This window comes from Mustela putorius, unplaced genomic scaffold, assembly GCF_011764305.1.
Source record: "Mustela putorius furo isolate JIRA1106 unplaced genomic scaffold, ASM1176430v1.1 tig00003871_pilon_pilon_pilon, whole genome shotgun sequence".
Taxonomy (NCBI): Eukaryota; Metazoa; Chordata; class Mammalia; order Carnivora; family Mustelidae; genus Mustela; species Mustela putorius.
The window spans coordinates 6,910,787-7,054,965 of NW_025422023.1; the positions used below are offsets into that span (position 1 = coordinate 6,910,787).

At 38.9% G+C, this 144,179-nt stretch overlaps 2 protein-coding genes across 3 annotated transcripts; one reads left to right on the forward strand and one right to left on the reverse strand.

Annotated features, from left to right (window-relative positions):
• Positions 1-52,381: 52,381 nt before the first annotated feature.
• METAP1 (methionyl aminopeptidase 1) lies at positions 52,382-118,621 on the forward strand. 2 transcript variants are annotated; one of them, XM_045067060.1, is made up of 11 exons: positions 52,382-52,639; positions 85,863-85,914; positions 93,874-93,983; positions 95,131-95,191; positions 99,498-99,589; positions 100,779-100,862; positions 103,418-103,556; positions 105,055-105,186; positions 108,508-108,651; positions 112,503-112,568; positions 116,933-118,621. In XM_045067060.1, exons 1-11 carry the CDS (start codon positions 52,526-52,528, stop codon positions 117,094-117,096), a joined length of 1,158 nt encoding a protein of 385 aa, XP_044922995.1. In that variant the 5' UTR covers positions 52,382-52,525; the 3' UTR covers positions 117,097-118,621. The 2 variants fall into 2 exon arrangements, with proteins under 2 accessions (XP_044922995.1, XP_044922994.1); XM_045067059.1 differs by having other exon boundaries at positions 52,383-52,639; positions 93,871-93,983.
• An 8,746-nt stretch (positions 118,622-127,367) lies between these two features.
• ADH5 (alcohol dehydrogenase 5 (class III), chi polypeptide) lies at positions 127,368-141,832 on the reverse strand. Its single transcript, XM_013054058.2, has 9 exons — positions 141,701-141,832; positions 138,202-138,303; positions 136,229-136,370; positions 135,617-135,704; positions 131,911-132,130; positions 131,499-131,759; positions 130,456-130,591; positions 127,844-127,982; positions 127,368-127,706 (listed from the first exon to the last, which is right to left on the reverse strand). The coding sequence occupies exons 1-9, from the start codon at positions 141,710-141,712 to the stop codon at positions 127,682-127,684; spliced, it is 1,125 nt and encodes a 374-aa protein (XP_012909512.1). The 5' UTR covers positions 141,713-141,832; the 3' UTR covers positions 127,368-127,681.
• Positions 141,833-144,179: the final 2,347 nt, after the last annotated feature.

The window sequence follows — 144,179 nt, forward strand, 5'->3', positions numbered from 1 at the left end:
TCTAACTCAAAGAACATGATTTTATTTTGATTGCATGTTTGTTCATTGTTGTTTTCTTTCTTTCTTTCTTCTTTAAAGATTTTATTTATTTATTTGAGAGAGATACGGAGATAGTGACAGGGAGCATAAGCCCAGGAGGAGAGGGAGAAACAGACTCCCCGCTGAGCAGGGAGCCTGATAGGGTGCTCTATCCTAGGACCCTGAGATCATGACCTGAGAGCCTAAAGCAAACGCTTAACTGACTGAGCCACTCAGACGCCCCTCATTGCATGTTTTCATCCATGCACTGATAACAAGGAAAAAGTGTCGAGAGTCTAATCCAATTGACTCTAAATGAGTGCTCCTTGAAGAAATAGCATCTTACACTTACAACTTTCGAGGATCCTATTAGTGAAAATAAAGTTCAGAACGCCCTGTGTAACCTTAATGACATAAGTCGAAAAGTTTTGTTTTGTTGAAACAAAGTGATGTTTCAGAATGGTAGGAACAAAATGGGAGTGTCCTTAAACTAAAGAGCATATGTTACTTGGGGACTTAGCGTAAGTAAAAAGAGGGAAATTATTCGAGAATGTCTTTTAAATGGAAGATCTTAGAAAAGACAAGAATGGGGATGCTTGGGTGGCTCAGTGGGTTAAGCCTCTGCCTTCGGCTCGGGTCACGATCCCAGGGTCCTGGAATCAAGCCCCGCTTCGGGCTCTCTGCTCAGTGAGGAGCCTGCTTCCTCCTCTCTCTCTGCCTGCTTCTTTGCCTACTTGTGATCTCTGTCTGTCAAATAAATAAATAAAATCTTAAAAAAAAAAAAAAAGACAAGACAAGAACGAATCTAAGTCTCAGGAACAAGGAATTTGAATGACTCCCAAACCTCCTCTGTTATTTGCATTCCACATGTCCGCTTCATTCTCTCTCACAGCAAACTGTCTCCACATTGTAGGACTCATGGCTGCCCAAAACTCTAAACTTCACTGTCATCCTATAGGCCTCGCTGCAATAGTGGTACTGACTCCCATCGTTCTATGCTAAATTAGTCGCAGGGAAGGAAGTGTTATAAGTCATGGGCCCCCATCTAGACCACAGCTGATGAAGTCCAACAAGGGTGGGTTGATACGATTGGTCTGACTTAGGTTATACGCTTCTCTTGGAGCAGTCAACTCTGCCTGGGAAAGGGATAGCGTTTATAACAACGTAGTAACTTCTCTGTGAGTCAGAGAGTTGGAGGGGAGGGAAGAGTAGGTTACAGACAGATGAAAGGAGTGATGGGGTGCCAGGAAAGGAGTGTAAACTTAGAATAGAAGAAAAACGAAGACAAAAGCTTCATTAAAATCATACACAGGAGCACCTGGGTGGCTCAGATGGTGGAGCATCTGCCTTTTGCTCGGGTCACGATCCCTGGGGTCTCTTGTTCTCAAATAAACAAAAATCTAAAAAAAAAAAAAAAGATCATACAAAGATGGATAATTAACTAGATCAACCAATCTCGATATTATAAGATAAATAAGCTCTAATAGAATAAAAACTGAGCATATTTTTATTTAAAGATTTTATTTATTTATTTATTTATTTATTTGACACACAGAGAGAGATCACAAACAGGCAGAGAGGCAAGCAGAAAGAGAGGGGGAAGCAGGCTCCCCGCTGAGCGGAAAGCCCGACTGGAGGCTGGATCCCAGGACCCTGGGATCATGACGTGAGCCTAACGCAGAGGCCCCAACCCACCGAGCCACCCAGGTGCCCCGAGCATATTTTGAAAGAACAATAATATGAAAACATCCAGAGGAATACATATCCGTATATTAGCAACGGTAATTTCTGGAGAATGTGTGGGGGGAAGGATTGTGCAGACACATCCGTGTTTTACATGTCTATAGTGTTCGAAATTTTTATGATTATATGTACATCTGTAGTGTACCAAAGCTTGTGAAGAAATAGCAAACAGAGACAGAGGACCCAAGACTCCTCAAAAGTCTGTTAAGTAAGAGTAATAGAGGAATATTGTATACTGGAAAACTAAAAGAGGTTTCGTGTATGATGAAAAACTCACCAGAACCTATAAAATGTAACGGTCACCAGTTCCATGAATTTGCAATGAACAGAGAGAACAGTTCTTTGGCTCTCTGGGGAAAGAGTATCTGCAAAAGAAGTAACACCCATTCATGAAGGAGGTGTGATACTTACATGAGGTCACAAAGTGCATTGAAGTTTAGATAGATAGAAAAAGAAAAAGAAAGTGGGTGGTTCAGTGGGTTAAAGCCTCTGCCTTCAGCTCAGGTCATGATCCCAGGGTCCTGGGATAGAGCCCCGCATCTTTCTTCTCGGCAGGGAGCCTGTTCCCCCCTTCTCTCTCTGCTTGCCTCTTTGCCTACTTGTGATCTCTGCCTGTGAAATAAATAAATAACATACCTTAAAAAAAAAAAAAAGATGTGTGATTAGAGGAATCAGACGCAAGAGAAAGTTAGGGGCCGTTCAAGATTTCTAAGGCCTATGTTGTAGAGATAAACCCATAACCAATACTCCTAAATGAGGCAGAGAGTAAATTTAGTTGGTTCAAGAAGATAAAAGCACTGTATGATATAGTGATGAGTTTCCCCAGTGAGAATGGAACTCAGAAGTGTAATGTGTTGTCCGTTTAGGTAGAACTCGACATTTGTTTTAACAAATTTAAAAACTGCCAGTGCTACTCTAAGCAGAGGCACAATTTCAGTTTAGAGCAGTTCTTTTTTGGGGGGCGGGGAATAGAGAATCACTTTTAGTTATATAAATGCAAGAATCCAGGCGCCCCATACCTTTTATTTTGTCTTGACAAAGGCTGCCTCTCCACATGCTTCTTAATATGCAAATTTTCTTAGAAAACTAGAAGCCTCCTGGGTGGAAAGGAACCAAGGCCTGGACTTCTTCTCATCTGATATTCCAATTTATTACAATCTATTTAATGGATTGAGATGGTCTCAAATGATGTCTTTTGGCAGTAAAGGACATCAAAGGTACCAGGAATTAGCCATGAAGAAAGGGGGCATCTGGGGACAGGAAAAAATCCCCACGTTTCAGAGCATATGGTTCATGAGTATTCTCTTCTCCTTTTTTTTTTTTTTTCAAGATTTTATCTATTTATTTATTTGACAGAGAGAGAGAGGGAGTGAGTATGTGGACAAGCAGGTAGAGCTGCACCAGAAGGAGAGGGAGAAGCAGACTCCCTGCTGAGCAGGGAGCCCTGTGTGGGGCCCAATCCCAGGACCACGGGATCAAGACGCTTAACCAACTGAGCCACCCAGGCACCCTGCTTTTCTTCGTTCTACCTCATGACTTACTTGTCTAGGAGAGTGTGTTCTTAAATTTGTTAAAATGCTATAGTTTAGGGGGCACAAACCTGGAGTGATCTGTGCCCCATTTGGATCAGCGAGGTATTATTGTATTAGTAGACAAAATCACAACTCCAAACTAGAGCTGTTAGTGAACTGGTATGCTTCTCCAATTCCCTTTTCTGTGGCTAAGCAGTTTAGAATTAGAACAGGCCTTTTTGGACTAAGTAAGTTTCCAGACTTTTTTTAAATTTTTTATTTTTTATAAACATATATTTTTATCCCCAGGGGTACAGGTCTGTGAATCACCAGGTTTACACACTTCACAGCACTCACCAAAGCAGACTTTTTAATAATTCAGTGCATAATGCCAAAACAGAGCATATTCCTCCAATAATGAGTAGAAAATAACAAAATTCAATTAAGATGTCCCAGGTATAAATTTAGAGAAGCACAATTGGATTGTGATTTTATTTCATTTTTTTTAAAGATTTTTTTTTTTAAATTTATTTAACAGAGAGACATCTCAAGTAGGCAGAGAGGCAGGCAGAGAGAGAGAGAGAGGGAAGCAATTTCCCCGCCGAGCAGAGAGCCCGATGTGGGGCTCGATCCCAGGACTCCGAGATCATGACCTGAGCTGAAGGCAGAGGCTTTAACCTACTGAGCCACCGAGGCACTCTGGATTGTGATTTTATTTATTTTTTAAAAATTTTTAAATTTTTAACTTTTTTTTTTTTTTTTAGATTTTATTTATTTGCCAGAGAGAGAAAGAGAGTACACACAAGCAGGCAGAGAGGCAGGCAGAAGCAGGCTCCCTGCCAAGCAAGGAGCCCGATGCGGGATTCCATCCTAGGACCCTGGGATCATGACCTGAGCTGAAGGCAGCGGCTTAACCAACTGAGCCACCCAGGCATCCCCGGATTGTGAAGAAACTGAAATGAAGTGGTTACGTTATATTCTGCCTGAACAATTGTGCTTTAATAAGGGAGAGGTAGTCTCCCTGTCATATATTTTTTTTAGATTATTTATTTATTTATTTGACAGACAGAGATCACAAGCAGGCAAGAGAGGCAGGCAGAGAGAGAGGGTGGGGAAGCAGGCTCCCTGCTGAGCAGAGAGCCCGAAGCGGGGCTCAATCCCAGGACCCTGAGATCATGACCTGAGCCAAGGCAGAGGCTTAACCCACTGAGCCACCTAGGTGCCCCCTCCCTGTCATATTTAAAAGGAAAGTTGAGAAGGATAATTTTGGCTGTTCTGCTTGCATATTCAGGGCCTTGAAACACAAATATGGTAGCTGATCTGTGAGCCAGGAATCTCTCCTTATTCTAGACTAATACAGTTGGTGACACTTGTGGTTATTAAATAGGATGTAAAACCTAAAGGTAGCCCAATAAAATTAATCCTAAAAAATTGCTTCCAGATGAATGCTAATGAAAATAAGTGGAATCCAAAACATTATTAATCTCTTTTCTACCTAAACAAACATGTTTCTTTTCCTGAATTTTTTATCCTGGTTAATGATAAAAATCCTCTTCTAGTCACTATGTTTTTCGACAAATCTTGTCATCAGCCCTCCCATGACTCTCTGTCTCATCCTCCATATTTAGAAAATCATCAGGAGGGATGCTTGGGTGGCTCAGTGGGTTAAAGCCTCTGCCTTTGGCTCAGATCATGATCCCAGGGTCCTGGGATCAAGCCCTGTATTGGGTTCTCTGCTCTGCAGGGAGGCTGCTTCCCCTTCTCTATCTGCCTGCCTCTTTGCCTACTTGTGATCTCTGTCTGTCAAATAAATAAATAAAATCTTTTAAAGAAAATCAGCAGGAATAAACATTTTTTTTTTTTTACCATTCCCAAATATTCCCTCATCTCTTCATTCTCACTACATTAGTGTAGTGGACATCTTTAGATCCCTAGCTCAGCTTTCTCCTTCCTCTGGTAACAGTGATTCTCTTCTTCTGATGACCTACTCATCTCCCTCTCTAACCCTGTGGTCTGACTGGAGTCCCTCTCAGAGATCTCCTTACTCTAACCACAAGTGGAAGCATAGGACCCAGGAGAGGAAATGAAAAGGGAAGCTATAACTTGAAAGGAAGTGCTTCAGATAGTTAACCTTCTGCAAGTCAAGGTTAATGTGGTAGTCTTGGCAGATGACTCCCCAGCTGTGGTCCCTCCCCAAGTGATTAGCCTAAGTCAGTAATTCCCCTATTATTGACATTTGGGGTCTGATAATTCTTGGTTGTGTGAGCTGTTGGGTGCATTGCAGGATGTTTGACAGTGTTCTTGGTTTCTACCCATCAGATGTCAGAAGCACCCTGCCCCGAAGTTGTGACCCAAAAGCCTCCAGATATTGCCAAATGCCTCCTGGAAGGCAAAATCACCTCAGGTTGGGAACTACTGGTCTAAGCTATTTATGATGATTTTCTTACTTTTGCCAATGGTAGATTTAGATTTGGGTCCCTATCCTCAACCCGGCCAATGTGTTATTAAGGAATTATCCACTAGAGGGCTTCTAGGAAGCGTTCCTCATTCCTAGGAAAGTAACCTAAAAAGAGACATTCTTGCCAGTTTTCTCCATGTGAGTACTTAAATTGCCGCACCTATTTTGTAATCATAGAAGAACAAGTTTAGGATGAAGGCACTATGGAGGGAGAAATGGAGAAATGGAGGAATGTAGAGAAATCCAGGAAATGAGCATACTTAAGTACTGAGCTGATGATTTCCTTCCATGTTCTTATACACAATCTTATTTCTGGAATACCACTTATTTTTGACTATAGGTACACTAATTTACTCATTTGGTGCATATATACATACGCATATATATGATAAACAGCAGTATACATAGTGTACTCCTATTTAGGTAGGCATATATATTTTTGAGTATATACACACATTTTTTAAAAAAGATTTTATTTATTTATTTGACAGAGAGCGATCACAAGTAGGTAGAGAGGCACAGAGAGAGACGGGGAAGCAGGCTCCCGGCTGAGCAGAGAACCTGATGCGGGGCTTGATCCCAGGACCCTGAGATCATGACCTGAGCCGAAGGCAGAGGCTTTAACCCACTGAGCCACCCAGGTGCCCCCATTTATATATATATATATATATATATATATATATATATATATATAATATTTTCACATAATATTTGTAGGTGATGCTTCCATAAAAATATATAGAGAAATACTTCCTTCTTTTCATTGTAAGGGATTCCATTTTATAGATGAAGGAGGGTTTATTTAACCAGCATCCTGGAGGCTTTTGTGTGCTTTTTTTAAAATGTTTTTTTAAGGCGAGAATGGTTCAACAAATTTCCATATACATAAGTCATTTCACATGTGAGTATGTGCTTGGAAGAGAACCTAAAAGAGGAATCGTTAGGTAAAAAAAGTGTATGCGATTATGTGATTCCTGTAGATAATTGTAAAATGTTCTGGACAAATAATAAAGTATGTAATACTCATTAGCAAACCATGACAGGACCTACTGACTCATCCCCTCATGAACAAAGTCATCAAACTTTTTGTGCTTTAGTAATTTCATGAAACATGATATCATAATGTTGTAGTTTGTATGTCTTTCCTAATGAATCAAATTGAGTGTTTCTTTCTATATTTGAGAACCATGTGTAATTTCTAGTTTTATGAAATGTCTTTTCATATGTTTGTCCATTTTTCTATTGAGTTGTGAGATCATGTTATTATCAACTTTAAGGAGCTCTTTATGTATTAAGGAAATTTTCTCTTTGTGGCATGAATTGGAAATATTTTTTCCCAGTTTATAGTTTGTCACTATAACTGTTAACTGTTAGCTGTTGATGAGTTTTCCTATTGAAGAATTAAAAAAAATTTTTATGTGATTCATTTTATCAGTTTTATGCTTTATGGCTTATGAGGTTATTTCCTACTTAGGCTATTCAATCTTATTTTAAGAGTATGGTTTGTTTGTTTGGTTGGTTGTTGTTTTAAGTAGGCTCTATGCCCAGCGTGGGGCTTGAGCTCATGTCCCTGAGATCAAGAGTTGAGGGCTCCACTGACTGAGACAGCTAGGTGTCCCTCTAAGGGTACATTTGTTTGTTTGTTTGTTTTAATCTCTCTTTTGTGTACTTTACATTTTTATTTTTACATCTTAAGTTTAAACGTTTGAATTATTTATGTTTTTTGGTGGAATGTATTATTTAAGAATCCAGCTTTCTTTTTCTAAACTATCATCCAGTTGTACCATAGGTTCTTTTCTTTCTTTTAGTTTGTACATTTATTTATTATTGTTGGGCTTTTCTTCATAGTTGCATCGATGAGCAGTTCTATCCAAGTCTGTTTTTTGTCCAAAAAATATTATTGATGACTTCTCCTTGGTTACCCACTCTCTCTCTACCTGGGATCTATTAAACTGTCCTATAATATTAGGGATGGGTATATCCTCTTTGTTATAGCAACCAGTATCCCTTACTGTGATATGGAATATGTACAAACCCAGCTTCTGAAGCCTGAATGTTGGATTGTGTCTGTTGTTTACTAACTGTATGCCCTTGATCTTCTTAATATCTCTGTGGCTCAGCTAACTCACTGTCAAATAAGGCTATTGTGAGAATTTAGTGAGTTTATGCTTGTAACACATCTAAAATTATGGCTGGTGTATAGGCAATGATCTGTAGGTGTTGGGTATTATAAGTATAACCCTCCTGTGGCTAAGAAGAGGGAGGAAGTGGGCTGAGGTCCTGGGCAACTTGAAAGATTTGTGGGTCTTGGGCTTTTGATTTAGAAATGAACTCAGGCAGTCTTGCTCAGAGATTGTGTTCTTAACCTCTAATATTAATGCCTCTCCTTCAATTTTTCCTCAATTTTGTCCAAATGCTTCTGTATTCAGAAGATGTTTTGCAAAGTTTGGAAAGAACACATTTTAATTTTTTAATATGGAAAATTCCAAACATATGCAACAGCAGTAAAAATTGCAACAAACTTCATTCCAGCTTTAACTGTTACCAACTATGGCCTTCAAAGTTCTTGGTATGAGGTTCCCTAGTTTCCACACAAATGAGGCTATTGTCTTAGGACCTAGGACAGAGATGATCTCTCGGCTGGTACCTATCCTTCCAGGTTTCTAGAAAGTCTCAAACCTAATTCTTGAGCTATCCTTATTAGCTGCTTTTTCTTGCAACTCTAACAGCTTCTGCAAGGTTGTTACATCTGTCCCACTCTGGTATTTCCATTGTAATTCCCTTATTCTAAAGATTTTATTTATTTTTTTTAAAGTTAATTCTTCACCAAATGTGGGGCTCAAACGAATGACCCCGTGATCAAGAGTTATGTGCTCTGCTGACTGAGCCAGCCGGGTGCCCCATATTTCCCTTACTTCGAACCTTCCTCACGCTGTACATCTAAATCATTGCAATAGCAGCCTCATTGATCTTCCTGTACTCAGACTTCTACCTCCAGTCCACCCTTCTCACTGTTGAGAGATTACTCTTCTTATACCTCAAGCCTAATAACAACACTCAGAATCCCAACAACTGCTTTCAGTTATCCAGAGAATAAAATTCAAATTCTCTTTTTTCCACAAGGATCTGAGATAGGCCTTTTTAGCCTTTCACTAGAATAGTTTTCATTACATACTGTTGTTCTTCAGTTCTAAGATGCTGTTGATCGTGACATATGATTGCTTTAATAATAGCCTTTGGGTCAGGAAACAAGAGTACAGTGGGCCCTATACATCGTGGTTAAGATACACCATGATCTCATAAGGATTAAAATGTGAAGACATATTTAATGATTTTTTTTTTTTAAGATTTATTTGACAGAGAGAGAGAGAGATCACAAGTAGGCAGAGAGGCGGGGGAGGTGGGGAAGCAGGCTCCCCGCTAAGCAGAGAGCCCAACATGGGGCTCGATCTCAGGACCCTGAGATCATGACCTGAGCCAAAGGCAGAGGCTGAACCCACTGAGTCACCCAGGTGCCCTATTTAATGATTCTTATAATCACAGATACAGTACTAAGGAAACAGCAAGAAACAGATGGCATAATAAACTGGGTGATTCGAGGAGAGTTAGCAAGGGAATTACTGATAAGACATGGCCAAAATGTATGTAGTCACAGGAAATGGTGCAGCATCCTTAAGGCTAGCTCTGGGATAGGATGGGGGGGTGGTATTATAGACCCCTAAGTGTCTAAAATGGGGAGTAGTTAGACCTCTAAGTCTGAAGGGGCAAGTGAAGGACCATTACCAAGACCCAAGTGTATTGAATGGGTCTCTAAACAAGAGGGAACAAGGCAGGGAAACGGGGCAGGGCAGGGTATGGGGAATAGATATCCCTACTTCACTCTTTCCCCGCCTTCCTATCTTCACATTAGCTGAACCCAATCAGAACTCAAAGGAAGGGGGGTGGGAGTTTGGGTGAGCCTGGTGGTGGGTATTAAGGAGGGCATGTATTATATGGAGCACTGGGTGTAGTGCATAAACAATGAATCTTGGAACACTGAAAAAATAAAATAAAATAAAATAAAATAAAATAAAATAAAATAAAATAAAATAAAATAAAATGGGAGGGGGGAAGAACCCAAGGGAAAAGCAAGTTTATAAGTGCGGTAAATTTTCTGGTGCACAGAACATAATGAAGCAGAGTGGAATACAGCTAGAAGGGACATGAAAGGAGCAAATGAGAGATATCCTGCACAACTCCCATCCCATTCGCTCTCCTCGTAAACCACAGATTAAATTGCCACAGGTCTGTAGAGTTTGCGCTCTGCATCTAGTCTTCAAGCTTAACTTAATTTCCACCTTTTCCATAAAGGCTTTTTGGTTTCTTTAGTCAATTTGTTCTCCAATGTGTTCCCATTAAATTCCACTTAAGAGATTGAAATTTTACACTTTATTAAGAGCTGCCTGTATATTTATCTTCTCTGGCATGGTATAAACTCTTTGATGGTGAGGGACATTTTACAATCATTTTGTCTCCCACTCCCCCCCACCCACCGCCAAAACACACAAAACTTCCCATCTCAATGTCTCCTACCCAGAAACAAATATTTCAGAGCTGGAAAAAGTCATAGAAACATCCAGTTCAACTATCTCATTTTATGGGTGAAATAACTGGGTCTCAAAATAGGTGTTGGTAAGAGCCCAATAAATGCTAGTTGAAGTAAAATGAAGATTTGGCAAAATAGGTCAAAGGATATCTTCTAGAGTGCTTTGAAAACAGTGGGGTAAAAAATTACTTTTCTTGTAAAGAACCTATGGTGACCTTTCACCTGTAATACAGTCTGTGATTTTGGTTTTTACTCAGGCTTTGATACCCTTATAAGAAGAATGAAATAAGTTAACGCATGTGGGGTATCTTAGCAGAGTGGCTAGCACATGGTAAACTTAAAAGGGGGTGTTTGTTCTAGGGTGATTATGGAGAGTTCTTTCAAGAATTTAGAAATAATAAGATTTTCCTCTAATACTTAACTTTAAAATTAAACACCAACAAATGATGGAAAACTCATACATTGTAATAATACCTACCTGTTAAAAGAATAACATACATTTCTAGTTATTGACATAGAAAAATATCTATAGTACGTTATTGACTTAAAAACAGCACATGAGAGTGCCTGGGTGGCTCAGTGGGTTAAGCCGCTGTTGGCTCAGGTCATGATCTCAGGGTCCTGGGGTCCAGTCCTGCATCGGGCTCTCTGCTCAGCAGGGAGCCTGCTTCCCTTCCTCTCTGTCTGCCTGCCTCTCTGCCTACTTGTGATCTCTCTCTGTCAAATAAATAAATAAAAATAAAAATAAATCTTTAAAAAAAAAACAGCACATGAGGTAAAGGCATGTATAATATAATACTTATTTTTAAAAATTAAAGATGATTGGGAGGGATGTTTACCAAACTGTTAAGGATGGTTTTAACTGGGTAGGAGGTCTCTGGTTGATTTTACTTTTTTTTTTTTTAAAGGTTTTATTTCTTTATGTGACACAGTGAGAGAGGGAACACTAGCAGGGGGAGTGAGAAAGGGAGAAGCAGGCTCCCCGCTGAGCAGGAAGCCCCATGCCTGGCTCAATCCCAGGACTCTGGGATCATGACCTGAGCCAAAGGCAGACACTTAATGACTGAGCCACCCAGGCGGCCCTGATTTTACATTCTTTATGCTGTTCTGGAATATTTAAGTGTATTATAACCAGCTTGGGGTGGTGGGGGATGAACATTGGGGAGGGTATGTACTATGGTGAGCGCTGTGATGATTCACAGACCTGTACCCCTGAAACTAGTAACACATTATACTTTAATTAAAAAAATAAAAATAAAAAATAAAATCAGAAAATAAATGTTATTCTCATGTCAAAAGCAAAAACCAATAATGATAAAGTCACCTTAAATAGAATGACTTCTAGACCAAGTTGAGTGGACTGTAAAAGATAGAAAACATTAACGTATCAAAAGAAAGAGTGCCAGTGTCAGCCAGTAGGGACTGGTCTGCTATGGAAGCACTGAATGAGAAGAGTCAGAGAAACTAATTTAGGCAGTATTCATCCAAGTACTAACCAAGAGAGGGAGACTCATGGCCAGTGAAGGGGCTTTATTGACAAGACCATTTCTATTGTGTTGATGAGTTATTTCAGGCACTCTCCACCTAATGACATTAAATTACAACAAAAGAGAGAGAAAAACCAAACCTATCAGGTTAGGAATGAAAGGAGAATGAAACCAAAAATTTTGAAAAGATTTTTTTTAAACTTACATAAATATGTTATATACTAACTTTTTTGCAAAAAAAATTTTTTGAAGAATTTAGGAAAGGGGTGCCTGAGTGGCTCAATCGGTTAAGCATCTGACTTACCTCAGCCAAGAAGAGTCATGGATAAATACTCCAGTAAAAACAAAAAAATTGAGAAGATGGTCAGAGTTAACTCTCCCCAAAACAAAAGGCTTAAATGGTTTAAGTGATAAATTATATCAGATTTTAGAAAGCAGGTGCTATATATTCTATTTAAATATTTTGGAGCAAATACAAACAAAGGAAAACTTCTCAATTTTAAGAGGCTAACATGACTCAGACATCAAAACCAAACTTAAACAAAATAAACAAAACTTAAAATTAAATCTATAGGAACAATCACTTAAAAATAGAGGAAAAGGGGGGGGTGGGAGATGATTGAAAAGGGGCAAAAAGGGGCACCTGGGTGGCTCAGTGGGTTAAGCCTCTGCCTTCGGCTCAGGTCATGATCTCAAGGGTCCTAGGATCAAGACCCACATCGGGCTCCTTGCTCAGTGGGGAGCCTGCTTCTCCCTCCCCCTCTGCCTGCCTTTCTGCCTACTTGTGATCTCTCTCTCTCTGTCAAATAAAATCTTAAAAAAAAAAAAAAAGAAAGAGGGCAAAAAATATAAACTTTCAGTTACAAAATAAATAAGTCCAGGGACTTAATGAACAGCCTGGTTACTATGTTAATAATACTGTATTGCATATTTGGAAGTTGCTAAGAGAGCATATCTTGAAAGTTCTCATCATGGGGCATCTGGGTGGCTCAGATGGTTAAGCTTCTGTTTGCCTTCAGCTCAGGTTGTGATCCCAGGGTCCTGGAATTGAGCCCCATGTTGGTGTCCCTGCTCGGTAGGGAGCCTGTTTCTCCCTCTCCCTCTGCTTCTCCCCCTGCATTTCCCCCTGCAAATGAATAAATAAAATCTTTTAAAAAGGAGTTATCATCACAAGATGAGATACTTTAACATGTGTTAACATAATAACATACATTTCTAGTTATTGACAGAAAAATATCTATAATATATTATTGACTAAAACAGTACATTGTATAAAGCCATGTATAACACAATACTTTTTTAATTAAAGATGATTGGGAAGAATGTTTACTGTGTATGTTTACCACTATATATGTTGATGGATGTTACCTAGACTTATTGTGGTGATCAATTTTCAATATATACAATTATTGAATCATTATGTTGATACTTGAAACTAATATAACATTTTATCTTGATTATACCTCAATAAAATAAAAAAAGAGGAAAAAGGATTCCAAATAAAATATTAGGGAAATATACCAATGTGTCTTTGAATGAATCATGGCAAAATATGATTTATTCTAGCAATGGAAAATAATGCATTTATTAAAAGCCTATTATATGTATGTATGTATTGGGTATAAAACTGATGAACTTAAGCCCTTCATTGGAAAAAGTTCACAAACTCAGCTGGATAACTACTGAAAGTATGTTTAATAAAAATTCAGTGCCCACTTCAGATTCAAACTAGAACTGTGATCTACTTCTTTATTATCATGATAATTACTTATAATTACTTATCTGAAACAAATAGCCAGTTAGTCATTCTTAACAATGAAATTCTAAAGGTATTCCTCTGAAGCCACTCCTGGACATTTTCATTCTTTTTGAAATCTTTACCAAGACAATAGTTGTTAAGTCTTTCTCTATGTATTCACTTAAGCCACGTTTTTGAACATAGCCCAGAAATTTCAATACCTACAAGCCTAGGCAGATGGTATAAATGAATGACATAGCCAGGTATAATAAAGTCTTTTTTTGGTGCAAGAAAGAATGATATCCAGGGGATAGCAGACGGTAGGTGTTTCACGAAATAAGAAGGGAGGGAAGGGGGAAGATACTTACTAGAATGTGAACAGTGGATGGTGTTGGGTGGTGGGACTAATTAAAGACTACTTTTTTCATTTCCTTTATCCTTTTTAATAGGGATGGTTTTCTTTAATGAGCATGTACTTTTAAAAATTAAAATTATATTAAGAAAAAAAGAATGCTACCTTCTTTTTTCAAGAAATGTATGACATGGGTATAAGGAAGGTTTCCTGTCCTCTGAACTTTATTACGAAAAACACAGCAATGCAAGTGTAAGGGTAAATGTCAACTGACGACAGCATTACTGTGGGGAAGCTCTCTGGAGTGAGATGATAGCCGGGTGTGCGCTTGCTGGCAGACAAGCAGAAAAACACGAGGAGAGCTTCAGGTGCGACTCTATCAGTCTGACTTTTTTTTTTTAATTTTTTAATTTTTTATAAACATATAATACATTTTTATCCCCAGGGGTACAGGTCTGTGAATCGCCCGGTTTACACACTTCACAGCACTCACCAAAGCACATACCCTCCCCAATGTCCATAATCCCACCCCCCTTCTCCCAACCCCCCTCCCCCCAGCAACCCTCAGTTTGTTTTGTGAGATTAAGAGTCACTTATGGTTTGTCTCCCTCCCAATCCCATCTTGTTCCATTTATTCTTCTCCTACCCCCTTAAGCCTCCATGTTGCATCACCACTTCCTCATATCAGGGACATCATATGATAGTTGTCTTTCTCCCTTTGACTTATTTCACTAAGCATGATACACTCTAGTTCCATCCACGTTGTTGCAAATGGCAAGATTTCATTTCTTTCGATGGCTGCATAGTATTCCATTGTGTATATATACCACATCTTCTTTATCCATTCTTCTGTTGATGGACATCTAGGTTCTTTCCATAGTTTGGCTATTGTGGACATTGCTGCTATAAACATTCGGGTGCACATGCCCCTTCGGATCACTACGTTTGTATCTTTAGGGTAAATACCCAATAGTGCAATTGCTGGGTCATAGGGCAGTTCTAATTTCAACATTTTGAGGAACCTCCATGTTGTTTTCCAGAGAGGTTGCACCAGCTTGCATTCCCACCAACAGTGTAGGAGGGTTCCCCTTTCTCCACATCATCGCCAGCATCTGTCATTTCCTGACTAGTTAATTTTAGCCATTCTGACTAGTGTGAGGTGATATCTCATTGTGGTTTTGATTTGTATTTCCCTGATGCCGAGTGATATGGAGCACTTTTTCATGTGTCTGTTGGCCATCTGGATGTCTTCTTTGCAGAAATGTCTCTTCATGTCCTCTGCCCATTTCTTGATTGGATTATTTGTTCTTTGGGTGTTGAGTTTGCTAAGTTCTTTATAGATTTTGGACACTAGCCCTTTATCTGATATGTCGTTTGCAAATATATTCTCCCATTCTGTATTCTGTCAGTTGCCTTTTGGTTTTGTTAACTCTTTCCTTTGCTGTGCAAAAGCTTTTGATCTTGATGAAATCCCAATAGTTCATTTTGTCCTTGCTACCCTTGCCTTTGGTGATGTTCCTAGGAAGATGTTGCTGCAGTTGAGGTCAAAGAAGTTGCTGCCTGTGTTCTCCTCAAGGATTTTGATGGATTCCTTTCTCACATTGAGGTCCTTCATCCATTTGGAGTCTATTTTTGTGTGTGGTGTAAGGAAATGGTCCAGTTTCATTTTTCTGCATGTGGCTGTCCAATTTTCCCAACACCGTTTATTGAAGAGGCTGTCTTTTTTCCATTGGACGTTCTTTCCTGCTTTGTCGAAGATTAGTTGACCATAGAGTTGAGGGTCTATTTCTGGACTTTCTATTCTGTTCCATTGATCTATGTGTCTGTTTTTGTGCCAGTACCATGCTGTCTTGATGATAACAGCTTTGTAATAGAGCTTGAAGTCCAGAATTGTGATGTCACCAACTTTGGCTTTCTTTTTCAATATCCCTTTGGCTATTGAAGTCTTTTCTGGTTCCATATAAATTTTAGGATTATTTGTTCCATTTCTTTGAAAAAGATGGATGGTACTTTGATAGGAATTGCATTAAATGTGTAGATTGTTTTAGGTAGCATAGACATTTTCACAATATTTATTCTTCCAATCCAGGAGCATGGAACATTTTTCCATTTCTTTGTGTCTTCCTCAATTTCTTTCATGAGTACTTCATAGTTTTCTGAGTATAGATTCTGTGTCTCTTTGGTTACGTTTATTCCTAGATATCTTATGGTTTGGGGTGCAATTGTAAATGGGATTGACTCCTTAATTTCACTTTCTTCTGTCTTCTTGTTGGTGTAAAGAAATGCAACTGATTTCTGTGCATTGATTTTATATCCTGACACTTTACTGCATTCCTGTACAAGTTCTAGCAGTTTTGGAGTGGAGTCTTTTGGGTTTTCCACATATAGTATCATATCATCTGCGAAGAATGATAGTTTGACTTCTTCTTTGCTGATTTGGATGCCTTTAATTTCCTTTTGTTATCTGATTGCCGAGGCTAGGACTTCTAGTACTATGTTGAATAGCAGTGGTGATAATGGACATCCCTGCCGTGTTCCTGACCTTAGTGGAAAAGCTTTCAGTTTTTCTCCATTGAGAATGATATTTGCAGTGGGTTTTTCATAAATGGCTTTGATAATATTGAGGTATGTGCCCTCTATCCCTACATTTTGAAGAGTTTTGATAAAGAAGGGATGCTGTACTTTGTCAAATGCTTTTTCAGCATCTATTGAGAGTATCATATGGTTCTTGTTCTTTCTTTTATTGATGTGTTGTATCACATTGATTGATTTGCAGATGTTGAACCAACCTTGCAGCCCTGGAATAAATCCCACTTGGTCGTGGTGAATAATTCTTTTAATGTGCTGTTGAATCCTATTGGCTAGTATTTTGGTGAGAATTTTCGCATCTGTGTTCATCAAGGATATTGGTCTATAGCTCTCTTTTTTCACTGGATCCTTGTCTGGTTTTGGGATCAAAGTGATGCTGGCCTCATAAAATCCATTTGGAAGTTTTCCTTCCATTTCTATTTTTTGGAACAGTTTCAGGAGAATAGGAATTAGTTCCTCTTTAAATGTTTGGTAGAATTCCCCTGGGAAGCCATCTGGCCCTGGGCTTTTGTTTGTTTGGAGATTTTTAATGACTGTTTCAATCTCCTTACTGGTTATGGGTCTGTTCAGGCTTTCTATTTCTTCCTGGTTCAGTTGTGGTAATTTATATGTTTCTAGGAATGCATCCATTTCTTCCAGATTGTCAAATTTGTTGGCGTAGAGTTGCTCATGGTATGTTCTGATAAATGCTTGTATTTCTTTGGTGTTAGTTGTGATCTCTCCTCTTTCATTCATGATTTTATTTATTTGGGTCCTTTCTCTTTTCTTCTTGATAAGTCTGGCCAGGGGGTTTATCAATTTTATTAATTCTTTCAAAGAACCAGCTCCTAGTTTCGTTGATTTGTTCTATTGTTTTTTTGGTTTCTATTTCATTGATTTCTGCTCTGATCTTTATGATTTCTCTACTCCTGCTGGATTTAGGGTTTCTTTCTTGTTCTTTCTCCAGCTCCTTTAGGTGTAGGGTTAGGTTGTGTACCTGAGACCTTTCTTGTTTCTTGAGAAAGGCTTGTACTGCTATATATTTTCCTCTCAGGACTGCCTTTGTTGTGTCCCACAGATTTTGAATCATTGTGTTTTCATTATCATTTGTTTCCATGATTTTTTTCAATTCTTCTTTAATTTCCTGGTTGACCTATTCATTCTTTAGAAGAATGCTGTTTAGTCTCCATGTATTTGGGTTCTTTCCAAACTTCCTTTTGTGGTTGAGTTCTACCTTCAGAGCACTGTGGTCTGAAAATATGCAGGGAATGATCCCAATCTTTTGATACCGGTTGAGTCCTGATTTAGGCCTGAGGATGTGATCTAAATCTGGAGGTGTCTTCGGGCTTAAAATGTGTTTCTTATAGGCAACATATAGATGGGTTTTGTTTTTTTATTCATTTTTATTCATTCTGATACCCTGTGTCTTTTGATTTAGCCCATTAACATTCAGGGTAACTATTGAGAGATATGAATTTAGTGCCATTGTATTGCCCGTAAGGTGACTGTTACTGTATATTGTATTGTCTCTGTTCCTTTCTGATCTACCACTTGTAGGCTCTCTCTTTGCTTAGAGGACCCCTTTCGATATTTCCTGTAGAGCTGGTTTGGTGTTTGCAAATTCTTTCAGTTTTTGTTTGTCCTGGAAGCTTTTAATCTCTCCTTCTATTTTCAATGATAGCCTAGCTGGATATAGTATTCTTGGCTGCATGTTTTTCTCATTTAGTGCTCTGAATATATCATGCCAGCTCTTTTGGGCCTGCCAGATCTTTGTGGATAAGTCTGCTGCCAGTCTAATATTTTTACCATTGTATGTTACAGACTTCTTTTCCCGGGCTGCTTTCAGGATTTTCTCTTTGTCACTAAGGCTTGTAAATTTTACTATTAGGTGACGGGGTGTGGGCCTATTCTTATTGATTTTAAGGGGCATTCTCTGAACCTCCTGAATTTTGATGCTTGTTCCCTTTGCCATATTGGGGAAATTCTCCCCATAATTCTCTCCAGTATACCTTCTGCTCCCCTCTCTCTTTCTTCTTCTTCTGGAATCCCAATTATTCTAATGTTGTTTCATCTTATGGTGTCACTTATCTCTCGAATTCTCCCCTCGTGGTCCAGTAGCTGTTTGTCCCTCTTTTGCTCTGTCATTTTTTTTATTCTCTTTATTCTCTGTCATTTGGTCTTCTATATCACTAATTATTTCTTCTGGCTCATTTATCCTAGCAGTGAGAGCCTCTATTTTTGATTGCACCTCATTAATAGCTTTTTTTGATTTCAACTTGGTTAGATTTTAGTTTTTTTATTTCTCCAGAAAGGACTTTTATATCTCACGAGAGGGTTTCTCTAATATCTTCCATGCCTTTTTCGAGCCCGGCTAGAACCTTGAGAATTGTCATTCTGAACTGTACATCTGACATATTACCAATGTCTGTATTGATTAAGTACCCAGCCTTCAGTACTGCCTCTTGTTCTTTTTTTTGTGGTGAATTTTTCCGCCTTGTCATTTTGTCCAGAAAAGAGTATATGAAGGAGCAAGTAAAATACTAAAAGGGTGGCAACAACCCCAGAAAAATATGCTTTAACCAAATCAGAAGAGATCCCAAATTTTGAGGGGGGAGAAAGGGGATAAAAAGAGGTTCAGAAAAAAAAAAAAAAGAAAAAAAAAGGAAAAAAAGAAAAGAATTTAAAAAAGAAAACGAATAAAGAAAAGTATAAAAAAGAAATATATATATATTAGATAAACTAGTTAAAAAACGTTAAAAAAGAAAAGGGTAAAAGATAAAAAAATTTTTAGCAGAAGAAGAGAAAAAAATGAAAAAGAAAAAAAAATTAAATTAACTGCAAGACTAAAGAATCATAGGGAGAAAGCCATGAGTTCTGTGCTTTGCTTTCTCCTCCTCTGGAGTTCTGCTGCTATCCTTGGTATTGAAAATGAACTCCTTGGTAGTTGAACTTGGTCTCGGCTGGATTTCTTGTTGATCTTCTGGGGAGGGGCCTGTTGTAGTGATTCTCAAGTGTCTTTGCCCCAGGCGGAATTGCACCGCCCTTACCAGGGGCTGGGCTGAGTAATCCGCTTGGGTTTGCTTTCAGGAGCTTTTGTTCCCTGAACGCTTTCCATAGAGTTCTGGAGGACGGGAATACAAATGGCGGCCTCCTGCTCTCCAGCCCGGAGGAGCAGAGAGCCCGGGGCCTTCCTCCTCAGTGCGACCTCAGAGAACAGTGCCCAGTAACCCCCGTCTGCCTGACCTCCAGCCGCGCTCCGAGCTCACCGAGCCTGCAGCCGGTTCAAGGTAACCCCGAGCTGTGAGCCCACTGTCGGCTCTGTCTCTGTAGCTGGCTTCCCCGTTCTAATACCTGTAAGCTCTGCGACACTCAGACACCCCCGATCCTTCTGTGACCCTGCGGGACCTGAGGCCACGCTGATCCCGCGTGGGCTTCACCCCGGTTTAGCCTCTGGAACGATGTCCCTCAGCGGAACAGACTTTTAAAAGTCCTGATTTTGTGCTCCGTTGCTCCGCCACTTGCCGGGAGCCGGCCCCTCCCACTGGGGTCTATCTTCCCGTCACTTTGGATTCACTTCTCCGCCGGTCCTACCTTTCAGAAAGTGGTTATTTTTCTGTTTCTAGAATTGCTGTTCTTCTTCTCTTCGATCTGCCGATGGATTTGTAGGTGTTTGCAATCTTTAGATAAGCTATCTAGCTGATCTCCTGCTAGCTGAAGTAGTCTCAGCCTGCTACTTCTCCGCCATCTTGACTCCTCCTCCTCCTATCAGTCTGACTCTTACATGTAACTGTGAACAATTAACAAATCAGAGGTGGGTCTCAGGGATATGATGTGGGCATTTTAAGTCTCTGTTTACATTATGAAATGGAAGAAATTTTTCCATAGGACAAAAATCCCCCAAAAGATAGTGTTGAAATATTTTTTTAGACCACGTTCATATGATGACCGGACTTCTGAGGTGTCTTCTGGTAATATTTGGCTTTGGTTTTCCTTAGCCCCTTTGTAATTTAGGATCTCTGACCCTGCATGTTACCTTGCTTGTCAGTACTATCCCCTGTTCCCAGGATTTCACTTAAGTCACAGAATTTTCTAATTCATGGTCACATCTCCTGGATAGCTTTTTCTCTTCAGCAAACATAACATTTTCTATCTTAAAAATGTCTTAATGTTGGGACGCCTGGGTGGCTCAGTTGTTTGGGCGGCTGCCTTCGGCTCAGGTCATGATCCCAGCGTCCTGGGATCGAGTCCCACATCGGGCTCCTTGCTTGGTGGGGAGCCTGCTTCTCCCTCTGCCTCTAGCCTGCCACTCTGTCTGCCTGTGCTTGCACTCTGTATCTCTCTTTCTCTCTAACAAATAAATAAAAATCTTTTTAAAAAATGTCTTAATGTTTAGTTTCTAGCATATGTAAAACAAATTAGTGTCAGATAATTTTGAAAGTTCAAATTTTTTAACTTTTTAAAAACTTTTTAAAAAATTTATTTGAGATAGACTGAGAGTGAGCAAGAGAGAGAGAGAGAGTACAACCAGAGGAGGAGAGAAGAGGACTGGAAAGAAGGTTTGGGGCTTGATCCCAGGACCCTGAGATCATGACCTGAGTGGAAAAGGCATATGTTTAACCAACTGAGCCACCCAGGCCCCCCAACTTTTTTTTTTTTTTACTTAAAATGAAGAGTATTCGTGCATAAGTTAAAGGAATAATAGTGGAAATTACTTCTGCTTTATCATGTGTCAGGCAATGTTCTAAGGACTTTATCTATAAAATCTCATCTAATCCCCTCACAACCCTATGAGATATGTACTGTTATTATCCTCATTTTCAGACAAGGAAACAGGCATGGAGACATGAAGTACATTGTACCGTCTTGTGCTTCTAACACATACGGCATCAGAGTGTAAACCTACACTGTGTGGCTGGCTCCAGTCTGTAGCTCTCCCCCAGCCACTTTGCCATGTTGCTATAAGACCACATCCTTCCTTTACACATGCCAACCATTGATTTGCTACTCATTTATCATACTATTTGGAATGCTCTTCTGGGAATGGTAAAAACATTAAAAAACAAACAAATAACCAGCAGGTGCTACAGAAACTGAAGAAATATGTAAACTCAGTAGGAATTAAACAGATTAATCAATTACATTAGTGATTTATTATAATCAGATTTGCAGTTAACTCTTATTTTTATTTTTTTAGAGAAAGAAAGAGAGAGGTAGAGGGAGAGAGAGAGAGAATCTTAAGCAGGCTCCATGCCCAGGGCATGAGCCTGACTCTGGGCTCGATCTCACAACTCTGAGATCATAACCTGAGCCAAAATCAAGATGCAGCTGCTTAACCAACTGAGCCATCCAGGAACCCTGTGCAGTTAACTTTAATCCAGTTCATGACAAATTGTTCTTTTTTTTTAAGATTTAAAAAAAATTTTATTTGTTTTTATTTATTTATTTGACAGTGAGAACGAGAGAGAGAGAGAGAGCATGCACATGCACTGGAGCAGGGGAAGAGTGGTAGAGCAAGAAGGAGAGACCTTGCTGAGGAGGGAGCCCAATGTGGGACTTGAACCCAGGACCCTGGGATCATGAACTGAGCTGAAGGCAGATGCTTAACTGACTGAGCCATCCAGGCTCCTTACAATTGTTCTTGAATTCCTAATAAATGTTTTTGACATTTCTCAACAAAACCAACTGAAAACTTCATTTTATTTTCTCTATTTAATTCTGTTTAGTTTGGATAAAAATTTTGCTTTAAGCCAATCTAATTTAGTCACTCTCTTTGTCTTATCATGATAGATTCAGTCTTTATTTATTCTTCAGTCCTATGAATTACTGACAGCTTTCTAAATTATTCTAAGATTCTGGAGTGCAATGATTTATTATTTGTGCAATAATTTCTGCAAAGCTGTGGAAACCTGGCAAGTCTATAACTGATTACATATATTAGACTAAGCATTTGGCTCTGACATGAAGTAGGTTTTGTTTTTCTCATCTCTACAGTATTTTCTGTCACTGTGTTATCACTTCGCTATCTATAGGAATGCCTTATTTCTGTTTTAGTGGTGTTGAGAGCATATGTATTTGCGCACATTACTTGACGATCTCCTTTTAATCTGGAAGATAGAACTGGGAAAGAACAATATAGCCAATGGTACTAAAGTATAGGGCGGAGACGCAATTTGAAATTAGGGTAAGTTTCAGGCATGAGCAGGGATGTCTGGCAAGCTGATAGGAGAACGTTTGTATGAAGACAAAGTTAGTATCTTGTAATAAATCACCTTGAAGAAAGACCAGGTCAGAAACAATGGACTTGAGTTTGTCAGAGAGCATTCTCAGGAAGAGAATGGTGCTCTGCCGGCCTCCTGGTGGCTGTTATTTAGCTCAGTTTCTTTTATAAGTGGAATATCTAGGGCCTAGGGAGACAGAGGGCTCTAAGTCAAAAGTGAATGTGTGTTGGGGTGCCTGGGTGGCTCAGTCAGTTAAGCGTCTGCCTTCGGCTCAGGTCATAATACTGGGAACCAGGGATCAAGCCCCTCGGGCTACTTGCTCAGCAGAGATTCTGCTTCTCCCTCTGCCCCTCCCTTCTGCTCATGCTCCCTCTCTCTCTCAAATAAATAAATACAATTTTAATTAAAAAAAAAATTGAAAGTGTGTTTCACTGAAGGCCATAAAACACTGACACTGCTAGTTTGGATTGTCCTGCTCAGAACTGACAGGGGAGAAGCCTGTTCCTTCAGTGCTTGGTGGCAGACGCTGGCAGGCAGAACCGAGGCTAAGACCAGTAAGAACTGCCATGCCTGTTGGAGCAGAAGATGGGACGTCCCATGAACACAGCAGTGTCTGCAGCAAACTTGGAAACCACAGTACCCATCAAGTGATCTTGATCTCTGAACATCAGCAGAACTCAGCAGAAGTTGCCATGCACAGATCCTGCTAGGGAAACAATGCTGGGGGAGAAGTTCCAGGTTCCTGTGAGCAAATGTGGTACCTGGTGGGTGGTTGCTGAATCAGGGTGTGTTGGTGAGCATATGTGAGACACCCACTGAAGATGCCTAAAACACCTCAAGAAAGTGAGATTTCAAAAAGGGACTGAAGTCCTGCATTATGCAGGTGATGACATAAGCCAGTGACTAGTGGGCTATTCCTCTTACCATGGCCTTATTTGCATCTACAAGCTGGTGGAAGCTGGACAAATCGAAATGTAAAATAATCTAGAGGTCAGAAGTTATCATCAGAACTATTGAGGATTTTGAAGGGAACCTGTATCATAAAAATTTAGAGACAAATGGAACATATCTTCTGATTTTGTAGCCATAGGCTACCTTGTTGTATAAGGTCTTACTTAAGATCAAATAGCCCAGACTCTGGAGCATGTACCCATTTGGACTCCGGTCATTGCCTCACAGAGGTCATGGAACCAAACCTTGTCTGCATGGGGCAGGAGAGGCTTTATCCCCAAAGGTAAACATATGTTTATATTCTGGAAGCAGTATTTCCATTCTTTATTCTACCTTTGATAGTAACACTGAATAAGCTAAGCCTAGATATCTGTCTGCCCACAGCCCCTTGTAAGAGGTCCTTGCCTGTAATATTTTTCTAGAATTTTACTTCTACATAGAATTTTCCTCTTATATAAAATCACCCTGTCATCTTAGCCACAAGTAGGGTGAACAAAGGCAGTTAGTTATCTGATCTGAGGAAAGCCAATAATCCATTTAGTCAATAACATACGAGTTGATCCTTCGTGGAAACTCAGTTGGAAATAATTGTAGTTAGTTAGGCTGCTGAATATCATCTTTCCTTGAGCGGTGTTCAAATAGTAGCATGGGGAAAAGCTGAAAGACAAAGATTGAAAAAAGCTGGTTAGTTGAAGCCTGTAAGAAGGAGAAGTCAAGAATGAGAAGATGCTGAAATTAGCTGATGCCATTATTTTGAGAGAAAGAAGTGGTCAGTTTATTGGTGGCATCTGGAGCAGGACAATCAGATACAGATTAATTGATTCTTTGTTATGGTCCAGCATACAGTGAAGGTCATTGGAAGGTTACTGAGTCACTAGACCTGCTGAACATCAGGACAGACCTTGCAGTTCCCAAGCCATATCCTGTCTCCTTGAGTCCTGGTAACTTGAGTATGTCTCTATTCCTGTAACCTTCTAGACCCTAACTACCTCCTACGCTACTGCAATGAATTCTGTCAGCTAAAAAAAAAAAATGACTTGAATAGTGTACTTGTTTACATGATATACTTCATAAAGTTAATAATATGAGAATGACAATCTGAAATCAGAATTTGAGACTAATAAATTAGTAAGTATCCTATCTTCAAGGGTCTATAATTGTTATGTATTTATTTTAAAGATTTTATTTATTTATTTGAGAGAGATAGAGATTACAAATAGGCAGAGCAGCAGGTAGAGGGAGAGGGAGAAGCAGGCTCTCCGCTGAGCAGGGAGCTGGATGTGCGGCTTGATCCCAGGACCCTGGGACCATGACCTGAGCTGAAGGTGGACACTTAACGGACTGAGCCACCTCAGGCACTCCTAATTGTTATGTATGTTGAGCATAAAATTTGAACCCAAGCTTCCAGGTATCTAAGGCAAATATTTAAACAAAATAAAAACAAAAACATTTTGAAACATTTAATATTTAATTAAGGCCAGATCTGTGCTTTCTTCGCCAAGAAGAAGTATGTACTAAGGATGGATATTGAAGTTGTCAGGAAAACTTTCTGGCTCTTATTTCAAAAAGCTAAGCCTCATTAAAGGGCAGAAATTACAGGCAGAGACAAAATTGCTGGGAAAAACTGAAGTAAAAGAACTTCCCTCACTTTGGAACAGAAAGATTCTATATGTTCATTGGGGTCCAGAGGACTTGGGTTTTAGATACAGGAAACTGGATCATGCTCTCAGGAAGTATTGTTAGGGAGGGAGCAAGATGGACCTCAGAAAGGGTTGGCTGGAGACCCCAAGCTTGGAATTCTTGAAGAAAATATACAGGCTGCAAACTGGGTGCAGAAGCAGCCGAGAGCTGATGGACCTGGAGCAGGACCAGGCAGACAGAACATGGTCCAGGCCGTGAACAGATGACCAACAACCAATAACCTTTCTTGCACCTGAGTGATGCCTTGGCACCACAGAAGACTCCAGAACCATGAACAGCCCGGGGTAGGTTGGGGTCAGCCCCAAGAATGAACAAGGTTAAATTTCCACACACCTGGTGGAATGATGACGGCGGTAGGGCTCCGCATCAGGAGGCACCTTGATAGAAAACATTTTTTGCACTTCTGTCTCTGTGACCTGAGATTCACAAGGCACTATACTTGCATTATGGGAAAAGAGAGAAATACCAAATCACTTGTTAATTTCAAATGAATTGTAGTGGCTGTGATGACAGGCTCTTTCAAATCACAAGCCAGAATGACATGCTAGGGAAGCTTAAGTGATAGGGCTTTAAAGTAAGGCAGACAAATGACTGTCCTGCAGTCAGGCCCCCTGCCCCCGACTAGAATGAATCTGAAAGGTCATTTGGGATATTAGTAGTTCACACCATTGTGTTGTCGTGCCGCCATGGCCACTGCGGTCCTATACCATTCTGGTGACTCAGCGCCTCTTTGTAGCTGCTATTCCTGCTATTCCATTCTCTCCATTGTCTTTCTTAGCTTTTGCCATTCATGGTTTCTGACTACTGTTGGGTTTTATTGTCTCACAGCATCTGATTATTGCCTTTTCTCTGGGCGTTTGCTTGGTTTTGTTCTTTTCATTTTCGGAATTCTACCCCATAATAAACTGCTGACCTACTCCGTGTGCTAGACACTCAGCCTTTGCAAAAGAGGATCCTGGGCCATCCATTCAGCCATACAGCTGCCTCCGTTCAGTGGAGCTCTCACACCTGGATCATTTCCGCTGCAGGCAGTGAGATGTGTTCTTGGGCCTTTCTGAGCCTACCTCAACAAGGAGTGTTTTAGGGACAGACTCTTTGAAAATAATAATAGTAATATCTAACACTTAGGGAGTGCTAACTGCAGGCTGGACATTGTTCCAAGGGCTTTACAGTTAGTCTGTTCCAACCTCTGAATAAAATTCCCATTTGACAGATAAGGAAGCTAATACCGTTAGAGGTGAGCAATATTTCCAAGGTCACATGCTGGTAGGCAGTAGAGCCAGGATTCTAACCTGGCAATCTGGCTTTTTACCCACTACATTTCCAGTTTGCCTGAATTTTTTTTTTTTAAGATTTTATTTATTTATTTGACAGACAGAGATCACCAGTAGATGGAGAGGCAGGCAGAGAGAGAGAGGAGGAAGGAGGCTCCCTGCTGAGCATAAAGGCCGATGTGGGGCTCGAACCCAAGACGCTGGGAACATGATCTGAGCCAAAGGCAGAGGCTTTAACCTACTGAGCCACCCAGGCACCCCCAGTTTGCCTGAATTTAAAGAAACCTACACCAGAGCTGCTGTGCACAGCAGAGGGGCTGGTTGATGACTAATGGCTCAGATTCTGTGTTCACAGTGGAAAGTTGTCATTGGGAAGCAGCTGCCCAACCAAAGACTATGTTTTCTGGTCCCCCCCTTTTTAAAAAATAAAATTAGTTTATTTACTTTAAGTCAGTCCCACACCCAACTTGGGGCTTCAACTCATGACCCTGAGATTAAGAGCCACATGCTCCACTGACTGAACCAGCCAGACACTCCTGTTTTCTAGTACCTTTGAATCTAAGCAAGAACATCTGACTGGTTCTTGTCAATGTGAATACAGGTGATGTGTTTCACATTTAGGTCAGAGAAGTTAGTGTCGGGGCGCCTGGGTGGCTCAGTGGGTTAAGCCACTGTCTTAGGCTCAGGTCATGATCTCAGGGTCCTGGGATCGAGTCCCGCATCAGGCTCTCTGCTCGGCAGGGAGCCTGCTTCCCTCTCTCTCTGCCTGCCTCTCCATCTACTTGTGATTTCTCTCTGTCAAATAAATAAATAAAATCTTAAAAAAAAAAAAAAGAGAAGTTAGTGTCTTTCTTCATGCCCTACTCTTCTTCCATGGGAACTTGGAATCCATCTGTTTAAGGTGGTAAGTGCCATAAGATGGAAAGTGCCTGGTTCTCTGAGATGATCACTTGGAGAAGGGTACCTCGGAATGTGACTGTGTTTGGAGATAGGGTGTTTAAAGAGGTAATTAAGGTAAAATGAGATTGTGTGGATGGGTCCTAATGTAACAAGACTGCTGTCCTTCCTTTTAAGAGATTAGGACACAGACAGCACAGGCCAAGGGATGGCCAAGTGAGGGCACAACAGGAAGGTGGTCATCTGCAAGCCAAGGAGAGTGGTCTCAGAAGAAACCAAACGTAACAACACCATAACCTTGGATTTCTAATCTCCAGAACTGTGAGAAAATAAACTTCGTGAGCAATATTTTGTTATGGAAGCCCTAGCAAACTAATAAATTCCAAAAGGCCCTTTGTCCCTCGGAATTAACATTCTGCTTCTTTAAATCTCCTAAATCCTTACAGGTATAATCTTGCATAGTGTGGGTAGAATTTTTATGTATGAGTTGATCTCTAAATATTGTGAACACAGACCCTTTTTTTTTTTTTAAATTTTACCAATTCCAGGGCCAAGAGCACTTTTCAAAGTGCTCTTTGAATGAACACGACATTCCTGTGTGTTAGAAGTTGTGCCTTTATTTTCTGAATTGAGACAATTAATCCAACTCTTCAATTAAGTCAGGAATATTCACACCAAGCTGCCGATTGCAGTTCAATCTTTGAATATCACCAACAGAAAGATTCTTTTAATAGTCTCACAAATTCAGTAAGCATTTTTTTCCCAAATAAAAAAGAAGATAGAGATCTGATTATGGTAAATATTTTTCTTCAATATTCAAAACTATGAGGAGCATAACATGGTTTTGTTGGGACCTCTATTTTTGTTTATTTTAAGGAAACTTTAGAAGAGTAGTTTCACTAATATCAGACTTTTTCAGAGAATCCTCTAAAAGCGTTTTATGGTTGGGACGCCTGGTTGGCTCAGTCAGTTAAGCATCCAGCTCTTGATTTTGGCTCAAGTCATGGTCTCAGGTGTGAGATGGAGCCTTGCATCTTGCTCTGCACATCGTGGGGAGTCTGCTTCTTTTGTTCTCTCTCTCCCTCTGCCCTTTCCCCTGCTCATGCTCTCACGCTCTCTCTCAAATAAATAAATAATTTTTTTTAAAAAAAGCATTTTATGGGGGCACCTGGGAGTCTCAGTGGGTTAAGCCTCTGCCTTTGGGCTCAGGTCATGGTCTCAGGGTCCTCGGATCAAGCCCCGCATCGGGCTCTCTGCTCAGCAGGGAGCCTGCTTCCCCCTCTCTTTTTGCCTGCCTCTCTGCCTACTTGTGATCTCTCTCTCTCTCTCTGTCAAATAAATAAATAAAATATGTTTTTTTAAAGAGGCTTTACTTCAGTCTTAAAATTAAAAAAAAACCAATATTTTATGGTTATGTCCTATTCAGTTTTTATAAATTATAAAACCAAATATTTATGGATAATGACCAATGTTTTAAATATGATAAAATGATATAAAGATTTGGAATCCTATGCTGTTTATCATTGTAAAAAATACCAGAACACATGGAGAAAACAATGATAAAAATATAAAATTACTTAGGAATCTTAGAGATGCATAGCTAATATTCTCATTGTAAAGATTATTATTTTTTTAAGTTAATTTTTTAAGTAATCTCTACCCCCAATGTAGGGTTTGAACTCATGACCCCAAGATCAAGAGTTGCATGCTCTTCCATCTGAGACAGCCAGGCGCCCCTGTAAAAACTATTATTGAAAAACCTTGCCTAAATGCACCAAGTATTTGGGAAGAAATATGGTTTAATTGTAAGACAAGGAAAGAGAACTGAATTGCATTATTCAGTTACATTATTCATTTTGATGCTGATGAGATTGGACTAAAGCAAAGTAAATAGCTTATGCAATCCCAGGTTGCACATTGACACTTTGAATTATCAGGAGACACTTGATGCATCATCACACTGTTACACAGGCCATTTTCACACAGCTGCTGTACTCGCAGCTGGATGAAGTCGCATTCTCACAAAGGCATTCTGACCTTGGTAGCATGTCTGACCTCTCCTTTGAGCCTTCTCCGCTAGCTTCTGCAGATCTCACCTCTCGCACTGCTCTCAGACATGCCCAGAATGGAGCTGAAATGTAGTCCTGCCATAAATCAAGGTCCATGAATGGTTACTATACATTTCCTGATTTATATGCTACGTGGTGTGTGTTCCTTTGAGGGACATAAAGCTATGCAAATAGAGTAACTAGAAGGCATGATGGAGGAGGACCATTTCGCTTCCTAAGAAAGAAAGAAGAAATCAGTAAGCTTGTTCCTTGTGAGTGTACCACCCAGCAGTGCCGAAGGGCAGCTCTAGAGGGACTTAGAAGAAGCTTGACTCAGCTATCGGAGAAGATGCAGAAGAATTTATCAAACAAACAGATGCTTGTCTTTCATTTCCAAACTGGTTTGATGTAATGTAGTTGTCTTTCCTGCCATTTACTTGGAAGGTATGACAAACCATTCGGTATAATTTGAACCCAGCATGAAAGATGTAAAAGAATTATACTTCCCCTTGTTTCTTTCCTGGGCCTCTGTCTTTACTAAAAGGGTTGCCATGAACGTAAGTTATTTCGTTGTATATAAATTTTAGACAGGTAATCAAATCTCTATCTTTTCGATCCTGCTAGCTTATTGATGACAAGTTACTTCCACAGTTCAGATGATAAATAAAGTTTAGAATCTGCCAAGTGACTTTGGTGTTAATACATATGTCACATATTCCACAATTTATGGATATTTGTCTATCTCTAATCACTCAAAGATTTCACTTTCTAAAAATTTATCACAGACATTCAAGACAGAACACGAGAATGGTACTGATAGTACACTACATTTCCAAATTCACTTCTTTAAAAAAAATCACTTTTAGTTCAACTTGTACGCATAATCAATCTTAGAACAGTCTTACAATACTTTGAAGAATATGTCAGCAGAAATAAATTCAAGCAACTCTTCAGTATCTCTTGCTGCCTCAAAGGGTTAGCAGATGATGCCTCTTGACATTTTAATTTGTTAAACAGTATTGAGGGAAACCAGACTGTAATGTGGAACACATATTTCAAATTAAACTTTGTAGTGCTTGGTTGATATTTATCTGAGGCATTGCATTTTCGAGTTGTATTAGCACAGAATTTGAGTCAATTAATTCTGAGGCTGACTTATACCTGAAACATGTGTTTTCCATGAAAAGTAGTAAAGATGATCCCAGAAGTCTGCTAGTCTTTTGAGTTTAGTACTCTTTCTTAGACACTATTTTTTAGAAATTTAGGTTAAAGAATCCCCATTTTTATAATTGGACTGAAATCCAAAACTTGTAATTAATGAAAAAGAAATAGAAAAGTTTGAACTAATAGTATGGCTATCGTATTTATTATAAATAGCATATTGTGTTATTTAAAGAAATAATGTTTTGGGGCACCTGGGTGTCTCAGTGGGTTAAAGCCTCTGCCTTCGGCTTAGGTCATGATCCCAGGGTTCTGGGATCAAGCCCCACATTGGGCTCTCTGCTCAGCAGGGATCCTGCTTCCTCTCTCTGCCTGCCTTTCTGCCTACTTGTGATCTCTGTCTGTCAAATAAATAAATAAAATCTTTTTAAAAAAAGAGAAATATTGAAGAGACTGTCTTTTTTCCACTGTATATTTTTTCCTGTTTTGTCGAAGATTATTTGACCATGGAGTTGAGGGTCCATATCTGGGCTCTCTACTCTGTTCCACTGGTCTATGTGTCTGTTTTTATGCCAGTACCATGCTGTCTTGGTGATCACAGCTTTGTAGTAAAGCTTGAAATCAGGTAACGTGATGCCTCCAGTTTTATTTTTGTTTTTCAGCATTTCCTTAGCAATTCGGGGTCTCTTCTGGTTCCATACAAATTTTTGGATTATTTGCTCCAGCTCTTTGAAAAATACCGGTGGAATTTTGATCGGAATGGCAATAAAAGTATAGATTGCTCTAGGCAGTATAGACATTTTAACAATGCTTATTCTTCCAATCCAAGAGCACGGAATGGTCTTCCATCTTTTTGTGTCTTCTTCAATTTCTTTCATGAGTGTTCTGTAGTTCCTTGAGTACAGATCCTTTACCTCTTTGGTTAGGTTTATTCCCAGGTATCTTAAGGTACTTGGTGCTATAGTAAATGGAATCAATTCTCTAATTTCCCTTTCTGTATTTTCTTTGTTCGTGTATAAGAAAGCCACGGATTTCTGTACATTGACTTTGTATTCTGCCACATTACTGAATTGCTGTATGAGTTCTAGTAGTTTGGGGGTGGAGTCTTTTGGGTTTTCCATATAAAGTATCATATCATCTGTGAAGAGAGAGAGTTTGACTTCTTCATTCCCAATTTGGATACCTTTTATTTCTCTTTGTTGTCTGATTGCTGTTGTTAGAACTTCTAATACTATGTTGAACAAGAGTGGTGAGAGTGGGCATCTTTGTCTTGTTCCTGATCTCAATGGGAAGGCTGTGAGCTTTTTCCCATTGAGGATGATATTTGCTGTGGGTCTTTCATAGATAGATTTTATGAAGTTCAGGAATGTTCCCTCTATCCCTATACTTTGAAGCGTTTTAATCAGGAACGGATGCTGGATTTTGTCAAATGCTTTTTCTGCATCAATTGAGAGGACCATGTGGTTCTTTTCTCTTCTCATATTAATTTGTTCTATCACACTGATTGATTTGCAAATGTTGAACCATCCTTGTAGCCCAGGAATGAATCCCACCTGGTCATGGTGGATAATTTTTTTAATGTGCTGTTGGATCCTATTTGCTAGGATCTTGTTGAGAATCTTAGCATCCATATTCATCAGTGATATTGGTCTGAAATTCTTCTTTTTGGTAGGGTCTTTGCCTGGTTTGGGGACCAGGGTAATGCTGGCTTCATAGAAAGAGTCTGGAAGTTTTTCCTTCTGCTTCAATTTTTTGAAACAGCTTCAGAAGAATAGGTGTTCTTTCTTCTTTGAAAGTTTGGCAGAATTCCCGAGGGAATCCTTCAGGTTCTGGGCTCTTGTTTTTTTTTTTTTTTTAAGATTTTATTTATTCATTTGACAGAGAGAGATCACAAGTAAGCAGAGAGGCAGGTAGAGAGAGAGGAAGGGAAGCAGGCTCCCTGCTGAGCAGAGAGCCCCACTCGGGACTTGATCCCAGGACCCTGAGATCATGACCTGAGCCGAAGGCAGCGGCTTAACCCACTGAGCCACCCAGGTGCCCCTGGGCTCTTGTTTTTTGGGAGGTTTTTGATCACTGCTTCAATCTCGTTATTAGATATAGGTCTATTCAGGTTGTCAATTTCTTCCTGGTTCAATTTTGGGAGTTTATAGTTTTCCAGGAATGCATCTATTTCATTGAGGTTGCTTAGCTTATTGGCATATAGCTATTGATAATAACTTAGTCTCTTCAATAAATGGTGCTGGGAAAACTGGACAGCTATATATAGAAGAATGAAACTCGACCATTCTCTTACACCATACACAAAGATAAACTCAAAATGGATAAAATACTTCAACATGAGACAGGAATCCATCAGAATCCTAGAGGAGAACATAGGCAGTAATCTCTTTGATATCAGCCACAGCAGCTTCTTTCAAGATATGTCTCCAAAGGCAAAGGAAACAAAAGTGAAAATAAACTTTTGGGACTTCATCAAAATTAAAAGCTTCTGCATAGCAAAGGAAACAGTCAAGAAAACAAAGAGGCAACCCACGGAATGGGAGAAGATATTTGCAAATGACAGTACAGACAATAGGTTGATATTCAGGATCTATAAAGAACTCCTCTAACTCAACACACACAAAACAGATAGACATATCAAAAAATGGGCAGAAGATATGAACAGACACTTCTCCAATGAAGACATACAAATGGCTATCAGACACATGAAAAAATGTTCATCATCACTAGCCCTCACGGAGATTCAAATTAAAACCACGTTGAGATATCACATTACACCAGTTAGAATGGCCAAAATTATCAAGACAGAAAACAACATGTGTTGGAGGGGATGTGGAGAAAGGGGAACGCTCTTATACTGTTGGTGGGAATGCAAGTTGGTACAGCGACTTTGGAGAACAGTGTAGAGATTCCTCTAGAAATTAAAAATAGAGCTTCCCTATGACCCTGCAATTGCACTTCTGGGTATTTACCCCAAAGATACAGATGTAGTGAAAAAAGGGCCATCTGTACTTCAATGTTTATAGCAGCAATGGCCATAGTCGCCAAACTGTGGAAAGAACCAAGATGCCCTTCAACAGACGAATGGATAAGGAAGATGTTGTTCATATACACTATGGAGTATTATGCCTCCATCAGAAAGGACGAATACCCAACTTTTGTAGCAACATGGACAGGACAGAGATTATGCTGAGTGAAATAAGTCAAACAGAGAGAGTCAATTGTCATATGGTTTCACTTATTTGTGGAGCATAACAAATAGCATGGAGGACAAGGGGAGTTAGAGAGGAAAAGGGAGTTGGGGGAAATTGTAAGGGGAGGTGAACCATGAGAGACTATGGACTCTGAAAAACAATCTGAGGGGTTTGAAGTGGCGGGAGGTGGGAGGTTGGGGGAACCAGGTGGTGGGTATTAGAGAGGGCATGAATTGCATGGAGCACTGGGTGTGGTGCAAAAACAATGAATACTGTTATGCTGAAAATTTAAAAAAAAAGAGAGAGAAATAATGTTTCTTCTTTTTAGAATAGCTTTCCCCCTTTGTTTTAAGAACATATTCACTGACAACCCATGAGAGACTCTGAATTCTGGGAACCAGACTGAGGGTTACAGAGGGGAGGGATTGGGGGAGGAGTAATCAGGTGGTGGATATTAAGGAGGGCATGTGTAATGATGAGCACTGGGTGTTATATGCAACTGATGAATTGTTGAATACTACATCAAAACTAATGATTGAACATAACAACAAAAAAAATAAATAAAAAGTAAAGTCAAATTTCAGAGACACTTAAAAAAAAGAACATATTCATTAAGAATACTGGAAAATACAAAAATGCAAAGAAGAAAACCCCTATTTGTCATTGTTCCACCATGCAATGATAGGTATTATCCATATTTGAGTACGTTTCCTCTGTGCTTTTTTATGCTTCTGTTTTGAGCTTCTGTTTGTATACAATTATTTTTTAATTCTGCTCTTTTTAGTTAATAATAATATTACCACTTATCAATGTCAACACATATCTTTACAAATAATTTTAAAGGATCATACAATTTTCCGTTAAATGTGGATCTTTAAATTATTTATCTAGTCCCAGGTCATTAGGTATTTAGGTTGATGTAAGTTTTAGATTTTGTAAAATATATTACTGTGAACATCTTTGTGCCCAGAACAAACTCTTAATTTTGAATTTTACTTATAAAGGCTTTCTTCTCAGAAGGGAAATCACATTTAAAGACCTTAAAAAGAAAAGGACACTGCAATCAGATGCCATCAGAAATTTATAAGAATGCTGTTCAATGGCATTATTTTGCCAGTTATTGTTCTTTTTTAAAAAATATTGTATTCACTTATTTGAGAGAGAGAGAGAGAGCATGAGTGGTGTGGGGAGGGACAGAGGAAGCAACAGTGACCAGCATTATATATATGACTTCCTGTAAAACACGGCACCATGACCATATACATTTATTTTCTCTTCTCTTCTTCTCTTCTACTCAAAGCTTCATTAAAGAAGTTCAGTCTCTTAAGCATCTTATTCTTTCAGCTCAGGTCATGATCTCAGGGTTGTGAGATTGAACTTCAAGTGGGGCTCTGCCCTCAGTGAGGAGTCTGCTTGGGATTCTCTCTCTCTTCTTCCTCTGCCCCTCCCGCCTCTAAAGAAATATGAAATAAGGACCACAGGAAGCAGTGACTCCGGGAGCTGGCCAGAATAAAGGGAAAATATGCAGACTCTTTGCTGGGGGTTGAGGTTGTCAGATATATACAACTTCTTGGCAGGAGATCAGAGAATTATTTTCTTGAATAACTTAAGAGGAGGGGAATAGACCACCAAATAATAACATTTTGGGCTCCTAACACCAGGGCTGACATGTTGTCTGAAAAATTCAGACAGAAACTTAGAGAAAGGGTAGAAAATGTAAAAAGGAACTTAAGAGTCACATAATACACAGAAAAGAAATTGAATATATGTGTAATTGGAATTTACTTTTAACATGTGTATAATGAGAGATACTAGGAATTTTCAAAATCCAACAAGAGACATCAAGCCACAGAGCCAGGAAGCAATAGACCATAAGCAGGATAAATCCAAAGAAAATCATGTCTTGGTACATCATAGCAAAACTACTGAAAATCAAAGGCAAAGAGGGAAATCTTTAAAATATTCTGGGGATGGGGGGAATCAATGTCAAAGGAACAACAACAAGGCTAACAGGTGGCTTTTAAACAGAAGTCCTAAAGACCAATAGCTATTAGAATGATAACTTTAGAGGCGTCTGGGTGACTCAGTCACTTAGGCTCTGCCTTCAGCTCAGGTCACAGTCCTGGGGTCCTGGGATTGATTCCCACATCGGGCTTCCTGCTCAGTGGGGAGTCTGCTTCTCTCTCTCCCTCTGCCTCTCCCCCCCACTCATGCTCGCTCTCCCTCTCAAATAAAATTAATAAATAAAGTTAAAAAAAATCCTATAACTTTAAAGTCCTTTTTAGGAGTACCTCCATGAATCAATCTTTACATCTTTTTCTTTTTTGTTTCAAAGTAACTTTTAAAAATTGAGATATAATTCTTATATCATAAAATTCTCCTTTTCAATGTATACAGTTGAGCGGTTTTTAGTGTATTTGCAAAGTTGAACAACCATCTCCAGCATTTGATTTTTTTTATCAGAGAGAGAGAGGGGGAGAGAGCGAGCACAGGCAGACAGAATGGCAGGCAGCGGCAGAGGGAGAAGCAGGCTCCCTGCTGAGCAAGGAGCCTGATGTGGGACTCAATCCCAGGACGCTGGGATCATGACCTGAGCCGAAGGCAGCTGCTTAACCAACTGAGCCACCCAGGCGTCCCTCCAGAATTTGATTTTTGTCATGCAAAAAGAAACCTTCAGTCACTCTGTATTCTCTTTTTGCCCTCATCCCTGGAAACCACTAATTCAATTTCTGTTTCTATGGATTTGCCTATTTTGGACATTTCATATAAATGGAGTCATACAATATGTAGCCTCTTCTGTTTGGTTTCTTTCACTTAACATAATGTTTTTGAGATTTCCCCATGTTGTAGCATGTATTAGTCTGTCATTCCTTTTTATGACTGAATACTGTTGTTACATGGATATAACACATTTTAAAAAATTCATTCATCAGTTGATTGACATTTGTGTGCTTTCCATTTTTGGGAAAATAAATGTATGGATTTACTTCTGGACTCTCAATTCTATTCCATTGATTTATATGCCTGCCTATAAATCAGTACCACAGAGTTGTGTATTTTTTGTGACAGCAGTTATTTATTTATTTGATTCTTGTCAGAACCTTCAAGAATACAAAGTTTATGTTTTCTGTTGTATCCTGAGAATCTAGAATAGTGTGTTGTGGGGTATGGTAGGTAGCAATAAAGCAGGCTAATTCTATTGCATTTCTGCAGTAAAAATTATTATTGGAGATACAATTCACCATATCCATTACCTAACAAATACCTGGATATTGTAGATAAGCCGTGGATATTGTAGATATGCTTTATGTGGTTCATAGCTGAAATGTGCATTTGTGTAATCTCATTGTGCTTTGTTACTCTGTGCATATATACACGTAAAAACATATGCAAATATGTACATTGCTAATATTAATTGTTGAAAATTCTAGTAGAATTAAAATATGTGCCTGCAAAAATTAAAGCACTTGAATCAGGGTCAAAGTACCACCTCAAAGTAGGTCAGGCAATTTTCACAATACCTACAGCAAGGTAACTTATAAATTGTAGGCAGAGTTTATTACACAGTGCATTAGAAAAAATGATAAGCATACATAAAATATTATTTTTAAAGATTTATTTATTTTACAGAGAGAGAGTGAGAGAGAGTGAGCGGGCAAGCAGCAGGAGGGAAAGGGGAAGAGGAAGAGAAGCAGACGCTTCTCTGAGCCCAGAGCCAGTAATGACCCTAAGATCATGACCCAAACTGAAACCAAGAGCAGAGGCTCAACCAACTGAGCCCCCCAGGTGTCTCCATAAAATATTATTTAATAAATACTTTACATAGGATGAGGCTATTTTTCTTGAAACAATCTTAAACTTAGAGAAATTATAAGTACAGTACAAAAATTATTTTTTCTTCGACTGAGAGAAAATTGCCTATCTGATGTCCATCACCCCCTAATTCTTTAGAGTGTATTTCCTACAATGAAGACATTCTCCTCTGTAATTATACTACCATAAAAATCAGAAAATTAAAAAAGAAAATCACCATTGACACATTACTACCATCTGATCAGCAGACCCCATTTTAGGTTTTACCAGATGTTCAAACAACGTCCTTTAGAGTAAACGAATCCATTTCAGAATCATGAGTTTTTTTCTTTTAATATTTTTTTTATTTATTTGACAGAGAGATATCACAAGTAGGCAGAGAAGCAGGCAGAGAGAGAGGAGGAAGTACACTCCCTGCTGAACAGAGAGCCTGCTGCGGGGCACGATCCCAGGATACCGGGACCATGACCCGAGCTGAAGGCAGATGGTTAACCCACTGAGCCACTGTGCCCCTCATGAGTTGTTTTTAATTTGTCATGTCTCTTTAGTTTCCTTTGTCCAAAAGCAGTTTCTTAGTTCTTTTATTTTCCAGACTTTAACTTTTGATCATATTAAGGCATTTGTCTATATAATGTTCCTCAATTTTGGTTTGTCTGATGTCTTTTCACGATCAGATGCAAGTTATGCATCTTTAGAAGAGACATACATTGTCATTGAATCCTATCATGTGGAACACTATTTTGATTTGTTCCCTTGATGATAATGTTTGCTTTGATTACTTGATTAAGGAGGCAGCTGCTGGGCTTGTCAACTCTGAAGATACTTTTCCTCCTTTATAATTAACAAAATTTGTGGGAAAATATTTAAAATTGTGTAAAGATTCTATTCCTCACCAAACTGACAATTTATTCATTTATCATTTTATAGCAATAAACGATTTATGAATCATTATCTCTTACTATATTTAATGAGCTATAATTTATTACTCTTACTATCATTATTTTGGTTCCTGTTAGTAGAGACTGATATTTAGAAGCCAGAATCTGGCACTAGGTATGATATTTGCTTTTGGGATGATGGTCTCAACCTCATTCAGTGGAAAGAGCTAAGGAATGGGATGTGTCTTTATTTATATACAAATATATACTTACAATTAAGTGTATATTTATATCTATATCCATATTTCTATATGTTGAACATATTTCCATATGTTGAAAACCATAGCACACACCAATTCCTCCAATTTCATTCACTCCCACGGGGATTTTTTTTTAGTGTTCCTCCTTTCCATGTTTGTGACTAACTTCTCTGACAGAGAGTGGACTAGCTTTGATTATTCTTAACATATTTATTTGTTGGTTCCAGCATACACAACTAATCCTTATTGTTCTTCTTGACCTCCTGTGAATGCATTTTCTTTTTTTCATACTGAGTTCCAACACCCCACATCAGTCTTCTCCTTCACTGGTATGATTTCCTCACCCAACTCAGGCTGGGACACTCCACATCTGCCCCCTTTCCCTGTGGGCCTCCTCACAGCAGCTAAGCTTTGACTACCCATATTGGCCCACCCCTCTGGAGGGAAACCCACCTGATCCTCCATTAGGCTAAGGTGCCCTCCTGTGCAGTTACCATCCCCAATGTACTCAAGGGTTGACTTTCCTTGCCAGCCTATCCCTCTTCTGGGCATGTCCTTCTCACCTTGCTCTGGTCATGACACTCCAGGTGGGACCATCACAGAGAAGTCATTATCATCATGTGGGGCTCTGACACCCTACCCCTGAGCATCTTCCTTGGAGCGACAGCACTTGAGCAAGATGAGAAGGGTCCCCAAAGAAAAGGTGCCTAGCCTGAGTGGGATGTATACAGTGTCAGGCTCTGGTACTTGACATCAAGCTGTCCCTCACGTGGACTCCTTCCACTTCCTGTTTAGGCTCAGACACTCTGTTCTGAGCTGCACTGGCCGCCATGCCTGAAGAAGGAGAAGACTCCTTCTTCACCTCTTTAAACTCTGACACCCTGTGTCAATTGGTTCCTCTCACCTTCCCATGGAAACTTTTCTCATACCTCCTGGTACTAAATACTGAGAGTATCTTGAAAAAAGAACTAATTAGAAGGGCTTGCTCCTTCAGATATCAATACTTATTATAAAGTTATATTAATTAGGGCAGTACAATATAGAACCAAGGGATAGTCAAGAAGACCAATATCACTTAATAGCATCAAGACACAAATACACTCACATATGGACCTTTGTGAGTCCATATGAAGATGGCAAACGGAGCAGAGGGAAAAAAGTTGACTTAAAAAAATGAAGCTTTTGGGGCGCCTGGGTGGCTCAGTGTGTTAAAGCCTCTGCCTTTGGCTCAGGTCATGATCCCAGGGTTCTGGGATTGGGCCCCGCATCGGGCTCTCTGCTCAGCGGGGAGCCTGCTTCCTCTTCTCTCTCTCTGCCTGCCTCTATGCCTACTTGTGATCTCTGCCTGCCAAATAAATAAATAAATAAATAATGAAGCTTTTGTGTCCTGTTTAAGAAATTGCTGTTTTCCACAGTGTCATGGAGATATATTCCAACGTTATCATCTAGAATCTGTATTATTTTTCCTTTCACATCTATATCTATAATCCCCAGAAACTGAATTTTTCTGGACTATCCAGGAAAAAGTAAGTAAGTAAGTAAGTAAATAAATAAATAAATAAATGTGGGCTCAACACAGAAGTCCCAAGGAAGTTAGATTTCTTGCATGGTGGTTTGGTACCAATGGAGAGTATTCCAAGAGGAATTAAAGTTGAAGCTGCAGTTGTCTTATGGTCTGACCTCAGAAACTCTAGTATTCACTTGATCCAAGAGTGTTCATCTGTGAGGAAGAATGAGGTTGCGATGATGCAAATCTTGAAGTGGAACCCTTGTTGCTTCAGAATGGAATAGAAAGGATTAGTCTCTTGGCCAGCAGATTGAAATTATAAGCCATTCATGTGAGATTTTGGAAGTAAGATTTCAGGAAAAGGTGCTTCTGGCTCTGTTTCCTAAGGAAGGTAGACACTGCCATGATGTTATTAGAGAGCAAGTTTAGTAATAGGGCAGCAGAGCCTTTGCTAACCAATCTCCCCAGACCCATCTCTGGGAAATGAGACTCTTGAGAAACTACTAGATTCTCAGTGGACCTTAACAGCAGACAGTGATAAAGTTGTAGTCACTTTCACTGACACAAATTAAAATTAAGGTATTTTGAAAAGCTAAAAAAAAAAGATAAGTAAATGTATGTACGTTCATATGTGGATATTTCATTCATTTATTTATTCTACAGATATCTATTGAATGCCAAAGCAAAGACTGGCTAGACGCTGATCAAACTCATTTTCTCCTATTTTAAGGCTACAATGACTACATTTTCTAATATCACTTGGAATATGATGTGGCCAGAGACTGACTTTTGGCCCGTGGAAGGGCTGGAGTGAAGTATGCCACTCTCAGGGTTGGCCTGTTGAATCTCATGCACAGGAATGTTCATGCATCAGCCTATCCTCAAGAGATGATTCCAAGAATCTATGAGGTGGGTGGAGATAAAAGACAGGTCTGGAATATGTGATAACTAAGAGGGCAGGACTTCTCTTCTTCCCTAGATGATCTATAGCTGACTCTGACAGAAAAGAGATACAACTTTTTCCTTAAGCCTCTGAGTTTTGGGATTGTTATAACAGTTAACCTTCCTGATTAATAGTAATGCAATGCCTATTCTGTACCAGCCCTCATTCTGGACACAGTAGCAAACTAGCAAAAGAGATAAGGTTTCTGCTTTTACAGGACATATTATAGAAGAGAAGGCAGACAATAAATAATAATCCTTTACATTCATATGGTACAGTTTACAAAGTATTTCATAGCACCAATTCATTTGATCTTCATAATATTTTACAGATGAAGAAACAAAGCTCAAAGATTTTCCATGCCTCACACAAGACAAAGTTAGCAACTAGATAGATGGAGTTCAGGTTTTTGACTCCAAGCCTATTGTTTATGCCATGTTTCTTCAATATAAGGGTACAACAGAACAAAGAAAGAGCTTTTGTCAGAAAAATCCATTATTAAATTTTATTTTAAAAATGACATATTATGTGGAAGTGTGAGAATCTTTATGGCTGTACTGGTTGTAAGAGCACAATGTGGAAAACAAAGTAAATGTCTGTCAGCGGGAGAATGCATATATTGTGGTATATTCAGAGAATAGAATACTCTATCATAGGGAACATAAACAACTGGGAGCAGTAAATTGTCCACAAAGATGAATCTCACAATCATAATGGAGAATGAAGGTAAGATGAAGACTAAAAATGGTATAATGCCACCATAAAATTTGAAGATACTCATGGGAACAATAAATACCAACTTTAGGATAATGCCTCCCCTGCAGGAGAGAGGGAGGCCATATGGGAGGGATACACTGAACACTTGAACTGTATTGGCCGTTTCCATCTGAAGATGGGTGGTAGGTACAATGTTGTTCTGGATTATCTTCTATTTGCCCCTGTGTATCCATGTTCCACCCTTCCCAATCCAGCCCTGAAAGGCTGATTTACAGGGTCCACTGTAGATCAATGGGCTCTTTATCTTTTTTAGCCTTTAGAGGATTGGAAGGAGGGATGAGAATGAGGTCTAAGACTGACTTCAATGGAGCTTTGGGTTAGCTAGATCTCTTAGGCAAAGCTCTCAACTCCTGGTAGAGGCCATCTCCTCTGAACTTACTCTATGTTTTGGTATTTTCCCAGTTCCCCCACTCCTTCAAGCCTATGAATAGAAATGTTGCCCCATTGTTCTCTCTGTTTATTGCACTATTTTTGTTGTTTTTCCAAGACACTAACTAGCCTTGGTACATAGTATTTTTAGGAAATCCTTCACTCTTCTCAAATTATCCAGCTTGAGAGTATCATAGGCTTCTTGCTAGGTTCTAAATGATAACCTAGGTATTCTCTCTTTCTGTTTTTAAGCACACACACACACACACACACACACACACACAAAATCCTTTTTCTTTTTTGTATATATGAAATAATTTGTGTTTACAAAAAACTTAAGGAAAAACATTTGTTGAGCACTTATATGATAAGCATTGTGATAGGGTTAAGGATTGGGAATAGAGAGAAAAACAAGATATAAACCTTCATGTCACAAGAAAGTCGCAGCAGGAGAGACAGGTGAAAAATTATAGGCAATGAAGTATAATGGTTAAAAGCAAGGGATTTATAGTCAGACTTTCAGACTTGAGCTCAAGTCCAGGCTAAGCCACCTACTGGCTATGTGATCTTGGGCTAGAACCTTCCTCACAGGGTCATTGTGAACATTAAAAGTGAACCCATTAGCATCTATACTTACTATATGCTAAGCATAGATACATGCTGTGATCTATTTGTGCTTAGCATAAATTAAGTCTCCAATAAATACTACTTAAAATTATTGTTAATTGGAACAATAGTACTTTGTGTCTGGTTTAGAGGTAACACAGAGAAGGTATTGATTAGCTGGAGCTGAGGTCACTGAAGTTTAATGGGTGAAGTAATGTCTGAGCTGGATCTTGAAGAAACAGTAATTTCACCAAGAGATCAAGTAGGGAAAGGCAGTTGAGGCAGAGGAAACAGCATGTGTACGAACATGGAAAAATGAAATAGCATTGTGTGTTTAGGGAAACATGAGTGGTTTGTTATTGCTCGAGGATTGAGGCCAAGGCATGAAGAACAATGAGAGATGAGGCCAATGAGTTAAGCAAGGGCTTAATACACAAAAAGAACCTGGTTTGGGCTTGATCCTGCAGGTCATGTGCATCTAGAAAGAACTTTCAAAACTTTCTTTTATATTGAAATATTTTCAAACCTAGAGAAAAGTTACAAAAATTGTAAAAAGAATGCTGGTATACCCAAGGCCCCTACTTGTTAACAGTCTGCTACAAATGTCTTACCATTTGCTATTTCTCAGATATGAACATATAAATGTATGAATTATATATTCAATATATAATATATATGAATTACATATTTGTGTTATTCTGAAGCAATATTGTAACCATGATATAACTGTCAGAATCAGGGAATTCTTTTTTTTTTTTTAAAGATTTTATTTATTTATTTGTCATAGAGAGAGAAGCGAGAGCAAGCACAGGCAGACAGAGTGGCAGGCAGAGGCAGAGGGAGAAGCAGGCTCCCCGCCAAGCAAGGAGCCCGATGTGGGACTCGATCCCAGGACGCTGGGATCATGACCTGAGCCGAAGGCAGCCGCTTAACAAACTGAGCCACCCAGGCGTCCCAGAATCAGGGAATTCTTAAGGATACAATACCATCTTTATATTTTCTTTATGGCAGAAACTTTTTTTTTTTCATCCAAAATACAATCCAGTTGTCATATCTCTTTAGTCTCTTTTGATATGGAAGAGTTCCTCAAATCTTTCTGTCTTTGGGATGTTGACATTTTGAAGAGTACAGATCATTTATATTGTATATTGTTTCCTGTTTGGGTTTGAGTGATGTTTCCTCATGATTAGAATCAATTATGCATTGATTAAGAGTAATGCTTAAGAGCATTACTGTCAAGAATACCACAGAAAATAGATTATGTTCTCAGTGTTTCATATCAGAAGGTGCACAGTCAATTTGTCTCATTACTGATGATTTTAACTTTGATAACACAGTTAAGAAAATATCTGCAAGGTTTCTCACTGTGAAGTTATTATTTTGCCTTTTTATTATTTTAAAGATTTATTTATTTGAGAGAGAGAGAGAAAGGGAGAGAGAGAGTGCACATGTGTGCACACATTCATGAGTGGGAGGAGAGCCAAAAGGAGAGGAGAGGGAGAGAGAGAATGTCAAGCAGACTCCCCATTGCAGGGCTCCATCTCATGATCCTAAGATCATGACCTGAGCTGAAATCAAGAGTAAGGAACTCAACTGACTGAGCCACCCAGGTGCCCTTATTTTCCCCTGTTAAATGATAAATATTTTGTAGGGATTTACACTGAGACTATGAAAATATTCTGTGCCTTAAGAACATTTTACCCAGTGAAAGTGTCGGTTTTTTTTTTTTTTTTTTTTTTTTTTTAGCATCTGTTGATGATTCTGGCCTGAATAAATTACTGCTATAATGATTACCAAATAATGATTTTCTAACTCTGTTATTCTTTCCATTATTTATTTTTTTCTAGTTTTATTTTATTTAGTTAATTTAAATTTAAATAAATTTTATTTATTTATTGAGAAAGTGAGCAAGAGAGAGAGAGAACATGAGCAGGGTAACGGGCAGAGGAAAGGGGAGAAGCACTCTCCTGATGAGCAGAGAGCCTGATGCGGAACGCAACCCAGTGTGGGACCATGACCCTAGCCAAAAGCAGATGCTTAACTGACTGAGCCACCTAGGTAATCCTTTATTTTATTTATCTGAAGTGTAGTTGACACAAAATATTACATTAGTTTCATGTGCAAAACATAGTGATTTGACAACCCTATACAGTATGTGATGCTTAGCACAAGTGTAGCTACCGTCTGTCACCATACAGTGTTATTTCAATACCTTTGAGTATATACACTATGTTGTACCTTTCATCGTCATGACTTATTCATTCTATAACTGGAAGCCTGTACTTCCCATTCCCGTTCATCCATTTTGCCCACCCTCCCCTCTGGCAACCACAGTTTGTTCTCTTTATTCTTGCTTTTTGTTTCTTCATTTGTTTTGTTTTTAGATTCCACATGTAAGTGATCATACAGTATCAGTCTTTCTCTTATTTAACTTACCATAATATTTCTAAGACCATTTATGTTGTTACAAATGGCACAATCTCATTCTTTTTCATGGCTGAGTAATATTCCTTTTAAGATTCCTGTACCATCTCTTCTTTATCCATTCATCTACCAATGGACACTTGGGTTGCTTCTGTATTTTGTCTATTGTTAAGTAATGCTGCAATAAATATAGGGGTGGATATATCTTTTTGAATTACTGTTTTTGTTTTCTTTGTGTAAATACCCAGTAGGGGAATTCCTGGTATTTGTGGTATTTTTATTTTTAACTTTTGGAGGAAGCGCCACACAGTTTTCCACAGTGGCTGTGCCAATCTGCACTCCCATCACCAGTGTATGAGGGTTCTTCTTCTCCATATCTACGCCAAGACCTGTTACTTCTTGTCTTTTTTATTTCAGCCATTCTGACAGGTGTTAGGAGATATCTCATTGTGTGTGTGGTTTTTTTTTTTTTTTTTTTTTTTTTTTTTTTTTTTTTTTTTTTTTTTTAAGATTTGGAGCGAGAGCGAGCACAGGCAGAGTGGCAGGTAGAGGCAGAGGAAGAAGCAGGCTCCCTGCCAAGCAAGGAGCTTGATGTGGGACTCGATCCCAGGACACTGGGATCGTGACCTGAGCCGAAGGCAGATGCTTAACCAACTGAGCCACCCAGGTGTCCCCTCATTGTGGTTTTGATTTGCATTCCCTTCATTAGTGATGTTGAGCTTCTTTTCATATGTCTGTTGGCCATCTGTATGTCTTTTTGGAAAAATGTCAGATTCTCTGCCTATTTTTAAGTTTTTAAAGAAAATTTCATTTTATTTTATTTTTTAAAGATTTTATTTATTTATTAGATAGAGATCACAAGTAGGCAGAGAGAGGGGGGTGGGAAGCAGGCTCCCAGCCAAGCAGAGAGCCTGATGCAGGGCTCAATCCCAGGACCCTGTGTACATGACCTGAGCTGAAGGCAAAGGCTTAACCTACTGGGCCACCCAGGCACCCCTAAAGAAAATTTTAAAAAAGATTTTACTTATTTATTTGAGAGAGAACATGAGAGAGAGAGAGAGAGAGAGAGAGAGAAAGCGAGCACATGAGGATGAGCAGGCAGAGAGGGAGAAGCAGGCTCTCCGCTGAGCAGGGACCCCAACACAGGGCTCAATCTCAGGACCCTGAGATCACAACCTGAGCCAAAGGCAGCCGCTCATCCAACTGAGCCATTCAGTGCCCCCTGCCCATTTTTTTTAGTTGGATTTCTTTTTTTTGGTGTTGAGTTGTATAAGTTCTTTATATTTTAGATATTTACGCCTTATCAGGTGTATTGCTTGCCAATATCTTCTCTCATTCAGTAAGCTGCCTTTCTGTTTTGTTGATAATTCCTTTGGTGTGCAGAAGCTTTTTATATTGGCTTAGTCCTAATAGTTAATTTTTGCTTTTGTTTCCCTTGCCTGAGAGATATATCTATAATATTTTGTAAAGGCTCATGTCCAAGAGATTGCTGCCTATGTTTTCTTTTATATTCAGGTCTCAGATTTTCGTCTTCAGTCCATATTGTGTTTATTTTTGTGTATGGTGTCAGAAAGTGGTCCAGGTTTATTCCTTTGCATGTGACTGTCCAGTTTCCCCAACACCACTTGTTGGAGAGATTGTTTTATCCCCATTGTATATTCTTACCTCCTTTGTCATAGATTAATTAACCATAATGGTATGGATTTATTTCTGGACTTTCTATCCTGTTCCCAATGATCTATTTTTGTGCCAGTACCATATGTCAATTTGATTACTATAGCTTAGTAATGTACCTTGAATTCTGGGATTGCGATATCTCCAGTTCTTTCTCAAGATTGCATTGACTATTCAAGGTCTTTTGTGGTTCTATACAAATTTTAAGATTATTATAGTTATGTGGAAAATGCTACTGGTATTTTGATAGGAATTGCCTTGAATCCATAGATTTCTTTGGGTAGTATGAACATTTCAATGATGTTAATTTTTCCAATTCATGAACACAGAATATAAAAATATCTTTCCATTTGTTTGTGTTGTCTTCAATTTCACCAATGTCTTACATTTTTCAGAGTATAGGTCTTTCACCTTCTTGGTTAAGTTTATTCCTAGGTATCTTTTTCTTTTTGGTGCAATTGTTAGATTGTTTTCTTAATTTCTCTTTCTGCTGGTTTGTTATTAGTGTATAGAAATGCTGCAGATTTCTGTAATTAATTTTGTATCTTACAATTTTATTGAATTAATCAGTACTAATAGTTTTTTGGTGGTCTTTGGGGTCTCCTGTATATGTAACATGTCATCTGAAAATAATGAAAGTTTTACTTCTTCCTTACCAATTTAGATGTCTTTTATGTCTTTTTATTGTCTGGTTGCTATAGCTAGGACTTCTAGTACTATGTCAAATAAAAGTGGTAAGCATGGACATCCTTGCTTTGTCCCTGATCTTAGAATAAAGCTCTCAATTTTCTTCCAATTTCTTAGTTGACAATCTATTGTAAAGAAGGGCTTACTTTTGTCCCCCATTTGCTAGTTTATTTATGTATATTTATCAGTATGGGCTCATGGAATACTATTTTTCTTCAGTGTGTTATCATCTGATACTATGATTATTTATTCTAGCGCTCAAATTGTGTTCAGTTTGGCCAGTGGGAGATGCTTCAAACTGTCTACTGTGTCCTTTCTACAGTCTCCGTAATTTTTGTGCTCTATCTCATGTGCTGGTAAAATGAGACTTTCCAGACTTGTACTTTCCATGCTCTGGTCCTGGAATGAGCCAGCTCTCCAAAGAGATCTGATTCCTTTTAGTGGAGATCAGTATTTAGAAACAAAGATCTGAAAATTAAGTGCTCATTGGCTATGGGTCCCCTTAGTGGTCAGAATCTCATATACATAAATACACACACATCCATATTACCTATCCATTAATCAAACCTTGAGTTCACATCAATATTTCTAATTCCAATACAACACCACATGATTCATCCTAGCCTTCATTGTTTTCCTACTTGTAACTCCCTCCTCAGACAGTGATAAACTTGGCTCTCATTATCCTTAATTTAGTTACTTACTTGCTATTTTCCCTTTTATGTTCCAAGCCTCTTATCTCCTTGACTGTGCCTTACCTTTGGCCTTCATGGTCCATAGATGATCTTAGTACTGTTTCCTTGCCACAAACTCTGCAGGTTCTGGCCACCTTTTGACCCTGGCTCCAACTCGCCAAGTCCCAGATTAGTGAAGGATTTTAAGCAGGGAAAGGCATGATCAGATTTATCTCTGAGAACAATCAGCTTGATGGCAGGGTAGATTTGATGCATTAAAGGCAGTTAAGAAATCACTGTAATAGTCTGAGCAAAGGCTTAAAATGGCCTAAATTAAAGCTGCAGCCATAAGAATAGAGAGCACACATTAAAAAAAAAATATTTAGAGGATAAAATCTACAGGACTGATCAATTCATTTAATGGGGGGATAAGCAAGAGAAGGGGCCCAATTTTTAACTTGTGAGGCAAGTGGGTAGAGGATGTCACCAAGCAAGACAGGGGAGTAAGGAGAAAAAGCGGATGTAAAGGGCAAAAGTGGGTAAATAGAAGATAATTGTTTCTTTTTGGCCATGCTGGATTTGAGATGTCCATGGACATTAGAAATATAGTAGCTAGTTGGACGGATGGCTTTGGGCATGTGCTTAGACATGATCTCAAAAGTGCTCTCTGCCCGGAAGTCCCAGGAAACAAGTGCCTTCAAGGCCAAAGGACTCTTTATCATTTATCAGTGCCAAATTCTGAGATTCTCAAGTCCACTCTTTGTCCTCAAAGTGGGTTGGCTGAACTTTGCACACAGGAATTAAAACAAAAACAGGATGTCCAATGGGGACTTTGAGTTAAAATCTCAGAAGGAAGAGAGGAATAAAACTGGGATTCTGACATAATTTTGTAAAGATCTTCCATTTTGTCACTTTTTTATGCTTAAACAAGAGGGGTCTGCATGATTATAAGAATAGTCAGAAGGATGGTCTTAGGAAGTTTATCTCACTGAACAGCTGGTTTTGTGGAAGGTGAGGAGGACCATGGAAGGAGAAGTTAATGGCAAGGCTAACTAATTATCACTTATGGGGTTCCTAAGCACTTCACAAAATCTACTCAATGCAATTATCATAAAACTCAATGGGTAGTTACACTGGCCGGTATTTTTCAGATATGGAAAATAAGGTTAAAAAGTTTCTCACGGAAACAGGACTAAGGAGGGAGAGTTGGAGGTAGAGGTTTCAACCCAGGTCTGCCTATCTTAATGCAACCTTCTGTGTTCTTAATTGTCCCACAGCATCGTTTCCTGAAGGTATGAGGATACAGCATCCTCCAGAACAAAGAGCCGGCAAAAGCAGAGACTTTTCAGGCTCTTCCTGGTTGAGAAGAACCCTGAGGGCCTTTTGGACTAGAATTATCAATAATTCCTGTTCCTCTATTTGATTAGCTTAATCTGAACACAACCCATCAGGGGACAACAAATTGGAATTCCTCCAGATTTGATGGAGAAAGATTGCAAGAGATCTAAACATACTACAAGATAGAAGGGGATGCTGTAAAACTCACAACCCATAAGACATGATGGTCTCAAAAACAGAAAGAGCTTTCATGTAGAAAAGGAATAGAATTTAGTGTTTTTCCTAAATCTAAGATTAATCCATGGCATAATATTATGTGAAAATGTAGAATAAAAATTTTTATCAATAACAGCAAATATGTAATCACTGAATATGCATGTGGATAAGGACCGAAGGTGATGTAGGAAAGACGTGTCAGGTAGACACTTAACCGACTGTGCCACACTGGCACCTCTTATATACACTTTTTAAAGGAAAACTTGACAAATCATATTATAAAAAATAAATAGTGACAACCCTTTGATGTAGTAGTTCCACTTTTAAGAATATATCTTTCAGGCACCTGGGTAGCTCACTCAGTTAAGCATTCCACTCTTGGTCTCAGCTTGGGCCATGGTCTGGGATTGTGAGTTTGAGCCCCATGTTGGGCTCCATGCTACTACTCAAAAAAAACCCCAAAAAACAAAAAACCAAAAAAACATATATCCTAAGTAAATAAGGATGTACACAAAGTTCTAGCTAAAAGGGTATTCACTGAGGGGCGCCTGGGTAGCTCAGTGGGTTAAGGCCTCTGCCTTCAGCTCAGGTCATGATCCCAGGGTCCTGGGATCGAGCCCCGTGTCGGGCTCTCTACTTGGCAGGGAGTCTGCTTCCTCCTTTCTCTGCCTACCTGTGATCTCTGTCAAATAAATAAATAAAATCTTAAAAAAAAAAAAAATAAGAGAGTATTTTACTGAAGCCTTGCTTATAATATGTAACAATTACAAATAACTTACATGCTTATTACTAGTGAACGTGGTTCAGTAAACTATCCATATAATAGAATATCATGCAGATGTTAAAATTATGTGGTAAATTTTATTTATTAAGTCAATAATTTAATGGTTTAATGATAATTAAATCAATAACAAAACATACTGTATTTAATGACAATAAAGGAGTTCAAAATGTAATAACTGAGGAAAGCAATTAACTAAAGATTCTGCATGGTTTTAAATTTTAAATTTTTTTAACAAAAAAATATTTTTGTTAAAAAATATATATACCTATACACATATGTAGCATATATATATATATATATATATATGCATCTATACACACATATATTTAGTGGTTGATATCTTTTTGCTCAGGGCTTACTTTTTAAAGTGTTTTGGGGGGCACCGGTGGCTCAGTCCATTAAGTGCCTGTCTGCCTTCCGCTCAGGTTGTGATCCCAGGGTCCTGGGTTGAGTCCTGAATCCAGTTCCCTGCTCAGCAGAGAGCCTGCTTCTCTCCCTCTCCCTCTGCGCGCACCTCCCCACTCTCTCCTCTCAAATAAATAAAATCTTTTTAAAAAGGTGTTTGATTTTATTATTATTTGTACTGCTTACACATCAAAACTTATTAAAAATAAAAGTGACATGTTTTTCTCCTCTATTAAATGTGTTAAATTAAAAAATACAGATTAGATAACACGAAGGTCACAATACTTAGTTGATGATCAACAAGTATTAGTCCCTCTCCGTTCCCTAGTGACAGATATTCAAGCACAAGTTCGAAAATGGCAGATCTGGGATGTAGTTGAAGAGATCTGGGCAACAAGTTGCGTCACAAGAGCACTAAACCTCCTTTCAACCCCGATGATTCAAGATTAATACAATTCTTCCCTACTCACCTTTTAAATAACCGACTGGGATAACACCAAATTGTTTTATTGAATATCTAGTAGTTGCGGTGTTACTATTACTAGCATTGTACATTGTGAATGGGGGTGTGTACATGAAGAAAATCAGGCACGAGGGAGGGTTGATGCAAATCTCGGCCCATCTCCTGACAGCTCTCTGGCTCCCCTTTTTGTGAATGACTGAATGGTGGTCCTTAGGCCTCAGAGCAGGCAGTATCCGTGAGAAACGGAACTTTAAAAAATGAATTACTTTCCTTTTCCAAGAAGCTGCCGGGTGACCAACGCAGAGGAGCGGGGCGCCCTTTCCAACCTCTTGCGAGTGTGGGGGACATTCAAGACCCCGCGATCCAGTAAGGCAGGACCAGAGCGCTGTCTCTCTAGATACACGCGGCGCAAGACATGAGGGCCCCTTCCCGCCGGCAGCACCTGGCCTTCCCTGACCAGGGCCAGGGGTTCGCTCTCGCCCGGGACAAGCGTGAGACCACGCGGAGCCGGCGGAGGTCTCCGCCACGATCCCTCGCAGCCCCCACGTGCGCGCCTGGCGCCGGGAGGCGGGGGCCGCCGGCGGGGGCGGGGCGAACGCCGCGGGGCGGGGCGCCAGTTGCGCGCGCGGGGCAGGGGCGGGGCGCGCAGCGTGGTCTGGGCCGGCCCGGCGCTCCTCCTGCTTCCGCGCCCAGGCCCCGCGGGCCGAGCTCCTCCCCTGGCTCGGCCTCTGTCCCCTCCTCTGCCCTCTCTCCTCCTCCTCCTCCTCTTCCTCGGTGAGGCGCTCCTCGAGCAGCCAGGCAGCATGGCGGCCGTGGAGACGCGCGTGTGCGAGACGGACGGCTGCAGCAGCGAGGCCAAGCTCCAGTGTCCCACCTGCATCAAGCTGGGCATCCAGGGCTCGTACTTCTGCTCCCAGGTAGACGCCTGCTCCCCCGCGACGCCGCTGCGGCCGGCGGACTTCCTCCGCTCTCCGTCTGCCCTCGCGGCCGGTCGGGACGCGCTCCTCCTCTTTCACCCCCCGGGCGCGCCGGCCGCGCTCCCTCCTCCCCCAGCCACTGTCGCCGCCGCCCCCTCCCTCCTCCGGGGATCTTGGGCCCCTCGGACGCGGGCGCGGTCTGCCAGCGGCCATGTGGGCTGGGGGCGGAAGCGGACTTGTCCCGGGCAGCCCGGCGGTTCTAGGGCGCCGCGTTGAGGGGCGGCTTCCCGCAGCGCATCCTCTGTCCTTGCTGGGACTGTCAGGTGTGCGGGCTACCCGAGACAGGTGGGGACGCCCCGGGGAGGGGGCAGCCTCAGCCGTGCGTATCCCCACAGCCGCAGCTCCCGGCAGCACTCTGGTCGTGGTCGCGGGGCGTCGCGGGGCCGGGTAGTCGGTCACTCTGGTCCCGGCGGGATTGGGGGTCGGAAGAGACCCGTTGGGGTTTTGAGGAGTGGGTTGCCTGGGGTCGCAGAAAAGGAGGAACGCTAGCTCCAGCCCCACCTCTCTCCTTGTGTTTGACTACCGCGCTTTGACACTTCAGCAACTTTGGGCTTGGGGATAGATAGGGGTCTGTAATTCCTTCGTTTGTTTTGGCATCCAAATTTATTAATTTAGAAAACCGTAAGTTAGCGCTATGAGTCACGGTTCTCATTTACAGAATTTGCCACTGAGTGAAAAAGTCAGTTCCATTAAGGGTTATGCTTTAAGGCATGGTGTATTTTAATAAGTTTTGTGCAGTGGAGCAAACCCAGCACTGAATGGGGTCCTGACTGAAACGTGTGCTAGTGTTTATGTTTACTGAAAAGCACTCGTGTTCCGGTTGCATTTAGACACTCAGAGTCGGTAGGGCCACAGTGGTATGGCTCTTAGTTCCAGTCCAGGTCTGTTGAAGAGAGAGATGCGTGAAAGTTCATGTATTAAATTAGCAGCGTTCTGTGGGGAGAAGAGCATGAACAAAGAGTCTGAAGGCCTGGTCAGGGCTCTGCCTTTGCCAAGTACTGTGCAATCTTGAACTAGCCAAGTTACCTAACCTTTCTGAGCGCCACTCCTACCACTGTGCAGAGGGGAAGATGATACTTTTACTTACATATTTCTCAAGGTTGTTCTGGAGCTCAAATTATCCAGTGAATGTGAAATGCTGGTAAGACGTGAAGCATTATTTTCTTCTTTTAAAGGCTGTTTGAACACTGCCATATGAAAAATATAAATGATTTGGAATGAAAACAAGTAAGAATAGTATATACAAGTAATATGAATATTTTAAATATAAAGTATGTAAATATAAAGACATGTAAAATACAAGCAAAACCTTCAGGCCACACGACTTGTACATAAACTATTCTAAGAGATCCTGGCTATGTTGTATAGGTCTTGTTTTTAGATAGGATATGATCCTTGACCTTGTTAGTATCATTTGGAAAAAGTTGCACATGAGAAGTGTTGCTCTTTCTAAAAATAGCATTGGGACTACTCAGCATGCTAAACGTGGTATGAGTCTTTTTGTTTCTTTGAAATAATTTTCAAATTTTTAATTTGTTGAAGGCTATGTGGGACCTGGATTTAAAACAAAAAACCCAATAATTTGCTTTTGGAAATTGTGTACCATGAGTGGTACTTTACCTTCAGTTTAAAGTTAGGTTGCGTTTTGTAATGCTGAATGAGTTAATACGTACAGACACTTATATGTTGAGATTTTGACTGTGAAACCATATTCATCAGGCATAGGTGATACTCTCTTAGGCATGGTATTATTCAGTAGAAAGAACATTGTCTCCTTAGGATTTGTGGAAAAATGCCAACATATTCGTGAAAACATGACATAAGCCTTCTCCTGTTCTGATCATCTTCAGTGGTCTGTCTTCTGTCTGCCTGCTTCTCTGATCCCCAGCCTGGCTGTCTGGCCAGCTTATGTGGGAACAATCTGAGAACAAAACTATAAGAGGCAATAACAGAGGTAAGCCTTTCCCAGTTACTTACTCACAACACCTTGATTTCCTATAGGTATTTTAGACAATCAGTAGTTATCTCATTTATTTTCTTATTTATCTGTTTTTTAATCACAAGGTGAGGTTTGTGAACAAGCTATCTTGTTCACTGCCCCCTGGTTTCTCAGTACAATCCTATGCATGCAGTAGGTGGGCATAGAATGTTTGCGTCAATGATAAATGCATCACAAGGCTGAATAAAGAGGTATATGCTACATTTGGATCATGACTCCATCATTTACTAGCTGCATGATTTTAGGCAAATAACTTGACTTTCTGTTTGATATTACATCCAGTGGGCCCATGGATAGTACAGGATTTTGGTGTAAATTCTAAGTGTATGTAAAACACTTCACTTCACACATTAGTAAATTTAATCAATGTTAGGTCTTCTTGTTTAAACATTTTTAAAAAACATTTATTTATTAGAGTACACACTTGCAGGGGGAGGGGTGTTGGGGGACAGGGAGAGAATCTCAAGCAGACTCCTCCCTCCTCAACTGAGGGGGGAACCCATCGCCCAGCCCAGTCTCAGGACACTGAAATCATCACCAGAGCCAAAATCAAGAGTTGGATGCCCAACCGACTGAGCCACCCAGGCACCTGTCAATGTTAAGGTCTTTGTAGTATTATGCTGTGTTTCATGCTTAAGGTACAAAAATATTTTTATCTAAGATGCTTAATTTATTTTTTGAGGTTTTTTTTTTTTTTGGTAATCTCTGCATCTAATGTGGGGCTCGAACTCACAACCCTGAGATCAGGAGTCGCATGCTTTTCTGACTTAGCCAGCTAGGGGCCCCTAAGATGTTTAATTTTAAGAAAAGCTTTGGCTCTTTATATGAATAAAATCCCTTTTACTTGAAAATTGAGCTTTTCTGATGTTTGATGGCATTTCCTTATAGAAGTGTTCATTCTTATTTAATAGTAGTTTACTAATTTTAATAGTAGTGTAATAGTTTATGCCTAGTTCCTAGGAGTCTGTAAAAATATTTTGAGGGTGGAGGCTGTGCTTTACATATTTTCATTTTCTCTACCTTGTACACTGAAGGCATTCAGGTTTTTTTTTTTAGGCGTTCAGTTTCTTAACGAAAAGAGGTCATTGGGCCTGACAAGGAAAGCAAAGAGCATTCAAGCCCTTAGTAAATAGCTCAGGGCAGATGCTACCTTGTCTGTAGTTCAAGGATCAGCTGAGGACCTGAGTGATTTGTAACCATTTATAAGATGTAAGAACTTTAAAGAGTATAGTATGAGTGGAAGGAGACTGGGTTTATAGTCTGACCTGGAGTTAAATCTTTACTACCATGTCCTTGGCCAAGTTCTCTCTTAAATTTGTAGTAGAGGGCTAATGGTGTATCCTCTTCATGGAATTGATGGGAAGGTGAATAAGAGAGCATGCAAAATACTTGGCACAGTGTTCAGTGAGTGGTTTTATTATGCATGTAGTTTCATGTCTAATACTATTACACCTAGTCATAAGGAAGGTTTTTTGTTTTTTTTTGTTTTTTTAAGATTTTTAAAAATTTATTTGCCAGAGAGGGGGAGAGAGCATGCATGAGAGCGCACAAGCAGGGGGAGCAGCAGGCAGAGTGAGAAGCAGTCTCCCCTCAGAGCAAGGAGCCAGATGTAAGACTCAATCTCAGGACCCTGGGATTGTGACCTTAGCTGAAGGCAGATACTTAATCGACTGAGCCACCCAGATGTCCCAATTAGAAGGAAGGCTTAAAAATGTGTAAGGAGAAGTATCATTTGTTTATGAAAATTTTATTTTTTTTTTAACTACAAAAACAATTTTTGTTTCTCCATAATAGCTTTTGAAAAATAAAATTATAAAAGATAGTATATTAGTAACACCCAAGGAAATCAAACAACTAGAAAAAATGTAATAAAAGCAATGAAATAAAATATAATGAAATGTAATAAAATGAAATGTAATAAATGAAATGTAATAAAAGCAATGAAAGATCTCTACACTAAAAACATACATATCATTGCTGAGAGAAATTAAAAGCTAGGAATGGAGGTACATATAGGTATACATATAGAGGTATATGCGCACACACACACACACAAACATATATGTACACCTATTTCATTTTTTTTAAAGATTTTTTATTTATTCATTTGACAGAGATCACAAGTAGGCAGAGAGGCAGGCAGAGAGAGGAGGAAGCAGGCTCCCTCCCGAAGGCAGAGGCTTTAACCCACTGAGCCACCCAGGCGCCCTTATACACCTGTTTTATTGTGCTTGCTTTATTGGGCTTTACGCATACTGTGGTTTTTACAGATTGGAGGTTTGGGACAATCCTGTTTCAAGCAAGTCTCTTAGCCCCATTTTTCTTTCTTTCTTTTCCATTTTTCTAATTGTTTCTGTCACATTTTAGTAATTCTCCCAGTATTTAGAACTTTTTCTTTTCTTTTTTCTTTTTTTTTTTAAGTATTTTAGTTTGAGAATAGTTGACACACAATGTTACGTTAGTTTTAGGTGTACAACATAGTGATTCAGTATGTCTCTACCTCCTGCTGTGCTCACCACAGTGTACTACTGTTTGTCACTATACAACACTATTATAATATCATTGACTATATGTCCTATGCTGTGCTTTCTATTCCTGTGACTTGTTCTGAAACTGGAAGCCTCTGTCTCCCACTCCCCTTCACTCATTTTGCCCCCCCCCCCCCGACTCCTGCTTCCATCGGCTTATGAACATTTTGAACACATTCTTGGAGTAGATTCTTTCAAAGGAACAGTAGCAAGGTAAGGTGATTTGGGTCTCCAGGAGGAAAGTGCGTAGCTGGGCATCTTGGGAGTTGGATTTGGAAACTGAGGAAGGGATTGCCCTTCCAACATGTAGCAACTTTGAAATGTCACTGTACCCTCTGAAACTCTTGTCCTTCCATAACAAAGTTCCTTCCTAATAATGCAGCATGTTTCTGGAACTCCTCTTCATCACTGATGGAGATACTACCATATTATACTTTGTATTTATAAAGATTATCTTTAAATTCCTCACATTATCTCATACCATCCCTAGGTACTGCTGTAAGTTAGGTGGTTGGGTACAACTGTCATAGCTTCTTATAAAGCTCATTGATTTTACAAAAGACCAATGTTGGTTTGAGGACATTGTGGTGGTCAGTGGAGATATCCTTTTATTGACATGCTTATATTATAAACAGTTATGCTGGGGTTTTGGCACGAGTTATGTTTATATTCCAGTAGAACTTTTAAAAAGCAAGTATCATTTGATTGGTAGGTAATCGAAAATTGAAGAAGTCTTTATTTAACTCAGTTTTTTTTTTTTTTTTTTAAAGAGATTGAAGGGCTGGTAGAAGTAGGTGTGATCTTATATTGTTCATACAGTTTGTAGATAGAAATTTTAGTCATTTTTGGGGGGGGTGAATCTTTTTCATACAAAATTTTTATTTTCTTATTTTTGTTTTTTTTTTAAGTTTTATTTATTTGTCAGAGAGGGAGAGAGAGAGAGAGAGCAAGCACAAGCAGGGGGAGTGGCAGGGAGAGGGAGAAGCAGGCTTCTTGCTTAGCAAGGAGGACTCTGGGATCATGACCTGAGCAGAAAGCAGATGCTTAACCATGCCACCCTGGCATCCCAACATACAAAATTTTTAGTTATTAGTAAATTTGGTAGGAGTTGATGTAATAGACACATATGCACATAGCTAAGCACATACTTAGCTCTAGATGTTAGAAGAGAGAAGCAATAGCATGGTAACTCCTGTACTAATAAGGAATTGTCCCCGGTATTGATAGCAAACCCATTTAGTAGATGTACTATAGTTAGGCATACTCCATAGAGCAACCATTATAAATCTCTGCATAGTAAAGTTTTAATGTAATGGAGTATAAATACAATTATTATCCTTCCTGGTTGATTGTGAACCTCTCCGGATCTCCTGTTTTAACATGAGGCATTTGCTTATTCATGCTTGGGCAGGTAGTACTCCTAGCTCAACAGTTATGTGTTTTTATTTCGATTTCTTTGATTGGTATCAGTCTTGTGTCTGACTTTGAATAAAGAGCAATTCAGCATATTCTGTAAGCTAGGTCTTTTTCGCTATGTGTTTGGCAGCTGTAGTTGAACCTGGTAGAAGGACCCTGTGATACTTCCCTTAAATTATACATCGCACACAAGTTCTCTTCTTGTAGCACTGTTCACAGTGGCTAAGTCGTGGAAACAACCAGAGTGTCCATGGATGGGTGAATGGATAAATAATTTGTGGTATATACACACAGTAGAATACAACATAGCCTTAAAAAGAAGGAAATTCTGCAGTATGCCACATTGTGCTACCTAAAATAAGCCAGTTTCAGAAAGACACTGGATGATTGCACTTACATGAGGTATCTAAAACACTTGAGTTCATGGAATCGAAGAATGTAATGGTGGCTGCCAGGGACTGGGAGGAGGGAGAAATGGGGAGCGCTCATCAGTGGGCTCAGAGTTTGAGTCACACAAGATGAATAGGCTCTAGACATCTGCTATTCAGCATTGTACCTACAACAAGGAAAACTATATTGACACTTAAATTTGTTAAGAGGGTAGATTTCATGTTAAAGTGTTCTTACATTAAAAAAAGGTTCTGTTTTATTGCAAGGTTCTTTAGGGACTTCTAATGATACAACTGCTGTGCCATGTCTGATGGAAAGCATTCCTAAAATCCTGTCAGCTGGGGTCTGCTCATGTGGCATTATTTGGGTCAGGCTCAGACTTCTAGTGGTTAGGGTATAAAAGATAAATGAAATTGTGATGTTAGGACTTTCCTTATGGTCATAAAGTAAGAGGAAACAGACTTCTTCATATTATGAACCTGTATTTAATGATTCTACCTTGATAAAAGGTCAAAAGAGCAAACTTAGTGTCAGATTCTGAAGGCTACTTTATCTTTTTTGTCAAGCTGTGAGCTTAAATCATTGAGTAAAATAGGTAACTGTAGGTGCCATTACATAGAGCATGGCTTTTGTTTTTTTCCTCAAATGGGGCATGGCTTCTTGGGTTGGGGATTTATTTTATTCCTTATTATTTTCCTAATTGGCACTACTGATAGGTTTGACTATTTGAATACTGATAGCTTTGCATTGTTCACTACTAAATAAATGCAGAGAAATTTAAGTGCAGTTATTATGTGAATAATTTAGTATTGTTTTTGAATTGAGGTTTTATGTACCTTAAAGTCAGTTAGTTATTAATTTCTTTTACTCAGTTATTATTAGATTTTGAGTAGAATAAAAAACTAATAGTGAATCATTAATAGAATCTAAAACAAAAATGATACAATAAATGCTTCACACAAGAGGAACTACTTATCCCGAATTTTGTGTTTATCATTCATTTGCTTTTCCACATGTTTGATTCCTTAGATAATGCATTGTTTACTTTCGATGTTTTTGAAACGTTTATAAATGAAATCTCTGCTAGTATTGTTATGCAACTTGTTATCTTTAACATGGTTTTGAGATTCATTCATGTGTATAGCTCTAGTTCATTCATTTTTCATTGCTCTGTGGTATTCCAGTGAATCTATATATCATAGTTCATTCATTTCTTTGTTAATGGAAATTTGGGTTGTTCCAGGTTTTTGTTCTTGTATAGTGCTGCTTTAAATATTCTTTTTTATTTTTTTTAAAAGATTTTATTTATTTATTTGAGAGAGAGACAGTGAGAGAGAGCATGAAAGGGGCGAAGGTCAGAGGGAGTTCCCCATGGACCAGGGAGCCCGATGCGGAACTCGATCCCAGGACCCTGGGATCATGACCTGAGCTGAAGGCAGTCGCTTAACCAACTGAGCCACCCAGGTGCCCCTGCTTTAAATATTCTTAAGCCTAACTCCTGGTGCCTGTGTGCAAGAGTTTCTCCTGGGTATACACCCATCAGAAACATTCTTTAGTAATAGGATATATATGTGGTCAGCTTTGTTTTGGTGGTGCCAAATTGTTTTCCAACATGATTATACTTATACTTCTGTCATCAAAAGCTTTGTATTGTTCCATATCCTAGCTAAGACTTTAAATTAACAGACATTTTGATTTTTATCAAAGTGGTCTTTTATGTTATTTATGAATAACAACATCTGTTGGGCTATTTATATATTTGTAAACCTGTGAAAATCTAAGTGTCCTTGAGGGACTTAAGGTTACTTGTACAGACAGGAAGTACTTTAAAAAAAGATAAGTGATTGAATCAGGATGTTGTGCACCTGAAACTAATATTATATGTGAAGTTTGCTTTATTTAAGAAAAAAAATAAATCACGAGGTGGTGCTAAGGGAAAGAGACCAGGAGTTATTTTTCCCCTTACTTATTTTACAACTTTATTAAGTTTCCCTAGCTTTTTATTGTGAAGAATTTCAAACATACAGAAAAGTTTAAAGAAGAATATTAATAACTAATTGCAGTATATTCATCACCTAAATTAACATTTTGTCCTGTTTGCTTTATTTGTGTCTGCTTGTATGTGTATTGCATTTGTGTATTTGTTGAAACGTTTGAAAGTCACAGACAACATGACACCACACCTGTTAATTATTCAGCATGCCTCTTTTAATGCCAAGGACATTCTTCTTTCTTGTTTACAATGCCATGATTACATTTAAGAAAATGGACAGGAATTCCCTAACATCATCTAATAGTCAATCCTATTCAGATTTCCCAGTTATCCCCTAGGCATCTTTAATAGTTGCATTTTTTGCTTTTTATTATATTTTGAAATTAAGATCTTATAGGAGCTCACAAGTAGCATTTGCTTGTCATGTCTGTCAGTCTCTTGATTTAGAAGAGTCCTCTCATCTTTATTTCATGATGCTGACTTTTTAAAAGAGATTAGTCAGTTGTCTTGTAGCACGTCACATATTCTTGATTATCTCATTATTTCCTCAACATCACTATTCTTTTTTTTTTTTTTTTAAAGATTTTATTTATTTATTTGACAGAGAGAAATCACAAGTAGATGGAGAGGTAGGCAGAGAGAGAGAGAGAGGGAAGCAGGCTCCCTGCTGAGCAGAGAGCCCGATGCGGGACTCGATCCCAGGACCCTGAGATCATGACCTGAGCCGAAAGCAGCGGCCCAACCCACTGAGCCACCCAGGCGCCCAACATCACATATTCTTGATTAACTCCTTATTTCCTTGTAGTGTCTTTAAGTTGTTCTTTTATCCACTGTATTTTCCTTCAGCCAAATATTAGGTCCAAAGGCCTAACTAGAATTTGTTGAGATTCACTTGAGAAGACTCCTAGGTGATCCTGCATGCCTTGTATTTTATCACATTAGGAGACACAGAATGCCTGGCTGTTCCACTCCAAAATTTGACATTTGGTTAGAGAGGTTGCTGCCAGATTACCACTGTAAACATGTATTTTTCACTTTGCAGTGACTGTGTAATCTGTAGGGTGATACTCTGGCATGATGAGACTATGCTTTTCTTCATGATCTTTCTCCAAGTGGTTTTAGTATCCATGATGGTCGTTGCCTGATAATTATTTCAGTAAGGGTTTGCACATAGTGATTCCCCTTCCAACCCCGTTCTGTCATTTACTGTCTGATTTTTTTTTCCCCCTCTAAGGAGGTTCTTCCTCATCAACTGGTTAATAAAAACTGTGTTCTCCCTAAAAATGGTAAGATTCCTACTTAGAAGACATGTAATGGTAATATATTGGTCACTTCCAGGGATCACAAATGTTTGTTGTAGTTTCCCCATTTTTCAGTATAGGGTCCTTTGGATTTTTTCCCCCCTCCATTCCCCTGCCCCGAGAGAGAGAAAGAGAGGCTTGCGAGTGCAGGGGGTAGGGGCAGAGGGAGAGGGAGAGAGAATCCCAACCAGACTCCATGCTCAGCTGGAAGTGGAGCTCAATCTCATGACCCTGAGATCACATCCCTAGGCAAAATCAAGAGTCAGGTACTTAACTGACTGAGCCACCCAGGTGCCCCTGCCTTCATTAAACATTAAAATAAGTTGCAATCCTTATTCTTTTGGATGTTCAAATTGTCTCATTTTGTCAGTGATAACCATTTTCAGAGTGGTTTCTATGTCCTTTTGACCCTCCTGCATTAGTCTCTGATTGCTTCCTGGCCTTCTGGTGCAAGACAAATCAGATTTACCTTGTAATTTCCCTATCCCAGATCTGGAATCAGTCCTATCTCTAAGGAGCTGTTGTTTCTTTCTTTCTTTCTTTTTTTTTTTTTTTTAAAGATTTTATTTATTTATTTGACAGACAGAGATCTTGACAAGTAGGCAGAGAAGCAGTCAGAGAGAGAGGAAGGGAAGCAGGCCCCCTGCTGAGCAGAGAGCCCGATGTGGGACTCAATCCCAGGACCCTGAGATCATGACCTGAGCCGAAGGCAGCGGCTTGACCCACTGAGCCACCCAGGCACCTGGAGCTGTTGTTTCTGATAGGAAAGTCTGTAGAACTCTAGATGTTGGTGCTAAGTATATTTTATGCCCCTGGAGTGCCCTTGCCTGTAGGAGAAGGAGTAGTAACATCTTCAAGGAACTTTGCTGATGGCTCTATGAGGAACTCAGATAAAACCTCTGTAGGGCAGTTTTTTCAAAGCAGCATACTAAATTGGTGAAAAATGGTATAGGTAAGGACAGGAAGGCCTCCTGAAGGAGGTGAGTTAAGAACTCGATTTTGATAAATTACAAAAATAACTAAAAGTGGAAGGGTAAATCAGAAAGTGCTCATTAGAGCATAGGAGAGGATATTCCAGGGGAAGGATAGCTTACAGAAGTAGAGAAGCCAGCTGAAACAGCGTGTTACAGTAAATAGAGTAGCTTTACTGTAGTGGAGGGTCTGAGTCCAGAGATATATAAGTAAATAAAGTCATTGATAGTAGGTATAGAGACTTTGCTGTTACATTAAGTATACTTTTTGAAAGTGTCAGTATCTCCTTTTGCTTTTCATTATAAAAAGCAGTACATAATCTTTTCATAAATATAATAGAAGTGTATGAAATGAAAGTCCATCATGATCAGAAAGAATCTAAGAGAATGTTTATAGTTTGGTTCATTATCTTTCCAAACTTTTGTGTAGGTATTGCATAGAGGTTAAGAGCATGAATAGTGTCTCAAGAGGGTCTGTATTTAGAACTTGGCTTTGTGGGGTGCTTGGGTGGCCCACTTGGTTAAGCAGCCAACTCTGAATTTTGGCTCAGGTTGTGATCCCAGGATCCTGGGATGGAGTCCCACATTGGGCTTTGTGCTCAATGGGGTGTCTACTTGAGGATTCTCTTTCTCTCCCTCTTTTGCTGTCCACACCTCCCCCCTACCCCTGGCCCGTGTGCTTGTGCAGGTGCACATGCTCTCTGTCTCTAAAATAAATAAATCTTCAGGGGCACCTAGGGGACTCAGACAGTTATGTGTTTGCCTTCTGTTCAGGTCATGAGCTGGGAATCCTGGGATTGAGCCCCACTTTGGGCTCCCTGGAGTCTGCTCACTTTCCCTCTGCTCTCCACCCCTCTCCAATTTGTGCTTGCTCTCTCTCAAATAAATAAAAAACTTAAAAAGAAAAAAAAAAAAACCCTGCAAACCAAAACAAAGAAACCCTGGTTTTGTGTTTTTTGGACATGCTAAGTAACTTGTCTATGTCTCAGTTTTCTCATCTGTAAAATGGGATTGGTAATAGCATTGACCTCTTATAGTTGTTGTAGGATTAACAGCATTAATATATAGTAACTGCCTAAGTCAGAGTTTGGCATATAGTATGCACTCAGATGTTAGCTGTTTTTATTTTTTCAAAACAAAAATTGGATCATTGCTCTTACATATATCTATACAGTTTTATAGCTTAACTTTTTAAAAAAGTGTGTCTTTTTTATTGTGGTAAAAAAAGACTTTAGGACCTTAACCGTTTTTAAGTGTACAGTTTCAGTATTAAGTGTATTTACATTGTTGTGGAAGAGATCTCCTGAAATTTTTCCTTTTGCACAATTGAAACCCATTAAACAAGAATTCTCTTTTAGTCCCTTTTCCCAGCCTGATAACCACCATTCTGCTTTCTGTATCTATGAATTTGACTATTTTAGATACCTTATACTAGTGGAATCATATAGTATTTGTCTTTTTGTGACTGGCTTCTTTCCTTTTCTTTCCTAAGGTTTTATTTATTTATTTGACAGAGAGAGAGAGAGAGAGAGACCACGCACGCTCACAAGCAGGGGTGGGGAGTGGAACAGGGAGAAGCAGGCTCCCAGCTGAGCAGAGGCCCAACTCTGGCTTGATTCCAGGACCCAGGGATCATGATCGGAGCTGAAGTCTCCACTGATTAACTGCAGGTACCCCTGCAACTGGCTTATTTCACTTACCATAATGTCCTCAAGGTTCATCCATGGTATAGCATGTGACAGGATTTCCTTCCAATTTAAGGCTGCAGAGTATTCCATTGTATGTAGGTACCACATTTTGTTTATCTGTTCATCCTTTGATGGGCATTTGCGTTGCTCTCACCTCTTGGCTTTTGTGAACAATGCTGCTTAGGAACATGGTGCAGTTGTCTCTTTGGCCCTGCTTTCTGTTCTTTTGGCTATATATCCTGAAGATGGATTGCTGGATCATTAACTAGTTCTATTTTAATTTTTTGAGGAACCATCATACTGTTTTCCACAGTATCTGTGTTATTCCACTATGGTTTTACACAGTAGTTTATGGTCCCACCAACAGTGCGCAAGGATTCCAGCTTCTCTAGATCCCTGCCAATGCTTGTTTTTTAATTTTTTTAATTTTAATTTTATTTTTTTATTTTTTTTAAAGATTTTATTTATTTATTTGTCAGAGAGAGAGCGAGAGCGAGCACAGGCAGACAGAGTGGAAGGCAGAGTCAGAGGGAGAGGGAGAAGCAGGCTCCCTGCGGAGCAAGGAGCCTGATGTGGGACTCGATCCCAGGACGCTGGGATCATGACCTGAGCCGAAGGCAGCTGCTTAACCAGCTGAGCCACCCAGGCGTCCCTAATTTTTATTTTTTTAAAAATAGCTATCCTTGTGGATATGAGGTGATCTCATATTGGGTTTTGATTTATATTTTTCTGATGACTAGTGGTATTTAGTATCTTTCAGCTGCTTGTGGCCTTTTATTTAATCATTCTTGGTGAAATGTCTATTGACATTTCTTAATCCAGTTATTTGATTTTTTTCTAGTTGTGTTGTAGGTTTCTTTGTATATTCTGAATATTAACCGACTAATACATTCTGGATATTAACCATAATATTATCAGGTACATGACTTGTAGATCTCTTCTTCCATTCCATAGGTTACCTCTTCACTGTCAGTTGTGTCCTTTGATGAGCGAAAGTTTTAGTGTTTGGGGTGCCTGGGTGGTTAAGTGTCTGCCTGTGGCTTGCGTCATGATCCCAGGGTGTTGGGCTCAAGCCCCATGTTGGGCTCCCTGCTCAGTGAGGAGGCTGCTTCTCCCTCTCCCTCTGCCCCTCCTGCTCATGCTCTCTCTCTCTCTCTCATATAAATAAAAATCTTAAAAGTCTTTTTTTTTTTTTTAAGATTTTATTTATTTATTTGACAGACGGAGATCACAAGCAGGCAGAGAAGCAGGCAGAGAGAGGAGGAAGCAGGCTCCCTGCTGAGCAGAGAGCCCGAATCGGGGCTTAATCCCAGGACTCTGGGATCACGACCTGAGCTGAGGCAGAGGCTTAACCCACTGAGCCACCCAGGCGTCCCAAAAATCTTAAAAGTCTTAATGGTTTGATGTAGTCCCACTTTATTTTTGCTTTTGTTACCTGTTCTTTTTAGTCTCACATTCAAGAAATCATTTTATCTAATGTCATGAAATTTTCCCCCTGTGTCTTATGGTTTTGGGCCTTACATTTAGGTCTTTTAACTCATTTTGAATTTATTTTTGTATATAGTCTAAGATAAATGTCTAACTTCAGTCTTTTGCCTGTAGATATCTAGTTTTCCTAACACCATTTATTGAAGGCACTGTCCTTATTGAGTGGTCTTGGCACTCTACTAAGGTCATTTGTCTATGTATATAAGGGTTTATTTCTGGACTTACCTCTATTCCAGTAGTATGTGTATGTATCTTTATGGCAGTACCATACTCTTTTGCTTAGTGTGGCTTTGTAGTATGAGATCATGTAGTTTGAGATCAGGAAGTCTCAGTCTTCTAAGTGTGTTCATTTTAAAAGTAATTGTTTTGGCTATTTGGGGGCCTTTTAGATTACATGTGGGTTTTAGGATGATTTGTTGAATTTCTGCAAAATAAGTCTTTGGGATTTTGAGAGCAATTGTGTTGAATCTGTATGTTGCTTTGGGTAGTACTAACATTTTAACAATATTAAGTCTTTCACATGGCACTGCTTTCCACTTGGAGGTGATTTTAATTTCCTTTGGCAGTGTTTGGTAGTTTTGGGGGAATAAGTTTCTCACCTTCCTCACTTAGAAACATTGGTTTCTAAATGTTCTTTTTGATGACTTTTTTTTTTTTTAATTTTATTTATTCCTTTGACAGAGACAGATCAGAAGTAGGCAGAGAGGCAGGCAGAGAGAGGAGGAAGCAGGCTCCCCGCCGAGCAGAGAGCCCGATGCGGGACTCAATCCCAGGACCCTGAGATCATGACCTGAGCTGAAGGCAGAGGCCCCAACCCACTGAGCCACCCAGGAGCCCCTAAATGTTCTTTTTGATGCTATTATAAATGAAATTGTTTTCTTAATTTCCTTTTCAGATTGCTCATTGTTAGTGTATAGAAACACAGTTGTTGCATGTTGATTTTGTATCCTTCAGCTGTACTGCTTTTGTTTATTCTAACGGTTTTTCACTTAGGATCTTTAAGACATTTTCTACATATAAGATCATGGCATTTGTGAACTAAGATAAATTTGCTTTTCCTTCCTAGTTGGATGCCTTTTATTATTCTTGCTTAATTGCTCTGGCTAAGAATTCCAATACTATGTTGAATAGAAATTGTCAGAGTGGGCATCCTTGTATTGTTCCTGGTCTTAGAGGAAAAGTTTTCACTCTTTCACCATTGAGTGATGTTAGCTTTCCAGCTTTTATTATGTTGAGATAGTTTCTTCTGTTCTTAACAAGTGTTTTAATCTTGAAAGAGTGTAGAGTCTTGTCAGATGTTTCTCCTGCATCAATTGAGATGACCGTGATTTTTGTCCTTCATTCTGTTCACGTAGTGGTGATTTTTAAATGCTGTTTAAATTTTTTTGTATGTTGAACTATCCTTGACTTCCAGGAACCCATGTCATCATGGTGTATAATTTTTTAAATGTGTTGTTGAATGTGGTTTGCTACTATTTTGTTGAGGATTTTGCATTAGCATTTATCAGGGATGTTGGTCTGTAGTTTTGTTGTGGTGTCTTTTATCTGGCTTTGGTGTCAGGGTAGCACTGGCTTCATAGAATGAATGCAGTGGGAATTTACCCTCTTTTTTTTTGGTTAATTGAGTCCTCTCTTTTTTTCTTAGTTAATTTAGCTAAGGGTTCATCAGTTTTGTTGATGTTTAAAAAAAAATTAAACTCTTAGTTGGGTTGATTTCCCCTCACTGCTCGCCATTGGCCTCCCACTGTCATTGTTTTTCTGTATTATTAATCTCTTAATCTTGTACTCTTTATCATTTCCTTTCCTTCTGCTAGCTTTAGGTTTAGTTTATTTTTTTAGTTCCCTGAGGTGTAAAGTTAGTGTTGTTAATTTGAGATTTTTCTTCCTTTTTAATTTTTTATTATTTTTTAATTTATTTAATGTTCTTTAAATATTTTTTCATTTTTGAAGGGGGGGGGGCAGAGGGAGAGGGAGAGCGAGAATCTCAAGCAGACTCTGCACCGAGCACAGAGTGCAATGCAGGGCTCCATCTCCTGACCTGAGATCATGACCATAGCCGAAACTAAGAGTCTATAGCTTTAACGACTGAGCCACCCAGATCCCCCCTTTCTTCCTTTTTAATACATGAATTTATAGCTATAAACTTCCCTTTAACTGCATCCCATAAGCTTTTTTTAAAAAAGAGTTACCTCTTTCTTTCTTCCTTTCTTTCCCTTTCTTTCTTAACGTCTTATTTATTTACTTTACTTGACAGAGAGCACAAGCAGGGGGAGCAGCAGGAAGAGGGAGAGGGAGAAGCAGGCTCCCTGTGGAGCAAGGGGCCTAATGTGGGACTTGATCCCACGACCCTGGGATTATGACCTGAGCTGAAGGCAGATGCTCAATTGACTGAGCCACCCAAGCACCCTACTTCTTTATTTTAAAGAGAGAGCACAAGTGGGAAGGGCAGGGGGCGAGAGGAGAGAATCTGAAGTAGACTCTGAGCTGACCGTGAAGCCCAGCATGAGGCTGGATCTCACTATCCTAAGATCATGATCTGAGCTGAATCCAAGAGGTGGTCCAGGTAGGGAAACCAGTAGGAAGCTGTTTTGATAGTTTGTCAAATTAGTAGAGCCTAAAATAGGATGGGAGATATTGGAATTAACTAGATAAGAAGAATAAAATAGGAAATGACTTGTTCTAGCAATGAAATGAAAACACAGATATCTTACCCCTATTGATACTTTTTTGCTGTCCAGTAATTCACAATCCTGGAAATAAGTAAGAATCACCAACATAGGGGCATCTGGGTGGCTCAGTCATTAGGTGTCTGCCTTCTGCACGGGTCGTGGTCCCGGGGTCGTTGGATCGAGCCCCGCATCGGGCTCCCTGCTCGGTGGGGAGCCTGCTTCTTCCTCTCCCACTCCCACTATGACCCTCTCTGTCAAATAAATAAATAAAGTCTTAAAAAAAAAAAAGAATCACCAACATAACCTGTCCTCAGAGATTCTGATTAAATTTGAGGTAGGAAACAGCATGAATATTTTTAAAGAAAATCTTTACAGATGATTCTAATATATAGCTAGGACGAGAACCACACTATCTCCTATCAGCTCCTAAACCTGGTAGACCTTTTCCTTGGTGCTAAAGAAAAATACCTTCTCTCGGGGTGAGAACTCAAGGTTTACAACTAGTTATAATAGGTAATCTATAGACAGTGCTTTGGTGCTGTTCAGCAGGTAGACAGTAAAGCAGTGGGACAAAGTGCTCTCACATAAGGACCAAATAAGCACATGTGACCTCTTAGGTTTGGGGGTGGGTTGGGGTGTGGTGTGGGCACTATATGGAGAGGGTAGCATTTGAAATAGACCTGAAGGGGTAGATAAAGCTTCTGAGAACTGAGATGTAAAGGGGAGTATCAGCAGCAGATAGACCAGGTTGTGGCAAGGAAAAGAAAGTGTGTTTGGGGAACTCTGAGTCTAATTTAGTTGGGTTATTGGTACATTTTGCAGAGAAGAGGAGAGAAAGATTGCCCAGTTAAGTATTCACAAGTCTGAATGGGTAGTTAGTCACTTGTGGTTTCGGGCGGTCCTAGTCTGGTAATGAATGGGAGAAGAAAATTAGTGGGATTGTGGGTTAGGGAAAGAACGTTAGGAGATGTAGGGATATTCTTGATACCCTCTGTGATTTTGAAGGCTATGACCAGGTTGTTTCATGGCCTCAGCAAGTAAGAGGAAGTAAGAGGAAGGTAGGTGTCCTTATATAGGTGAGAGGTGTTTTTTTTTTTTTTTTTAAAGATTTTATTTATTTATTTATTTGACAGACAGAGATCACAAGTAGGCAGAGAGGCAAGCAGAGAGTGAGAGAGAGGAGGAAGCAGGCTCCCCGCAGAGCAGAGAGCCCGATGTGGGGCTCGATCCTAGGACCCTGGGATCATGACCTGAGCCGAAGGCAGAGGCTTTAACCCACTGAGCCACCCAGGCGCCCCTGAGAGGTGTTTTTTATGGATACTTTAGTTCCTTCATTTACTTGAACCCTTGTATATGTTGAAATACGAGTCTTTAGCTACTTAAGCTGTTCCGTGAGATAGCTCCCCCGTTTATTTAATGAGAATAATCCTATTAGTCCTCTTACTAAAAAGTTGGAATTTGATGTAAATTTCATGAACCAAATGTAAAGCACTCTGAGGAATGTAGAAACCTAGTGGATAGCTACTTTTCAAGAAATGTGTGAAATTTCAAAATGTTAGTCAATGATGGCTATATTGAAAATACAGTTGGGAGAAAAATTAAGTGGGGGTAGAGTTGATCCCCAGTGCGTTGTAAGCTTCTTTTTAATACCAGGTAGTCTGGGGCACCTGGGTATCTTAGTCGGTTAAGCATCTGCCTTTGGCTCGGGTCAGGATCTCAGGGTCCTGGGATTGAGCTCAGCACCCTCTCAAATGAATAAATAAAATCGTAAAAAAAAAAAAAAAAAAGAATAGCAAGTTGTCTGAAATATGTAAAGTGCGTTGTGTTTTTTCAGCGGGTATGTTCATAATCTTGTTGAAAGTGTCTTTGCTAAAGTAGAATCAAGCATGATTATTTTTAAATCTTGGTAATTATGACATAGCTTATTACTTCTCAGAATAGATATGAAAAAATAATTTTCTTTGAAAACTTAAGAGGTATTTAAATGCTGGTCTTTATATATTATCTTGGGTGTATTCTGCCCGTCACGAAGTGAGGATGAATTAGAAGGGTTTTGAAATGTGGTTCCTTTAAAAATTTTTTACTGCTTTTAGTTTGTCCCAAGTTTACCTGAGAAGCGAAACAACAGTAGCTCTCACAATGGAATAAATTAAGGGAATTGTAGAGGTAGTTATTGCTAAAGGGTTTGGAAGTGTCAGTTTCCACTGAGGGACAGATGGTATTTAAAATCAGTTATTATTATATTCTGTACTCTTGAAGAAAGGTGAGGTTTGAATGGAGGATAGGAGGGCATCTGATTATTTAAGCTTAATTGCTTTGAAAGCTACCTATAGAGTTGGGCACAAGTGGGAATGGCACCAGCTCCCTGCTCCTGTCTTAGAGCCACTCTTTTTTCTGTTTTAAATACTGAAGACTGCTCTAGATTTCTTTCTAACAAGAGTTCCTTGATCAAGAGGGGTAAAAAGAAAAACCTTTGGAACTTAACTTTGAACACTCCAGATGGCAAGTATTTGCAATTGGAAGCAAAAAGTCATTTAAAAAGTCTTTGTGTATTTAAAATTCAGGAAGATTTGATGATTGGGTTCTGGATGTGGTCCTGTTGTAAATAACATGGCCTTCTGAGTATAATATTGGAACAATCAAATAATGATAAGTGTGTAGACATACCCCTGTAAGGGGGTAAGTCACTGAATACAACAGGTGTTAGGATGGAAGTAAGATCAATGTGAAAGAAAGGGGCAGTCAGTCTAATTGTTTTAGTTCTTGATGCCAGTCTGTCAGGCCTACTTCATCAGAGGAGTGATGTCCCCCAGGGAAGAGACTAAACAAGGTGGGCTGTGTGTTTTGCCCCATGGGATATTCACTCGTGGGGTGGAGAGTAACTTGTTCAGTCACACTATTAGCAGAAAGTATAAATACATTGCCCTAATTGTGTATTAATTGGTATAATGTTTTAACTCAGGAAAAGAAAGCAACTAGTCTTTTAGATGGATTCTTCATGGAGCTAGAAAATGGCATTCAATTTAAAATACTGACGGTAGGAGATGAGCCTTAGTATATATGCACTTTGCATTATAGGGAATCTGATTTTGGTTCTTGGAAGGACGTGCTTTGAGTCACATATTCTGTAATCCTTATACCGTGTAATTTCTTTCAGAATTTTGTTCCAGTTTTACTGAGAAGTAATTGACTTAACTTTGTATAAGTTTAAGGCATATCAAGTTAAATGATTTGATATATGTAGATATTGCAACATGATTACCACAGTAAATTTAGTTAATATCCATTACCTCACTAGTTACAAATATTTATATCCTTGTGATGAGAACTTTTGGATTTTTGTTCCTAGCAACTTTCAGATACACAATACAGTATCATCATGTTATACATTACATCCTCAGAACTTACTTATCTTTATTTCAATGTTTTAAACAGATTATTTTTGTCATTTAATTCCATATCTCTAAGTAACATGATTATATTGCTATGTCCTGATGATTTGGCTTAGGCTTTCTCTCTAGGTTTCCTGGAGATGCAAGAAGAGTATTTAGTTGTTTTACCCCTTGCTTGCCATATGCTTATCTTCTGATTTATAAGTGATTTTGACAACAGTCATGTAGCCTGTTTCCCCTGTAAGTAGACGGGTGATCTTGGGCAAGTCCTTTATCATCTGTATGTTTCAGTTTTCTCACCTGTAAAAGGAGTATATAAGTAGTACCTACCTCATAGGGTTGTTAAGAGTTAGCATGTGTAAAGTAATTAGAATAGTGACACATAGTAGGCATTACATGTGTTACCCATTATTACTATATTGTGATTACTTTTTCTTTCCTATGCAGATCCTTTACTTAGCTCTTTGTGTACTTATTTTTAATTTACCCCAACCCTTTCTTTGGGTTTGTAAATCTCTTTGTAGTATATTTAAACAATTTGGTATTCTGTCAGTTTTCATGTTTCTGTAAGAAGTCTCTTTTGTGTCTTCTGATCTTTTCAACTTGGATTAGTAGGTCTCTATCTCTGTTGTATAGTTTTTTGCAGGGGAGGGGATTGGTGGGTATTTATTTCATATCATTCTGGGATTTGCTTTTACTTTCTCTTATGTAGTATTCCCTGTTTCCTGCATTTTGCTAAAATATTTGCAGGAGATTTCTTGAAAAACAGTATTTTGAGAAAATAGTTTGTTTTCTAAGGTTATAAAACATTTGTATCTAATTTAAAACCACATCTAGGTGACAACTTTTTAATGCCCCCTTTAGTTAGAAGTAATTTTGATATTACTTTATAGTTATAGAAATCAGTAATGGTGAAAGCTGTTGAATAGCAATTTTACATGGAATACCATAGTTTGGACCCAAAATAGTTATTTTCAAATGCAGTAGACTGTCACTCAGGAATGCTTTTTATATGTTGAACACTCACTTAATAGTAATTGATTTTTGACAACTCTTTCTATTGACCAAAGTTTTATAGATATCCTTCTATTTGACCAAAGTTTTATAGTAGAAACAGCCAGGTCTTAAAGCTACAAAACCACAATATGACAATATAGTTGCTAGTTATAGTATTTCTGGAACTTAACAGAACAGGTCTCCTTCTTGAAAGGACATTTTCCTGAACTTTCTAATGTTACTATGTTACAAAACAGGTCTGTATCTTCTTGAAAGGACATTTTCCTGAACTTTCTAATGTTACTGTGTTCTTTTGTTTTCCGTGAGTCTAGTAGGTCTTCTAGAGTAAGCCGACAGTTTTTTCGTTTTTTGTTGTCTTCATTTGAAAATGAAGAAGAAAGCACTTATAGCCTAACAGGAGGGTTTAAGAAACCATATTGTATAACATGCTGGCTGTGTTTGCTCATTTTTATTATTTAGAAGTAGCGTTTTACCAACATGAAGGATTAATAATCTAGTGGAGTGACTTACTGGCATTTAGTAACTTTTCTCTGGTACAACTTAGAAGTTCTTGAGTTCATTCTGTTCATGTGAAGTTCTTTCTGGGAGCTTCTGGTCCATCAGGATGATTAACTTCTATTCAGTGTTGTTTGGATGCTGAGTATTTTTCTGTGTGTATGTTTTAATTCCATGAAAATCTCTGAGATATTTTATTACCATATCCTTTGTTGTTGTTGTTGTTGTTAAAATAAAGGTAATACAATGTAGAGAATTTGAAGTGAGGTCTGCCTTCCCCCAAGTTTGTCTCAATCCTTTGGAGTAATCACTGTTAACAACAGGTTGCTCTGTATTCCAAGAAGTTCTCAAGGTACGTAATCCATTTCTTAATGAACATCTTTTCAACAGAATTCAATAAGAAACACTCTGTTTTCCTGTCTGTACTTGATAACATGGTATAACATGATAACTTGACATTAGAAACTATAGTTTCTAATAAAGAAATAATTTTGCTAAGAGAATTAGCATACTTATAATAATATAAGCTCTGTGGATAAAAACATCTAACATTGTAAAATGTTTATAAAATGGTAATATGATTCTGCTTGGGACCAGTCTCATATTTTTTCCTTTGATTTTGCCCTTTTGCCAATTCTTAGTATATACTGAGAAATTCTTCATATTCATATTTATATTTTTAAAAATCTTAAGCTAAAATATTTTATTTAGCCTTTTCTCTGAAATCTGTCCCCTTTACCTTGATCTCATCTGCTTCTTTCTCTTTCTCTTCTATGCTGCTAGATTGTTTTTGTTTCTCTTCACATTTACTGACTTACTATACAGAATACAACTCAGGGACAGCCAAATGGAAAATATGCACGGGGCACGGTGTTGCAGTGGGGGCAGTGGTGCAGACCGATATCTTACCCCTTTTATCTCTTTTACCAATTTGTCGCTTTCTCCTTGCCCTGCCCTGTGAGCCCTATAGCTGTGCAGAGAGTGGACTTTGGAACCAGAAAACCCTATATTTATAGTCCAGCTTTACCACTCAATAGCTGTTTGAACTGGCTCAAATTATTTTGACTTTAGTTTGTAGGAAAGGTTTAAATAACTTCCCCATCTGTAAAATGGGAGTATTAATATCCAGTTCCCAGGATTCATGTGACCTGTGAATGAGATGATGAGATGATGCATCCAAGATGCCCGACACAAGGAAGGCTGTCAACACATGGTGGTTCCCATTAATCAGTGTCGGACGGAGGCTCCACAGGCTTTTATTCTTAATGGAAGGTGATGTTCTGCCAACCCACCTTGATGGGAACCTTCCTCTAAGATATTTGCCGACTGGTCCTTTTTATTCATTAAGAAGATGGCAGAAGTATTTATATTTTTGAGACAGATTATCTGTAGGCCAGTTTTGATAAGGGTTGGCAGTAATAGTGAAGTGGCAGGTAGACAGGAACCGGAAGAAAGGGCAGTAAGGAAAACCTGAATTAAAATACCCAGCAATACACAGTGAGAGATATAAAATGCCTACAACTTTGCAAAACAAATATTACCAAGTTGTATTGCATAGTATAAAAAAGAATAACCCACCATAGTCAACTAGTTTGTTTCAGGGAGGTAGAAATCATGAAATAATAGGAAAAGCTATTAAAATAATAATACATTAAGCCATTATATCAAATAAAAAAAATTTCCTTTTGTAGATGCTAAAGATGCATTTGGTGATATTCACCATCAGTCCCTAATTAATTTTAGAATAGAAATAGGAAAAATTATTTCCTTAACATAAGAAAAAGTGTAAGATACCTCCAATTCTATTCTTTTTCAAAATTGAGCAGTTCTAGTTTGTTTGCCTTTTTATATAAATTTTAGAATCATACTTTATTATATCTAAAAAAAAAATCCCAGTTGAGATTGCTTAAAACTTACAAATGAATTTGGGGAGAATTGACATCTTTCTGACGTTTAGTTTTCCACTCCAGGCACACAAGATGTCTCTGTATTTATTTAGATCTTCTTTGATTTATCATGGTTTCGTAGTTTTCAGCATATAGTTGCTATACATGTTTTGTTACCTTTATGCTCTTTATTTAGTTTGGGGAGGAGTAATTGTAAATGGTATTGCTTTTGTGTCATGTTCCAATTATATATTGCCAGTATATAGAAAAACCGTTGACTTTTGTGTGTTGACCTTGTATTTGTGACTCTGCTAACCTGATATTTTAGTTCTGGGAGTTTTTTCCTTTGTATTTTTATATAGATACTTATGTCATCTTTGAATGGGGACAGTTTTCTTTCTTTGCTTTTTCTGTCTCTATGGCTTTTTTTTTTTTCTTGCCTTTTTGAATTGCAAGACTTCCAGTGTAATGTTGAATTAGGAATGTTGAGAGTGGACATCCTTGTCTGGTTCCTGATCTTAGGGAGAAAGCATTTTGTCTTTCACAATTAAATATGGCATCTGTAGATTTCTGGTAGATGATTTTTTTTTTTTAAAGATTTTTCATTTATTTGGAAGAGAGAGCAGAAAGAGTGAGAACATGAGTGGGAGGAGTGGAGAGGCAGAGGGAGAGGGAGAAGCAGGCTCCCCGCAGGGAGCCCGATGTGGGGCTGGATCCCAAGCCCTGGGATCATGACCTGAGCCGAAGGCAGACGCTTTACTGGCTGAGCCACCCAGTGCTCCTTTATCTTGATCTTTATCAAGTTGAAATGCTCTCCTAATTTACTGGGAGTTTTTATTATGAATGGATGTTACTTTTTCTTCCAACTGTATTGTGGATTTTTTTCTTTCACTTTCATCACTTTTGCTTCATGTACTTTAAAGCTCTGTTGTTAGACATGTATGATTTAGACTGTGATATATCATCTTAGTTGACCTGTTTTTTTTTTTTAATCATTATGTAATTTCCCTCTTTGCTGTCAGTAATTCGTTATGGTCACATTTGTCCCTGAGGCTCTGTTCGTTAAAAATAAATCTTTTCCATGTCCAATGGGATAATTTCTTTTGATCCTTTAGTTCACTGACTCTTTCCTCTGTCATCTCCATCATGCTCTTGAATCCACCCAGTTAGTGTTTTATTTTGGCTGCTGTATTTTTCACTTCTGAAATTTACGTGCGGTTTTTCTTTATGTCTATTTTTCATTGCAAAGATTTTCTCTTTTTCCACTGGTATTAAGAATCCCTCATTGGTTTTTGGAGCATTTTAATTTAGTAATACCTGCTTCTAGGTCTTTGTCAGTTAATGGCAATGTTCATGTCATTTTGGTATTGGTGTCTGTTGACTTACTTCCCTTGTGAGTTGAAATTTTTACGGTTCTTTATATGTCAAATAATTTTAGATTGTATCCTGGAGATTTTGAATATTGAGATTTTGAGACTTGTTTAAATCCTGTGGAGAATGTTGATATTTTTGTTTTAGCAGGCTCCTGATGTGGGTTACATTCTGGCTGCGAGTTCTAACCTTTCTGACCCAGTGCTTGGTGTGAGACTTGGATGATAGACTTGTGATTAGTTCTGTTCTCACAAGCATCAGTGTATTGTATTATGAACAACTCTATGGGCTCCCTTTCTGGAACTTCTTCACAGTATTTTCTGGTTTCTTGGGAATTCTCTTTGCTTGTTCTCTGGCCAGAAATCTTTGGTTTAGTTACCTGCTTTGCTGCACAGTTTATGACTGTGTTTGTGTCTGGGGCCAAATGGCAGGAAGGCAGAGAGCAGAAAGTGGGGTTTGGCCCACCCTCTGTGGACTACAGCTTCACTGATTAGAGAAGGAAAATGCCTCTTCCTCAGAATTTTGGCTCCTACAGGCTTATGGGTGGCTACCTCCGGTGTGAGAGGATAAAGAGAGAGGAGAAGGTGGTATCTGTGCTCTTTGAGCATTGTTAATTCCCTGTTCTGGTCTTTGAGCCGGAATTAGAGCATTTTCTCTGTGAGCACTGTGTGTTTGTGCCAGGTGGTCACTTCTTTGGTGCTGCTGAAGATACGCAGGGTCAGCTGGGATGCTGAACTCATCACCAGCTCAGTGGACCTTCAAGTTTTGGTCTTCCCTAATTTGCCTGCTACTGTTTGCTTTTCAGAGTTCTTAAATAACTGTCCCATGCATTCTGTTCAGGTTTTATGGTTGGACTAAATCTTCTGACTTTTGCCTCCTTTGCACTGTGGCTACTGGTGTCACTGATGAATGTTTTATTTTTTATATGTATTTTTAAAAAAGACTTGACTTTTTAAGGGTTGCCATTATGTCTGTGTAGCTTAGAATTCTGCCAGAGATTTGTCCCTAGTTGTACTCAGATGCCATGAGCCAGGAGGCTTGGTTCTCTCGGATGGTATGTGTGGTGGGAGCAGTTTCAAACTTTGGGTTACATGTCCTCTTTAACAGTGCAGCTTCTCTGGGCAGTCATGATGCTAGAAAGATATAGAGCTCACAGTAATGACTAGTTGCTTCATTGGCCATCAGTTTTCATAAGCCGAGACTTTGGGCCAGTATTGACACATGTTAAAGATAGATATTTAAGTGCTTCATTTTTCAAGTTTAAAATTTAAATTGCTTCAAAAATTAACAAAATTGATGATAATTAGAATTGAGCACTGCACAGTTGTTTTCCCTACATAATAGTTGAGGAAACCAGAACTTGAGAGATACTAAGTGTTGTACAGCATAAGTGACCAAGCTAGGATACAAGTCTGTCTGACTTCAGAGTCCATGATTTTTAGCCACTAGCCACTTTTGAAAAGGAGTGTTTTAGGAAATCTTGTGGGTTTTGAGTTGTCCCTACTTATAAACCCTTTAGGAATTAATGAAGTATCCTTAGTACTAAGTAGTTAATGTTAAAGTATTTTTTTTGTTTTGGTTTTTAGTATTAAAAAATTAGGTGAATATGCTAAATTTTTGGTAACATTTTTAAATGCTTCTTTAAAGAAATGATGTCTTCCCCCTCCCTTTCTTGTTTAAATTAGTATGTATCCCCTGCCCCCCATTTAAATTGGTATGTAAACTTCTGTATTCTCTAAATGAATCAGTTGGGAGAGAGATTTTTTTAACTTAAGGAAATGTGTGTCAGCTTCTGTGAGCATAAAAAAAGATCCTGGGTGATACAGAAGTGTTTTGTTCACATAACCTATTTAGAAAAGTTTTATAAATAGGTTATATCAGAGTGCCAACTATGTAAAGGCAGATTTTTTTTTTTTTAACGTAAGCTCTACACCCACCTTGGGGCTTGAAGTCATGACCCGAGATCAAGAGTTGCATGCTCTGCTGACTGAGCTAGATAGGTACCCACTAAAGGCAGATCTCATTTTGCAGTTTTGATATGCATGAATTTAGTTAGCATAGTTTAGTTAAGTGAAACCAGTCTCCCAGCAACATGAAGTAATTAAATGAAGTACATACTTTACAGAGAACTCTTTAGTCCCAGGATCATTGTGTAAGTCACAGGTGGGCACCTTGATCAGTGACCAATCCCTCCTTTCTTTCAGAACCTATCAGTGACTGGCCATTGTGCAACTCTCACTTGTTTCTCTTCCAGACAGCCAAGTCCGTGGTTGTGTTGCTTTGTTTGCCAGTGATGACTTCTGTGATATTTTACAAAAATGGATAATCGAAAGAGGGAATTTGCCAACAAAGATAGAAAGTACAGCAAAGAAATGGTAAATGATCACGCCGGAAGTGAAATCTAAATCCAGAAAGGGATTTGTAGAAGAAATAGCTGACCACGGGAATGTTGGCATTGCTCACTGTTTTAGAAACTCTAGACGTGCAGCCAGAGCAACTCTGTGGGGCCAACTTGTTGGAATAAATGAGGAAAATGGTTGTGATGAAAAGAATAGCTGTGTTGCAGGGGAAATAATACCAACAAAAACTTTAATGGAACTCTCAGAGCCATTGACCGTACAAATGATAAAATTTGGAAGCTGTTCCAAACCTAGAAAGGAGTAGGACAGTTTGCCAATCATAAAAAAGATGTTCACTCCATTTCATGAGTTATACAATGGGAAGAAAGCAAACATTCAAACTGGTCTTGGTAAGTTTTTAAATAAAGAAAGAAAATGCTCTGATTGTCAGTGGTACGGTGTACTAATAAACAAACATGAGTTTTATTTTCTCCCCCAATACTCTGTGTATTTATAACTGACAGATGTCGTAACAAAAAATTTTAAAGGTCCTGGAACAATTCTAATTTCCCATTGATTATGAAGATTACTTTGTACACTTATGGCTTGCATGGTCGTTTTTATGGTTCTGCACTATTGTGCAAAGTAAGGACTGACTGCCTGTGTTAAAAATTGGTTGTTGGGGCACCTGGGTGGGTTGGTCGGTTAAGTGTCCAGCTCTTGGTTTCGGTTCAGGTCATGATCTTGGGGACCTAGGATGGAGCCCTCCCCCCTTTCTCTGGAAGCCAATTGGATTTTCTCTTATCACACTATTACAAAATTTCATATTGCATTCCTTGGGCAAGGTGAGTTTTATCTTTTGGGGGTCTTTTCAGTCTGGAAACTCCTGTCTTTCAGTTATGGGAAACTTTGAATTTATTTCTTTGATCTCCCCTCTCCCTTTTCTTTCTGAAACTTTTGTTACTCAGGTATTAAACTTGTTGGTTTTTTTAATATATATATATATATTTTTTTTTTTAAGATTTAATTAATTTATTTATTTGACAGTGAAAGCAAGAGAGCACAAGCAGGCAGAGCAGCAGAGGGACAGGGAGCCCGATGCGGGGCTCGATCCCAGGACCCTGGGATCATGACTGGCATTTGAAGGCAGATGCCTAATGACTAAGCCACCCAGGCGCCCCCCCCTCTTTTAATAAGTAATCTTTTCACCCATTGTGGGGCTCGAACTTATAACCCTGAGATCAAGATTCCTATGCTCCACTGACTGAGCCAGCCAGGTGCCCCAGACATCATTGGTTTCAAATCCTTTTTTCAAAAACACCATCTGTTTTCAACTTTTTGTTGTTTTGCTTTACTTTGGGGGAGATTAACTTTGAGATAATCATTTCTACTGTCACAGGTTTTTAAGAACTTGTGGTCTCTTCCATAATTACTGAAAAGATGGAATCCTAGGCTAATGGAGCTGAAGAGTATCTGAAAGTCATCTTTTGATAACCCTGCTCCGTTCAGAAGTCTCTTCTCTATTCTTGACATATTTTCTTTTCATTTTTTGATGGTCTCCTGCCTTTTTTATATCCTGATTTTAATGATAGCAGGAAAAGGGTTAGCCAGGTTGAGGATGCAAACTGTGCTGTGCTTACCTAACAAGTGAAGTACCTTCGGATTTTGGAAAGGAGGGTGTATGTGACAGAGCAAAAAATCTGACCTTGATTTTTCTCAGGGAAGACTGTTTTTGCAGTGCTGCAGTCTTGGCTGTATCAGTACCTAGGAGACGTGTAAGCCACTTCAGCCGTACATCGTTCTCATTGACAGACATTCAGTTGATTTATTCTAAGCTGTTCTACTGAAAATGAATTCAGAATTGTATCCAGCGCACTTAGTATGCAGATGGTTTGCCTAGTATTAAGGGGACACTGGAGTCAAGGCCTGGAACTGAAGAACAGCACTGGTACACTAGGCATGCAGCCCTGGTGGCATTTTGCCTCTGGACCTGGCTGACTCTTAGACTGGAGTTCCAGGACGCACCCTGAATGCCTCTCTCCACTCCTTTCTTCCCCATTCCTGAACTTTTCCTTGTTGACAACCTTACTGCCATGAATATCTCTGCTATCAGGTAGTCTGGGCGAAGGAAAAACAAGTGAAACTCCAATCTGTCTCATCACCTTTGCCAGTCTTACCCATAATGATGAGTAGTTTGGAAAGGGGAAGAAGAGTAGGGTTCGAAATGGCTGACTGAAGTTTCTTAATAAGTCATGTGCCTTTGTTGATCCCATTTAAAAATCACTGTGCGTAATTGGGAGTTGACCTCATGAATAAGTACACGTAAGCAGAAAAAGCTTCAAGAAAACTGTAATTAGTCCTTCATCCCCAGTGCCCTAATTGGAGTCATTCTTTAGGTGTATGCCCTGGTGTCTTATTATTTACTGCCTTAGTTTCCTGTGGCTGCTGTAACAAACTGCCACTGATAGGAGTGCCTGAAACAACAGCAATGTATTCTTTCACAGTTGGAGAGGTAGGAAGTCCAAAGTCAGTTTCACTGAACCAAAATCAAGGCGATGGCAGGGCGGTGCTCCCTCCAGAGGCTCTACCACATGACTCCAATCTCTACCCTTCTGGACATATTACTTCCTTTTCTGTGTGTGTGAGCCTCTCGCTGCTTCCCTGTTCTAAGGACACTCATGATGATGGCATTTAGGGCCTACCAGGATAATCTCCCTATCACAAGACCCTTAATTGAATCATATATGCAAAAATACCCTTTTTCAAAATAAGGTGACATTTACAGTTTCCAGGAATTACAACCTGGTGTCTTTGGGTGGCCATTATTCAACCTGCTGTAGTTGTTACAGCCACCTTCATCCAGGGCCCCTTTCTCCCACCCCCACCCCATCCCCTGCCTTTTAGTCTTATGAAATAGGTGAGTGATTGATTTGTTTATGTCACTGTTCTTCAAGCTTTTGTTTCTCATAATCTAATGCAATTTCTAACCAATACATCTTCCAAAACTAAAGGTGTGGAGTTTGTTTTTTTTTTTTTAATGATGAGGAGTCTGGAGGTGTAGATATTTTGAGACTGGAACAGCAATTCCACAAAACCAGGGACCCTGGCTTCTTGGGGTGCACTCTTTACTTTGTGGATAGAAGACTGCTGCTTTACCTCAGCCAGCGTCTCTGGGTTTGAAACAGGGAAAGGGCAAAGAGAAAAATAGGTGCCTGTTTTCTAAAAAGCTTTCCAGAGGCCTCACCTGATAACTGGGCTCACATGTTGGCCAGACTAGGTCACGAGGCCACTTGTATCATCCAGGAGGCTGGGAACGTTTTTCCCAGGGTCCATTACAATTCTGCTGTTGCAGCGTTCCAGGAGAGGGGAGAAAGCTGTGGAGTAGGCAGCTTGCGGTCACTTCTGGCAGGTGATGGAAGGTTTATATTTCCATCTATAACCAGAAGAAGGCTTTGTGCATATGATCAGATTAATTTTTGTTCATTCTTTAACAAAAACCAAGAAAACCTGTTCAATGCCAGGCATAGTGATAAGCACTGGGATGTCAGGAGCTCCCATATTTTGATACTTGCTATGTGCTAGAAACTTTGTTAACTACTTTCCCATGAGTTATTTACAGAATCTCTTTTAATCTGCTATATTATCTTCCCTAGACGTATCAGCCCCACTTTATAGGTGGGCAGTTGAGGATCCATGAAAATGGTTAGTAGTTATCATTTCCTAGATTTAAAGATAAAAACTTATTTATTTTTTCAGATTTACTTATTTATTTTGAGAGGGAGCAAAGAGTGAGCACAAGTCGGGGGAGAGGCAGAGAGAGAGGGAGAGAGAGAATCTTAAGCAGGCTCCATGCCCAGTGTGGAGTCTCTGACGCAGGGCTCAAAATCCCATGACCCTGAGATCATGACCAGAGCTGAAACGGGGAGTTAGAGGCTCAATTGACTGAGCCACCCAGGTGCTCCCTTAAAGATAAAATTTTAGAGCTTATAATGGTAGAGTTTAATTGCATACATGTTTTCTAGTTCTGAGTTTGGTACTAAATAGATGCTTTGAATTGAATATAAACTCTCCACACGCACCCACACCTACTCATCCATACACAGAAGCAGTGAGAAAGCATGATCTTAGGTAATCCTGGGTTTGTGTTCTCATTCTGCCTGGTGTGATTCTGTTATGTGACAGACAAGTTATTTAGCTGTTTGTGCTTCAGTTTTGTCATGTGTAAAATGGGGATAATGCTTTCTGCCTTGCAGGATTTTTCTGAGGATGAAATGAGATACAGGTTTATAGTGCACATAGTAAATGGTAACTTATTTATTATGGCTGTCTTCATATTACAGTTTAATACTGATTTTACCTTTCTTTTCTTAGGCTGAATAGATGTAGTACTGAAGAAGTCACTTAATCCTGTTTCAGTTCATGGGACTTTTCAGTTAATTACAGTACCTCTTATGGCAGAATCATAGATAAGTGTGTGTGTGTGTGTATGTGTTTCAACCAGTTTCCTGTAACTCCAGGGTGGAGAAAAACTGACCTTTTTGCCGGTTGTGAGGGTTTTTGCAGTTTGACGGCAGATAGGGATAACTATTTTCCCTCCTGTATTAGTTTCCTATAGCTGCCATCCCAAATTACCACAAACTTGGTAGCTTAAGACAACACAAACTTATTTTCTCACAGTTCAGTAGGTCAGAAGTCTGCATAGGTCTCAGGGCTAAAGTCAGGTGTTGGCAGGTTGGCAGCCTTTCTGGAGGCTTTGGGAACTGTTACTTACTCATTGTAGTTTCCAGAGGCTAGTGTCTTGGCTCATGGCCCCTTCCTCCATCTTCAATCCCAGCAATGTAACTTCTCTCCAACCTTGCCTCCATCATTCCTTCTTTGATGACTCATGCCTCCCTCTTACTTAAGGTCAGTTTATTAGCAACTTTAATTCTCCTTTACCTTAGTTGTAACCCAACACATTCACAGGTTCCGTGAATTAGGACATGGCCATTCCTGGCGGTGCCGTTATTCTGCCAACCACATCCCCCATCCTTCCCAAAAGATTGAGCTTAGTTTTAGCTTCAAAATTGAAAAAAAATCCTTGAATGTTGTGGATACCTTTTTATACATCTGAATTCTTGGGGTTTAATGTTGCAATAGGAGGTAATAGGTATGACCTGGATTTTCTTAACCTAACAGCTGGTCTGCTGTGGAGGATACAGGGAGAGAAAAGGGGAAGTCGTGAAGATTCTGACCCTGGAGGAGCAAACTAACCCCTCAGCCTTTGGATGAACCTTGGGGGAGAGTACCTTTAGCATCACTGGTGTAATGTGGTTTGATTACTATATAGTCCTAGGGGTGCTTTCTGTTTTTTCTTAGCTTTTTAAAAAATCCATTACTTATTTTTTTATATTGCAAAGTCAAAACACTTGTAGGATTTTGTGAATTTTCTTTGTATTGATAATTATTTGTTTGAATAATTTTAAGTCCTTTGAAGGAAATACCATAAAAATGAAAGCATGCTTAAGATCTGTGTCTGGTTGAATTCATTTTTTTTTCTAATTTATTACTTGAGTTGATTATTTGAATTCAATTTATTACTTGAGTTCATTTTCCCAAGACAGTACTTCCTACTGGCATCTGAAATAGGTCACAAGAACTTTTTTTCTTAAGTGAAAAGTTGAGTCTTCCTGGTCATTGATCCATTCTGCTCAAAGTACTCACTGAAACTCCACTGTGTGCTAACTACTGTGATTGGCTCTCGGGATGTGGGGGTAATCTTGACATAGTCCCTTCCCTTCCTGAGCTTACAGGGTAGGGCTGTCAGCATGGAGAAAACAAAGAGGAGGGTATAGCTAGCCAGGAATCAAACTACTATAAATAATGGAAAAATCTGCAAAATTTTCCTTTTCCCCCCTCTAGTATAGAGTTGATTAATTGGGTTATGGTTCTTTTCAAATATTTCAAAATAATTTGATGACATAAAATTGAAATATAACTGTGACTGCTATTTATAATATAGGCTAATGTTTCTACTTATTTGAAGTACTGTAAGTTTAGGTTCCTTTTTGAAGTGAATTTTTAAATAGGTATCACCATTTCTTAAGCCTTCCCAAATACTGGATGTAGTAAAGTCACAGATTTTGACTTGTGCAAAGTGTCTGGTGTCTATTTTTTACATACAGTATTCCTTAAAATGTCTCTGAAGGCCTGACACTAATTTTCATGTTTGCTCTTTCAGGAATGTTTTAAAGGAAGTTGGGCAACTCACAAGTTACTGCATAAGAAAGCAAGTAAGTAAAATCTTATATCTCTGTACTATTTGTCTTAGAAAATGACTTTTATGTAGAAGACTAGAAATATTCCAGTTCTGAAAGTGTATATTTGTATTTTTAAAATTTTTAAAATTTTTTTAAATTTAATTTTATTTTTTCAGTGTTCCAAGATTCATTGTTTATGCACCACACCCAATGCTCCATGCAATTCGTGCTCTCCTTAATACCCACCACCAGGTTCAACCACCCCCCCACGTGCCTCTCCTCCAAAACCCTCAGTTTGTTTCTAAGAGTCCACAGTCTCTCATGGTTCGTCTCCCCCTGATTTCCCCCAACTCACTTCTTCTCTCCATCTCCAGTGTCTTCCGTATTATTCCTTATGCTCCACAAATAAGAAAAAACATATAATAATTGACTTTCTCTTCTTGACTTATTCACTCACCATAATCTCTTCCAGTTCCATCCATGTTGATAAAAAAGTTGGGTATTCATCGTTTCTGATGGAGGCGTAATATTCCATTGCATATTTGGACCATATCTTCTTTATTTATTTGTCTGTTGAAGAACATCTTGGCTCCTCCCACAATTTGGCGATTGTGGCCATTGCTGCTATGAACATTGGGGTACAGTTGGTCCTTCTTTCTACTACATCTGTATCTTTGGGATAAATACCCAGTAGTGCAATTGCAGGGTCATAGGGTAACTCCTTTTTAATTTTTTGAGGCATCTCCACACTGTTTTCCAAAGTGGTTACACCAACTTGCATTCCCACCAGTAGTGTAAGAGTTCCCCTTTTTCCACATCTCCAACATTTGTTGTTTCCTGTCCTATTAATCTTTGCCATTCTGTTTTGATTTGAATCTCCCTGATGACTAATGATGATGAACATTTTTTCATGTGTCTGTTAGCCATTTGTATGTCTTCTTTTTTTTTTTTTTTAAGATTTTATTTATTTATTAGGCAGAGAGGCAGGCAGAGAGAGAGGGGGAAGCAGGCTTCCCGTTGAGCAGAGAGCCCGATGTGGGGCTCCATCCCATGACCCTGGGATCATGACCTGAGCTGAAAGCAGAGGCCTCATTTGTATGTCTTCTTTGGAGAAGTGTCTGTTCATGTCTTCTGCCCATTTTTATATCAGTTTTTTGAGTGTTGAGTTTGAGTAGTTCTTTATATATCTTGGATATCAGCCCGTTATAGTGTCATTTACAAATAACTTCTCCCATTATGTGGGTTGCCTCTTTGTTTTGTTGACTGTTTCCTTTGCTGTGCAAAGCTTTTTATCTTGAGGAAGTCCCAAAAGTTCATTTTTGCTTTTGTTTCCTTTGTCTCCATGTGTCTTGAAAAAAGTCTTCCAGTTCTGAAAGTGTATATTTGAATTTCTGAAAGTGTAATCCCAAGAGTGAGAATTAGGACAAGTTTTAAAATTTTTTATTCTTTGTGGTTTGTAATCATGGAAATAAAATGTGGCTGAGCAGTCTTTTTGTTAATCTTGTATGTAACACAAAAACATGAGATGATTGTTAGGATAGATGGATCTTTCTTGAGCAGTACTTGAGAATGTCCCAATTTTCTGGCACCCGCTTTCCTTTGCTAGAAGTGTTTGAGTGTTATAGGCAGTGGTACTTGAGCTGTCTGGCTTTTAAATTTAGCCAGATCTCTTGTTTTTGTTTCATTTTCAAAATTTATTACTTTGTTTTTTGGTGTATTAATACTCTTATTTGCAGCTGAATATTCGATTTTTCTTTTTTAAAGTTACTTTCTGAGACACCACAAAGTGAAACTCTTAGCTATTGCTGTCAGCCACATGGATCTATTACCAATTCACATGACTTTTCCTGCTTTGGCTACTCACTCATCCTGTAAATTCATTTCGTCAGTGGACTGCCTTAAGGGCTTAAGACAATTCGTTGCAGTTACCTGAAAATTGACCAGGGCTTTCTGGCCTTAAAACATTGCCATCTTGATGGATGAAGATTTGGCAGACAACTCATGGTTCTTGGTATAAAGTTTCTGTTTCTCGACCTATTGATCTTATTCTTTTTAATTCATCAAATTATGTATTTTTTTTTTAAGGAATTTTTGCTGGTTTAATAAACATAGAGAGATTATTTTATATGTATCTATCTTAAAATCTCATTGAGGTCAGTTTAACCACCACTTGAAGGAAAGGGAAATAAAAATGTAAAGACAATCTGTGGTTCTGTAAAGTGAAGTCTACATTGAATGGAAATGCTAGGTTATTGTGGGAGGAAATGTGGTTAGAGATGAGAAAGAAGGATTGTGAATAAATGAGAGTTTAACAAAGCATAAATAACAGGATTCGTTACTTCAGATCAAAGTATAGAGTTTGGTTTAAATGCCATTTAACTTTATTCAGTAATACACTAAGTACTGTATTTCTAATGTGTTAGATATTTTTAGAGCTCTTTGACCAGTTATTAATATTTTATATCCAGGAAGTTAAAAAGTTTAGGGAAGTGAAGGGTTGAGGTGAAATAGTATGTTAGCAAAACAGCTTAGAATGGGTCTCGGGGCACCTGGGTGGCTCAGTGGGTTAAAGCCTCTGCCTTCAGCTCAGGTCATGATCTCAGGGTCTTGGGATTGAGCCCCACATTGGGCTCTCTGCTCAGCAGGGAACCTGCTTCCTCCTCTCTGCCTGCCTCTCTGCCTACTTGTCATCTCTGTCTGTCAAATAAATAAATAAAATCTTATAAAAAAAAAAAAAGAAAAAAAAGAATGGGTCTCTACCCCAGGCGTTTCCTAACATATTGAAGTATGCATCTTTCTGTCTTTCTTTCTTTTTAAGATTTTATTTATTTGAGAGAGAATGAGTGGGGGAGGGGGCAGAGGGTGAGGGAGAAGCAGGCTCCTTGCTGGCAGGGAATCCTACATGGGGCAGGATCCCAGGATACTGGGATCATGACCTGAACCGAAGATGTACGCTTAACTGACTGAGCCACCCAGGTGCCCCACGTGTGTCTGTTTCTTTAATACTGGAGTCCTACAGGAATTGAAGAGCCATTACAACCTATACTCCAAGAGAATTCAACAGCTAATGTACCCTAAGTAAAAAGATCATAATTATTATGCTTTAGACCGAAACTATTTGCATTTTACTCATTGCTCTAGTGTTTACTATGGTGCCATCTTTTAAATGGTGCCCTCTTGGATCTTTGGGGATGGTTTTCTTAGTGGGTGAGCACTGTCTTGATCCCTTTGGGCTGTGCTGGATAGAGACAGCCCTCAGCTGGCCAGCCCTGTATCTTTCATATCCTATTAAATTGAACCTGACTACATCCACTGGGGAGGACAGTCCTAGAGGAGGAAATGGTGTGGGGAGGGTTGGTATCTAGGGCTAAGAGGAGTATCTGGAAAGGGATCAGTAGAAAAGAATATTGGGCTGGCAAGGAACCAGGCATATTAGAACTAGGCATCTCTTATTCCAAGAAATAATAGTGAGAGAATATATAGCATGCAGTTCATTTTGTGAAGATGTTATACTCAGCCTTTTTCTTTTTAAGATTTCCTTTCTTTATTTGAGAGAAACAGATGTAGCGAGAGAGAGCAGGAGCAGGGAAAAGAAGGAGAAGCAGGCCTCTCGCCTAGCAGGGAGCCCGATGTGGGACTAGATCCTAGACCCTGGGAGCAGGACTTGAGCTGAAGGCAGATGCTTAACTGACTGAGCCACCCAGGCATCCCTCTTTTTCTTAAAACTATAATGTGTACTGATCTGTAATTAAATTCCTGATTTATATTTATATTGGTGCAGGATATTAGTCTGTCATTTGCTTTTAATATTTTTGCCTAGTTTTGGCATGAGAGTAATCCTGGACTCATGAAATGGAAGATGTTCCCTCCTCTTTTCTTTTCTAGAAGAGATTGTGTAGAATTGGTATTATTTCTTCTGTAAATATTTGGTAGAATTTACCAGTGAAGCCATCTGGACCTGGAGTTGTTTTGATTGCAGAAGCTAATCGGGCCTTAGGAACATTTCAAGTGTGAGTTAAAGAAATGACTCAAGGGCAGAATTTACTTTTCATGTGTCCTAGGGAAGAAGACCCGTTAGATTGCAGAGCCCTTAAAGGCACACAGTGTTGACTGTTGCTGAGCACATACTGCCAACATGTATCTCCTGTCAGAATGCACACAGTAGCATTGGCTTTCAGTCTTACCTGTAAAAGTTGTAAATGATAATACAGTAGGTTTTAGTTATTACTGTTTTTAGTTTATCACTGATAAAATCAGTATGTTTCTTTGTCACCTTTGCCTCCAATAAAAGGTAGGAGGAGCACTTTAGAAGTACCTTTTGAATTGCCAAAAGTACGATATGAAAACTCTATTTAAAAAAAAAAAACCCAGGGGCACCCGGGTGGCTTAGTGGGTTAAGCCTCTCTGTCTTCGGCTCAGGTCATGATCCCAGAGTCCTAGGATTGATCCCCACATGAGGCTGTCTGCTCAGCAGGGAGCCTGTTTCCCCCTCTCTCTCTGCCTGCCTCTCTGCCTACTTGTGATCTCTGTCAAATAAATAAATAAAATCTTAAAAACAAAAACAAACCCCAAACCTTTTTTTTTTTTAAAGATTTTATTTATTTATTTGTCAGAGAGAGAGTGAGCGAGCGAGCACAGGCAGACAGAATGGCAGGCAGAGGCAGAGGGAGAAGCAGGCTCCCTGCCAGCAAGGAGCCCGATGTGGGACTCTGATCCCAGGACTCTGGGATCATGACCTGAGCTGAAGGCAGCTGTTTAATCAACTGAGCCACCCAGGCGTCCCCAAACCCCAAACCTTTAAGTAATTCTTTTTATTCTACTTCTCTATTGCTCCGAACCTAGTATGCTTGATTTTTGGATTGCAGACAGAAGGTGTTACGTAATCATTCAGAACTGGTTCCACCAAGCTTTGTGAGCATGGATTATGTTAAGCCTTACCTCCAAAGTGCTAAAATTATACGTTTGTTACAAGGATTAAATAAAGAAATCCACATCAAGTGCTTAGCATGTGTATAATGCCTAGTAAGTGCTCAACAATTGTTTAATAATTGTCTCTGCAAGAACTGATTCAGGATTTTGAGCAGAAGATCCTGTCCCAGGCAAAGCTGAGATGGGTGCAGTTCTGTATCCGCTGACTAGGAGGGGGCCGCCTGTGCAGGACCTTTTCAAGAGTGAAGCCTGCGTGTGCAGTGCTTTGGGTCACACCTTGTGCATACTGGTTACTCTTTGCCGCTACCTGTGGTGTACCTGGCTGGTCTTTTTGCATTGAAATTTTTTTTTTTTTTTTAAGATTTTATTTATTTATTTGACAGACAGAGATCACAGGTAGAGAGGCAGGCAAAGAGAGAGAGAGAGGAGGAAGCAGGCTTCCTGCTGAGCAGAGAGCCCGACGCGGGGCTCGATCCCAGGACCCTGGGATCATGACCTGAGCCAAAGGCAGAGGCTTTAACCCACTGAGCCACCCAGGTGCCCCCATTGAAATGTTTGAAAGACAGCTACAGAGGTTTATTTACACTGTCCTGTGTTTATAGTCTTTTGACAAAGACCAGTTAGTAAATAGTTTTTGTTCCTAACCCCCCAGTACAATTCATGCTTACTAGGTAGACACTGTTAATGTGTCTAGCATTGAGGGTTAGAGCAAACTGATCCTAAAATGTAAACTAACTTACTTTTGAAGTGTCAATTTCCCTAAGTAAATTATACCTGGAGATTAGAAAAGAAATAGCCATCATTCAGTCTTAATTTATTTGGGTAACTTTGAGTTATATTATCTGTTGGAGGTCTGCTTATTTTTTCTTTTTTTTTTAAAAGATTTTATTTATTTATTTGAGAGAGACAGAGAGAGAATGCCCACAAGCAGGGGGGAGGGCAGAGGGAGAGGCAGGCTCCCTTACTGAGCAGGGAGCCCCATGCGGGACTCGATCCCAGGACACTGAGATCATGACCTGAGCTGAAGGCAGATGCTTAATGACTGAGCCACCCAGGCGTCCCTTGGAGGTCTGCTTTTAATTCTCTTTTGAAAATAGACTTTGGAAGGGCCTGAACACAGATCATCAGGAAGCTTTGAAAGATTGCACATCTCTTCTGCTCCTTCCACACTCCCTACAGTATGTCAGACCAAAAAGCCTACATCTTGTTTGCTGTTCTGTTCTAGGTTTCAGGTGAAAATTAATCTTGAAGTTTATATTTCAGACAAAGCACTTGATGTAACTGATAGCTGAAGCAGGCATCCATTTGCCTGCATTTTGAACTGTGTTCTGAAATGTTTGACCCTGGGGGTAATGAATGGAGTGTGTTTTTGTCCTGGGATGTGTAACAGTTTTCCTATTGACGTTCATGTCCTCCGGTGGCTTTCTTGAACTCCAGAGGGGAGAAAGATCTCAAAATCAGGAGCATGACAGAGCTTTTCTTTTCCTTTGCTCTTATTCTTATTTTCTAGTCTTACTCTTTTCCATTCCTTTCCTTTATATATAATACTATAATTGCATTCCAAAGTAATGTAACTACAACTACTTTGCATTTCTGACCTGTAAAAGTTGTAAATCATACAGTAGATTTTAGATTGTCACAATTTTTAGTGATAATTACAAATACTTTGCATTTCCAAAGTAATGTGACTGGACTGGCTGTATTTTTGCAGTCTTATCCATTGTGCTTCAACCACCTTTCAATTCCAGGTTGACCACGGGCTCCGTGGAGAGGGCATTGCCCTGGGAGCCAGCATTGCAACGTGTCTCTGCTCTTGTGGGCCATACTGCCTCAGTTTCTTCCTCTATAAAATGAGGAGTCAGTGTCGATGGTCTTTTTGTTGTTGTTAACTTGAGTCATCATGCTGTATTTGTCATGCCTAGAACTTACTGATGTTAGCAAGTTTATACTTTTGGACCCCTTCACTCATTTCACCATTCTTCTTTAGCCTAACACTGTGTGAGTCTCTCTGTTCTCCCCAATTTTGGATATTTAGATTGTTTAAAGTGGGGAGTTTTTTTTTCCTTGCAGACCTCAGAAATTTTTGTTTGAAATCTTTGATTTGTTTTTTAAATTTTTTAAAAATCTGACTTTCAAAAGCTATGATAACTTAACAGTAAACAGGAGAGAAGACCAATGTGCATTGGGAGATGTTCAGGTTGATTTGATATAGGAGGGGTTTGAATTGCTGTTATGTAAAAGTCTTAGGTTACTTTTATTTTACTTGGTGGATGAGAGGTGCAGTCAGGGTGCTGGCATCAAACAACATTGAGGGTCTCTTCATATGCAAAGAAGTCACGTGCATTAACATTTTGTATTAATAGCTAACCTGGCAAGAGTGAGTGTGTGTGATTCTTAATTTTTCTACTGAGTTTTCAGTAATTTTCTATTGATTGTTCTCTCCTCTTATCTTTGACTTCCCTACTTTCTTCTATTTCTCCCTTTCTGAAAAAAGGCATATGATGACTATAAAATTTTCAAAACATTCTGAAGTACTAGTCTGAAAGCTACTTGTCAAATAAGTGGGAAATTTTTATTTTTTACTTTAAATTTGGTGTGGAACTATTTAGAGTCTGTTCTTTCAGTAGGAGCACAGAATCCATTTGTAACATCTGCTCTCAGTTGGGAAGTTTTGCCTAGGCTTAAGATTTTGTATTTTCAAAAAAAATGGGCTTCCTATAAATTGATACTGTGGAGAGAATACATTTAGCATACTCCTTTTCTTGGAAAAGGAGTTCTCTGAGCTATTCCAGTTTGATACTGTGTAAAATCTTGGAATATGTTTAGCTTGGGTCTTTTCTCCCAAGACCGTGAGATCTGGGGAGTCATAGGGTTGTGAACATAGCAAGAAAGCAGAAGCTTTGATGATTTCGGTTAGTGTGGAAGTTTGTTAGATTTTTATGCCTGGGCTCTGTGGCTTGGTTTCCAAACAAGTGATAGTTCAAGTATTCTTGTCCTCAATAGCTTGACAGCTGAAGTATTTCTCTTCTTTTCTTGTTTTCTTGTCTGCCTACCTCCTAGAAGATGAAAAGGCCAAGCGAGAAGTGTCTTCCTGGACTGTAGAAGGTGATATTAACACTGATCCATGGGCAGGCTATCGATATACTGGGAAACTCAGACCACATTACCCACTGGTGAGTAAATAAGGTAATAAAAATTTTACATTCTTTTTTTTTTTTTTAAAGGTTTAATTTATTTATTTGAGAGAGAGAGAGAGAGAGAGGGAGAGGATAAGCAGGAGGTGAGCGAGAAGCATACTTCCCACTGAGCAGGGAGCCTGCTGTTGCTATCAGTCTCGATCCCAAGATCCTGAGATCATGAACTGAGCCAAAGTCAGACACTCAACTGACTGAGGTGCCCCAAATTTTACTTTCCTTTTAACAATTTTCAGAATTTTCAGTTTCCTAAAAATGATACATGTGTTTTGTATTACAGTTATTAATCACACAATCAGGATCAAATTTGCATTCTAGCTCTTTAGCTTTTATGATGTCGTACTTGGAATTTAGGATAATTGACAGTCATGGACAAAGCAGAAACAATTCTAAGTGAAAGGCTTAAAAAGGTTTTAATCTTAAAAAAATGAGGTAGAACAGGTATTTTCTGCCCCGCACAGTAATAGTGTATATTACTATTTTCTTAGTTTTTTTAAAGCAGGATATATATCCACCTTAATTTAGATACAGTTTTTCTGCCACTCCCACCCCTTCCTATGGTTCTTGGCAGGTGGACCTCAAGAATCTTAACATAGGAATTGACTTACATTGACATCTGTTTGCCATCCTTAAGTATTTAAAAACTCTTTTTACTGATGGTTTTCTTTTTATCAAAGGAGTGTATCTTTTATTTTTAAATTTGGAAAAATACAAAAAATATGAGAAAGTTTTTTTAATTCTACCTGCAGAGGTAATGGGAGCATATTGATGTAGATATACTTTGAGATATTATTTTATTACTGTTTTTGGTTTGCTAGTTTGTTTGAAGCAACAGGGGCATGTTGCTGTCCATGTCATCTTAAATCCTAACTTGTCTGCTCTCCTCCTTTTTTAAATATCCTCAGAAAGGGAGTGCAGTTAGCCACTAGGAAAGGAAGGCTTAGTCTTCATGAAATAGATACGATATTTAAGATGTCATTTAAAACTTGTTTTCCATTTATATTTATGAATGAACTTTTATCTTTAGTGTCTTTTCCCCTACTTTTTTTCTTTGTTAGTAAATTTTAATAATGAAAGTTACTTCCAGATTTGAATTGGTTTTAACTAACCTCTTTGATGCTTTTAGATGCCAACAAGGCCGGTGCCAAGCTATATTCAAAGACCAGATTATGCTGATCACCCATTAGGTAAATTCTGTGCTGATTCTTCATTTTTTAATTTGTGGGCTTGGTGACTATTGCAAAGGAAAGCAGGTGTTTGTTTTGTTTTGTTTTTGTTTTGTTTTGTTTTGGGTTTTTTTGGATAGAAATTTTTCAGTGCTGGATTTCCAGTAAATATAAACATGTTTTTCTGAGACACACTAGAACATTTGCAACAATTAAAGTTTCTTTCCTTCCTTTAGAAATCTACCCAATTCTGAAAACATTGTTTATGTAGCTGCTAGTGGGTACATTTAACATAATGTATTTTGTGTTGTTCTGTCAACTTCTAAATTAAAAAATTGTTTTGATTTTACCATGCCCTCCTACCTTAATTATATACTATCTATTTAGATAAAAAACAGCTTGTGGAGGCCTTGATTAAATGCCTAACTAAAGACTCTGGGCTGTAGCAGTAATAGAAATAGTAGTCAGGATGATTGATTCTATAACTGGTACTTACTTTTCATGACTATGTGTCAGGCACCATGCTAAGTTCTTTACGTGTATTCCTTTCTCCATTTAATACTTCGACCACCCCTGAGTTGGGTTCCGTGATCTTCTCTGTTTTATAGATATTGATAGTGAGGCACCCAGAGAAGATAATGTAATTTGCAACACAGGTTAGTGGAGCGGTCTGATTGTAGGGCCTACACACATAGCTTCAGCTGGACTGTGTGACATTACTGATTTTTCATGTCTAAAATGTTGAGTATCATTCTTTTTCTGTGGTTTAATCTACTAAGCTAAGCTACCTTTGCTTTGCTTTGTTCTCTAAGAAGTGGGATGTGTATTAACTTCTTATGAATATAATTTTATTTTTTTTAAAGATTTATTTATTGATCTATCTTAGAGATAGAAAGAGAGAGAGTGCTTATAGGCAGTGGGAGGGGTAGAGGGAGAGGGAGAGAGAATCCACAAGCAGATTCCCCGGCTGAGCACAGAGCCCATTGTAGTGCTCAGGGTCAATGTCCTGAGATCTTGACCTGAGCCAAAAGCAAGAGTTGGCTGCTTAACAGACTGAGCCACCCAGGCCAGGCGTCCCATGAATATAATTTTAAAATTTCATTAAATTCCACAATTTCAGATGAATTGAAGGACAGGATAGTCTGAATGAAAGAACATTGTTAAGGATGTATAATTTCATTACTCTGTACTTAATATACTTGAGTATGGTTTTAATTTGTGTTTTAAAAAAAAAGACGAGGTAAATTCTAATAGGATAAAATGTTATACAGTGAAAATAAGTCCTATTCCCCATAGGTAACCAGTGTTAACAGTTTCTTGGGACACTTTCTAGGGATATTTTATGTGTATACGCATATAAATATCCCACCCCCACTTACACACAAAAGGGACAAACTGTATACACCTTTTCACTTTTTGCCTTGGGATATTCTCAATACTTCTTGGAAACATTCTGTATAAACCCATATAAACCCACCTCTTTCTTTTTAATGACTGAGGTATATTCCATTATGTGGATGCATCATAGTTGGGTAAACCAGGCCTCTTCTAATACATGGCTAGTTTATTTTCAGGTTTTTACTTCTTAAAATTTGACTGCAGTAACTGTTCTTATAATTACATCTTTGTGAATATGTGAGAGTATTTCTGTAGGTTAATTGGCTAAAGTGAGTGAGTAGAGCAAAGGATGCATGCATTTTTTAATTTTGAGAGTTATTAGAAATTTCAGAGCTTTTTGCCATTTGTTACTCTCATTAAAAACATATGGGGGTTTCTTTTCCTATATTCTCCCTTGTATTGACTCTTGCCAAGTTTTATGATTTGTGCTAATTGATACTGTAATTTATATTCTTAACTTGTAAGGTTGAGCATCTTTTTATATGTTAAAGGTCATTTTTATTTTTTTTCCTCTTGATCTGTCTGTTCATATTCCTAGGCTTCTCCCCCTTAGATTTGTAGTTTTTTCTATTCTGAGTTGTAAGTACTCTTTGTATATTAAGAAAAATAATCCCTTGATGTATATGCTATAAATGTTTTTTCCCAACTGAATATTTACATTTTTGTCTTTGTAACATTACATTTATGACAGACTTGAAACATTTTTCCATAATAAAATTTATCAGTGTTTTCTTTCAAGGTGTCTATGGCTTGATGAACCAGAAAGACCTTTCTGGTTCAGATATTATAAAAAATATTTTTCTTGTCTTTTTTTCCACTGTTTCGTGGTTTCACTCTTTTTGTGTATGATAAGATTTTTGATGCTTTTATCATTTATTATTAGGCGTTAAACAGGGATACAACTTAGTTTTTCTGTCAGAATATCTGGTTGTCATATCAGTAGTGTTTAAGCAAATCAGTTGTCTTTTAATTGATTGTAAAATGCAATCTATATCTTTATAATTAATTCTTACATGTTTGGGTTTGTTTTTGGTTTCTGATCTGTTTCATTGACTGTTTGTCTAATCATGTGCCATTGCCAAACTCTTTTTTTTTTTTTTTTTTTTAAGATTTTATTTATTAGAGAGAGGGAGAGCAGAGGGAGCATTAGAGGGAGAAGCAGCCTCCTGCTGAACAGAGAGCCTGATGTGGGGCTTGATCCTAGGACCCTGAGATCATGCCCTGAGCCGAAGGCATGAACTCAATCCACCAAGCCACCCAGGCGCCCCACCAAACTCTTTTAATTATTATTGCTATATAATGTTTTAATACTTGGTAAGCCTTGTTATGCCACCTTTCCTCTTTTTTCATAATTTTCCCGAGATTCTTGCATGTTTGCTTTTCCATGTGAAATTTAGAATCCGTTTGTCTGGTTCCCAAAAATATCCTGTTGCCATTTTTCTTGGGATAGCATTAAATGTATAGATTAATATTGGAAGAATTCACACCTTTACAATATTGAGTTTTCCTACCCAAGAGTAGGGTGTTTTTCTCCTTTGTCTCCTTCTATGTCTTTTAGTGATGTTTTCAATAGTTTTGGGGTTTTTTTGGTTGTTGTTATTATTTATTCCTACATACATTATCTTGTTTAGTTATTCTTATGAAGAGTATCTTCTGTATTTTGTAGCAATGGTTTGTATGTGGGAAAGTTAATTGACTTTGATACATTAATCTAATATTCTGCCAGCTGCTGCATTCTTATTTGTAGTCATCAGATATTCCCTCGTTCTAGGGTCACATAGTCATATCTAAAAGTGGTGAGGATTCTGTTCTTTTCTTTCTAGTTTTATACTTCTTATTCTTTCTTCTGTTTAATTACATTTGTTAGTGCCATCAGAACATTGTTAAATAATATTCCTGACAAGTGGGCATTCCATGACGATGGTTCTTAGCTTGAGATTTTTATTTGTCATGTTAAGGTGTTAGTTGGTCATGTTATCAGAATTATCTTTGAAGATGATCATTTATCTTTCCTCTCTTAATCTGTGGCTCTGATGAATTATATTAATAGATTTGTTACTATTGAACTATCCTTGCTTTCCACTGTGAATCTCATTTAAATCATGCTGTATTTTATGTTTTTTGGATTCTGTTTGATAAGACTTTATTTGGGATTTTTAAAAATCATTTATAAAAAAGCGTAGTTTATGGTTTATTATATTCCCTTTTGTCAAGTTTTGAAATAACCATTATATTGACTGTGACACTTTTCAAATGTATGAATAATTTGAACTAAGCTAGTTTTATTAGTTAAGATTCTTAGGGCAAAATTTTTCAAACGTTTTTGACTATGACCTAGGATGAGAAATGGATTTTATAACATGATTGTGTGTGTGTGTGTGTGTGTAAATTAACAAACATTCCACAACAGCTTTTACTCCTGTTCTATTTGATTTAGTCTAATATTTTCTGTTCCATGTATTTACTTTAAAAAAATGTTAGTTGCTACAGTTTGAAAAACACCAACTTAGGTTCTTGTTTAAAAAAATCAATGAGTATAATAATTCATCAGTTGTTGGTGTATAATTGCTTCACTAGTTGATGATCATGACAGCAATTTGTAAATTGTATAGTACTATTTAGTGTGAATCATTTACTGACCTTACCAGCGTATTGCCTGTCACGTGATAAGTATCCCACATTGACTGATCTCTGATCTGGGAGTTTATTCTTTATAATTCTTTCTGTTTGTTTAGCAAATTTTCTTTTCACGTTGGAAATACCTGAAATTTTTAAAAAATACCTGACCTGGATCCTCTAAAATGATGAGATACCATTGTGCAAAGTAATGAGACTTGATGATTATTGTTTTGTCAGGAAGACAACTATGCTAATAAATACTACATTTGTCCATTCATTTTGTTTTTTTCTTATTGATTCTCTTTTTCAGGAATGTCTGAATCTGAACAGGCTCTTAAAGGTACTTCTCAAATTAAATTACTCTCATCTGAAGATATAGAAGGGATGCGACTTGTATGTAGGGTAAGAGTTACTTTTTTCTCCATGTGGTAAACTATGTTTAAGTGGACATGGAGTAATTAGACATGAAGTCAATGATTTGTTGATGTATAAAGGTAGTAGTTGTTATATTGTTAGACTTTGGCTAGCCATACTTACTTTTTCTTAAACTAGTGTTAGCCTATAATTTTATGCAGCTATTGTTTTCTACATTGATAGCTTGGATAGCCTATTTGAAAAATAATATGGCAGGTAATCTAGCTTAGTTGGCAGTCAATTTTTTGACACTTTTTTTTTTTTTTTTAAAGAACCAGGTATTCGTGGTATTTTGGCAGTCAATTTTTTGACACTTTTTTTTTTTAAAAGAACCAGATATTCATGGTATTTTGTCATTTTATTTTTGTGAGTCATCATAACAATAAGGTAAAGTTTAAGCCTTTATATAACTTTAAGTTAAAGCCTCCGTTAAAGCCATGAAATATAGTAGCCCACCCTTATCTGTGGTTTCGCTTTCCATGGTTTAAGTTATCCGTGGTCAACCATGGTCTTTGATCTTTTTTCTGATGTATTGTCAGAATACATTAGTACCCTAGTGCTACATCACAGTGCCTGTGTCATTCACTTCATTTTATCTCATCATGACAGCATTTTATCATCTCACATCATCCCAGAAGGGTGAGTACAGTATAGCAAGCTATTTTGAGAGAGGGAAATCAAATTCATTTAACTTTTATTAGAGTATATTGTTATAATTATTCTATTATTGTTATTAATCTCTCACTGTCATTTATAAATTAAATTTTATCATAGGTTTATATGTGTAGGAAGACATAGCATATGTTGGTTTTGGTACAGTCTGGTACTGGTTTCAGGTGTCACTAGAGATAATGGGAAGCTGCTGTAACTAGGAAGTATAAAAATGGGAGAAGACTTAACTTCCACTAGTTGATTATTGTTTAGATTCCTAGGATATGCATTTTCACATAGAAATTAGGCATGCTTACTTATTAAGCTAGTTAGCCCAATTTTATCTATATATTTATACACACACATCTGTTGATTGATGGATATTAGAAATGGAAATGGTTTTAAAAATGAAAATTCAAGATTATAATATTATACGATTCTCTCACAAAACCCAAGATAGTACAACATACAGATTCCTCTTTCTGTTTCATTTCTTCTTGAATGTATTAAATATTTTTTTTTACAGCTTGCTAGAGAAGTGTTGGACATTGCTGCTGGCATGATTAAACCCGGTGTGACTACTGAAGAAATAGATCATGCTGTACACTTAGTAAGAACTCTACTTTTGAAAATGTTTTTCACATTATTAGATGCTTTAGGCTTCTAAAAATTAAGGAAACTTAAGTTCTAAATGTCAAAAGTAATGTCTAAATTAACATAGCTAATTTGAAAGCAGATTCTTGCTTTATTTCAATATAGAAAATATTTAAGTCTTTATTCCCATTTTTAAGTATCTATGATATTGATGTCAGAGGTGAGCTTGAAATATCTTGTTTCTGAAATCTCACATTTTATAATGTTTAGTTTAGTTTTTATAAAATGGTAATTTTACAGATTTATAGTGCTTTATTTTTTTAATGCTAGTGCTTTAAATAAACCATGCCACTACATACATTATGTATTCTGAAATAAAGAAGAATACAACTTCTGAAACTAGATTAGTAGAAAAATGTTCCCTTTCATATCTGTAATAACAAAGTAGTAAATAGATCAGTGTTTGTAGTAAATACAATAAAGGGTATCTTTTTTATAAAGATTGCCTATCCATCATGGAGAGACCTTAGTACATGAGTAGTAATGAATGCACACATTATATGAGTAGATTGTTCACAAGAGAAGAACAATAATTAGTTAATAAATCACAGGGAAAACTAATTAAACCTCCTCTGGTAATCAAACAAAAGCAAATCATGAAGACCTACTGAATTAGTTCAGTATTTTAAAGATGTTTATTTCCACTGCCTTTATGGAGATGAAGCTGGTACTTCTTTACATGGTGGTGCTACTGTAAACTGGGACAACCTTCTTGAAAGGAAATTTGACAGTGTGTCTTGAGCCATAAAAATGTTCATAGAATTATTTATTAATTAAGAGAGAGAAAGTGCACGCCCATGTGTGCAAATGAGGGAGGGACAGAGGGAGAGAGAATTCCAAGCAGCCTCCTTGCCCAGCACGGAGCCCAGCAGCGAGGCTCCATCTCGCTGAGATGCTGAGATCAGTACATGAGTCGAAATCAAGAGTCAGATGTTTACCGTCTGAGCCACCAGGCACCCCAGCTGGTAAAATTTTTTATTAAAAAAAAACCTACAAATTCCGATTTGGGGAAATTGTTCCATATATTATAAAATATGTAATATGCAGTAATAGCATTTTGTGCACTTTTGATAGCTCAGGTGCTCTTTATAAATGTGTGTGTGTGTGTGTATTTATTAGAGATTGAGCCGTGTGTACAAGCTGGGGCAAGGGGCAGAGGAAGAGGGAGAAAGAGGCTCCCTGCTGAGCAAGGAGCCCGATTTGGGGCTTGATCCCAGGGCCCTGGGATCATGACCTGAGCAGAATGCAGGTGCCCAGCTGACTGAGCCACCCAGGTGCTCCCAGGTTCCCTTTTACATGCTGCTTTTACTAACTTATTTAATCTCTGCAACAGCTCCATGAAGTAGATATCACTGTTGTCTCCCTTTTATAGGAAAAGAAACTGAGGAAGGGGTTAATTAACTTGTCCAATGTTAGACACAACTCATAAGGGATGGAGTTGGCATTTTTCGTCAAGACAGTTTGCTGTGTAAACTATTATTTATATTGGCTGTGAGAAGTATAAGAGTATATCATTAAGTAAGGGAAAAGTGACATGAAAGTAGTTATTGGTTGTAACATTTTATGTAATTGAGGAAACTTAATTTAAATTTTCCAATAATAGTGGAATTGGCAGTAAAATTTTGGTGTATTTCACAAATCATATTATATGCAATTATTTAAAAATTACATCTGAAGACTGTGTGGCAGTATGGAAAGAGAAAGCATGTATGCTATAACTCCCACTGTGGAAAAATATCCAAGTAACATAAGATTCATTAAGGAAAACCCAACCGTTTTCTTAGACATTCCTTTGTTGTTCGTAGTGATTAAAAATGTATCTGAAAGTACTTTATCATCTCTTAATTATGTTGGTATTCCTTTTTTGGTCACAGGGATATAGGGTTGTTGTATAAGATACTGTAATTACATTAAAAGTCCATGTTAATATTTTCTTTAGGAATTATCTTTTCATTTTAAATAATATATTTTTAATAAAAAGTAGTTAATTCTAAACTAGAATCTTCAGATACATAATATTTGTATTTGTAAGTATTCCACATTAATATGTGAATTTGCTTTTCTTTTGCAATTATTAGTCAACTGGATTGCATAAAGCCTGGTATATATTGTTTAAGATGACATTTACTACTATTTCTAAAATAAAATACTAAGTTCATTAGCAAAATTAGCATTAGCATCTGTGCAACATATTTTTTCACATTTTTCAAATTTTAAAACCTGGCTAATTGCAGTGCCTGGATGGCTCAGTCTGTTGAACATCTGACTCTTGATTTTGGCTCAGGTCCTGATTTCAGGGTCATGAACTTGAGCCCTACATTGGGCTGTGTGCCTGTGGAGTCTGCTTGAAATTCTCTTCTTCTCCCTCTGCCCCTTCCCCCACTTAGCACACTCTTACTCTCTCTATATAAATAAACACAATCTTTAAAAAAATCTGGTTAATTGCATATTGATTAATTTTTTTCTTTTGCTCATTCCAAATTATTTTCTCTGTATTTTACTTTATTGTAGGCATGTATTGCAAGAAACTGTTATCCTTCTCCCCTGAATTATTATAATTTCCCAAAGTCTTGTTGTACTTCAGTGAATGAAGTGATCTGCCATGGGATTCCAGACAGACGGCCCTTGCAAGAAGGTGATATTGTTAATGGTAAGAAATATGTAAGTGTGACTTTTATCCCCATCAGTGAAACAACAGCAAGGTTTTGGACATCTGATAGTGACTTCATTTTGTTCACTTTGTTCCTGTCTTGACTTACCCTTTTTTCGTATTTAAATGTAAAAAAAATATTAAATATATGGTAACTTTTTTATGATTTTAAGATACTGCTTTTAAGATACTTCTAGTATATGTTTGGTACAGCATGAATTTCTTTAATGCCAGTTATCGTATGTGAATGACAAATAGGTGAAAGATGAGTGAAATGTGGAAGTAATGTTCATTCAACTGGGGTATTTTCCCCCTTTTCCTTTTAGTCCACTGATGATTTTGAAGAGATCAGGGCAGGTTTTCTTACAGATAAGAAGTTTTTAGTAACGTCTGAAAACCCTAAGAAAATAGCTAAAATCCTACAGAAGTACAGAAGACTTCCTTGATGTAAAAAGTTCAGAATGTGGCTCTGAGGACCACTGTGTTAAGCTATCTTGCAAGTGCAGAGGAAGGAGCTGCCAAGACATTTCCCTCTGGGATTAAAAGACATAGCGACAAAGAAGGCATCCCTAGATGGTATTTTTAATATTGATGAACTTGGTTTCTTTAGTAATCAGATATCTTCAAAGGCTTGTGTATCAGATTGGGAAGCGTGAGCCCAAGTGGTGAAGGCACTGGGGATGCAGTGCCGGTGATGTTGGCTGGGTGCAGTGCTAGAGACAACGGACACCTCTTATTCTGGTTATAACAGTCAAGGGTCTGTTTATGAAATGTTACAGGTGTTGAGGGGTCTGCCTGAACTCTTTTTTTTTGTACAAACCCTGTTACTTTTATTACATGCATAATGTGTGTGGTTTTTCAGGAATATATGTGTCATGTTAGCCAACACACTATATTGTGATCTTGTAGGTTGATTGAAAATTCATGGTTTAAAAATACTAATTTAATGTATACATTTAGTGTTTTATATACTAGTAGTCTGTCCTCTTAAATATGGGGACAATGGGAGGGATGAATATTCACAAATAAGGAGAAGGCAGATGAGTTTTTGAAAAAATAAATATAGAATAGCGTAAGCTTTTCTATTTATGGATGTGCTTAGAGGAGGAAAAACTCGTTGAAGATGGTAATTGAAAGTATTTTGTTTAATGTCAAAATGTAGCATAACTCTCCATTTAATGCTATTAATGTGACTTATTAATCTTGCACGAACATGTCCTCAGTAGGTTTCTTCTACCCCCCATGATCTGATTACTGTTGTATGTATAGAAGCCCACCATCTGGCTTGTGCTGCATGACCACTCCGTTTTCTCCACAGTGAGTTTAGTTACAGGCAGGGGGTGTCTTTCAGGAAGTCACTGTAAATATCCCTTAGTGTCTGCTTGGAGAATGCAGTAATTGTCTTGCTCCTGAAACTGCTTGATGCTGCCATGTTGGAGAAGTGACTTCTATTTTGAAATAACAAATGTGGCCCTTTTATTTGTCTGTTGTTTTGCAGTGGACATCACTCTTTATCGCAATGGTTATCATGGGGACTTGAATGAGACGTTTTTTGTTGGAGATGTGGATGAGGGAGCGCGGAAGCTGGTGCAGACCACATATGAATGCCTGATGCAAGCCATCGATGCAGGTCAGTGTCTGGCACCCACAGGAGCTGCTCTGTGTTGATGGGCCTCACCTGGCTCTTTATTGCATTCCGTGTCCCTACCAGTTCTGCCTCTACCCTAACTTGAGTTTCTTAGGATTTTAGCAGTGATGGATTTATAGGTGATTTGGGAATCCTTGATGAGGTGGACCAGGACCAGATGATTGCTTGTCATCCTTTATCTCTTCTGTGATTTATTAGCCTTTTCTTTGGCTGATAAATGCAGAGGAATGTATAGTTCTTGAGTGCAGTTTTTTTTCCTTGTTAATTCTTTTACAGGTATTACGTTCTCATAAAAAAACAAGATGCTAGGTTATGAGAGAAAAATGAATGATCTTCCTTTATACTTACCTCTTTCCTTTTTATGTCTTTTTAAATCTACTTTAACATTTAGGTTTTTTCCTACTTCTAACATTTAATCTTTTTCTCCCCTGTGTATTAACAGACAGACCACATATACCTGTATGTATGTTTTGTTAGGTTAGATGGAGTTATAGTATTGGTAGTAGTATGTAATTTAATGTTTTCTTAATAGGATCTTTATGAATTTTCCAAATTAGCATATGTATCTGCATGCATAAATCGAATCCCTTCTTTTAATGGCTATATATTATATTCCATAGTGTAAACATTTCTACAGCTATTCCCCTACTAATTTGGTGTTTCCCAGGTATCTTGCTACTATAGTGAATAATAACTTTTTTTTTTTTAATGAATGTATTTCTCTAGGCTCTTGCTCAGGCTGTCTTTTTCCATGCAAACAGCTCATACAGATATTTTTGTTGTTGTTGTTTATACTTTCTTGGGAGGAGAGGGAAGGAATGGCTTGTTCGGAATACTAGCAGACTGTTACTAAAAGGACAGTTTGCATGCAAACAACATTTTCAGTTGAAACCCACAACATTTTAGCTGTATTGTTTAGTATATTATCTGTACCACCCCTCACCCCTCTCCACCCCCTGCACAATAAACCTGATACATCATCAACAAAGTATTGGACATGACCAGGTTTTTTGACAAACACATAGTTCTCTCTAATGACATAAATTTGTTATTGTTTTGAGTCTATTTTAACATGCATGGGAGATGATGAGATTTTTACTAATAAATTTGGAGGAATGAGAAATGAAAACGTGATATTCTCAGGTGTCTGTGTATGAGAGGGTATGAGATTTCTTTTTACTTATTATTCATTGTGGATTATTTAAAATCCACAATGTTTAGTTTCTCATTTGTGGAAGTTGGAGTTGAAAATAACTTTTAAGGTTTCTGCCAGATTATGTGTTCAGTGTTTATGTCCTTTTTGCTTTTCTGTGAGTTGATTTAAGTAACCAGACAGTAAAAATGTTGTTTTATGAAGACTTGGGAATGAAACTTGCCAAGAAACTATCAGAAACCAAGGTCTTCATAACAGTAGCCAGGAAGGAACAAAATTTGCCTGATCTCTGGAAAGTGCTATTAATAATACCATGTGTATCATTCTTGCCCCCTATTTTCTGTTAACTTGGCAGCTGAGTGTGGTGCGGCACAGTAGAGAGCTTCACTCGTGTTGACATTCTCCTTCTAGGATAGGGCTTCTCAGCCTCTCCGTTACTGGTATTTGGGGTCTGAGAGTTCTTTGTTGTGGGGCCTGTCCTGTGCATCATAGGATGTTTAGCCACATTTCTGGTCTTTACCCGACGGACGCCAGTTGCATGGCCACTCCTACTTGGGACAGCCAGAAACGTCTCCGGATTTTAATGAGGTGCATCCTTGGTGTGAGAACTGCCTCGGGTTTGAGAACTGGGGAGGAATCTCTTCTCTTCTACTTGCTCATTATTTTTGAAAAGGGATTTTCTTTGTTGTATATTGTGCAAAATGAGTTAAAATTTTGCTTTCCCTCCCCCACGACTGGGACTGATAGGAAGTCTCAGATGGGAATGCAAGCAAATCATTATGAAAGTCAGCATGGTTCCTCAAAATTATTAACATATCACCCTCCCTATCCCCCCAAAAAGTCCAGCTGGAACATAGAGTTAAAAGCAAGTGTATATTAACTGAAATGATTACTAGATCTATTTTCCCAGAGATTTGCTTGGCTGGAGGAGATACATTGTATCTGAATCTCAGCTTGCAAATCAGGTAGGCAGAGTAGGAGACTGTATGGAGTCTGAGGACCCCCAGAACCATGGTTAGGTTCCCCAAGAGTCTTGACAGGGCCCAGCTCCTGGGGTCTCAGTGCTAGGGGAGAACCACTTCATTTGTTTTAATTTTGATTGAAACAGTGGTAAAAGTCATAAAAATTAAGCAGAGCAGGAAAATGTAATAGGAAGTATCTTTTTTCTTAAAGATTATATTTGAGAGTGGGGAGGGGCAAAGGCAGAGGGAGAAGCAGTCTCCCTGCTGAGCAAGGAGCCTGATATGGGGCTCTATCCCAGCACCCTGGGATCATTGCCTGAACCAGAGGCAGGGCTTCACTGATTGAGCCACACAGGCACCCAAGAAGTATCTTTCTATACCATACCTGTCGGACTGTGTTCAGAGTTCAGAGGCAGCTCTGAATAATTTTAGGGTCACTTTTATGGGGATAAAGAAGCCCAGGAGAAGTAATTCTTTGAGAAATTGATCAGACTGAAACTGAGGACAAGTCAGGTTACTTTCTGGACATTTCTTTTTCTCCCAGTGCTCTCTCCTTTCTTACCTCTTCTGCTTACTTTAAAAGACTAGCACACTTGGGGCACCTGGGTGGCTCAGTCAGTTAAACATCCAACTCTCGAATTCATCCTGGGTCATGATCTCAGTGTCATGGGATTAAGCCCTGTGTTTGGCTCTCTGTACTGGGTGTGGAGCTTGCTTTAAGATTCTCTCTCTCCTGTGCCACCTCCTCTGCTGCACCCCCATCTCTCTCAAAAGAGTAGCACACTTGACCTTAGAGAAGGAGAGGAAGACATGCATGTTTTCCCTTCTTTTGTTTATTAAGAAAACAAAAGGTAAGTTTCCCCAAGCCCTTTGCACTGCACCCATGTCCTTTTCTACACCAAAGGATGTAGTACAGACAGGTGCTACTGGTTTGAATCTCAACTTCACCATTTACTGGTGGTACAGAGTCTCTGTCCCTTGGTTTCCTCATCTGAAAGTTTTGTACATAATTTGTTCACATGGAGGCATATAAAGGAGGCATGTAAAGCATTTAGAAAGGTTGCTGGCACATAGATAGTAGTTGCTCAGTAAATATTAGTTATTATTACTCTTCATCATGACTCTTCTTCTTCTTTTTTTTTTTTTTTTTTAATTTTTTATTTTATGACTCTTCTTTTTTCCTTTCAGTGAAACCTGGTGTTCGATACAGAGAATTGGGAAACATTATTCAGAAGCATGCCCAAGCAAATGGGTTTTCAGTTGTTCGAAGCTATTGTGGGCATGGAATCCACAAGCTTTTTCATACAGCCCCCAATGTACCCCATTATGCCAGTAAGTACTCTCCAAACACTTGGTCTTTGCTAGCCATTTATTCAACTCATATTTATTTAGACATTCAACAGGACCTACTATTTTGTACTGACTTACCTATAAGCTGTTAGACATGGACCACCAAAATGTATACTTGCTCATACCTAGCATACATCTGTATCTTGCTCAAGTAACAGTCCAGTGTGTGTTCGCTGACTGTTGAGGGTGGTGGCAGGCAGTTACTCTGTGATCCAGGTCCTGTTATCTTCTATCTGTCACTTCAGGATACTCTTCTAATCTGTAGATACTGGGGAGGATGGGGAGTATGTTTGGTAGAAGGGGTATGTTTGGAAGGTTTTGATGAACCAGCCTGGAATTGGCATAAATCTCTTACATTGACTTTTCATTGGCAGGAATGTAGTCACAAGGCTGCACTAACTGCAGAGGAGGCTGGGAAATGGAATCTAGCTGAGTACTCAGAAGAAAAGTAAACTAGTTTTGGTGAACAGCTAATAGCCTCTGCCATGGGTCAAGCTATCATTATTCTGATTCCTTAAATGAAACTGGTTTGATTTGGTTTGATTTTGTATTATACGTCAGATACTACTATTTGTTGATATAAATACAGGGGAATAAACAGAGTACTTTTCCTCAAGTTGAGTGGTGTTGGGTAGACGAACAAAGGAAGTGTGGGACAATTGATGTCTTCCAGAAACCTTTTCTCTTGGAGTGCCAGGGTATGCAGGAATAAGTCTGCTATTTAGTGCTAAAAAGGAAAACTGTCCACACTATGTGACCTGAGAAGGAATTTTATTTTTTATATATTTTTTTTGAGAAGGAATTTTAATATGTATGTATGAGTCATTGCAATGTAGACACTTGCACACAGCTTCCTGTGCTTCAGTTTTCTCGTCTTGAACAATAGGGAATGGCACCTCCCCGAGAAGGGTTCCTAGGAGTGAGACAGAGTATGTGGGGAGCCCTTAATGTTAACTTTTAGAACGATCATGATGAGGATGATGATATACATTATTTCATTTGATCTAACCACTCTGAATAATTTCTTAGCCTTATTTATTTATTTATAAAGTTCCACTGGGTGTGGAGCCTACCATGGGCTTAAACTTATGACCATGAAATCAAGACCTGAGCTGAGATCAAGAGTCAGATACTTAACTGACTGAGCCACCCAGGCGCACCATTAACCCTAGTTTAAAGAGCAGACTGTGAAGGAAGAGAGAAAGAAAGAAAGAAAGAAAGATTGATTATTTGCTTAGGGAAGTAACTTTATTTATTCAGGGTCACACAGACTGGTAAATAAATTATAGGGCTAGGATTGGTACCTGGGTTCTTTCTAGAGACAGTCTTTATTTCTGTACTTTGTGCTGCCTGGTGAGGACTGGAGTAGTTGGAGGCAGGTCCTGTGAGAGAAATATGGAACCATTGAAATTTGGTTCAGTGGAGAAGATGAGGAAGAACATTCCAGGTATAGGGTATCATGAGTGGATGCTTGAGGTTGAGACTGAATAGAGACAAGATAAGCTGGGGCTGAGTATTTTGTGTTAAAAGCTAGCAGTAGGCAGTTCCAGACCGAGGATATTTGACTTCATTTGCAGAAACATTTTTGAGCAGAATGACAAGGTGAAGTGCTATTTTAGGAGGACAGGTTTGACAGTGGTATCTAGAACGTATTGCAGGTGTGAGCGACTCAGGCTAGCCAGCCTGATGCACAGTAGCTGCAGTTGAGATGTGAAGCTGGAAAATCCTAGGTGTCAGTAGTTGTGAAGAAAAGGGAGATGAGTGAGAAGCCTCTCAGCGGGAGAAGCTGGGGAAGTAGTTTAGAGCACAGCATTTGATATATATCAACAAACATTTACTAGCAGACCACAGAGTTCTTATTTAAGCTGTGAATTGTGCTTGAAATAAAAATTAGCGACAGAAAGTAAGTTACTAACTTAATTCCTTCCTGGGAGGCCCTGTAATGGTCCAATGTGCATTCCATTAACAGAATGGAAGTAACTGCTGTGATTACAGTGATACAGGCGTAGGTTTGTGTATATGTGTGTAAAAAGAGCATGTGCAGGGGAGGGGGTGGAAAGAGTCCCTTTATTTACTGAATTGACAAACTCAGGTTTAGATATGGATTATATAAAGAGAGACTGAAGAAGATAGAATTTATGGGAGAAGGGGATATGGGTCAGTGATGATTGTGCCCGTAAAGCACATAAAACCATTTAATTAGTAAAAAAAAAATGATTCTAGAAAAAGAAGCAAGGACCAGGCATGTACTTGTTTCATAAATTTGAGACATTTATGAAAAGTCCAGTGTAAATTGGGTTTATGTAAATTAGAGTAGGTTGTGATCACTTTAGGGAAGTGTAAAAGAAAACTGTCTTTGTAGAGAGGAGACCTTTTGAAATGTAAATGATCCCTGCTTTGGCTTTGTCGATCCATATTCCTAACCGACTGAAGGTGAAACTAGGAAATTTTGTGTAACTTCCTTCCACCCTCTTTAATGTAAGAGAAGTCCTTGTTAGTTTAGATGATGTCCTTTAAGTCATCATGGTTGGGAAGTGATGATGATAATACCCTACATTTAGAATGTATTTTAAAGTAATTCTTTGAGGTAGATTGTAGAGCAGGTACAGATTTTTTAAAAAGTACTTAGTATAGTATCTGCAGTACTATAGTCAATCAGATAAGGTACATTTGCTGAATGAGGTATGTTGAGAAACTGAAACCATGAGTCAAGTTGAGTGGGAGTTGTAACTTTTCTAGAATAATGAGTCAGTGGCAGAAACAGGAGTGGAACTAGATTTCTCTGTATCAGCACTGTCTGCTCATAATGTATTATGAGGCACATATGTAATTTAAAACTCTTGCGGTCATATTAAAAAAGTAAAAAGAAATAGGTGAAACTAATTTAATGGTCTTTTTTATTTAATACATTGCATTCACAGTGGCAGTATTTTAACATTGGGTCAATGTAAAAATGATTGAGATTTGTTACATACTTTGTCTTTGAGATTGACTCGTTTTTTATACTTTGAGCCGATACCATTCTGACTGGCCTCTTTGCAAACACTCCTTGGCTTGGTGCACTGACTGCAGTGGGACAGCTTGGCTCCAGAGGCCTTTATCCTTTTCCTTTCTGTGACACCACGCTGACACTCTTGACATTAAAAAAATATACATATATCCAGGGATTATGACCAGTTCTTTATATGTAGTAAGTTGCAGTCACTGGGAAAGAAGGTTCATGGGATTAGAAATAGAAAGTCAAAATTATGTTTTGCCTCTCAGATTTTATGACTATTTACAAACTCCTGATTTTAAAATCGGCAGTAAGTGTATTTTGGCAATACCTAAGATAGTGGGGAGCAGCATAGTAGCTGTTCACAAGGAAGATGTGCAGGTAAAAACATGTGGGTGAGTTGAGACCATACCCAGGAAGAATGGTGTTTAGTAAATGCAGTCTCCAGAGTGCATCTCCAGAAGTGTCCTTTCCTGAAGTCCCCGTGGTGAGGGTAGCCTGAAAGCCAGTGCCTTTGCCATCTGGTGGTCAGGCAGAGCAAGTGCAGTCTCTCGTTTGCGGATGTTCATATCCGTTCTTGTTTTTGAATTTGAACTTTAACCTGGTTCTCCATTTTCGTCTGACATTGTCTCCAAAGGTCTGTCCCTATTATTACCTTTTAGCCTTTTTTGGAGGATGGCAGGTCTGGATACTGGAATTCATAGTTGTGTTTCTCATGATGGTCCTGAAAAATACTCTTCATATTCACGCACAATGTGTACTCTTACCAATGAGCTGTTCAGGAGCACACTGTTGAGATTCTGCTATGTTTTGAGAATTTTATTTTCTTTAATTTCAGAAAATAAAGCAGTTGGAGTGATGAAAGCGGGCCACGTATTTACAATTGAACCAATGATTTGTGAAGGTGAGAAAAAGGGTTGCTGAAATGTCTTTTAATTGTATATAACCAATTGTATTGGTTATTCATGATCAGATTAGTAGTCTGCTCTGTTTATTTTCTTTTTGGTTTATTTCCGCTTCTGTCCCATCTCAAGCTCAATTCAATATCATGTAGAGAACTGAGACTTGTAAGGGTTGTCAATAAAGCAATCCTTTCTGCCTGCTAATTCTGCTCTAGTAGATGCTCAAGTACTTGAATCCCAATCCCTTTCAATGAAAGACTCTATCAAGGGGGGTGTTGTTGACAGTCCCGAGTTTCCACCGTGCGGAGCTTGCATGGTGAGGGTCCAGGTGGAGGAAAGACGTAGTAGAGCCATTCACTTTGAGACAGACACGGGTATATGTTTAATTCTCCACGCGTGAGGTAGGTGCTGACCCCATTATGTAGAAGAGCAGACTGATCCTTGTCTAAAGTCACGAGCTAGTTATGTGACAGAGTTTGTCTGACACTAACCTCAGGAGCTGTTCTGCCCCTTCAAGTTCTGTGCTTAGGCTGTAAAGGAAAGCACAGCCCAGACAAGCTTAGTGGTGACAGATCGGTGCCCTCACTGTCACTGGTCCCCATGGCAGGCTTGTGCTCATGATGAAGACCCAGTGGCATGATTAGGATTTCTCACCCAGAGGCTCATGTGTTCCCTTCATCTTTCTTCTCAGCCAGTTCTCTGCTGGGATTAGGGGTTGCAGTGAGACAGTGGTAGTGGGGTCCTTCTGTCCTGGGGCCTCACTGAAGGATACCTCCTTTCTGGATCCTTCCAGTCTTTTTTGTAACCTGATCTTGGGAGTGACATCCCATTATTTCTGCCAGATTGCAGTCACTTAGGAGTGAGTCACTGAATCCAGCTCACAGGCTGCTTTATAACATGGTACTTTGCTGCCTTTTCTGTAAAGTGGAAATGACATTCTTGAACCTGCCAACTCCCCAGGGCTGCTGTAAGAATTGAGACGATTTATGGTAGCACAAAATACCTTGTGTATTTTAGAGAGCTATACAGATGTTAGGTATTGTTTTTGTCATCCTCATGGAATAACAATGAAGTTCTGATCACATGGAACCAATTGCAAGGGCAGTAAGTATGTTAGGCAAAGGCAAGGAGCTCAGAGGAAAGTGTTTTGTCATGCACCTGTTTTCATTAACTGGCATGTAGTTGGTGAGACACAATGTGATATTTCCAGGTATAAGCAAATAACTTTCCAAGGACTCTGGTCAGATAGTCATCAAATTATAATGCATATACTTCAGTGTAGCTCAGTGAGGTTAAATCCTACCTCTGGAGTGGAAAGTTTCAAATCCAAAGAGGAATTTGTATTTTCTCAGGATAATATCCAGGCATGTTTTACTTGACATCAGTGTAAAGAACCTGATTTAAACAAATCACAATAAAGTCAGAGGAGTATTGTATCTTAAATCAGAAGGTGAAAACGTTACTCATTACATCAGAAAATACCCAGTCACTTGTCTTTAGATGTTTGACAATGCCTGAGTTAACTTTCTTCAAGCTGCCTCATATTTTTTCTTTTTAGGCTGGGATTTAATATTGCAAAAGTAGGTTACTTCACTGCAGAGTTTATGTTCTGGGATTTTACTGAGTCACTGAGACCTAATCTTTGCTAAAGATTACTCAGAATGAGGGATGTATTGATTTTTTGACCTCTAATTTGGAGACACGGAAGTAAATCTCTATAAACACAGTTTGATAGCAATATCCAGAACTGCAGAACTTTCTCATTTTACTTCTGCCTCTCTCCCCTACTCTCCTTTTCTCCCCCCCGCCATTCTTTCATTGTCTTGGGGCTGTTTTCACTGTCCCTTAGTTTCCTTTCTCTAGTCTTAGCCCCTCCCTAACCTCTTTTGCCTCACTGTAATTTCTTAACTTCCCTCACCAATCTCTTAGCCCTGTCTTCTGGTTAACAGGGGTGTATGGTCCACAGAAATTGCACAGTATAATCTGTTCTCACCATCTGTGTGCCTGCCATTTCAAAATAATATCAGGAATTAAGTGGTATAATAGAAGTATAAAAAGATTATATTCTTCACACTATGCATTGGCTGTAGTTTAGTCAGATGCCAAAGTTAAACCAGGAAAGAGCTAAGTTCATTAATTCAATTTTTAACTCATAGTTCTATAATGAGTGGTACCGGTATGTTTTCTAAAATGAAACCCAGTGCCTTTATTTTGGAAATACCATCTTGATTTGATATTTGGGAGGTATAAAAAACCTGAGATTATAACATATCCAAGGAAATTTAAAATATCATCATTACTTCATTGGACTCAGGACCAAAATCAAGTTGGAAGGACTAAAACAGTTGAAGTATAAATAGGAATCTTCATTATTATTACCGAAGTGTAGTTGATGTACAATGTTATGGTAGTCTCAGGCATCTGGTAAACATACTGATTGGACAGTACTGTATCAGTACCCATCGTGGTAAGTAAGTATAGTCACCATCTATCACCATATAGCATTACAATATTATTGACTGTATTTCTCGTGTGGTACTTTTCATCTCTATGATTTGCTTATTTTATAACTGGAAGCTTGTACCCCTTAATTCTCATTATCTATTTCCTGCCCTCCCCCACCACATACCGACCCTCTGGCAACACCAATTTGTTCTTTGTATTTAAGAGTCTGTTTGATTTAAAGTTCATTTGTTTTGTTTTTTAGGTTCCACATAAAACTGAAATCATAGGGTTTTTTTCCCTTTGTCTGATTTATTTCATGTAGCATAATACCCTCTAGGTCTACACATGTTGCAGCAAATGGCACAATCTCATCCTTTTTTATGGCTGTGTAGTATTCAATCATGTATGTATACCATATCTTCTCCATCATCTATCAGCAGACGCTTGAGTTGCTTCCATGTCTTGGGTATTGTAAATAATGCTACAATAAATGTAAGGGTGTATGTATCTTTTTGAATTACTGTTTTTATTTCTTTGGGTAAATACCTAGTAATAAAATTACTGGATCGTATGTCATTCTAAATTTTTGAGGAAACTCTACACAAGTTTTCACAGAGGCTACACTAGTTTGCATTCCTACCAACAGTCCATAAGATTCCCTTTTCTCTGTTCCCTTACCAGCACATATTTTTACCTTTTTGATTTTAGCCATTCTGACATGTGTGAGGTGTTATCTCATTGTGGTTTTGATTTACATTTCCCTGATGCCAAGTGATGAGAGGGAGGGAGAGCACGAGAGTGGGGGAGCTTCAGAGGGAGAAACACATTCTCCACTGAGCAGGGAGCCTGATGCGGGGCTTGATCTGGGGACTCCAGAATCATGACCTGAGCCGAAGGCAGATGTTCAACTGACTGAGTCACCCAGGCGCCCTTCTTCTGCCCATTTTTAATTGGATTATTTGTGTAGGGTTTTTGTTGTTTTAGTGTATAAATTCTTTTCTTTCTTTCTTTTTTTTTTTTTTTAAAGATTTTATTTATTTATTCGACACAGAGAGAAAGAGAGGGAACACAAGCAGGGGGAGTGGAAGAGGGAGAAGCGGGCTTCCTGCTGTGCAGGGAGCCCAGTGTGGGGCTTGATCCCAGGACCCTAGGATCATGACTTGAGGCAAAAGGAGGCGCTGAATGACTGATCCACCCAGGCAACCCTGGTGTATAAAATCTTTATGTATTTTGGATATTAACCCCTTATTGGATATATCATTTGTGGATCCTTGTCCCATTCAGTAGGTTGCTTTTCTGTTTTGTGGATGTTGTTGTTTGCTGTGCAAAAGCTTTTTATTTTGGTGTAGCCCCAATAGTTTTTTTTTTTTTTTAAGATTTATTTGTTTATTTGAGGGGGATGCAAGGAGAGGAGGAGAGGGAGAAGGAATCTCAAGCAGACTCCGTGCTGAGCGCAGAGCCCAAGCCAGGACCCAGTCTCATGACCCTGAGATCATGACCTGAGCCAAAACCCCAGAGTCGACACTTATCCCACTGAGCCACCTGGGGACCCCCCCCCATAGTTTATTTTTGCTTTTGTTTCCCTCGTCTGAGGATACAATTCATAAATATGTTGATGAGGCTGATGGCTAAGAGATTATTGCCTATGTTTTCTTGAAGAAGTTCCGTGGTTTCAGGTCTCACATTCAAGTCTTTTATTCATTTTGAGTTTATTTTTGTGTGTGGTGTTAAGAACATGGTCCAGTTTCATTCTTTTGCATGTAGCTGTCCACCTTTTGTAAGTAGGTGTCCTATAGTGAATTTTCTAATTGTTTCTTGATATCTCAGCATATGGGAGTACATGGAAATACACTTACCTCAAGAGTTTGTTGAGAAAACTGAGTGATAGAATTAAGAAACTGTTCTTGTTTGTATGTTTAAGGTGGATGGCAGGATGAAACCTGGCCAGATGGCTGGACCGCGGTGACAAGAGACGGGAAGCGGTCTGCTCAGTTCGAGCACACTCTGCTGGTCACAGACACGGGCTGTGAAATCCTGACGCGGCGACTCGACAGCACGCGGCCTCACTTCATGTCCCAGTTTTAATTCCTCCTGAGATGGCGCATCTCGATAATACCTTCTGGCTGTACTATGCATTTTATAGAGAGTACAGAATGGAAGAGGAAAATTTTTATTACTTGTTTTGTTTTGACTATAGATAAGGAAGGACTCCACCTTTGGATGAGTGTCCTCCAGAACTTGTCTCGGGTCTGGAAAAGCTGAGAAGAATAAAGGAGACATTCTCAACTCTTTTCAGTGCTCCCCTGTCCCTCCAGAAATCTCTGCACCCCTGTTTTCTCACTTGGCCTTTGAGCACTTTTTACTTAAACCTGCTTCTAGTTGCTTTTATCACTGCCACAACTGGGCCAGCAAGAGCCAGCTGTTCTCCAGGTGAATGTGGAAGATGAGAATCCTTGAAACTTTAGCAACATATGTTGTTCCAGATTTTTTTTTATTATATATGTATGGAAATATATATGTATACGTTTTAAATTCCATGTATGTAATTACCGAACACTATATGACCTGGGTTTGTGTTGATTCTGCTCTGACAGGGTGATATGCTGTCATAAGTGGACCCATAGTTTGCAGTGATTTATTTCCCAGTTGGGAATTGGCCTCCCTCTTCCCCATGCTGATTATTTACCTTTGTAATTGTGTGTAAGGAAGCACTCAGTCAGTGAGACTCTCTCTCCAATGTGGACTCTGTCAGTGAGCGGATGTGGCAAAATTCACTTTGGAAAAGGGTTGTCAGCTTTTTAAAAACCTAGTTTATGGCAAAAATAGCCATGCTTCAGATGCTAACCGACTGTTGCAGAGCATGAGAATTTTGTAAATGTTGCTATTTCAGACCTCTGTTTGGTCGAAATGGGAGGGAGAAAGCTCCCTTTCTTCCCCTCTGTTTTATTTCAAGGGCACACCTTGGAGATATTCAGAGAAGGGCGAAGGTTGCACTGTGGAGGTTGATGGGAAGAGACAGTTCTGAAATCTCTTTAGCAGAGTTAAGTCTGGTGGACTATTAGCTTCTGACATTTAGTAAACCTGGTACTGATGAAGAAAGGAACTTCTTTTTTGAGACTGGACTGTTGTTCCCTTGCGGTAGAGGTGCAGCTGTCCTTGGTGTTTTGAAAACACACTTTACCTTTACGTAGTTGGGAACCTCCTTAGAAATGACAGCTGCCCAATATCTGTGTTCTTTTCAGTAGTTCAGTCCAATGGGAGTGTATCCAGTGAACACATATCAGGTCAAAGTTACTGTCATTGGAGCGTACTTGATTACTGGGTATCTGGTAACTTTCTTTAAGATAATTTGATACCACTGACATGTTAATACAAGAACATCTTTCCCAGAGTGCCTCAGACCTTTATTGCTTTAAAAGAATTATGATAATGTTTTCATTACTTTTATTATTTTAATGATTTAGTGAAGTGACTGAATCTGGTATAGACTTTTGGGGGTATGTGTGTGAAGTTTTTTTATCAAACTGTAATATTTGTGAATGGAATGCCTTGCAATATGAATGTTAATATAATGTGTAAAGGGAGATTAAAAGTTTGAGTGATTATCTCACTGTGTAGTCATTAACTTTGCTGCATTTGTTGGGGATTTCAGAGGGCAGTGATGGGAATAGGGTGGGTGATTTCATAATCTCAAATAAACTCCATGACCATTTGAGTTAAAAAGATTCCATTACTGTGTTTGTTTCAGCAGAGTCTATCAGCAGCATTTGAGATGCAGCCATATTTTTGAGAGCTAATTTTAAGATCGAGTGCTGAATATTTAGGGGAGCATCTTATGTACTGGTTGTGAAATTAACAGTGAGGGCTTCTTTAATGTCTATCCTTAGAAAATAAGCTCAAGGGGAAAAGGTCTTGTTGGGATAGTTTTGGAAAAGATAAACCAACACATTGGTGATGATGCTTTTTTCGGTTTGGGAGATTTCAAAACAATATGGACTCTAGTCTAAATGTAAATATCTAATATCATATTTCTTAGATTTAGATGAAAACATCAAGTTATATCATTCTGCCAACTTTTCACCAAAATAAGTCAGTAATTAAGTTTCCATTTTTTGGTGTTAACTTTTAAAATAATAAATATATATTTTTTCCTGCCATTCCTCCATCTTCCTTGGGATTATAATTTAGAAGCAGGGAAACATGTTTGCCTTTTATCTTCATTTTATGTTTTTTGCTGATAGAATGGATTAATATACATTAGAACCCACACAATGACACTTCTATACCATTTGCCACAGGTCAAAATTAATAGGAAGAGGGTTAGGAATTGTTTGCTATCTTAGCTTGATTCCTTTGTCCTGTAACCACATTTGGCTTTTCTTTCTGTTAGGTGAAAATAGAAGGGCTTGGGCTTCACTTGGCTAAGGCCCCCCAAATCACCCTCCTGGTATCTGCTATTACTTCTTAAAAAAATTTTTTTTTTTTTTACTTCCAGCCTTTTATTTTGAAAATTTTCAGATTTACATAAAAGTTAAAAGTATAGTACAATGAAATAATCCTAAATCCTTTCCCTGTGTCCAGTGCCCGTTACTTGGCTGCATCTCTCTCTTGAGGCACTTCTTTTGAAAGAAGTTGCTCCGTACTTCTTTCAGTACTATTGCAGCCTGTCTGTTACAAGGTAAGCACATTTCCTGTCTGATCATAAGACAATTATGGCACCCAAGGAATTTAACATTGATACAGAATTCTCTTAGAGTACACATTCAAACATGAGTCTCAATTTTTTGCTAGTGTTCTTTAAAGCTTTTCTTCTGTGAAAATCCAGGATCCAAACCCATGGCATTTGGTTGTCCCATATCTGTAGTCTTCTTTATTATACAACAAGCCTAACTTTTTGGGTGTTTTATGAAATTGACACTTAAGCCAGTTAGCTTGTAGAATTATGTATTTGTTTCTCATGAGTAGGTTCAGGATAAATATTTTGGCAGAAGAGTCAGCTGATGATATGCAGCATGTCTTTTTCTTGGTATTGCATCAGGAGACACAATGTTATTGTCACATTGCCAATATAAGTTCTGTCATTTGCCTTGTCCGTCTTTCCATTTTAAGGATATCTTTTCTTAAGCAAATAATCTGGGAGGAGATATTTGGAGGTCATTTTGGTATCCTGTTCACTCCATGGTTTTAACATTCATTGATAATCCTTGCTGGGGTACATTATTTTATTATACTGGGGACTGTAAGTTGAGATTTTCTAAGTCTAGCATTCCATCTACATTATTAGCTGTCACTCTTTTACAAGGAAGCATTTTTTTTTTTTACCCTCCTACGCACTGTTTTTGAGTATCCATATGAGCTCGTCAATTCATAAAAATTCTGCAAACATCAGTTCTTATAAATCAGTTGCTGTAATTGGGCCAAATTTGGCCAGCAGAAGCAACTTTCAGCTTATTCATGTGTCATTTTGACCTGTGCCTACTGGTCGTTGCATACTTTCTTGCTTTTTAACATAGGAAGGTGTATGTTTATCATACAGTTTTCCTTTCCCTCAGTGGGACAGGCTGTTTCTCCAAGGAACCCTGCTTCCTTTTCATTGGAACTGCTATTTGGAATTCAAGATCTGGGTACTACTGGTTGTCACTGTTTCCAGTCACTTTCAGGGAACTGAACAAGGAAATGCATTTAAAAAAAAAAAAATAAATCATGAGTTCATTCTGATACTTTTATTTTAATCTTTTTTTTTTTAAGATTTTATTTATTTATCAGAGAGAGAGAGGGAGAAAGAGCGAGCACAGGCAGACAGAATGGCAGGCAAAGGCAGAGGGAGAAGCAGGCTCCCCACTGAGCAAGGAGCCCGATATGGGACTCGATCCCAGGACGCTGGGATCATAACCCAAGCTGAAGGCAGCTGCTTAACCAACTGAGCCACCCAGGCATCCCCATTCTGATACTTTTAAATCTACCACTAATCTTCCTCACCTTTCCCTGTTTCATATTTGTATCTGCTTTATCCCATGGTGGGAACTTTGGTTCTCAATAACATTAATATTTACTTATTTGCTTGAGTCTAGAAGACATGTAAAATTTAGAATTACTCTATCAAAACCACTACCAACAATGAACCTAAGTACAAAATTTGTATTATTTTGTGATTTTTACTAACTTGGAACATGACTCACTGTGAGAGTACAGAGTATTGGTTTAAAAATTACATGAAGCAATTTTTTTTCCTACTATATTCAAAATTTCCTAAACTGAGCTACTTTTAAAAAAAATGTTTTTAATTAACCTATAATGTATTATTTGTTTCAGGGGTAGAGGTATGTGAATCATCAGTCTTACACAATTCATAGCACTCACTATAGCACATATTCTCCCCAATGTCCATGACCCAGCCACCCCATCCCTTCCATGCCCCTACCCTGCAGCAACCCTGTTTGTTTTCTGAGATTAAGAGTCTCTTACAGTTTTCCTTGGAGGAAAACAGTTTCCTCCCTTCATTCCTTTTAAACAATGAATACAGTGAATGTTGGGGGGAAAACATATAGTAGGAGGAGTTGGGGGGGAATATTTTAGTGGTCTGGGAGTTAGAAATACTGGAACTGCTTGAGGTAGTGTGATACGATTCTGTCTACATTTGGTGTTTGACTTCTACCAAACTCTAGCTATAAGAGGAGCAAATTATACCTCTTTGTAATGTGGATATATGGCCCATTTTGCAGCAGAGAAGAAAATCTGGACATTGATGCCTTAGGAACAAATGTAGGCTACATTATGCTAATATCCTAAAGGTTTTTAATGTGTTGTTGCATTTTAAAAATGAATGTGCAAGGAAAGGTTAGCTTAGCACAGGCTCTGGGGAGAAATTAGCTGGCTCTCCCATGTTTGAACTCTGAGCAGCAAGCAGCCTTTGGTGGCATCCTAACCCCCTTCCTCTTCTTCCTTTTGGTGTTAAGTATGACAAAGAAGAATGGTGGTGTGTATTTGGTTATTTTGAGAAAAAGGAAGCAGGAATAAGGTGGCCTTGGCTCCCTGTTACCATTTGCTTTTGGGGAACTGTGGATGAGCAAAAATAGAACTGTCAGTCTATGGCGATTTTGTGGTTATATTAAAAAATGTATCAAGGGACGCCTGGGTGGCTCAGTTGGTTGGACGACTGCCTTCGGCTCAGGTCATGATCCTGGAGTCCCGGGATCGAGTCCCGCATCGGACTCCCAGCTCCATGGGGAGTCTGCTTCTCTCTCTGACCTTCTCCTCGTTCATGCTCTCTCTCACTGTCTCTCTCTCAGGTAAATAAATAAAATCTTTAAAAAAAAAAAAATGTATCAACCCTGGTATATCTTACTCAGATGTGCCAAAAAGTCAAGTCAGTAGAACACTTGAGGGAGGGCTTCCTGGAAAATTACCAGTAATATGTTTGTTATAGCTTGAAGTATTTCATTAACTTTTTAAAAAATGGATGTTTAATCTTTTTACCATTGTAAAGTTTTCCGGAGAGTAATGGCTTACATCTCCTGAGTGCTTGGCCCTTTTACTGTTACCCTAAGAACAAACAGGCTAACACTTTCCAAAACCTGTAGATACATCTGTACTTTGGTGTCACGAGAAGAGCACAAGACCAACAGTCAGGACCCCAGGGCTCTGATTTCTCTAATTTTTTACTTGGTTGCCTGACTAGGACAAATCATCGTGCTTCTCTGTGGAGACCTCCAATTTGTGGAATGGTAATCATAACTTAGGAACTGTTTTATTCTATGGATAATATGACTATAAATTTCACATTATTTCAATAACTGGGTCAGGGGTCAACAGAAAACAGTAGATTTTTTTTTTTTTAATCAAGATTCTATTTATTTTTGAGAGAGAGAGAGGGGAGCTAGTGGGGAGAAAGACAGGAGCCTGATGCGCGGCTTTACCCCAGGGACCAAGACCTGAGCTGAAGGCAGATGCTTAACTGACTGAGTCATCCAGGTGTCCCTCAGGGTAGAAAAAAACTTTATTAGTAAATCTGAGCCCTGAGTGATTCAGAGGAAACAAAATAGCTGAGGATAAGAACATTTAGTATGAAGATGTGTAATTTAGAGAAAGAGCAGTAGATATTTTAGAGCCCATTTTCACTGTTTATGTTGCTTCATGTAGCCTGGTTTTGGTAGTCAAGGACATTTGAGTCCATTCTGAACTGGCGGTGGTTCTTTGGTACATTAGCACTCCTTTCTTGAAAAGAACATGTGCAAAATTTATCTCATAAGGAATTCTGGTATGATGTCCACCTTGATAAAAACCAGTCTGCTTAAAAGTCATCCCACCTGCTTTGTCTCAGAAAGAAAAGTTCTACCAAAGCAATTTGCATAATGGAGGACTTTGTTTGTCCCTGTTCGCTTCGTAATTACTTTTTTATTTTTTTTTTAAAGATTTTATTTATTTACTTGAGAGAGAGAAGGTGAGAGAGAGCATGAACGAGGAGAAGGTCAGAGAGAGAAGCAGACTCCCCATGGAGCTGGGGAGTCCGATGCGGGACTTGATCCCGGGACTCCAGGATCATGACCTGAGCCGAAGGCAGTTGTCCAACCAACTGAGCCACCCAGGCGTCCCAGTAATTACTTCTTTAAAGACACAATTCCCTTAGTTCCATGCATTTATTATCAAAATATCTCTTTAAATATAATTTATAAAATGTTTTCCAAATGTGTTTGTAGTATACTTTTTCTAAATCTGATCTTGTGTATTAACTGAAATAAATTTGGCTGAATCCAGAGTTGGTCTTTTTCCCGGGTCACAAAGTGACTCTAGGCCCAAAGGGACTGTCAGTTACTTTAGGACTTTGATCATCAGTGTAACTGGCAGATTGGTAGCCAAGCAGAAAATGTTCTGAAGAATTCTGTGCATGGAAAATATGTTCCCTCTGTTTCCAAATCAACAAACGTTTTCAGAATTACCAGCTATGTATACTTTTGCATTCAAATGGGATAAATGGAAATAGCATTATGTTTATTTTTTGGAGCATTGTTTGTTTTAATTTGTACACACATTAACTGGTTCCCTGTGACTTGTTCTGGATATAATGAAGTTTTTTCCTGCCTCCATCCCCTAAAACCTCATCATTCTATATGTTCCTACTTTATAGGTTAGTTTTCTGCATGTAATAAAGAACTTATTCTAAGTCAGACATGTCTGTCTTTAGACATCTTACTCTAGTGAACATTAGTAGGGTTAAATAAAAAGAATAGCACAGCATGCTGAAAATGGATATGCAAATAAGATTTGAAAAATATTAGCTAGGTATGGTAAAAATTTTCAGTGAAAAAGATGCTTAGTTATTTTTATTTTTATTTTATTTTTTTGAGAGAAAGAGTGAGTGTGAGTGGGTGGGGAGGGCAGAGGAAGGGAGTCTCAGGCAGACTCCCTGCTGAATGTAGAGCCTGATGCGGGGGCCAATCCCAGGAGCCACGAGATCACAACCGAAACCAAGAGTTGGATGTTTAATTGACTGAGCGACCCAGGAACCCGTAAAATTAGTTGTTAATACTGTAAAATTTTAGGTACTTAAATTAAAAATACATTTTGCTAGCTTCCATGAAATATATAATGGGTTAGCCATTTGTGTTAAAATTATATATCTGTCCAAGAAAGCAGTTTAAGATACTTAAAAAAAAAAATTCTCAACAATACTTCTAAAGTGGTAGACTCCTAATTTTGGGCAACCAGGGTAGATTTGCTGACATGCACACAGTGAATAGATTTTAGCCATGTTTTATCTATACCTTCTTCTAAAGCCTATAACTTCCTAGATGCCACCTAAAAGGATATATTAAAAGGATCCTGAAAAAGCTTTCTAGTCCCATGATCCAAGAATCTTTATAATAAGGATCTTATAAACTTGATTGTTTCTACTAGTTCCTTGAATAGACAATTGTGCTCTCAGCCAGGAAATGCTCCTACTTCTTAAACTGAATTAGCTGGCTCGGGAGTATGTACTTAACTGTGACAGAAATAAAAAGTAAACTCTCTAATTGGCCAGCTACAAGAAATGGAGTTAATTATTTTATATTTAAAAATGGCTTTACTTTCTCACACTGGGGAACATAAAAATGCCATCTCATTTGTGTATACCTCATGTATTAGAAAAGCAATGGGGAAGAAAACTTTTTAAAGAATTATTAGCTCTCCATTATTACCCTACATGTCCATTTTCTTAGTGCAATTGCTCAAGGTAATAATATACTTGGTTTCTGGAAGTCTAGGCTATATCAAACCTGATTAAAAGCCTATTTCTGAAGCTTTGGTAGAAGCTAGTTTTAATTTCTTCTTTTGGTTTTCTCAGGGCAATAGTTTGGGACTATTGGGCCCCTAGTGTACTCTAGCCCTCTAGCTAAACTGAAAAGCTAGGTTGCACTGCCTACAAATGCACCAAAGATCCAAAAAGGAGAGGGCCTGACCATAATTGCCACTTTTCTACTTTTCAGTCAACTAGATGGTGCTCAGAAACACAACTTTTTTATAGGAGCAATTAAGCCACATTGATCGAAAGTATTAAAACAATAAAAAAAGCACATGGGTTCAATCCAACCAGAAGAGATTAATGTGCATGGCATATCCAATGTGTTGATACAAAGACAGTCTGCAATATGCTTTGTGTAGTCTGAAAGGATATATATCAATGCTCTTATATGTACTGAAACTTCTGGGAAGATAATATAAACTTAACAGCAGCCAACTACGTGTATTGTGGGAGGGGAGTGTTGCTCTTCTTATATAGTTTTCTCTATTTGAATTTTCTAACTCTTGGATACGTTGCTTTTATGTTTTATTTTTTTCTATGTCAATGGATTACCTGGATGGGAAGATTATGAATCATTTTTGCTTCTTTATATTGCTTAGGATAAAAAAACATAAATGTTACCTAAGAGCACCACAAAAAGACTGATATATTTGACTCTATTAAAAATAAATATAAGATATATTAAAGTAAGATATAAGATGGATGAAGGGTTGGCATCTATAGTAACTCCTAAAAATTACTCGGAAAAAGATAACTAATTCAACAGAAAAATGAGCAAAGTATGTGAATGAATACTTCACAAAAAAGAAAATACAAATGTATAATAGTACTTTAGTAACTGAGGGGAAAGCCAGCTAAAGCAACAAAATATCATGTCATGTCCATCTCACGTGCTAAAGTTTTCAGCCATTTTGAGGAACAATCTGGCAATTTCTAGTCAAGTTAAGATGCGCTAATCCAAGGATATATAGCTGACTCTTGAACAACACAGGGGTTAGGGCTGCTGACCCTCCACGCATTTGAAAATCCACATATTACTTCTTACTCCCCTAAAACTCGACTAACAGCTTACTTTCAACTGGAAGCCTTAAGAAACAGCTGATTAACATATTTCTTATAGAAGTCTTTTAAGTGGTATTCTTATAACAAAATAAACTAGAGAAAAATATTAAAGAGAAATACATTAGCAGTACCATAATGTAAAAAATCCATGTGTAAGTTATCTGTGCAGTTCAAACCCATGTTGTTCAAGGGTCAGCTATATGGCCTAAGTAACTAACACAATCAGCAGGATGTACAGTGGTTGTCACCAGTGTTAGCAAAACAGAAACAGCTCTGGAAGTTGCTTTATGCCATCATTTAGACAGCAAGTAGATTATGTTATTTCATATAACTGAATACTATAGCACAGTATTAAAAACAGCATGACATGATTCATCACACAATAATGAGTAAAAAATGAAAGCTGCAGAATGAGACAGTATTAGGTTTTCCATACCAAAGACTAGAAGGTTAATGCATATGTATAAAGTATAACAACATGCATGAAGAGTGAAAAACACCAAATTCTGGGTGGTGAAGAAAGGACGTGGGCAGGTATTTCACAAGAAACCTCTGGAGAGGAAAGGCAATATGATCTAGAATTGGAAAAATGTGAAATTCAGTATATATTTTTAATATGCTTGAAAGTTCATAGAGCTACCACCAACACACACATACCTTCTGCCCAGAAGGTAGTTTAATGAAGTTTAGTGCCCACTGTGGGCCAAATGCCATACTAGGGAATTGGGAGAGTAAGTCTGAACAAGGCATGGTATCTGTTCTCAAGAATGTACTCTCACAGAGGCTGACCTGGGTTCTGATTAACTTTGCCCCTGATGGTGAGGGAAATCTGTTCTTTAGTAAATGGGCCAGAGACTTAAAAGTTAAGCAAAAATTACTGAGGACAGAAGAAGGCAAGGTTCAGATACTCACCACTACCCTGTTTCCTCTAGCTTTCCTTTAAAGAATGAAGATAATGGGGACAGGAACCATGAGAATGAATTCAGCATAAAAGAGAGATGAAAACATCTACACATATGCAGAACTTATTTTTATTATGTTGGGATATTCCTTAATGAGCTGGCAATTATTCATGTGAAGGAGAGTTGAGAAATCAGATTTATGACTCTATTAGTCTTGTCCTTGATTAGAGATTTGTGAATTATACAAAAAATACTGCCTAAAGTAGGTTGCTCTAGAATTAACAGTAGAGAAGGCCTAGAAGGTCTAGAATGTCTAAGAGGCTGTGAACTTGGAAGATCTTCTCCCTGTTTGTCTGGCTGTTCCAGCTGGACCGCAAGACTTAGGTACAAGGATGAACTGCTGAATTTAAAGCTTTCTCTGTTGAATTTAAAGCTTTACAACAGTTCGAATGCTGTAAGAGAAGGAAACAATAAATAGGTTTTAAATGCTATCTTTGAAGACCACTAAAACTACTTTTTTTTAACCCTCCCTCCATAAACCCTAAATCATTACTACATTTTATAATATATACCCAAAAAGGAAGCTTACCTCTTTCCTGCATGCATCAGTTCAAAGGCTTCATTAATTTGGTTAAAAGACAGATTATGAGTCACAAATTCATCAACTTTTATCTTTTTGGACATATATTCAGACACCAACTTTGGGACACTTTCCACACTCTTCCATCCTAAAAGAAATCATACATCTATTAATTCTCCCAACAAATCTTTAGAGTATGCTTATTACTTAGTGGGTGACAGACATTTAAGAGAATAAATTTTATTATGAATTAAAAGGGAATGAAGACCTTCAAAATCAGCAGAGAGGAAGAAGAATTTAATGTTTGTCTTTAGTTAAGAAAATAGTAAATGCCTTCTGAGTATTTTCCTTTTTCTGTATTAAGATTTACTAAAATCTCATTAAGTTTTTAGCAAATTGAGACAAAATTTTAAACTGCCTTGGACAGAACTCTGGATATTTCACAACAAATTTACTTAGGTCCACAAAAGAACGAGTTCTATAATCCTGAAATTCAAGCAAGAATAAAACTGATGTGATACATGACTTTATTCCTTTGGTTTTAAATTTAGCAATGAAATTAGGGATAGCATCTCACCCTAGAAAACTGTAAAACAAAACAAAAGTGGGAAATTTTTAGCTATTTAAGATTTTAAACAAAATCAGGGGCTTCAGTCTTTCACTTTTACTGAAAGATGCAATAAAATGACAAAGAAGCCTCTTCACCTTTTAAACTAGGGACACTTTGTAGCTTGTTTCAAACCACTTTTGAGCCTTTTCCAAATCTCCCTCTTTATATCTTCTACCAATTACTCTTTTCCTAAGAATTATGGGGCTTTTTCTTTGTCCTTTAAGAACAAAAAAGTGTGTGTGTGTGTATAATATTGACTGATTGTAGGCTCCATGCCCAACATGGGGCTTGAACCCCAAGATCAAGAGTCACATGTTCTTCCCACTGAGCCAGCCAGGCACCCCCTTCTTTCACCTTTAAAATCTCCTGGTAATGGAGACAAGTACAACCACCACTCTTCTCTAGACCAAAACTTCTATTTTCATCTGTGGGTCATATTTTAACAACACCATTGGGCCCCAGTGCTCCAGTTTATTTCCCAATCAGCATGTGCCAGGAGGATGAGGCTTCAGTTAGGGTTAGGATCAAACCCCAGGCTCAGTCTCCCAGGCTCAGAATGTCCTTTCAAATGCAGATAAGACCCTGGGAGGATGTGTGACCTTAAAAGTCTATTCTAAGATACTCAAGTGAGGCATATATCTAGTTGGAAAGGCAAGTTTAGTCAGTTTTATATATTTTTCTTAATAGAAATCCCTTATTTAAGACTTTATTATTTTTTTTTTGAGAGACAGCAAGACAGAGAAAGAGAGGGAGCTCACCTGAGTCAGGAGAAGGGCAGAGGGAGAAAGATAATCTGCAAGCAGAACTGAGCTAAACCCAATGTGGGGCTTGATCTCACAACCCTGAGATCATGACCTGAGCTGAAACCAAGAGTCAGACGCTTAGCCGACTGCACCACCCAGGCGCCCCTTGACATCTTTTTATGATGAATTCTATAGTACAAAGACAGAAAACTTTGGCCAAACTCCTCATACTTTCCCGATCTTTTCCTCTGGGCTACAAACAAGTGGACATAATATGGACAATGGGGATCTTAAGAGACACTCTGTTAAATACAGATTAAAAACTCATGCTATGTGATTTTTCACTCCTAAAAGAATGGTAAGAATATGTGTGTGTGTGTATTAAAAACCTATAAAAACTTAAGATTTCATTCATTCATAATTGTTGGGATATAAAAGCATGATTTGTGCTTCTTAGCTGGTCAACCATGAAAAAGATGGAAATGATTTTTCAGCATTCTACCAGTAGTTAGGCAACTGCAACCAACCATGTACTTTTTAGGATCACAAAAGGGAAAAATGATCAGTCTGGCAACTTTTCAATTCTATTATAAAGTTTGGTCTTAAATAGTATTTTCAGGGGCGCCTGGGTGGCTCAGTCGTTGAGCGTTTGCCCTCATCTCAGGTCAAGATCCCAGGGTCCTGGGACCGAGCCCTACATTGGGCTCCCTGCTCGGCAGGAAGCCTGCTTCTCCCTCTCCCACTCCCCCTGCTTGTGTTCCTGCTCTCGCTGTCTCTCTCTGTCAAATAAATACATTTTTAAAAAACCCCAGTATTTTATTGCAGTATTGTATTGGTTACTGTTGAAGTCAGTACTATGTAGACAGAAGTATGATCACATCCAGCGACAGCTGCACTTGGGAAAGAGGAGTAGAAATGCCAACAATTAAGTCCAGAGTGTAACAGTGTGGCTGACACTGTTGTTTGTGTATCCTGGAACCAACTCCTCACTCCTGCCTGACCCCCAACTATTTCCTCATCAACAGGATACTGACTGTGTGTGCGGAATGTGATCTAGTGCTTCACAGGAAGGTGAGCATCTCCCCAGCCCTGGGGTGAGTATTGAATGAACGTGAAACCCTCCCATTACAGCAACTATGCAACAACTTGTGATGAGAAGGTAGTCTATGAAAATTCTTGTTAAAACAAAACAAATAAAAATCAGCTTGGGATTAAAATTATGCCAATGGAGATAACAACAGAGAAAACATGCTCATCCACTGAATTACCTCCAAAAGCAGTGCCTTTCCACGTGCGGCCTGTTACCAGCTGAAATGGGCGAGTGGAGATTTCTTCACCAGATGCAGCTACTCCAACTACGACGCTGACACCCCAGCCTTTGTGGCAGGCCTCCAGTGCTGCTCTCTGCAGGCAGAGATAGGACCAAATCACAGAGGTCAGTGCATCTGGCTGAGAATATCAGCAAAATAGCTTTGGTGGGAGAGAGTGGTACCTCAGAGCTTTTTAAGAAAATCACAACAAAATGATCATACTGAATATTTAGTAAATGTAATTTCATTCAACAGTATTTTTAAAAAAATTATTAACCTGGCTAAATATTAACACAAAATGAAAGAATTTAAAGCTTTTATTTGCTGTCTAGTTTTTTTTTTTTTTTTAAAGATTTGATTTATTTGACAGAGTGAGCAAGAGAGTGAGCAAGCAAGCACACACAAACAGGGGGAGCGGCAGGCAGAGGGAGGAGCAGGCTTTCCGCTGAGCAGGGAGCCTGACATGGGGCTCGTTCCCAGGACTGTGGGATCACAACCTGAGCCAAAGGCAGATGCTCAACAGACTGAGCCACCCAGGCGCCCCCTGCTGTCTAGTTTTAAAAATAAATCCTAGTTCAAAATTCTACAGACTTTAATAAAGGAAGCCGGTGGAGAATCGTGATACTCCTGCTGAGTATCAACTCTGTGTGAAGGAGGTGTCATTACTGTCTGCATTTTACACAAGAGGAAACTGAGCTTTAGAGAAGCTGTTGCTTGAGGTTAGTGAAGTGGATGTACAGCTAACCCTTGAACAACACACAGGGATTGGGGCACCCCTGCCTTGTGCAGTTGAAAATGCACACATAACTCCCCCAAAATTTAACTAATAGCCTACTGTTGACTGGAAGCCTTACTTATAATAATAATTCATAATATTCATAAAATATAAAATAATAATTTATAATAGTATAAACAGTCAATCAGCCAATATTTTGGGTATTTTATGCTCTATTCTTATAATAAAGCTAGAGAAAAAAAGGAATAAAGTGAAACATACCTACCATGACTTTTACATTACCAATGCACTCAAAGGAATAGTCCACACCCCCATCAGTCATTTCAATGAGCACTTCCTGGATGGGTTTACTGAAGTCCTGGGGGTTAATGCATTCAGAAGCTCCAAATTCCTTGGCCCTTGCAAATTTATCTTTATTGATGTCCACACCAATGATTCGGGATGCACCAGCCACCTTACAGCCCATGATGGCCGCCAATCCAACTCCTCCTAGGCCAAAGACGGCACAAGTAGAGCCAGGCTCCACCTAATAGTAAAGACAGTCTATTAGGTACTCATTGTGCAAGTGTCAAGGAAATCACTAGGTTTCTTACATACCAGGCCAAGTTCACTATTTTAGCAAAGCTCTGTTTTATCAAATTAGAAAGCAGAAGCTAAAATCCAGGTCAATGTCTTACCTTGGCAGTGTTCACAGCAGCACCATAACCAGTTGAAATGCCACAACCCAGAAGGCAGACTTTATCCAAAGGTGCTAAAGGATCAATTTTAGCAACAGAGATATCAGCCACAACTGTATATTCAGAAAACGTGCTGGTTCCCATGTAATGTAAAATTGTCTTTCCTTTGCAAGTAAATCTGCTAGTACCATCTGGCATTAATCCTTTCCCCTGAGTAACTCTAAAGAAAATAAAAAAGGAAAAAAGCAGGGTAAAATCAGGTTTCCCAAAATGCACAGGAAAATCGATTTTAAATATGACAGAAATGTGTGCTATGATCCAAAGTCTAATTTAAAAAAAAAAAATTTTCAGAGAGAAAGAGAAGACAGCACAAACGTGCCAGAGAAAGCACGTGCACACGTAAGCAAAAGGGGCAGAGAGAAAGGGAGAACTCAAGCAGACTCTGTGCTTAGCACAGGAGCATGATGTGGGGCTCACTGGATGACCCTGAAATCATTACCTGAGCTGAAAACAAAAATCAGACACTTAACCAACTGTGTCACCCAGGTGATCCCTAAAGTCTAATTTCTATTGTATTTGTTAATAATTTAGCACCTTTCAGCAATGCCTTATTAAGGAAACTTAAGAAAGACATTTGCCAACATTCAATATCCTTCTGGATCTTACTGTTGGTATTGAAATAAATTTAACAGATACAACTTACGACAGATGAAATAATTTTAAAATTCTGTCATAAAACTGTGAGCAAATATAACTTCTGAAAGCACAGAGCCAAAGCCAGAATCTATACAAGGAGAGATTATGAGCAATTATGCAGATCAGGTGATGAAAATAGATAGCCACACTGGCTAATTTAGATCTTTCAGGAGGCTTGTTTTTTCAAAACGGTCCTCAAGGATTCAAGTTATCTTTTCTTTATTTTAATTTTTTTTGCCTTTGTAGTTGGTAACACTAATGAAGGATTAAAAAAAAAAAAAAAACCTCACAAAGGCCACCAGTATGATAAATGGTGTCAAAAGTTATTTTTGACATTCTAAATAGATAGGTAATGTAATGTCCTGCTTAGGAGTGCAGGCCCTAAAGTCAAACACAGTTGGGTTCAAATCCTGTGTGATCGTGGGCCAGTTAATTAACCTTTGTGCCTTAGTTTCCTCATTAGAAAATGGAGAAACAATTGTATTTTCCTTACAGATTGTTATAAAAATCAAATGAGCATTCATAAAGCATTAGTATTGTGCTTGGCACAGGGACAATACTAATAAATATTTAATAAATTAATTTAATAAATTATTTAATAAATATTTGTTGTTTTTAGTAAAAACAATGTACTATAATTTGATGTACATTCTTAAGCTAATCTTTTGGAATACACAGAATAAACAAATACATAGATGAAGAGAAAATGGATTGCCTCTAAACATAAGAGCAAATATATTCCCTTGGAGAGAAAAGTAAGACCAGAAACAAAAAACTATGTGACAAAGCTCCACCACAAATAACTTCTATCTTTAAGAGAACAACTTAAGTTTGTTTAGCCTTCCTTAATGTAAGAAATCACTTCTGTTCCAGAGGAGTTTCTTTAACAAAAGGGGACATGGGATACATTTTATGCTTTGAAAGGATTTGTCCCTCTAAAAGGTTACAGACAGCCACAAAAAGTCCATTATCCTTATTATACTTGATAGGTCCCAAGCTTTTAGACAGTGTTTGAAATTATCTTTCAAAACAAGATTTGTTTTGGTTCTAGCTTTGCCAAAACTAATTGGACTTTTGTTATAAAGTAAATGGAATCTCGTTTCCCAAAATATAAGCTAATTTTAACAATGGCACTAGAAAACAAATATGACACATGGATTTTCCATATATGACTCAATCTTCTAGATCACGGACACAATTCCAATGTGTGTGTGGGGGTGTGTTTCCTCACACACAACACTGAACAATTCTTGGACACAGCAGGGTCCAAGAATTCAACTCAATTCTGACACCAGCTACCTGGAGAGCCATCAGGTTCCATAGATTAAGGACTCAGTCCTGTAAGACTGTCCCTACCCTCTGCTTCAAAAGCCAGTTGCAAGCTCCAGGTTGTTACAAGGGCCCCCCCCTTTTTTTTAAAAGATTTTATTTGAGAGAGAAGAGAGTATGTGCAGGTGCATGCGTGCACATGACTTGGGGGAGGAGCAGAGGGAGAGGCAGAGAATCTCAGATTTGGTGCCAAGTGCAGATCCTGACACGGGACTCGACCCCACAACCCTGAGATCATGACCTGAGCTAAAACCAAGTGTAGGAGGCTCAACTGACTGAGCCACCCAGGTGCCCCATGGAACCTATGCTTCTGACCCATAGGCTACAGATTGGAGGTTCCAAAGACTTCCTCCTTAGGTTCTTTTAATTCTCCAGAGCAGCTCACAGAACTCATGGAAACACTTCTGTTATTAAAGGATATGATAAAGAATACAAATCAACAGCCAGATGAAGAGATGCATAGGACGTATGGGAAAAAACTGAGGAGTTCCCACATGCTTTCCAGGTATGTCACTCTCCCCAGTCTTCATGTGTTCACTAGCCCCAAAGCTCTCTGAACCATCCTTTTGGGGTTTATGGAAGCTTAATTATAGTTATGGTTGACACTGGCCATTGGCTGATTCAACCTCAGTAGCCCCTTTTCCTCTACCAAAGGCCAGGCCGTTCGTAGATTTCCTAACGGTTTTCCAAAGGTCATTTTTAATAATACGATAAAGACACCTTCATAGCCCACATCATAGGAAATTCCAAGGGTTTTAGTAGCTATGAGCCAGAAACCATGGCAGAATACCAAATACGTATGAGAATATAAATTTGGTCATCTAAATGAAATCACGGTATTACACTTAGCAATTCCAATCTTAGGAAAATACCCAAGAGAAAGTAGTGCATACATTCACTAAATATGGCAGCGCAAACTGGATACATCTCACTGACATTCTGAATGAAAGAAACCAGAAAAAGAGCACACTGTATGAGATTCTATTTATATGAAGTCCTGCAGCAAATGAAATGAGAATAGTGGTTCCCGTTGAGGGAGGCAGGTACTGACGTGGAAGGGATACGAATGACTCCACAGGGTGCTGCAAGGGTTCTCGATCTTGATCTAGGTGGATATAGGTGTGTATATACATAACAATTCATGGAGCTGTACACTTAAGATTTATAGACTAAATATTTTATTATATATGTTCTGCCTCAAGAAGAAGAAAAAAAAAGGTGAATACATGGAGATCTTAAATTGCCTCAAAATAGAGTTAAGTGCTGCTACCTTACTACAATAAAATAACCACCTTTTTCTGTGTAGTAAGGGGTTATGTTATCTCCCGTAGTCTTCCTAGTAACCTATGAGTTTTATTACTTGGATCTCATGGACAATAAAATGGCTCTTTAAATGGTTTCATTTAATTTCATAAGCATGTCCCTCCTTAATGTATATTCTGGCAAATTTAGCCTAGTGTTATGGAAGGAAAATGGGTTCAGAAAATTCTGTTTTATCTAACAGTTATTATATTGGGTAAACCGCTTAATTTCTGAGTCTTAATTTTCTCATCCATGAAAATGGGGATATGAGCGATAAGGCTGCCATAAGGCTGAAATGAAAAAATGCAGGTAGAGTATTCTGTATACAGTGCCACACAATTACTTATTATTTTAAGAAAAAAATCACAAAGATACTAACCTTATCTTCTGGCAAAGGTTTGTTTTAGGGTTTAGACAAAATTTGCATTCTCCACACTGTGGGATGTAAAGTGGGATGACAGTATCACCTGGGAACAAATGCAAAGACACTCTCCTGAATAGGGAACCTCTGTTTCTAAATGGATACCTCAGCCCCTGTAAATTCCCACTCCTGTCAACTCGCATGGCTTTCCAAATTAACAACTTTCACTTAGAACGTAACCTACGTAACATCACTCAGACACCACTGACTATACAAGAAGTACAAGTTTTCAAAATTTTGATTGAAATGGAGCTCTTAAAATTTTAACTGGAAAACAAGGTCATGGGCTTTGAAATACCGATTCACTGCTGAACCTTCAAAAATTCTTGCGTAATTGGTCAAAACTGGCTTTGGGGAAAAATAGTTTCAGAAGAACAGTAGTCTGCAAAATCCAAAAGAAAAAACACTCCAGTGTTTGAACTTCCCAGATAAGGAATAAAATCGTGCTTGACAAATGACTCAGGTGATAATCTGTTCTTGAAGAAACAATGCATAGCTTATTGGAAATATAATTTCCTTGCAGAAATTAGTTGAAATTATGAAATCAAGTGGTTCCAATATCCTCCTTACCTGCCTTCACCTTAGTAACTCCTTCACCAACACTTTCCACAATTCCGGCACCTTCATGTCCTAGGATCACTGGAAAACTCCCTTCAGGATCAGCCCCACTCAGGGTATAGGCATCGGTGTGGCAAACTGCAGTGGCAATAATCTAACAGGATATTAAAGAGCATTTATGTGTGTTTGCATGCAATTCAGAGTGAGATACAGGTCAAAGGCAAGGCATTTTTAATACCGTATTTCACTGATTCTAAGACACATTTCTTTGATATTTTAACCTCTTTAAAAATCAGCATGTGCTTATAATCTATGGCCTCTTAACAATTAGAACTGACAGCATTTTTTAGTGATCCATAAAAGTAATGGTGTGTTTATACGCAAAGGAAACGGTTTTTCTGACTCCTTTCCAGCGCAGGCTAGCAAGAGCAGGTAAACATGGTGACTTTATGGGCCCTGTGCCTCCAGATATGGAGAGGAACATGACCTGTGTACAAAGCAGGTGGAGCCAACTTCACTGCTGGGATCCTCCTGACTGCTGACAATTGTGATTTCTAAGGAGATATGTCCTACTTCTGAAATATGACAGGCTACTTATTCTGAGCCCAAATTCAGAGCTTTTAGTGAAATTGACTCCCTTCTTAGCAACCACACACAATTTCTACTTAAATAATCCTTCATTCCTATCTTGCTGGTTTTTAAAAAGTAGCTTATCTTTCTAAGCACTAAAAGCACAAGAAAGAAATCTGGGAGGAGTGCCTAGGTGCTTCAGCTGGTAGAGCGTTTGCCTTTGACTCAGGTCATGATCCCAGGATCTTGGGATCGAATCCTGAGCCACACTCCATCCAGCCCCATATTGGGCTCCCTGCTCAGCGGGGAGTCTGCTTCTTTCTCTCTCTCTGCCACTCCTTCTGCTTGTGCACACACACACTCTCTCTCTCAAATAAATAAAATCTTAAAAAAAAAAAGCGTGGAATGTTTGTGTTTATACTTCTTTGTTTCTCACCTATATACCTGCTATTTGTTAGTAGCTTCCTATTGCTCTACAGCTCATCTTAGTACATCCCAGGACACATTTTCTTTTTCAGTAGCAAAATCACAATCAGGTTAATTTCTGAACTTAAGGGAAAACGTCTAAGCCCTGTAAGATTTCAGATTCCTGGGTCCGAGATGAATAGGATCTTGAAAAGTTACTTGGCCCTAGGCTCCTCCACTTGGTATTTGATCCCTGGGAGCATGAGCGTTTGGAGGTGAGATGGGGAAGGTATACTCTAATTCAGAGCAAAAAAAAAAAAAAAAAAGCAAAAAAAGCTTACTTTTCTAGAATGTTAGTTTTACTCAGTGGTCACTACTTTAAAGTATTAATTTTGCATCAAAACAACACAGTAGAATGCTAAAAATATCCAGGTGACTGCCGTGTGCAACAGCCTTTTCTCCACGGGGATCTTCCTTTCTCTGCCACAGTAGAGGCTGAGTAGGACTAGACTGATCCCCTGAACCCTGGCCTTGCCTGCAAGGGTCAGTACATTTTAAAGCTCTCTAAGCAAGCGGATTTCACTTGGCTGTTGCTCCAGTTAAATCAGGAGCCTCTTTCCAAATATTATTTAAAACCTTTTCTAACAACTGAAGACCATTTCTACTTCTGTTTCCAAAGGTCTTCATACATTTTAAGTCATGGGATCAGGAGAAAAGGGAGCATCTTACAAATTCATCTTAAACACAGGCTACAGAAGGTAAGCAGCAATAATCCATGGATCCGTGGGGAAGGTTGCTGAGTTCAGCTCAACATCAAAGCAAAAAAGACAGAGAGGAGTGTTGCAAAAGCGAACTGGGTAAAGTAAGAGGAAGATGTTGTGATTCTAAGGTTGGATGACTTTCGATACCTTCTCCTTGACACTGGCCTTTGGGATTTATCCTCAGAGGATTCACCTACCCAGAGACCTAATTTTAAGTCTTCTCTTCCAGGGCCTTAGATGTATCATTACCTTAATTCGAACTTCATGAGCCTTTGGGGGTGCCACCTCTACATCCTCTATGGAGAGAGGCTTTCCTGCCTCCCAGGCAACAGCAGCCTTGCACTTGATAACCTGAAATGGGGAAAAATAGAGAGCATATTGTTTATCCTCCTGCACTAATAATGAACTACTTATTAGCTAATTTAGGTCCTGAGGAATGCTAATCTTAGGAAGTATATCACACACAAAAACTCTACACCCCGAAGTCAAAGGGAGAACTATTTTGCATGTTGTTAGATTTCATATAAATAATGTTCATGGAAAAAATTTAATTGAGAAGACCACATGGTCAGATATAAAAGCCTCTTTTGGTAAAGAAGTTTTGTTAACCAAATACTTAATGGCCTTCTACAATGCATAAGCAGAAGCACATCAAGAATACAGATTCCAGGGGCACCTGGGTGGCTCAGTGGGTTAAGTGTTTGCCTTGGGCACAGGTCAAGATCTCAGGGTCCTGGGACTGAGGTCCATGTCCAGCCCCTGGCTCAGCAGGGAATCTGCTTGCCCTTTTCCTTTCGCCCCTCACCCCCACTTGTGCTCTCTCCCTCACTCTGCTCTCTAATAAATAAATAAAATCTTAAAAAAAAAAAAAGAATACACATTCCAAGACAATCTGATTTAGTAGGTCTGGCATAGGATCCAAGGAATCTGAATGCTTAACATATACCCTAGAGGATTCCTCTATGGCTGGTTTAAGCTGACACTGGTTTAGTGCAAAACTGCAAAGTGGGAAGAAGCATAAGGAGTAACAGAAGGCAGGAACTTGAAAATACTACATCTACTCCTTTTAGCTGTTCTATACAAATACAGTAGCCACTTGCCATGTGTGTTACTGAGGAGCTGGAAAATGGCCAGTCTGAACTGATACAAACTATAAGTGTAAAAGTTACCCAGATTATGAAGACTTAGTACAAATAAAGTAGAAGTATTTTAATATTAAAAAAATTAATTATATATCATGATAGTAACTTGAATACAGTAGTTCTTCCTTATCTGTGGAATATACATTCTCAGACTCTCAGTGGATATCTGAAATTATTATGTTTTTCCTATACAAATATACCTGTGATAAAGTTTAATTTATTAATTAGGCACAGTAAGGGATTAACAATGATAATAAAGTAGAACAATTCTAATAAGTTATATGAATATGGTCTCTCAAAATATCTTATTGTACTGTTATGTTTCACCTTCTTGTGATGATATGAGACAATAAAATGCCTACATGAGGTGACACAGAGTGATGTAGGCACTGTGATGCAGTGTTAGGCTAGTAGTGACCTTCTGACAATAGGTCAGAAAGAAGATCACCTGCTTCTGGACTGTAGGTGACTTTGGGTAACTGAAATAGTGGATAAGGTAGGGCAGGGGGTGGTGTGGATTACTGTATAATGGATTAAATTTTTATCCAATTTTAATGTGGCAACTAGAAAAATAAAAATTACATATGGGACTTGTATCATATTTCTATAGCACAGCATTGCCTTAGAAATTCTAGTCAGTACACTCCTCCTTTACCAGAGAATCAAGTGTAATGAGGAGAGTTTAAACATTTCTTTTTAATTGAGGTATGGTTAACATTGAATATTATATTAGTTTCAGGTGTACAACATAGTGATTTGATGTTTATATACATAAGGAAATGATCACCACAGTAGGTCTAGCTATCATCTGTCACCATACAAAGTTATTGCAATATTTTCTTGACTTTATTCTTAACGGTGTACTTCACATTTCCATGACTTCTTTATTTTATAAGTGGAAGTTTGAACTTCTTAATCTTCCTCACCTATTTTACCACCTCTCCAACCCTGTAGGAAAGTTTTGATTAGTTCACATAATGCTTATGAAATCTGTTGACAGAATAAAGGTTGCAAACTGCTGGGTTTACAGGAGACAGACTGGAAAGTCAACAATTCCAACAAGTATAAGTTAAAGGGAGAGGCATAAAGTGCTACAGAATGCACAAGGCGCAGAAAGAGTTAACTTTGGTTGGTGGGTTTGAAAAATCTTCACTTTTAACTAGGATACCAAAGGATGAGAAAGAGTTACAAATAGTGATAAAACACCTACAATTACAAAAAGCTATTGTGAGAAGTAACTGAAAACGAAGTCCCTAAAACAGTCCTTGGCATTGTGTAGCTTTGTAATAATAAATCAATACTTATTAGTAGCAGTAGAACAAAGCCTGGAGGAAAAGGAGAGTTGAACTATATGGAGAGATGAATGGCTTGGGTAAACTGGTGAGGCTGGAAATTACTGCTTTTAAAATTTAAGTGTAGATATTAAATCTGATGGTCAAAAAATTCAGACATTGTTTTAGAATCTGTTTCCAACTGAATGGATCATTAAAGCTCAGAACAAAGTCCTAAAGGTCAAATTTGGAATAGCCATGGATCCTAGAGAATTTAAGCAACATGATAATCTATACCTATAATCTAACACCTATAATCTAAGTTTTTATGCCCCTTTCCATCTCAGGAATGTTTGAAAGATTAACCTTTTCCTTTCAATGACGATTCTAAGCAGAAAAGGCTCCACCCCAAATCCACAGACAATTGCCCTACTTCAACAATTGAACTATCACAGGATTATAATTTCTCACCTTCTTCGAATCAAGGCACTTGGTAATAAGGATAAACAACTTGCCAATTTGTTAAGTCTAAAAGATTGTCTACAGTTTACCGTTTCTTCTCAACTTCAACATTTAAGGTCCTAAATCTTTCTAGAAAATTTCTAAAGTTTGCAAAACATTTAAACACCAAATCACTTTTAATTATTCATGGTATTCGTATATTTCTGCCTTTCTTTATCGTCTAATCCCTATTTCAGGAACCTAGAATAGTTCTTGCACAGGAACAGACTTGGACCGGAATCTTGTCTACCTTAAAGTGACCACTAAGCACGCCAAACCTTTAAGCCTCAATTTTTGGTCTGTAAAATGGAGACAATACCCCGCAGAAGTGTCACGGGAGGATTAAAAGGATATAAACTTCTGGTGCCTTAAATGCTCAAAAATGTTACTACCGAAAGGTCTCTAGCAGTCTTCCCCAAATACAGTCTTTTATGTTCAATTATGAATTACGATCATGAAACACAACTATTGTAAGGGTTAGACGCACGGGTTCTCCTACCAGCCAACTATGACCCCAGGCAAGTTAGTTATTTTAGCATTTGCAAAGCACAAGTACTCCTAAATCACTTCTAGCAGGAAACCGACCACCCCCGCCCCCGCTCTCCGCTGCCCTAGAAGCAGCAACATCTTTTCAAGTAAGGAATCAAACAAAGATTCTTTCCCTTCCTTCCCGCAGAACCGCTCGCCCCAGGCACCGTTTCCGATCCGGCAGCTCGTGCCTGTCTACGGGCCGAGACCCGCGCTCCCCTCACAGTCAGCGGCCCGGTTCCACCTTACGCTTTCCCTCTAGCCCTTCCTTCCTTGGAGTCGGTCGCGCGACACGGGATGGCCTACCTGGCTCGCCATGGCCTCGGGCTCAGTCGGCTAGGGGCGGACATCCGGGGTGGGACCCACGGTACCGGGCACGTGTGGGGGGGGGGCGTGCGCCTGGCGCTGGGGGCGCGGCGTGGGCGGGCCGTGCTCCTGGCGTGGTCCCGCCTCCGCCTGCACCGGGGGCGGAGCGTGAATGCGGGACTTGCTAGGCCTTCTTTGGTCGCGAGGGGCGGGCCTTGAGCTGGAAGGGGCCTGGGCTGGGCGGGGCCTGCGCTGGACGCGGCAGATGGTCTAGGACGCGCCCACGTGATTTCAGCTCTGAAGTTGGAGGGGTTGCGCGAGGCAGTTAGGCTGCCTGTGGAATTATCTGTGTCTGAAGGAGTTTTCCCCCGTCACTTTTAGCCCAGGCAGCGAGATAAGGCTTATGAAGGAGAGAGATGGAATGTGAGGAACCAGGAATTTAACTGGAAGCACGTGAGAAACAGGACGGCACCATTTTGTGCTCCTTCTACACACTACTTGCGCGCTGTGTCTTGAGATGACAACAGGAGTAAGATCCAGCCCTTCAAAGGACTCTTCAGTGGAGCGGGGAAACTGAGCTGTGAGGACGATGGTAAAGGGGACGGACGCAAAGGACGCACCCATTCGGGAAACTTCCCAGGCTCTATTCCAGCTGTTCTTGAAGGGCGAATAGAAGTTTTGGCGGTTGGTAGGATGCGGGGAGAGAACTGTGTGAGGAGGGCACGAGTGAGTGTAAAGCCTCCGGAGCGTGGATGTATTTGATGTGGTGTGGTTTAGGAGTGGCCAGAGTGGAGAAAGAAGGTGGAGGATTTGCCAGTTTCTCTTAAACTCTGTTGTGAATGCTGAATTTTTTTAAAAATGGCTCTACCAGGCCACTCTCTTCCTCTGCTTCATGGTCTTTTTCGTGGCTCGTTTTGCTCAGTATGTATCTTCAGTGCTGGCGATCTAAAAAAAATTTCTGTCAAACGACTTTCCCTTCACTCCACTCTCATTTACATGGCTTTTAACTTATTTTTATGTAAGGACAGCTTCTAGGTTATGAATAAGGATGGCTGTGGTGAACTCCAGGCTAGGGCATGCAACGGACTACTAGACATCTGTCTGTCTCCATTCGGGTATCGCCTAGTTATCTCAAAGTCGACTTCTTCAAGTCATTTTGTCATCTTTTCTTCTTTTTTTTTTTTTTTTTTTTTTTTTTTTTTTTTTTTAAAGATTTTATTTATTTATTTGAGAGAGAGACAGTGAGAGAGAACATGAGCAAGGAGAAGGTCAGAGGGAGAAGCAGACTTCCCATGGAGCTGGGAGCCTGATGCGGGACTGGATCCCAGGACTCCAGGATCATGACCTGAGCTGAAGGCAGTCGTCCAACCAACTGAGCCACCCAGGCGCCCTGTCATCTTTTCTTCTTAATCTTCCTTCTGTCTGTGTATGGCACCACCACCCTCCCCTCCCCTCCCTTTCCCCTCCCCCCTTCCCCTCCCCCCCTTTTCCCTTCCCCCCTACCCACTCCTCTCCTCTTTTAAAGATTTCATTAATTTATTTTTGGGAGAGAGAAGGAGAGAGAAAGAGAGAGCACCAGTGGGGGGGGGAGGGGCAAAGGGAGAAGCAGACTACCCACTGAGCAGGGAGCCTGATGCAGACTCAATCCCAGGACCCTGGGATCATGACCTGAGCCACAGGTAGATGCTTGACCTACTGAGCCACCCAGGCACCCCCACCTTCTTGCCCCAAGCCAGAAACCTGGAAACTGCACCTTCTCCCAGACACTCAGTGCCTCCATTCAAAATGTCACCAAACCCTAAATACCTCTTATATCTTGTGCCTTCTCCGCCCCTCCTCCATCCCCCTGAATTGGTCTCTCTCCATCCCCAACCCCTCACTGCTGCTGCCTTACTTTGTGCTGTCATCACCTCTTAAAGGGTTTCTGAAAAAGCCTCCCATCTGATGTCTTTGTTGTCAGGCCCCTGAGTCTAAGGCATTTCTGACTAATGACCCCTGAGACACACACCAATTCGTGCCATTTCTTTCACCTTTAATACCCTTTGTTTTCTTTTTTTTTTTTTTTAAGATTTTATTTATTTATGTGACAGAGATCACAAGTAGGCACAGAGAGGCAGGCAGAGAGAGAGGGGGAAGCAGGCTCCCCGCTGAGCAGAAAGCCCGACGTGGGACTCGATCTCAGGACTCTGAGATCATGACCCGAGCCAAGGGCAGAGGCTCCAACCCACTGAGCCACCCAGGTACCCCACCTTTAATAACCTTTGAATCCTAGTTATCTCTATATGCTTATTTTCTGCTCTTCTACCACACAAGTCTCATTCCAATCTTATGGAACATTTGCATGTTCTTAAAAGGACTGTTCTCTTTCTTGATTCCAAGCCTTTGTATATAATAGAACTTTTGCCTGGGATGCAGTGAAAGAACGCTTTTAGCAAAGAGTTAATGTTCTTTTTCCTATATCCCAATATATCCCAACTAT

Coding starts and splice junctions, on each gene's coding strand:
- METAP1 (XM_045067059.1), top strand. CDS start 52,526: ATGGCGGCCGTGGAGACGCGCGTGTGCGAGACGGACGGCTGCAGCAGC. Junction 85,915..93,870: donor GTTACTGCATAAGAAAGCAA/GTAAGTAAAATC, acceptor CCTACCTCCTAG/AAGATGAAAAGGCCAAGCGA. Junction 95,192..99,497: donor TTATGCTGATCACCCATTAG/GTAAATTCTGTG, acceptor TCTCTTTTTCAG/GAATGTCTGAATCTGAACAG.
- ADH5 (XM_013054058.2), bottom strand. Junction 136,371..138,201: donor CTCATGAAGTTCGAATTAAG/GTAATGATACAT, acceptor ATATCCTGTTAG/ATTATTGCCACTGCAGTTTG. Junction 131,760..131,910: donor CTGCTGTGAACACTGCCAAG/GTAAGACATTGA, acceptor CTTTACTATTAG/GTGGAGCCTGGCTCTACTTG.